The 108696-nt window shown below is 39.6% G+C and overlaps 10 protein-coding genes across 15 annotated transcripts; 5 read left to right on the forward strand and 5 right to left on the reverse strand.

Moving 5' to 3' along the window:
• Positions 1 to 1133: 1133 nt before the first annotated feature.
• On the forward strand, positions 1134 to 3167 carry LOC135644570 (uncharacterized). Its single transcript, XM_065162259.1, has 2 exons — positions 1134 to 1891; positions 3027 to 3167. The coding sequence occupies exon 1, from the start codon at positions 1464 to 1466 to the stop codon at positions 1857 to 1859; it is 396 nt and encodes a 131-aa protein (XP_065018331.1). The 5' UTR covers positions 1134 to 1463; the 3' UTR covers positions 1860 to 1891; positions 3027 to 3167.
• A 2116-nt stretch (positions 3168 to 5283) lies between these two features.
• On the reverse strand, positions 5284 to 8047 carry LOC103993341 (myb-related protein P-like). Of its 2 annotated transcripts, XM_065163378.1 has the most exons (4): positions 7906 to 8047; positions 7516 to 7770; positions 7298 to 7427; positions 5284 to 6324 (listed from the first exon to the last, which is right to left on the reverse strand). In XM_065163378.1, exons 2-4 carry the CDS (start codon positions 7646 to 7648, stop codon positions 5472 to 5474), a joined length of 1116 nt encoding a protein of 371 aa, XP_065019450.1. In that variant the 5' UTR covers positions 7649 to 7770; positions 7906 to 8047; the 3' UTR covers positions 5284 to 5471. The 2 variants fall into 2 exon arrangements, with proteins under 2 accessions (XP_065019450.1, XP_009411640.2); XM_009413365.3 differs by lacking the exon at positions 7906 to 8047 and having other exon boundaries at positions 7516 to 7823.
• A 9703-nt stretch (positions 8048 to 17750) lies between these two features.
• On the reverse strand, positions 17751 to 20686 carry LOC135645309 (uncharacterized). The gene is made up of 3 exons (XM_065163578.1): positions 20445 to 20686; positions 19653 to 20089; positions 17751 to 19152 (listed from the first exon to the last, which is right to left on the reverse strand). The coding sequence occupies exons 1-3, from the start codon at positions 20505 to 20507 to the stop codon at positions 17979 to 17981; spliced, it is 1674 nt and encodes a 557-aa protein (XP_065019650.1). The 5' UTR covers positions 20508 to 20686; the 3' UTR covers positions 17751 to 17978.
• Positions 20687 to 28451: 7765 nt separating this feature from the next.
• LOC103993338 (calmodulin-binding transcription activator CBT) lies at positions 28452 to 72374 on the forward strand. Its single transcript, XM_009413363.3, has 11 exons — positions 28452 to 28609; positions 32130 to 32255; positions 34535 to 34650; positions 43940 to 44028; positions 53317 to 53362; positions 55163 to 55352; positions 55708 to 56207; positions 62758 to 63476; positions 63696 to 64242; positions 64565 to 64876; positions 71890 to 72374. The coding sequence occupies exons 1-11, from the start codon at positions 28546 to 28548 to the stop codon at positions 71920 to 71922; spliced, it is 2742 nt and encodes a 913-aa protein (XP_009411638.2). The 5' UTR covers positions 28452 to 28545; the 3' UTR covers positions 71923 to 72374.
• Positions 72375 to 72549: 175 nt separating this feature from the next.
• LOC103993337 (GTP-binding protein SAR1A) lies at positions 72550 to 75700 on the reverse strand. The gene is made up of 3 exons (XM_009413362.3): positions 75306 to 75700; positions 75040 to 75171; positions 72550 to 73095 (listed from the first exon to the last, which is right to left on the reverse strand). The coding sequence occupies exons 1-3, from the start codon at positions 75432 to 75434 to the stop codon at positions 72775 to 72777; spliced, it is 582 nt and encodes a 193-aa protein (XP_009411637.1). The 5' UTR covers positions 75435 to 75700; the 3' UTR covers positions 72550 to 72774.
• A 636-nt stretch (positions 75701 to 76336) lies between these two features.
• On the forward strand, positions 76337 to 77334 carry LOC103993336 (large ribosomal subunit protein eL29z). Its single transcript, XM_018830151.2, has 3 exons — positions 76337 to 76422; positions 76654 to 76757; positions 77024 to 77334. The coding sequence occupies exons 2-3, from the start codon at positions 76656 to 76658 to the stop codon at positions 77108 to 77110; spliced, it is 189 nt and encodes a 62-aa protein (XP_018685696.2). The 5' UTR covers positions 76337 to 76422; positions 76654 to 76655; the 3' UTR covers positions 77111 to 77334.
• A 5769-nt stretch (positions 77335 to 83103) lies between these two features.
• Positions 83104 to 85909, forward strand: LOC135644123 (uncharacterized). 2 transcript variants are annotated; one of them, XM_065161577.1, is made up of 7 exons: positions 83104 to 83350; positions 83462 to 83533; positions 84337 to 84401; positions 84787 to 84934; positions 85024 to 85134; positions 85210 to 85317; positions 85497 to 85909. In XM_065161577.1, exons 1-7 carry the CDS (start codon positions 83174 to 83176, stop codon positions 85557 to 85559), a joined length of 744 nt encoding a protein of 247 aa, XP_065017649.1. In that variant the 5' UTR covers positions 83104 to 83173; the 3' UTR covers positions 85560 to 85909. The 2 variants fall into 2 exon arrangements, with proteins under 2 accessions (XP_065017649.1, XP_065017650.1); XM_065161578.1 differs by having other exon boundaries at positions 83106 to 83350; positions 85024 to 85104.
• A 2960-nt stretch (positions 85910 to 88869) lies between these two features.
• Positions 88870 to 89552, reverse strand: LOC103993333 (calvin cycle protein CP12-1, chloroplastic-like). The gene has a single exon (XM_009413359.3). The coding sequence runs from the start codon at positions 89469 to 89471 to the stop codon at positions 89085 to 89087; it is 387 nt and encodes a 128-aa protein (XP_009411634.1). The 5' UTR covers positions 89472 to 89552; the 3' UTR covers positions 88870 to 89084.
• Positions 89553 to 90428: 876 nt separating this feature from the next.
• Positions 90429 to 97016, forward strand: LOC135644039 (uncharacterized). Its single transcript, XM_065161416.1, has 2 exons — positions 90429 to 90660; positions 95946 to 97016. Exons 1-2 carry the CDS (start codon positions 90588 to 90590, stop codon positions 96554 to 96556), a joined length of 684 nt encoding a protein of 227 aa, XP_065017488.1. The 5' UTR covers positions 90429 to 90587; the 3' UTR covers positions 96557 to 97016.
• An 836-nt stretch (positions 97017 to 97852) lies between these two features.
• Positions 97853 to 103919, reverse strand: LOC135644038 (homeobox protein knotted-1-like 1). 4 transcript variants are annotated; one of them, XM_065161412.1, is made up of 7 exons: positions 103805 to 103919; positions 103460 to 103602; positions 103123 to 103345; positions 102925 to 103035; positions 102594 to 102756; positions 98563 to 98810; positions 97853 to 98466 (listed from the first exon to the last, which is right to left on the reverse strand). In XM_065161412.1, the coding sequence occupies exons 3-7, from the start codon at positions 103333 to 103335 to the stop codon at positions 98278 to 98280; spliced, it is 924 nt and encodes a 307-aa protein (XP_065017484.1). In that variant the 5' UTR covers positions 103336 to 103345; positions 103460 to 103602; positions 103805 to 103919; the 3' UTR covers positions 97853 to 98277. The 4 variants fall into 4 exon arrangements, with proteins under 4 accessions (XP_065017484.1, XP_065017485.1, XP_065017487.1 ...); XM_065161413.1 differs by having other exon boundaries at positions 103666 to 103805; XM_065161415.1 differs by lacking the exon at positions 103805 to 103919 and having other exon boundaries at positions 103123 to 103341; positions 103460 to 103788.
• Between the last annotated feature and the right edge of the window lie 4777 nt (positions 103920 to 108696).

Consider the following 108696-nt stretch of genomic DNA (forward strand, 5'->3'; position numbering starts at 1 on the left):
TGATGGACAAGAAGATAATTTTAATATTCCTTCTATTTCTAATAACTTTATCGATAAAAAAAATAATTTTAACTGATCCGGCACGTGATACACGTGGTATCACGTGTTATATTTTCCATCAACGTACTGATGACACTAGAAAATTTAAATATAAATAACTATAGGCACAAATATTGAGAAATTTATACTCGCCCACTTGTTTGTATCTTCTCTAATCAACATGTGGTCTCGTCCTCCAAAATATCCACAAGATAGATGAGTCTTACGATTCCTTTGTCACATTACTTCTCAACCATCTTGAAATGATTCAGATGGTGGAGATATCTGCCCATCAATTTGGATTTGCTTCCTCGTTATTGAAGTTGACAGGTTTTATGTTTATTCTTATGAAATAATAATGATTTAGTGAACATTGAAATAACAGAATTAGCATTCCATGCTTATGGCTAGTGTCACATTATAGAATTGATAGATCTCACGTCTGAATCCACTTAGTAATAGGGTACTTAGTGCAGCACCATATCATCAGGTGAATTCGCCTTAATGGATGGAGAAATTATGACAGATAAGGTAAATCTTATGTGCTAGAAAAAAAAACAATTGATAAAAATTGTCTTTCCACAAAAATTAGCATTGTTTATGTAATTTCTGAATTTGTATGAATCTTATTTCATCACAATCATATTATTATTAGTTTTCATCAATATTCCTTTTCAAACAAATCCTACAAAATATATCCACAAATTACTGAAAGAAATAATGTTATATATATATTTATACACAAAAAGACAAATAAATAAAAATACATAAAAGCTATTTAGCATTGAATAATGAATCATTTAATAAATGTAAAAAATTTTAAAAAATTAATAAGTGATTTTCTTGAAAAAAAAACTTTTTTTTTAATTTTTTTCCCTGTTGCCTCCATCCTTTATTCCCACCATAAGGTCTCGTTGTCACTGTATAACACCCGTTTGTGTTGCTTCATGGGGCAAAGATGGTGGATGAAAAATGACACATAAAGATCTTGCTCTTGATATTGCGAGAGTATATACGACAAATAGAATAAGCGAGAAAGATGTCGCGTAGAGACGATGAGCACGACAAATTCGAAAGGGTGCAACTTAGAGAGGATGGACCTTACCATGGAAGTGGGGGCGGCGACATTGGGTGGGGAAGAAAATACAAAAGAAAAAAACAAAGAAAACAAAGACATCTTTTGGAAAATAAAAAAGGGATTTTTTTTCGAAAATCTCCCAAATTTAAATGCATTACGACTAACAAAAAAATAAAAGAAACTAACTCCTTTCCCCACCGTTCAACGGAGGAGCTATAAATAGTCATCGCCACCTCTGTCTCTCAAGTATAGCATTTTTGAACCAAATCTCCAACCTCCCCTATCGCCTCCTCCCTCTCTCTAAAGCGCTTCATCGCTTCCCCTCTCGCCTCCTCTCCGACAGGAGATGGGCGACTTCGACCGGAGGTACCGGAACGAGCTCCGGTATTCCGACGCCGACTCCGACGGTGGCCGACGTCCCTACGACGGCGGCTACCGCAACGAGTTCCCGGCCTACGGCGCCGGCTCTGGCGCTGACGACCGCAGTCTGGAGAGAGTGAAGGGTAACGTACCCTCATCTCGGCGCCGGTCCCCCGATCCGCCTTTCGCCCCGCCCCGGCGCGGCGTCTCGTCGTCGTCGTCGAGGTCGAGCGCGTGGTGCTTCGGCGATCCGGAGATGAAGCGGCGACGGAGGGTGGCAAAGTACAAGGCGTACGCGGTGGAGGGCAAGGTGAAGTCGTCGATCCGCAAGGGGTTCCGGTGGATCAAGATCAAGTGCTCGGAGCTCATCCACGGGTGGTGAGAGAGGCGGCGGGGGAGGGAATGGCGCCTGTGGTAACTTCTATCTTTATATGTCTATATACAATGGAGCTGTTTTTGGTTGGCACTTTTATTTGGAATCAAACCATATAATTATGTGTTTATTACATATTATTCTTTGTGTTCCTTAAAACTCTCATCTAATCAAAGACTATTAACAGCAATCTATTAGCTTAATGGTATTATATCGAGTAATTGAAGATCTAATGTAAGCGAACTTTTAAACTTTTAACAATGTTGTCTAAAGTTTCAATTTTCTTGGAGTATTTTAAAATTGATAGCTGCATCTGATGATATCACCATTTGCTTCTTGCTTTCTGATGTTAAAATTGAAACATGTTTTCAAACAATCAAAATCATGTCTTTTTTTAAAGTTAGGGGGCTTCAATAGAGTTCCACAACCTTAATGATCTGGAGCATTAGATGTCATCAAATTTGGTTGATTAAATGATCTCATCAACTTAAAGAGCTCTATTGTAGTAATACTGTGATCTGAGGACCTTTGAGCTAAGACAAGATTGTGGGATTTCCTTGGATAAGTAGGGAAAAGATCTGATGGTAACTGTTAATGTGTCCTATGTTGTTTCTTGAAAGATATGTCTAAGCTAATCTACATTTAGATCACAAAGTGGAAGAAACCTACTGAAATGATGCATAGGTTGATTAGCTTTCTGATATCCTCATATTTGAAATCTCATGAGGCAAGTGCTCCAAATTTGATATTGAACAAATTGTGGACTCAACTAAATCTGAGGAACCCTGGAAACCTGCTTCCTTTTTTAGGGATGAGTTCCAGGATGTCTCCTTGTAAGCAGATCAATTTCTTCTTTATTTCTCATACAAATAATTTTTGGTTTGATGAGCAATTACTCTCTGTTGCCCTCATCTCTGAAAGTATGCAAGTTAGAAGTATTTGGTCACATTTCCAGATGGCTTACTTTTTACTAGTCATTGGCACATTTATTTTCAGTCTACTTATTTCTTATTGATGACATTGGAGATAATGGTCTTCAGTCAAAAGATGTATAGAAGTTAGCAAACTTTTCACTGATCTAAATAGCTACCCTCTTTTCAATATCCTTGGTTAAAATCTTTTTAGAAGATTTCCATCTGTAAGGGAGCGGCAAATAAGTATGGTGTTCTTTCTCAGGAAGGATATCAAAGGCCAAGAAACCAGTTCTATGCAGTTCCTTCACTAACATGAAGTCAAACAGGATAAATATGAAATCACTACATAGCAGCTGGTGATTGCAACATCAAGCACAAGTTTCTTGTCAATGTTTGTCTACTGATAACCAACTTTGGTTGCTTGTAGCCTCACAGTCAATCTTCACTGCATAATGAAGTTATTGAAAACACACTCAGCTGCATTCCCCATTGTTCCATAAATTTTGCAATTGAAACCCTAACAATTGTTGCACATATCCCTGAAATGACCTGTGTCTTGTGGCTTGTTTGATGTCTTTAATCTGGTCCTGGAAGTAGACTTTGCTTATGCTCCAGTTTTCTCTTATGAAAGAAATTAAGATAGATCTCCCATCAGAAAGTGATTCCTTCATCTGCTGGAGTGATAGGTTGTGTTGTTTGTGGAGGTAAAATTTACTTGTGATTCAATCTCTGAAGTAAAAAACATCAGATATGGATCCTCCATCTTAATCTGTAGGCAGGGTTAGAATGGAAGTGAATAAGGATACAATGCAAAAAGAAACATTATTACCAGGATAATACATTGTACATAATAAATGCATAAACTGACCAAATAATCACACAAAAGTATGTACACAAATTACTATGATCATTGGAGTAACCTTTCATTTGCCTATTAGTGACATCTAATCGCCTAAGACAAATTGATCAGACAATTTAAATATGAGACTAAGTCTCTGCCTCATCTCTTTATCTAATGCATGATTTCTCAGATGCAATATCGATTAGAAATCTTAAATCAATTTATCTGAATCAGTCTTTTTTCGATCTAAGATAAACAAAAATTAGGAGTCAGAATTCAACTGTAGAAAGCTCAATCAGAACAATCTCTGCTCCTCTTCTAAGTGTGACTCAGCTACTCAGGACGTCCAACTCCTAAATGCATTCGCAGGAATCCCCCAAAGCATGCGAAAATGATGTCCTTCTTCTGCCCATCATATTCACAGCAGCTGATCTCTTCCTCACTTCTCCTTAGTCTTGCACAGCAGCGAAAGCAGCAGCATCTGCAGCCCCTCTCACTGTATTTTTAGTACAGAGATAGAAAGAGAGATCCAGTGAGAGGTTGGTGAGGGCTGCAGATGATGCTGCTTTCGCTGCTGTGCAAGACTAAGGAGATGTGAGGAAGAGATCAGCTGCTGTAAGCTGAGCGTCTCCGGCACGTTTCTTTCGATTGTCGCCCTCGTTGTCTCGTTCTACAAGAAACCCTTCTCATTTTTGTCGCAGCGACAGGATCAAAAGGACAAGAAAACAGAGGAAGGAAAGACGACTCTTTCTCTCTCTATTCCTTTTTCTACTGTGATCGATGAACGCAGTTATATCTTTATAAACGGAGTACGTTGGCATTTATATTGCAACTTGAGTTACATGTTGCATGATTCATTACAATCGTGACTCGCTCAACGAGAGTATTCAGCTGTTGCATGTCCAGGCCATGGGAACCAAAGAAAGAGAAAGCTTTTTGCCCTGCTTCTCCTTGTCACTATTGAAGTGTCTTTAGCCAAAAGACCAGCAAATCTTTAATAGCTAAAAGGCAACCACACAGCCTAAATTATTGGGTTCTGTGCCGGCTGTGGTATGCAGGCTTTTCCGAGAGAAAGATTCTCTCCACTGGACAGCTCTATTTCTCCCTCCAGATTCATCATCGATTAATCGAGTCCTGTTAAACTTACATGCACCAGAAGTATCGAAAAGGAGACAACACTTAAGTCCTATCTATGCTTTAGTCGAAACACTAATCCTTTTTTTGTTTTCCTCTTCTGTCCACTTATAGTACTTCTTGATGTTTTATATACCATTAATCTGGCCAGCAGTTGTATACATTTGAATTCTGCTAATTTGACAGACATGCCAACATTATTGATGGGTTTTCTTGCTCAAAGAAAAAGTCGATCATTGTTAGATCACTTTGAAAGAGGGATAAGTTACTTCATCCAAAAGCTCTATGCATATAATGTGCTCTGTAAAGATCAGGGAGCAAAAAAACTGATCAACTCAATGCAGATTAAGCTGAACAGATTACAGAGAAGAGATTTTTCTTTGACCTTTTTTTTAATGTATTAGCAGCTTATTGAAAGCATACTATCTTGGAACTTCATGTGTCTGTTAGCAAGAAGAAACTGGTTGGTACCTGAGAATAAAATCTAGAAAACAGAACAAAAGGCAACTTTTGCACACAAGAGGATTGTTACGGTCTAGTCTCATGAAGATTTGCAAGGTTCTCAGCCTCTTTTCTTATTTGAAAAGGAGGAAGGAATCCCAGAAGGACAAGCCACAGAGATCCTGTCTAAATAGGTACAGGACAATAAGTATTATTTATGGCACACCTACATGCATGCCACAAGCCCTCAGGTTTCTTTTGCCTGTACATGGGTTCCTACCATGGCGCTTTCTACCACCCAAGAGCAGTGACATCACCAAGTGAAGTGCCTGAGAAGATGAGCCAGCTATCCAATGGCTCCTCTTGGTATCCACCGTCGTCGAATCCATGCAGGCCTAAGTCCTGGTGCTCACTGTGCCACCACATATCCCCTGCTTCATCCCATAGCTTGCCCTCCATGTCCTCCAAGTCCCAGTCCAAGAGGTTCTCCGCTTGGGATGAAGATGAGCCCACCTCCTCCTCACCTTTGGTCACCAACTCAGGTCCCCTCTCCACACCCAAGCCTGTGGCGCCACCTTCCTCCGGCCCACTTGTCACAGTGACCAGACCCCCTCTCTCCTCACTTGAGGTCATGACCCCGCTGTCCCCCTCATGGAACCAACCCCGCCCGGCCATGCTCTCCTCTCCTGGACCGAGCAGTACGTGCTCCATCTCAGCATCTGTGCCCCAGAGCCGACCGTCCATGGGGCTCGTGCAGCAGAGGAGCTCGCTCGCCATCTCCTCGTAGGCATCCACAAGCCCGTCGTTGGTAACACTGCTGGCTTGGTTCTGATCGGGATCCAAAACCACGCTGTGGTCACTCTGCACCAACGAAACCGGGGGACTCACAACCACGCCTTGCTGCTGCTGCTGCCCTCTTCCGACAGCACCACCGATGTTGTTCTTCCTCGCAGCCGACCGGCTCGTCCGGCCGCCCCGCCGCTTGCCCGCGCCAGGGAGCGTGCTGAGGTCCAGGACTGCGGCATCGCCGCCGTCCAGCCCCAGCCTCCGGAAGCTGTCGATCCTCCGGCTGAGGTGTGAGTTCCAATAGTTCTTGATCTCGTTGTCCGTTCGTCCGGGGAGATGACCAGCTATGACCGACCACCTGCAATGATACAAGCAAAGGTTTCATGGACGCACCAGCCATCGTTACGGGTCAGATTTAATGCAGTCACATTCAATGGGCGAGCTTTCCCTCGATGATAAACATCACGTCACAGCAGTAATTACTTGCATCAGGTTATATTTCGACGGTTAATTTTCGCTGTCATCGTACTTTGCTTCATGTTGACCTAATTAATTAGCTCAACCGGACGTCTTAATTTAAACCGTGGTTAAGCACAATGAAGTCGATGCCTGCTTCGACAAGAAAATAATGTTCTCTTTATCATTGAGAAGGCCAACCTATAAGTGAAGAGGCGTCGTCATATCTAATTAAGAGCATAATTTGTAAGCGTACCTATAGTTAGTTCTGTGGTCCCTACGCTGCCACCTGAACACATTTTACTTCGTCTTTGCTTGTCAGATCAGCAGAATCAAGAGGTACGAAAATGGGTAGACGGTGGTGAAGGGACCATGTCGTTCTTTCGTTTACCCAACAAAGCGAATGGGTGGTACCGGAGATACACCCACGCGTATCACGAGTACACCACGGCGGGCCGCACCCACCCACCTGGGGACACGAGGCGAGCAAAGTGCTATGCGCATGTGAGAGCACAGGCGAACGCACGAAAAAGGAGGAAGACAGAGGCAGACGAAGAAGAACACTCCGTGTGCACACCACGGATCGGTGCGCAATCTCAAATCTATTTCGAACTCATGGTAAAGAAAAATAATCATCATGTGAACCACGCGCTGTCTGAATCAATGTGCGGTACCATTTGCCAGTGTCCAAAATATGGAATCGGTCAATGCTACTTTGCAGAGACAAAGCGACTACACGGGGTCCGCGACGCTCGCTTTCCGATTCCTATGCGTCTGACGGCACCGAGAACATCATGAAGCACTTAATGCAAAATGACAAGATGATGATGAACGGAGCTGCAGTTGGGAGATCAAAAGGACTAGAAATGGTTTACCTGTTTCCGAGTGTGGCGTGCAGCTTGATGATGACCGCCTCCTCCTCTTTGGTGATGTTACCTCTCTTCAGGTCCGATCTGAGGTAGTTTATCCACCTGAGCCTGCAGCTCTTCCCACACCTCAACAGCCCTTCAGATCCCCATGGACAAGAAACAAGCAGCAGATCAGACACCATCTCATGTCGAAGGAGGAAGAAGTGCAGTAGAGCTCCGTTTACCTGCATTCTTGGGCAGTGACCTCCAAGACCCTTCTCCATTGGCAGCAATGTACTTGGCCAGGATCTCGTCCTCCTCCGCTGTCCATCTCCCCTTCTTCAGCCCTACCTTCTCACAGCATGGGGCTCTCCCCATCTTCGACTCTCCCGACAGTAGGAGACAAGCAGCAGCGAGGAGGGAGATCACAGTGTGGACTCCATATAGTAGAAAGGTGGGCACTGTTGCAGTGTGGGGGGATACGAGTTGGCCCCAGGCGCCTGAATGAGAGAGAGAAAGAGAAATGGTAAGGGAAAATAAAAGTGGGAGTGGGTTCGAGGCAGACACTGAGAGGGAGGGGGGAGAGAGAGAGCGTGATGGGGCAGGGGAAGGAAACGCGAGGTTGGGAAGATGACCACGTGTGCATCGTGTCTCCGAGGGTTGTCGTGGCGCGAGCCTTCGCGCCGTACGAGCCTCACGGACTTCCAGTCCACCACGTTGCTACTCTTTCTCCTTTGCCACCATATGTCTGTCACCTCTTTCACCCTCTCTCTTTCTGTCTCTCTCTCTCTCTCTCTCTCTCTCTCTCTGTGTGTGACAAGTATGGATAGATGAATATATACAACTCCTTCCCTGAGCGTCAGGACGCTGCTCCTGCAACACCGCACCGAATCTATTGTGGTCTTACTGATTGGCGCACGACGGTCACATGGTAAATAAATTATATCTTGCGATGCATGTCCAGTCAAAGTACCTCATGACAACCAACTGATGATCTATTAATACACATAAAGGCCGTCCATTTATGTGTTTGAAAACTCATCGAGTTTAATGTCCTCCTGTTCTACGTTTTACCTATCCTAACATTAGACCATGGCTATCAAAATTTTATGTGGATTGTACAAAGTATTCTCACCTGTTGTGATGGATATCTGAAGTACATATTTTGTTAAAGACCGGTTTAGCTTTAAATGGGGTCATGTAAATTATAAATATATGGTTGGTAATTAATCGAGAAAAGGACAAAAGGAGGGACATGGAAATCAATGGCATGCTCGACCCGTGTCAAACGATAATGATGGCATTACCGAATTAATGGTTTATATGTTTCTAGATGAGATCGCTATCGTGGTGATGATTTCATGTAAAATTGCGTGTGATAAGGTACATTATGAGTCCAGGCTACGTCATGAGGAGATACCACTTAGTACTGTAGTCAGGTAAGCAAGAGGGGCACCCCCACGTGTCAGGCCAAGGACCGTATCAAGGTGTGGCTCGACACGTCCCATCCCGAAAAGCTCGAGACGATGTCGCCTGGCGCTGTTTCGTGCGTCCCGGAACGACGATCGCACGAAGGTACCGCCTCACCTCCCAAGGATCGGTCGTTACGCCCGCATACGATCGACCCTCACACAGTAACACAGTAGCATAAAAGCATATGATCGGGACCCGGCCAAAGGAGGAAAAAAGAAAAACAAAAGAAACTCCAACCCGCCACTGACTTGATCATCGGAGGGACCAAAGTCGGGAAACACCCGACAACGATCTTTTTTGCAAGAAAACTGTCATCGCAGACTAGAAGGCGCTCGTCAAATCCCCGCTGCCGACACTGAAAGTAGTGTTCGATCGATCTCGAAACCCGGCTCAACCGACCAGAGACTCCCGACATTGCCCAATGGACCAGGCCGTGCTGACTCTATCAACCACGGTACATCGATCCATCAATAGTGTGTAGCAAATTCATAACGAAACCGGCAAATGAATTATATTTTGGTATAGGTGAAAAAAGCTTATGACTTATTTTCTTAAACTAAAATGACATCTTAATTGTGTAAATAAAAATGATAAACATCAATATATGTGTGTGTTTATTTCGATATTGCTTATGTTTTAGGTGTAGAAAATTTTAGGGATTTTTTTTCTCTGTCTAACCAGAGAAAATAAAAATGAAAAAGAAATTGAAATTATGGGAAAGATAGTAGAACAAATAAAGAGAGAGAGAGAGAGAGAGAGAGAGAGAGAGAGAGAGAGATTTGACCCCACAATAAGCTTTGGTGATGCCAGAAACAGCAATTGGAAATGCCACTTCACCAAATAAACACTGCAAATGGACCTTTGTGTCTGGCAAAATTGAGAATGTAGTCCATTGAAGTCATGACAAAAACTGGTCCATATCTGTTGGATACATTAAACCCTAGCCATGTACATGATGGCAGCATTTACTTGGACTATGTATTGTTTAGGCGGATTTGTATTGTTCCGAGGATGGAGAATTTATATATATATCCTATCTTTCTGCAGTAAAATCTAATAAAAAGAAAAAAACAAAAGGTTGGAAATCTTAGTCACTTCTCCCAACAAGTCATGTATGAGTGATACGACTCGGTGCACGACCCTGGGGGTGGCGTGGACTGATGCCTCGGGTTGCCCCGAAAGGCTCGACTCAAGTCACGATTTAAGGTAACACGTCACGACGATTCCGACGAATGGCGGACGGTAACTACACGAGTTACGACGATTCCGATCGACGACTGGTCATGCTCACGAGAAGGGTATACGCTTCTACGCGTTGGATGGCAATACGTGATTGCTTTTGTGATGGTGCGTTTGATTACAAAGTCATGGGGGTGAAAAGAGTCGGAGCAATGGAGACGTAGACGTCCGACCTGCACCCCCGGTCACCAGAATTTTCCGCTGTTCCCTGATTGGTAGGGCTTCTCTCTCTCGCTCGGTGCAGTCTCCACCGCCGTGATGGCTTCTCTTCTCCAGAACACCTCCCAGAAACTCGTCGTGCGTTGTCACCTTTCCATCACGCGCCCTTCTCGCGGGCCCGTGGCTGTCGCGGCGCCATTACTGCATCCGGCAGCGTTTTGGTTCGCGTCGTTGTCCGTCTCGAACGCCAGGACGGCATCGGGAAGTTACTACTACTGCTTGTGCATGGTTGAGAGCGTAGAGAAGCAGCACACGCACACACACACACACACGGAGTCATGTTAGCTGCCATCTCATGCCAAGATCTGCATCCGCTACAGAGATGCATGGTATACGTACACGTACGCTGTGGCATGATCTGAAGTATGAGTCGCATGGTTTGGTTTACGTGATGGATTTGCTATGTCTACTTGGCTCATTTTGGGTCCCTTATTTGCTCCGTCGTCGGCAAAAAGTCATGCGACTATCGCCATACTCTTCGAGTGGCATTCATTGCATCAACGCAGACACTCTCTCGTTCATTAGAATCGACTATTACGAGGAACAAATCAAACAAAACATCAGATTATTTCCTTTTCTAACTTTGTGACTCACTACTTGCCTCGAAGACACCTTTCATATGATCAAATAACGAGAGCAACTTGGATTATTCCACAGCAAAAATCCTTTTTCCTCTCATTCTTCTCTTTACTAAATAATGTCGACATGCATGTGTATCCAAAAACTACCACTATTAATGATCTCTCAAGAGTTCGAGTAGCATACGCATGTCGTGGGACCTTTGTGTGCATTTATGATCCCTTCACTTTTTGGGGATCAGTCCATCGCATGTAACTTTCTCACTTGCTGTCATTTCATTTTCTATCATTCGGTACCTGACGACTTCTTCTTCTTCTTCTTCTTCTTCTTCTTCTTAGTAGGGCCGTTGTTGTAGTCTTCATGAATATTTCGCCACCAAAAAAGTCTCATGATGATTCGGCTGAAAACAACCACAAAGATCGACCCATTGGCCGTCCCTAATTCAGTTTCCTTACATGTTTGTGACATTGTATTTCCCCTAAGATCAGATTTTTCTGGTTCACTGAAAAGCCACGAATCACGTTGATGATTCATGCCCATTGAAGTCGAACACGAGGACTCAATCCAACCATCATTTTACGATAAAACACAACCTGTACACCAAACATTTACAATTAAATACATATTTATACATGTCGTGGTGGATGTGAGTGATGTCTAAATCAACTTAATTTGATTTAAATTTACGTGCGCAAGGACCTTGAGCGGAGCTAAGAAAATCTTAAGAACTCGATCGGATGCTGAGTTGCACAAAGACTGAGGTTGAGTGGGGATACCAATGCGATCCCTCATATGCTCTAATCAGACTTGAAATAGAAAACGAGAATTTTAAATAGATAGTAGTTGATTTTGATTATAATATCCTTGTAGACTTTTTTAGCGAAATAAATATTCTATGGTATAGGACTGATATTTACACAATTTACTAAACCCTTTGTCTTTTCCTGACCATGTTATCAGGTGTCAAGTCATGATTAGATAAATATTTTTTTCTATTAATATATAATTGAATCAAAAGATTAAATAAAAAAAATATAAGATAAATCACATAATCCAATCAAACTTTTTTTTAGTTAAATCTATTGGTGTATGCTTACTAAGTAAAGCATATCTTTCATTGAGATAAGATTCACTTGTGTGTATCATGAAACGATGTGGATAGAGAACGACTCTTAAGTTTCTTTCGGAGAAAGAAGAGAATTCAGTTACGTATGTTGTCAAATATATAGTCACAACTTGATTGAGAATTGGTGCTGAAAAAGATGGACAACTATATCTCATTTGCATAATTAACACCGAACAAAGAGATCAATCAGCTTGATTAATTAGTGGTTGCAGACCTCCGTAGTAGATTATGAATCAAACAGTGTTGATTTGACAACTATTGAGCAAATGCAATAATTATATTATATACATATATGTATAGGTACTTTTAAAAGAAATTAGAATTCATATATGTTGGAGTTGTTTCATTACATCTTAAGCTTGTTAGATAATCTGATGATCATCTGAGTGACGCGGATGGTAGAGCTTGAGTTAAATCAATATTAATGAAGTAAGCTAAGATATTAATATATTAAGTATAAAAATCATGATTATACTATTGTTATATAAAAAATTTTAATGTTAGAAACTGAAATCAAATAACAATATATCAAATTTACAATGTATATTTTTTGATATTATTCATAAAGTATTCATTTGATTTGTAAGTGTACTATCATCGGATTTGAAAGTTATAATAGCAAAAAGAAGTAGACTTCTTTCTCACTTCTTCCTATCATTCATAGGACCATTATGAGTAATAAAATACAGATTAAGCTGAGATTAAAAAAGATTTATAATCTCTTAATAACTGATTATTTTATCTTTTGGATGTTGTAACCTTTTATAAGTCTATAATGGTAATTAAGAGAATCCGTATCAAGGTCATATCCTAAAAAAAATTATCGTAAGTAGACTTTATTTCTATTAGTCGATAATTATAATCAAAATCAAATCATATCTATAATATATCTTACCTAATTAGATAGGACCATATACTCTAGCATTTTCTTACTTGATCAAAAAATCAAATCATATTTATAATATATTTGTATATGTGATTATGATAATAGAAATAAATAACTTTGATTACGTAAATAAGAATAATAATTATAACATCTACTAAAATATGCATCATCATATTTTTTATGATTTTCTCATAAATCAAATCATAAAAATATTTTCCTTCAAATACTTCGGTATAAGATTTTAGTGAATAGATCAACGATCAATACAATGAAACTTAAGTTCTTAATTGATATTAATTATTTTTAAATTATTTATCTAACTATCAAATACTTTTTATCATAATACATAAAACTACTAAAGTACTTATTATTCTTAAAGAAAAACTATTGTAATATGTCACAAAGTATCCTTAGCGACTTGGCAATTAAGTTTGAGCACATCAAGTCTTTGAGATAAAATTTCACAGTCATAAAACTTGATTAGTGGTCTCAAAGTATATCATAAAATTAGCTTATATTATTAATAATATATTAATATATTATTTTACTTTTTTCTATAAATTATCATCGTAACTAATATAAATATAAAATAGACTTTCTACTATTGAGATAATTTACAAAGTCTAATTAAATTTTATATATGAGCACATATAATCATTTATTATTTTTAGATATCTTATCAATTTTCTTGTAGCAATTTAATATTTTATTCATGAGTAACTTTAATATATACTCGCTATTCTAACTATAAAATTAATATATAGGCTTCAAAATATAATAGACTTCCAATTGTGCATACATAAAGAATATATTTTTTTATTTTTTTAAGTCATTTAAAAAAACACTTGTTGTAACTAAAATTTTTTTACTTTCGTCATTTGCTGAACAAAACTATATATTAAATCTCTTTAAGCCTCGATCAATATATACTTTCTGAGATGATCCCAGTAATCCTTGATATCTATCCCTAAATATCTTAGTGTCAATAACATAAGATGCCTCATTCATATCAACTGTATTAAAATTCTTAGTGAAAATTTTCATAATTCAGTATTATAAACTAATATTTGGCAAGCAAAATATTATCGTCATATAAACTAATATAATAAGCTAACAATCAATAGTATTTTTTTAAATCTGAATAAAATAATGATATATAAAATTTTATACACAATTATCTAGAGACTTGTTTAAGGTCATAAATCGATTTCCTAAATTTGCATACCAAATTTTATATTTCTTTTATTTTTTCTATGAATCGTTCATGTTAATTTATATAAGTCTATATCATATAAAATTTTATCAATATGTCACATGAGAAAATTATAAAAAATTATAATTTATAATTTATTAATTTTTTTATGGAATCCTTAGACTAGTCAATCTCATTTAATTGGGTAAGCCTAGAAATGAGTTATTTAGATTGGGCTCATAAACCATATATTTGATTAGGCCCATCAAATTAAAATTAATTAAAATTAAAAATTAATCAAAATTTGGCTCTTCCCAAATCGATCAAAACTTGATTCATCATATCTAAATCTAATCGAGCAATTAAAATATAATCATGATCATGATCAAAATATTTAATTAAAATAAATTAAATTAGTCAATTTTATTTACATACAAGATGGAAAGGCATGCAGGTGTCATATGGATAAAGATGAGATGCAATGGTGCCATGAAAATTAACTTGTTAGTGGCAATTAGACTCTGCAGCTTCCAAATTAATAAATTTATCTTAGGAAATTCTTCTTCGATATTTCTGCCACCAAGCATTCGACAATAAAAGCTATTTATTTGTTGTATAATTATTTTAATTTTTATCAAATTAAAATTATTAAATTTTTTATCACTTTACACAGATATTACGAGGAGACTGACCCTCTATAGATAATCATTGTTATCAAAAGATCTAGTAAATTTTGATATTGAATAAATCTATTAGACAAATAATATTCTTTTAAGATATTTCATGCTACTTAGAATATTCCTTGCATCTATAAGAATTATATTTTTTAAAAAATATAAGTTGGTATAATCAATTTCATTTATTTGATTATTACTATAAGCTTGGAGTTGTCTAGCTCCATAATTTTGAACCAATCTATCAAAAATAATGAAGGGAAGTGCAAAATTTGATTTTGGCCATATATAAAACCACTTTTTAATTTAATTCTTTGAATTTCTAGTAATTCTTATCTGTTTAAATGTTTGTTGTTATCAAATCCTTCTAAGAAAACAGACAATAGTTGAAATAGGCATATTGGAGTAGAAATTTGATTTTTGAATGTGTTGCAACGTATAAATGGAATCATATGTTTTGACATGATTAAGAATGCCAATGGAGTCTACTGCATATATCATTTACAAATGATACAATGAAGTTTACTCTGTTTCCCACAACATTGCAAGGACATTATGACACCCTAATTTAGTTTCACACGGAAATCAAAAGGATGCACATTATATATATAATTAGATGGATATATCATTATGACACCCTAATTTAGTTCCACAGTGAAAATAAAAAAAAATAATATGTCATTTAAGTTAAATAGACACAAGCACCAAAATGCACAACCAAAAAAAAAAAAAAACTAGTATTAGGAGTCTCACATCATTATGATCACTTCTAATCAAATTAAGTTCATTTTTACTCTTTCTCTATGGTTAATTATATATTATCTCTTATAATTAACTATTTTTAATATCTCAATTCTTATATTTTTAAAAATTACATTGGGATTTATGAAAATAAAACATTGAGATCCCTATACAAAGTTAAAGAGATAATTTTATAAAATTAAAAATTTTAAAAATAGAAAGATTTTATTAAAATAATTGAGTTAAATATTTTATTCTTGTATATTTAAATATAACTTTTTTAAAAACATAGAGATGGAAACAATTAATTACACATACTTTGACATGGCACGTGCGACATACTCCTCAAGCCCCCCACTCGCTGCCATGAACATATACTTCACTCGTGCCCATGTGGGCTCTGACCTCTCCGCACGTGCCATCCAGCTCTCACAAGCCCTCATGATGGCCACTTGTATTCCTTTCTTTAATCCATCTTTTGATGCACAAAACCAGTCTTTTGCACCCATCACGTGTGAGTACGTCTCTCCCTCGCATCGAGTCGTGTCCCCTCTTCTTCCAACACCATGAGGAGCTCGACAAAGCCTCTCCATTGATTCCTTTGGCACCTTCCTTATTCCCCATTCTGTGGTATCCCTTAGCTTCATTCTCAGACTCGGGAGCTTTTGTAGAGCTTACTTTGAAGGTTCTGAGTGCTCCTTTTATTTCGCCAAAAGATAAAGTCTAAACTCCAAAACAATTCCGGATGCATTGGATTTGAGATAGATTCACCTCGTTTTCATCATCACACCCAGTAAGAGAGGTTTATATAAGAATGTTATGCTCTTAAACTAATCATCTTCTCTTATTTTGAGGTGTGTATGACTTCGTTGTTTATTCCACGAATCAGACGCCAAACCACTGGTACCTGTAAAACAGTAATCTAAGCTTGAACTTTTCACGCAGTTGTTATGGTGACTTCCTTGTGTAATGATCCTAAACATAGAACAAACCTTTTGCAGGTTCAAGAAATGGCGGATTCTGAGGGTGCCTAGGTGTTTGGTGTTGGTCCCAAAGGCTACAAGAGTGTGAGTGGCCTTCACATGTCCCATTCAACTGATGGAAGTCTCAGAGTATTTGGATTGGCGTGGGAAGCAGCAGCTCCATGCAGACGTAAGCTAAGATGCATTTCGTGGAGTTGCATTGGATTCTATCTCGGTAGAGAGCAATCTTGAGGTGTTTGTTTGAGTCATGCATTCAAGACTGTCACGGGTTTCATCGCATGCAGTTTTGTATCGTGAAACATTCAATAGGCTTATGATAGATAATAGTCAAATCTATATCGTCGTCTCTTTTCATTAGAAGCTACTCATGTCTCCTTAGATTACATCACAAGAATCATCAAACAGGCGACTCCAAAATATTCAAACTAGCTTAGTGATCACCTACGAGCCTAATTGTTTTAGGTTGGAGAAGGTGTGGAACACCAGGATTACAGGGTACGACATGACAGGGAAGCATGTGGAGGATGGCGATCGAGCACGTCATAATGACGGGATTAGGCCAATGCAGAAGGTGGCATCACCTCTGGTACATGTGACTCGGTTGTATCTCCTGCAACCTCTCATGTGCTTGGAACCCTAGCCGCCATGGACGCTTATAATCCCCCGCCATTAAATTAATCCGAGGATCGTTGCAGCTGTGTTGCAGTGAGTTGTCATGCAATAATGGCAGTGCTCTCCTGTGCATCAGAAGAAAACAATGAAAGCGTTCTCTGTAAGCTTCGTATCAGCTGCAGGAATCACGTTATCCTTCGTTCATGCTTGTGGGCGGAGTGAGAGAATGGATAAAACTTGTGATGTCACATTTATGTGACTCTTCATGGACGCCTGCTCAAAGGCACTTCGATGCGCCCACATAAAGTTGCAGAGAGAGAGGGAGAGAGAGATTACGTTGAAGTTTTCTGGGGACCAGAGCTTGCTGCTGAAGCAAAATGAGTACGTGTACGGATGCCGAGCTGCTTTGAGCAAAAGTTCTGTGCTGCTGGGAATAAGTTCTCGTTCTGTGATGCTACTTTGAGCGCGTCGGCATCAATGGAAGCCTTTAAATTGGTTTTGTTTGCCAGTGAGTTTGAGCAAAAATTGCTCTCGCTGGTTTTGTTGCTCACAATCTTAGCCAGCAGATGCTCTGCACTTCCATTTTCTGTCCTTCACTGTCTCCTTTGGCAGTAAAATCTTTTGGTATACTGTAAACAATACTGTGCTTACCCTTTTCTTTTCCCCTTTTATATCTGAAATTTCTTTTCATTGCCAAAAGCTGAGAAAGAGATTCTTTTGCTCTTCTGACACTATAAAAGCTACAGCATCAAAATCTAAAAGAAGTAGACATTGATTGAAGCTCAAGATTAAGCTGTACAAACATCTGATAGATCATACTAACCACAACTAGGATTCACAAGATCGAAGAGGAGTGCCAGAAATCTAACAACAGTATAAGATCCACAGAGTAGAACAAAATTTCCATATGACATCTTCCCCCAGCTGTACAGTGATACAAGTGGGCAACAATTCGAATCTCACTCCCGCCATCCTCCTCCTCCTTCAGCAGCTCAGTGCCCCGACGTTCACCGGAATTGCCCTGTGCGACAGCATGCTCCCCACCGCCGCCATGTCACGGCAAAACACACTCTGCAACACCGCAGCCGCCGCTGTTGCTGCCACTGCCGTGTCCTCACCATTCCTTTCTGCTTTTGGCTTCTCCGCCGTCCTCAGTGCTGAGACTTGGCTTGCTACTGCAGCTGCTGCATTGGCCAATGCCTCTTTCGCTCTCTGCTTCCCGGCTGCCTCCTCCTCCATCACCGTTGCCATTATAGCGTACCCCTTCTGCAACATCCTGTACAGGATCGAGGCAGACATTCTTGCCTGATCCCGGATTGTGTCTAAATCCCGGTGATCGTCTGCCAACTCCAACCGGTCCATGAATCCCACTGCCTTCTCTGGTTTATGCTTCAGCGTCAACAGCAAGTGCGCCCGCACCAACTCCGGCCGCGTGCACCCGCGTCGAACGCCGATTAGCGCATAGTAGTCAACGTTGTTCCCCTCGCCGGCTGCCACGCGGCCTCGGAGCTGCTGAATACGCGCATTGAGTGTACGGAGATTGGCGGGAATGTCGCGGTACCGAATGTCATGGTTTGGCCGCCTTGGCGGCTCGGAGAGCTTGCGGTCGCGGAGAATGGCGTCGTAGAGGAGCTTCAAATGCTCGAGGTCGTGGAGGCAGTCCGGGAGGGCGTTGACTGCCTCGAGGAGGTCGGCGCGGGCTCGGAGGGCGGGGATGAAGGAAGGGTCGACGGCGAGCGCGCGGTTGCAATCTGCGATGCCGTCCGCAAGACGGCCAATGGCGCGGTACGCGGTGGCACGACCGACGAGGCAGCCAGCGGCGAAGCTACCGGGGAGGCCGCGACGGCTGTCGAGGACCTTGGAGAAATGTCGAACTGCCTCGGCCGGCAGGCCGGTGTCCAGCGCGGCCAACGCGGCGGCGCGCCTCCGGAGGATAAGCTTGACATGAGCCAGGAGCTGGGAGGCCGACTCCGACTCAGAAAAAGGGAAGGCAGCCACGCCGCCGTCCTCGCCGGCCGCTGAGTCAAAGCTGTCGTCGGACCAGCAGACGGACTCGCGGCGAGAAGCTGCGGAGGCGAGGCGACGGCTGGTCTGGAGGAGGACCATGGCGTCCTCCATCATCCCGAGGTGGCAACAAGCTTGGCCGAGCACCAAATACCTGAGATCAGCAACCCAAGCGGTAAGCTCACCGAGACCCAACGGCAACTCCCAAGACAAGAAGAAGATTAACGGAAACCAGTGCGGTCCGGCTTAACTGGAGTGGCCGGTTCAGTATGAAGTAGAATGGACAGCAAGTGTTTGCGTGCTGCAGGGAAAATTACCTACTAATCCTTACAATTACAATGCTGCCTCCGTATGTTTTGTTTGCGTACTGGTGGAGAGAAAAGGTAGGCAAGTAAATCCATGCCCTCACCTAATGGCTGACCTACAAAGCTTCCACATATATGTAATACATGTAGGTTGTGGAAGATTTCAGGGAGAGCACTTATAATTGAGCACTTTTTTGCCTCTTCCAATGAATGATTTCTTTGTTGGATATTGAATTCATTGATGTAGCACAATTATAACCATAAGACCAATGTATGCTTGTTAGCATATCCAAAGAACTTTTTTCTTGATTTTGGTTGACCATTATTTGTGTAAGGCCTGTAAACGTACCTCCACTCGCCTTCCCCTTGGGATGTCTTGAAGAGGCCGGCCAAGAGCCGGCGCTTGAGGTCTGAGACGGAGAAGCACCGGAAGGAGCGGTCACCGTCGGACTGCTCGCGGCCAGGGGAGAGGAGGTTGGCGCGCTCCCGGCTGAGAGGGGCTGAGGAGACGATGGAGAAGTGGTCGCCGGCGCTGAGTGAGGAGGTGGAGCCATCGTCCCCGCCGCCTCCGCCGGCCTTGTGGCTTGGAATGTAGTCCTGGAGCATGTCCGCCACCTCGCGGAAGCGGTGGAGGAAGAGGAGGGAGCGGGCTTTGAGCTCGAGGGTGGCTTCGAGGCGCGGGGAGAGGGCAAGGGCGGCGTCGAGGAGGCCCACCGCCTTCGATACATTTGACTGCTCTTGCGTCGCTATGAGAACCCGTGCTTCTCGGAGGTTCTTGTCGACCACCTGACTCGCAAAAACGGAGACAAAGATTAGATTTTGATGCGTACCAGTGAAGGAAAACAAGAAGTCTATCTCTTCTACTTCGATCCATCTCTCTGTTTCATGCTTCTTAAGTAGTTCGAACGGAAAAATGTCTGCATTCCATCGAGAACATGACTACGATGTGCTCCTCTTCGGCCGAGACAAATGGCAGAGAAAGCTAAAGAGCAAATGCTTGCTCCTCAACGCATCAAACAACAAAGCCAAAAGCAAGAGAAAAACAGAGCCCCGGTTCACTGAAACACCACCACCCGACGTATATCAGCGGCAAGCCATTACAAGAGGAGAAGAGGCACCACGGCAGTGCCGCAACACCCACCTTCTTGTTGCTCAGCCACCAGTGCTTCCTCTCCGCGGCAAGAGAAGGTGAGCCCGCCGTCATTGTCACCAAAGCATCACCTTCACTACTCTCCCACTCGAAGCTCAACTCAGATCTCAGCTTCGATCCTTAAACCTGAGCATAGGCGAGGAAGAGAGGGGAAAATGCCAGCTTTGACTCCCTCTCTACCCCTTCCACTCCTTTCCCTTTCAGAGAAAGCTTCGATCCTTCAACTTCTTCGTTGGCACAGATGCCTCCCTCTCACTTCCGACCTTATACTACAGAGGAAGAAAAGAAAAAGAGAGGGAGAAAGAGTTTCTATTATCACCGACGGTAGTCGCACCACCACCACGAGTTAAAGTGTCGACAAAAGGTAGCCCAACCAAAAGTGGTGACCAGATCGTGACGGAGTCACCTCAGATAGAAAGTTACCCCCAGTTTTTACACCCGAAACTACTAAGCCAACGACTAATCCTGGCCGTTGATTCCGTGTGTTATCGACCGATGGGTTTGATTGGTCGGTACTCGTCAATCGGAACAATTCGAGTAACATTTTCTTTTCCCACGCGTCAAGGCTTTTACCTTTTCTACCCAAGGTGGGGCCAGCGATAGTTTAATGCCATTCGAAGGAGCGTATTTATGGAGTTGTGGCTTAAACCACAAGAATCCTACCGCTTCTTTTCCTTTCCTTTTTTTAACCTTTTTCTTTTTTTTTCCTTCCTCAAATATTCTTGCTTTATATTAACAATGTCATGGCGGGGCCCGCTGCCTTTTGGGTTGTGATTGGATGGAAGGAAGTCTTTATATGTAACGTCGAAGGTAGGGCAAGGCAGTCATGTGTCCTTGTTAGGTCGTGTCCTCCAACTCTTCCCCCACCTTCAGAAGTGGGCGTAAAAGGGGACGCCTCCTCAAATTCTCGTGTACTAGAGCAGCACCCACGTTGTCTACGTGGATTTCAGGAGGTCATTATCCACGTAGCATAGTCTAGGTGGCATTGTCGCATCAATTTAGGACTATTTGGGTTGATCATCTCAATTGAGACAAGTGTCTATGTCGGATAATTCAATGGAATGGGGGAGTCCACCAAGTAATCAAATTAAATGACATGAGAAAAAGAGAGAATATGATTGAACCAGAAAATATGATCTCGAATCAATTGACTCTTAAGTATGTATTAATGATTAGATCAAGATGGAGAAACAAAAATAAAAGATTGTCCATGAAAACAATGAATACTTGTTCAATGTATCAATTAAACAAATGATTAGGACATTCATAATTTTATATATTAAAATTCATCCACTTTCAAAATTGTATTATGATCAAATATTTTTTACTATTTTAAATTATTTATTAAAAAAAGAGGATTCTAAACAACCGAAATTAGGATACAACCATCATGCCCAAATTGATGAGTGGACCCACAACATGCTCTCCTCAGCAGTCCACGTGGACAACAGCCTCATGCCCAAATCATCTCAATGGATCCACGTCATCCTAGTCACATGGATTAATGGTCATATTTTAGATAACTAATTGTAGTAGGCATTTGTAGTGAATAAGTGTTACTTATTAAATGCAGGCTTTGAATCAAATTTAATTAGCATAAATTTTCAGTAAATTGCTGGTAGAATGTATCCATCTGAATCTGATTAACCAATCACAAATTAGCTTACTTGAAAAACCTTTAATCATCTCTTGTACTTCACAAGATTGTAGAAGCCAACACACAATTATTTGGTTGCATGCAGTTGGAACTCCCAACTTTGCTAGAATTTTTAATGTTGGAGCAATTCATATTTGTGGAGACATTAATGCACTCTTTATTGTTATAGCATTAACTGTCACATTGATAACACCAAATAGGAGCTTAACTGTCAATTCTCTACCATGATTTAAAATATGAGAGAGAGAGAGAGAGAGAGAGAGAGAGAGAGAGAGAGAGAGTGAGTTGAAGTTTTACTTAGAACTACTTGCTTTTCATAAAGGAGGAAAGAGAAAGGAGAAGAAAGAACAACAGAAGCTAAGCTAGAAAGAAGCACATGTAATTTGAATGATTGGGTTCTCAATTACATCAAAGTGGTTTGGCTGTCATTGAAAACAATTGCAGTTAAATGATCAGACTGTTTAACTCTTAATTTGCTCATCTTCTTGATGTTAATCTAACTTGTGAGATAGATGACCCCTTGACTCGAACAATTCCCCACTGCATGAAACCAGAGAGGACTTGTCAGAGTAATGAAGTGCTTTCACTGGACAAAGAATTGTGATCACAGTTGGTACATGGTATGCCACGTTGTATCACTAAGCAACTACTGGTATGGGTTGGATGGGAGAGAGAAAGGAAAGCAATGATTGGTATAAGAACGTATACTGTAGTTAATTACAGTGGAATTTCTCATACTGGTTGAGAACTTCTCCAAACTTTTGTTGCAGCAATGCGACTACTGTGGATGATTCCCATGATACATGTAAAAGAAGTAGAAATCACTATCACCTCATGTGCCTCTGGCCTTCACAATCTGCCACCTTATTCAACATCAGCAGCTTTCTCCATCTTCTTTTCAAGCGTTGCCAACTAGTTGAGGTCTTCACCACATGAATTGTGTGGTGGGCTGCTCCCTTTGTAGGATCCATGAGCATATTGCCTGCAACCTCAGTGCAAAGCCTTCATTACTTTGCTGATTCCTCAATAGTTCCAATCCAACATGGACATGTTCATGTTCATGTTCCATCGTTGCAACACTATTTGGCTTTATGATTGTAAAGCAGTTAGCAGTTTTCTTCAGTCTGGTTCTTCAATCTCCCGCGGCTATTAGCAAGGATTGGTTGAGCTGTCTTCGCTTGATGAAGAAGGGGTAGAGGCCTTCTGTAAGGTAGTGCTGCCATGGCAGACCACCTTGGTTGCTTCTCTTTCATGGGAATAGCTACGAGGAAGAAGATGCACCCCATCCGCGTGGACTTCATTTAATTACTTGAAAAGGTTTCATGTGCTTGTGAGTCTTACTGGTTTGCAATCGTAGCTGTTGCTGCAGCAATTCTAGATAAGCATACCTTTAACCTCGCCCAAAATCCTAGATAAGCTGCAGCAACATGATGCATATCAAGTTGGTAGAGACAAAAGCGTAACACTAGAAGTATGACCCAATAGCTAATGCTATGCGACAATGACAAGGGGAAAGCATCTATAAAGAACACACAAGTAAAGGGTTGCTGAGAGATGGCTTTACTAGCAGCAAGGACACTGCCATTATTGCTATCCTTCAGTAAAGTGTACCTTGCAAAGAGGAGAGGGGTTGCCATCAATGGGGGAGAGCCCAATGGAAAGGTAAAGGTGTTTTAACTAGGTGCCTTAACAACAGGAGGGCCCTTCTCTGCCATGACACCTGACCACATGACACATGAGAGACCTCTTTGGATAAGGCTTGTGGGCAGCTCAGCCTGTCTGATATACCTTCATGAAGAGGGAGGATGATGAGAGTGGATGTCAATCACCTTAATTCACATTAAAGTTGATGGGTAGGTCCATCCTTCACCTTTCCTTTCTTAGACAAAAGGACTGACTACCATTAATGCTTGTTGCCAGGCATGAGAAATCTGTGGTTACAATCTGACAGGCAACTCAAAAGGTTTAAGATTGATTTCAGTGACTCACTGCAGTAAGTTGTGCAGTTGGCCTTATTTTAAGACCCCAACCAAGTGGTAGTACTGAGTTCCACAGAGCGAAGGAGAAAATTTTGCGTCACCATCTCTGATCTGAAGCTTGGTGATTGACCTCGGCAGCTGAAAACTAGTTTTGGGAGATTGTGTTGCTTTACAGAGCAAAGATTTCTTGAATGTGAGCTCAGACAAACAGCCCATCACCATGTCTGCAAAAGATTGACCTTTATCTTTCAGGCCATGCAAACAGTTTCTGTTCACAAAGAAACTCTGCTTCAGTCCTCTATGATTTGTGTGATAGACTTGATATTTTGTGGATGACACTGAGTTCCACTGTAGCTTTTGGGTTCATTCTAAGCTACTGTGAGAGGAAAACGATTCCTAGTTGATCCTAAACGATTCCATACAGTGACAAATTGAAAGGAGGAGATGCATCAAGCGAGCTGAAATAACATGCTAAATGAAAGCAATTGACACTATAATAATAGTCTCCGAGAATTGGGCAATGATTCATCGTTTACAATCAACATATAGAGAGCTGAGCTTGAAGGACTGATACATGCAAAAGACATTTAGCTGTTAATCCCCTGTGGCCAAGTTGATCTATCATCGGATGGCGTTTATTTGTCAGATTGTTTCAGAAAACAAGTGATTTATTGGGCTCTTTTGCTTGCGATAACGCAGCACTCTGAATCACCAACTTGTGACAGCATGTCATGTATCTATTGTCCAATATTGATGAAACTTCAGCTTGAGCTTCAAAGATTCAGTTGTGGTCATCACTCATTATGTGATCAGAAGTTCCATCTTGTGGTTTAACTTCGGTTGGCCAGATGTTGATGACTCTGCAAAAACCCTGCAGTGATGAGAACTCCATGGCTAATTGATCTTACAAGTAGGCTAGATTGCATACTCTTTCCATGGTGTTCTCAGAAGCTTAAAGATACTACCTACAGACCTGAGAATGATTCTGACATTGTACATTCTGCAAGTGTGCTTCAAACCTTCATTCCAATGAAGAAGGTAAGGCCAAGATCTTAACATACTCTTTAGGCAAGTGTGCTTCAAACTTTTATGTAATCTGTTGCTACTTCTTAGTTCATATGTCTAAAGACATACTCTTAAGGCTCCCAAAATATAGGAGATAATTTTCCGTTTATTATAGCAACACAATGCATTAACTCAATTGAGACTTGGAACTGAAGCTGCTAAAGAACCTATCAACTGTACTTTTTTATTCACAGAGATTATTTGATTGAATTTTGTCAGTCCAATTATTGTGAATTGATGTGAATAATTAGTATCTGCAAGTCAATAGTGAGATTATTTGTTGATGTAACCTATTAGTTTATTGGGCAAATGGAAGGATGAGTGACTTGAGACAGAGGAGAGGGGAGAACTTGAGAGGGCAGATGTGAAGGATGAGGAGGCAAAGAGCTTGAGCTTTGCTAGTTGAAGTTGCCGGTGCTACTGATACCTCATGTCACTTCTGGTCACAGTATCTCATGCTTGCATGTTTGTCGTCGAGCTAATGGGCAACAAAAACACACACACACACACTCTCTCTCTCTCTCTTTCTTGAATGTTTGTCGAGCTGATGGCTTTCTCTTTCCATGCATCATCATCACATTTTTCTGTCTTTATGAGCTTTCACACGCAATATTCTTCTACAACAATTCTTACATTGACTACTTTTGTCCCTTCCAATCATCACATTTATTTGGCTGCGTTGATGATTTCAGCTTCTCTCTGAATAGTGAGAAGGATCATAAAAGAGAAGAATTATGAGAAGTACTCGTTTCATTCTTCAAATGAATAAAAGAAAATAAATAACATGATGTCATACCATAAATCAAAATCTTTCTATCAATTTACTGATGAAAAAATATATATATATATATATATTTTCTTTATTTACAAATATTACTTATCTATAACCTACTCTAATATAACTTAATTGATTTGATAATAAGCGAAAGATCATCCATACCTCATTGTCACATGATCAAGACTTCATCTTTGAGTAGGACTTTGATTGAATTTGAATTAGTTTTCACATCGAATAACCAAAATTTAAATTAATATTAAAAAAAATCTTAATTTTCTTATCTTATTCAATATTTTATTTCTTTAATTATAAAACAAAAAATTAGGGTAGTAAGATAAATATGCATAATTCATAATAATAATAATAATAAATTATAATATTTCGATTATCTTTGGTCATAATTAATGTCGGGAACCTATATGTAATTAATTATGTTCTTTTCAATAGAAGTAAGATCAATCTTTATTATTTAATTATTGAATTCCTATTTGATCGATTAATATGGAATATTATGTACGTTACTCACCCAATTTACCCAAACCATATGATGTTATATGAAACATTTCTATATCACTCACCTAACAATGATTGCTAATAAAGTTGCTATACATTGGAACATCTCAATCATTGAGTTTGTGAATGATAACTCATCTAAAGTTAATGATGAACAAATTAAGCATTTAATTTCGATGACAACTAGCTTAGGTTCATTATTACAAAGTCTCGATATAATAATATTTGCATATTAGAGCTATCATCCAAAATCTTCTCCCAATTTCAAGAGAGATATTAGAGATTCTTCCATCCATATTATCATCAATAGTAGTAGGAGAGATAGAGACCTCTAAAAAAAAAAAAACATAATATAAATAAAAACTTGATTTAATCAAGAATATGATATCTTACAATGTTTGATGATGATAAAACATCGGTCCTAAATAGTTCAAACACTATGACTTTATTGTTATTATTATGGTTATAAAATAAAGATTATTTTTATTAGTAATTAAGCATCATTAACAAAAAGATCAACAAAGTTAGCTACTCTATGAACCATAGAAATAGGGGTCCCATTAACATAAGAAATTAAAACAACACAGACATCATGCCATATATTAATTTCAAAGGACACTTCCATGACTTATCATCTTGCTTGCTATTTGGTGTCTCCATCAAGGATTAGATGTTTTGCATGCATCACGTTTTTGTATGTATCACATGATATTGAAAGGGACGAAGTTCTATGATCCATTAATAACTTGAAGGAAAAATAAAAACAATGTGCAATTTCAGCTCAAAAGAAATAAAAATCATACTTACAATGTATACGATGGACAACATTTCATGTGACTTATTATCCCATCCCATGTAGTTACTGAATCATTGATTATATATACTTCTATATATTTATATATATATATATAAAAGGTAGAGCATTTTTCTCCTAAAATAATATGGATAATTATGCTTCCTACTTCACTATCAACATGTGAGAAAGATGTACAAATTGCTTATAAATTATGAATAATTTTCATGAAATTTTTAGCCAAGACAAATTATCGTACACAAAAAAATCTTTCAAGATTTTGACCGACAATTTTTTTAATGAGAGGAGCATCGATAGTCTTCTTCAAACGACGTCACTAGTTTTACTAGTCTTCTTTTATTGACTATAAATTTAATGTCAATGTCAGATTCCATTTTGATTGTACTTAAAAATATTTACAATCTTTTAAAATAATTTTATAAATTATATGATATGATGTGTACATAGAAAAAAAAAAATTAGGTCGGCTAATTGACTAGCAAACATTGCTACATCGACGTGTTTTGAAAGCGAGATTCTAATAGAAATGATATTTTGGTGAAGTAATATATATATATATATCTATATTTTAAAAATAGAAAAGGAGTCAAATAAGAAATTAATAAACAAAAAAGTCTTGTGGCCTCGAATATCACAGTATGGTGGTATTATTACGAGCTTTAGAACATTCAAGAGAAGCTATAGTTGTCATATGGGGGTGATCGGCATCAATCGCCCTCCTCGTTGTGCCACCAATAACTCCTCACATTTAGGTGACTAACATATCCAATTTGACTAATTCCACTCACCATCATCATTTCCCTCCTTTTTCACATGGTTTGGTTTATACTTTAACTTGCTTAAACACTTAATTATCGTTTGGTTGAATCCTAATGCTATTGGAAACACTTATGTACCATATATATATATATATAAATATAATCCGTTAAGAAAGATTAGACGGCTAAGAACGCAATAATCCGCGAGAACCACTGACCTCGTGTTTCGGGTTGTTGTTTCGGTCGTGTACCGACATAGTGGCAGGTCCGGTGGCACGCACAGAACACAGTTGACGAATCGGACCAATCATATGAAAAGCTTGTTGTGGGTCCGTGTGCTTGAACGTATAACATCGGTGTAGTCAGTGGAATGCGGTCCGTCTCGCAAATTTGTACGCGTCGTATTCTTTCTTGTCCGTGGGACGAGTGTTTCTCGCCCTTATCACGGTCGCTCAGTCAGCGGTCTCCCCTCGAGTCATCTTTCCTCGCCTTCCTTCGACGTCTGTTGCTCGCTCTTTGGCGCACTCCATGGAGAGCGGCGATTCGGGGTTGCTCGCCGGAGCGGAGATCCACGGCTTTCGGACGTCCGCAGGTTCGTTGCCCTTGGCAAGCAATCTAGGCTCAGCGGTCGAATTAGTTCGGGTTCTAGCAACTGGTGATTTGGTGCTTTCCGTGGAGATTCCCGTCCCCTTTTTGTTCCATCGAAGACTGGCTCTGTTTATGCACTTCTCTTTGCTCGAATTAGGATAATCGTAAGAGAATTTTGCTGCCGCGGACTGGGATTTAACACCTGTTCATGTGATCGATGTTTGGTCGTGAAGGATTTATGATTTGGGGTACTTATGATTGTGGGCTTGGATGCGTGTTATGTTGTTTTCTTTTCAGCTCTGTTGAATCTCTTGCATGTACTTGATGAAATCGCTGCTCAAACTTTCTTTTAATCGCATCACGATCATGGCTTCGTTGGTGTTGGCCGTAATAAATTATCGTATGGATTCTAAGCAACTTTAGAGGTAGCCCATCAGATCCTCCAAATCGGATATTTTCCGTGCTTGCGAACGCCCCGAGGTCCATCTATAAATTTTTAAACTCTAATTAGAGCATATGGCACCTGTTGTTGCTGAATTCTCTTGTTTCATTCATTTCAATTCATGCTTCTGTCCATTTCTGTTGATGAGCCTTTCTTGGCTTTTTGGAAAGTACCATGTAATAAGGAAGCATTGTTGAGGGAACTAAGATGATATGCTAATTGTTTGATATATGAATTACACTGATCCACCTAGCAATTTGTTCTCTTTATTGAATGGTAGTTTCTTTAGACTTTTCCATAAACAGAAATTTTATATTGGAAATAGTTAACTGCAGCTAATAGTTCTGCATCAATAAAGTTCGTCAGGAGCTATTCTCAAATAGGTCTGTTCCAAATTGATAACAGTTCAGAGCCTTTTAGCTCTAAAGTTACATTTTGGAACATATGTAAAGCATGAAGCAAATTAGAATGATTTTCTTACTTCTATAATCATGATTATGTAATCCTTATGAACATCGCAATCAAAATCTGTGACTTCAAACCAAGGTATGCAATACCGTACCGTACCGGTGTTTCGAGGTTGGCTCGGTACGGTACAGTACCATGTACTGAGCGGTACATCAAGGCGTACCGAGCGATACATCAGGGCATATCGAGTAGTTTTAAATATTTTTTCCTCTTACTGTTGCACTATAGCACGTTCCGTCCGGTAGTAGGCGGTCCGCGTACTGGTATACCGTCGGACTGATACGTACCGCCCGTACCGGGCGGTACTATTCGAAATTGCATACCATGCTTCAAACATCCAAGATCAGTTACTGGTATAGTCATCATAAACCATGTCTCACAAGGTTGTCAAAAAGAAAACCATTAAAATACAGTTCATCATGAACCATGGCTCACAATGTTGTAAAAAAGAAAACCATTAAAATACTACCAAATACTGACATTACATATAGGTACTGTTATCATTTTGTATATGATTTCTTACTAACAGAACAAACAGTCTGTTTGATCTAAGGAATGTGGAGACAACCTGAACACCTGCACGTATGGGCTTTATGATGCTTAAAATGCTATAGGCAGTTTGATTCTATTCGGATGATCTTCCAAGTTCCAACCATTTAGTCACGATATGGTATAGTTTGTCATTTCTTGTGATTATGCAATGTGCCTATGAAGATACTATAATTAAGATGTGTGGGCGTGTATTACTTCATGCTTTGGCTACTAGATTAAGAACATGGGGGACCACCCAGATGGAATTATTCCTTGACTGTAGGTGCACTATACAATTTCTGCTTTAGATGGCAATATAGTGTGTTTCTTGCTTTTTTGATCTAATATTTATGTCCAAATGGTTTTGAGAATTTATTGGTTTGAATTTTCATTTAAAGCTAAAGAACAATATAAAGCTGGTATTGGAGTGATATGTTCTGTGATCTACCAAGTCACTTCTTGAAAAGTAATTGATCTTTTGTGGTAAAAGTCCCTTGTAAATCTGTCTTAAAGATGAGTTCTCTTCCTTTCACCTTTCGTTATTATTCTGTTCTTCATTAATAGTTTTTTATTTGGATTTTGTTGTTCTACTGGATCATGTGAGAAATAGGCAGTTAGTAGCAGTTCAATATTGAAAATCTGAGTTTGTTGGCTTGTTGGTCTCTGATTATGGGGATGAATTTTCCTTCAAACTCCAAACAAGATGCCAATCGGGTTGCTTTCAGACCGTTGCATCTTTAGAGTTTACTTTCTTATTGCTTTATCATATTGCATGTCTTTTATCCACTTATTAGTTTATAGAATTGTTCTCTGTGGCCTATAGAACTATACTTACCTGCTATTGAAAGAACTTTGTCCAACATAAAAGAAGTATTCACTTAGACTTAATTATTTACAAGGGTCAAAATATACTTTGTCAATGGCAGATACATTAACTTTACTAGTGTAAAAACTTCTTTCACCAACTACATTTCTTACTCAGATAACCTATGTAAGGTTTTATATACTAGTTATATGGGGGGTTTTGGTCTGTTGTTAAGAAAAATAGATATGGTCAAACGTCCTTGCGCTAATGATATAGGCCAATATTTTTTTGGCCATGGTATTTAAGAATTTGCACAGGCACAACACCACATGAGCAATATGGAATGATTCTGCTTGAAACTCACTGTGTCTGGCCAAAAGTCAATCCTTGGTCCTGTATACTACTAATGCACCTCCCAATCCCCACTTCTCAACTCTTTTTTCTTTCCTTTTCTTTTCTATTATTGATGTATGACTATCATCTAAAAGAGATTTGAATGCTCATATCTATTTAGAGGTTTTCCTTACCACAAATATTAATGGAGGAAAATGATCTATGTAGTTGACCTTAAACAATTGGTTCATCTTGGCAATATCTTATTAGATGTCAAACCTGTTTCCTTAGTGATCATTGCATCTTCCTGTGAATTTCTCTAATCATTACAACTGGTATTTGTTGCTGCTTTAGCTACATTTCCTTACCATCTTGGTTTTAGGGTTTCATTTATACTCAACTTCCCAAACTCTTCTTGAGGATAGCTGAAAATAAGAGCACTGCAGCTTTTCCATTTAACATCCTTATGACTTGAAGGCATGGAGCTATTGTTATTGGCTACAACACTACTAACAACAAATATCACTATCGGTTTAGTAATCCTCAAATATGAATGTTAATATCATGCAAGAAGCCTTTTGTCTTGCAGCCTTGGTGCTGACTTCCAGGTGATAAACTAATCAAAGAAAACTGCATATGGTACTCACTTCTAAGATTTTGACTGATTTGGAACCTATTGATCTTGTTTCTGAAGTTGTTATTGGATCTGAGCCTACAATTGTTTGTTTCTGAAGTTGTTATAGAATGTTAACTTGAGCCTACAATTGTTTGTTATTTTCATGTCCAATATTTGTACCTATCTCATTCTCATCTCAATGAGTTCTAGAAATCAACGTTTAGTTCTATAGTCCTTTCCATTGCTGTCGTTTTAGGTTGTGTTTCCATCTTGGACTTCTCTGACATATGCTGGTTACTATATATATATTCTTTTCACTTTCCTGACAGATCTGGATGTGGATAAGTTAATGGAAGATGCCTCATCAAGGTGGTTTCGGCCTAATGAAGTTTATGCAATATTGTCGAACTACACACTTTTTAAGATACAACCTCAACCAATTGATAATCCTGCAAGTATACTCCTTGTTCTTTGCCTTGCACGGAATGCTTTCTAAATCTAGAAATGTATTTTTGCACTCATTTTTACATCTTTGTGGAACTTTTGGTTAATTAATTTGAGGCACACCAACACCCTTACAACATTTAACTGTTCTGTTTTCTTTATACATATGTATTTCATATCATACTTATATTTGTATGATCTGTATCTGGATATCTTCACTATTTGCTAGTCTTGAGTTAACAATATTTGTGGGTCAGAAACTAAAATGAATAATACAAATGCAGATGTGTTCAATATTGAGATGATAAAAATGTTCAGAAAATAGTTTAGCCATGGCAATAAGCAAAGTACATGTGATGTGTATTAACAGGAGGAATTATCATTATCTGGATTTTTTTCCTCTTGACTACAACGGCAATCTTCTTGCAGATTCTTCGTTTTATTATTCATACTGTTTCAATGAGATTGGAAGGAATAAAGATACAATTATCTTTTTTCGTCTAAGCAGAGTCTTACCTTCCTTACAATGATTCTAGGTTTCTTAAAAAATGGTCTGGTGGGAAAACTACTACTAGTTTAACAAAAATGCATTCATTTATGTAAGCAGAGTCTTACCTTCCTTGCAATGATTCTAAGTTACTTCAAAAATGGTATGGTGGGAAAACTACTACTAGTTTAACAAAAATGCGTACATTTATTTGTAAAGGTTCTCAATGGTAGTTGAGGTTGAATGTGTACTAATATGTTTGAAATTTATCAACATGCTGAATTCATATGATATGACCATCCTATCAGAAATTTTCTTCCAATTGAGGTAGAGAAATTGATCTACCAATGATGAAAGAAAGAAAAAGAGAGAATTTATACTAAATTACAATGAATATTTTTTGCAATAATTGAAATAACTAATACCAAAACATGGCCTCTAGTCTTTATATATTATCTATATAGCTAACTGATATAACTTGTGGGAGGAGAGACTTGTTATCTCGAAATCAGACTTAAAGATAAGAACACAACTTAACATATTATTCTAAAATTGATCTAAAATGGTAACTAATGTGAAAATAACAAAAGATAAAAACATCCTCCTAGAAGGCCCTTGTCCAATGTGGAGCCTTCATGGGTGGTGATTTAGGGTCCGAGTCGTCTGACTACTCCATAACATCATGATATTACAAGATATATTGTATCTTGTTTATAGTAACGAAGCCATCCTTTTTATAATATATGGATTATTTCATATATATTAATAAGGAAAAGTTATAAACTGGCCCATTGTTTCTCTGGCTTCTGATGAAAACGTCTCCCTTGACACACAAAACTTTATTATCTCCTTTTGTGATAAGGTTTTGCCAAGTTTGCTCTTTGTTTTAGAATCTTTGGTAATAATCTCAAGTAAAATACCAGTCTGATATTGGTTTTGAGTCTTTTGACAATGTGTTAGACAAATATATCACCAAGATACCGGACAATGTACTAACCTGTATCGCTTATTATCACTTAAAAGATAAGAAAACAATAGAAATGAGCATTATGTTGAGTTGTACCAAGATGCATGATTCGCTGTCCAAGCTTGGTCAGACTAGTAAATAATGGTTGATATGTACCATTCTGACTAGTATTTTATACTATGATGTTAAGATTTCTAACTCCGGCCCATTGATGGAAATCTGTATCACTGCAGATGCATCTGAAGAGTGTAAATATCAAGAATTTGCATGTCTGTTGGAGAGTTAGTTGTGTACATATGATAAGGATTATGTGTATTATAGGTACTAAGATAAGATGCTGCTTAGTGACTTAGTGTTTTATGTGGTGAAAAGCTTAAAATAAAGTCAAAGGGGCGATGATCAATTACAATTTCTGGTTACTTCTGGATGGTTGACCTCCAGCAAGTTGATATGCTCTTTAAATATATGATGTGAGACTCTAAGTAGGTTTCTGTTTCTTATGAGTTTTAGTCAATTTGCATGGCAAAGGCATCTTTTAATGATTCAAGTTGATACACTTCCATAAGCATTAGTTTTAACCAATTGGATGGCCAAGGCATCATTTGGTGATTGTAGTTGATATTGCTTCCATAAGCCTCATGGAACATCTTCTAGAATGTTATAAGCATCCTTATGATTGTGTTTAGGAATATGCATACAGTGGATGTTATTATTTCTGTTACTGCAGTCTCTTTCTATGTTATCTTATGGAAATAAGCATATGAGATCTAATTACTTTTTGACAGCCACCAATCACTTAGGTGCTGACTTATTAATCTGTGTTTTCATCTTTCTAGGTGGCAGGGTATTGCTATTTGACCGTAAAATGTTGAGAAATTTTCGCAAAGATGGTTACAACTGGAAGAAGAAAAAGGATGGAAAGACGGTTCAAGAAGCTCATGAAAAATTAAAAGTTAGATTACATCCAATACAAAATTCTATAGTCACCTTTATGTACCTTATAGCTTTATTGGTTTTCAAGTTGTGACTAGTTCCTGGATGTCTCATAATTTGGTTTTGATGAAATCATTCTATATATCACTAAGTTCATGAATCCTGGCATAATGCCTATGCATGTTATCTATTCTACTTATAAATCTAAATCCAACCATTTTAGTCTCTTTGTATTCAATGATATTTCATGATAATTTTGTTTCACATGTAGTTGAGACATAATGTGGTGTAACATTTGTTTAGTTTTCCTATTTTTCTTAATTTTTAATGGGATATGAGCCCAGTTGAAGGGGAGTCAACTATTTATTCTAGTGTCTTATCAGTAAGATATTGACCAAATGTAATCTTGATGTAGCCTTTGGTAGTCAAGCATCAAACAAAAGAGTCGGCCTAGTTGCTACCTCATTGCAAGCTGCAAGGTCTTGCAAAGAGGAAAACGGGTTAGTCAAAGATGCCTGTCATTTCAAGCATGGAGCCTTGTTTGGCACAAAATAGGATAATGGAAATTTTCACTTAGCAGTGTAGAAGGGTTTTAGGATAATAGGTTGGGATCCGATGTATCATGACCTTAGTTGGAATTGCCTAAGGCGTGAGGCACCCTTGTGGCAAAGACGCGAACTTAGCTTACATTGCCTAAGTTGCGAGGCACCCTTGCGGCAAAGATGCGAACTTAGCTTGCGTTGCCTAAGTCGTGCTTCGCCCTTGCGATTTGCGTCCGTAAAGATCAGCCCACTTGCAACCTCTCGCAGGTCCCAAAGGAACTGTAAAAGAGAAAGTTGTTTAGTTCGAAGAACGAGCGACGGACAAATCCCGACGTCTCGCGAAAAGGGGAAGCTTTATAAGCAATTCAGCGAGCACCTTGCGTGCACAGGAGAAAAGAGGGAGAGGGGGAAAACAAGGACTTTAGAAGGTTGAACGAACAGTTGCAAGTCCACAAACAGCTGCTCACCGGGTGTCGGGCACGACAACAAGTTCCCGTCAAGGTAACGTGCGAACTTGCGAAAGAGTGTTCAACTCCCGACACTATACCGAAGCCCCATCCAGCCCTGTGCCACCCGGGTGGTTCCAAGGTGCTGAGATGGCTGACGTTTCGCGTGCAGCAGCGGGCTGCAGAAATCAGCCCGTGGCACGCGAAAACGGAGCTGTTTTGCTCGGTTCGGTGAGCGGTTGCACTGTAGCGTTGCAACTTGTTCGAACTTACATTTTTACAAGCAAAAGGACTTAAAACCAAGTCAAAACATGCTGCCAAGCAACTGTGCATGTAGACGAGAGCGACGAACGGTTCGTTGAACGGAGTTGTTGCGGGTGCGCGACGACCGTTCGTGACATTCTCCCCCACTCAAACTGTCGACGCCCTCGTCGACGCTTGTTGATAGTTGTTGATGATTGCTTCTTCATGTCGTAGGGCGTCTTCAGGCTCCCAACTGACTTCAGTTCGGGGAAGCTTTCGCCACTTCACCAAGTACTCTGTCTGCTCAGCTCCAGTGGGCAGCTTTATCTTGCGGTCCGCCAGGATGGTTTCAACTCGCTTCTCGTAGGAGGCTGTGGTGGGGGGTAGCCGAGTTGGAATACTTCGGGAAGCATCTCGCGGATCCGAGTGGTAGGCTTTCAAGTTGCTTGCGTGAAGAACATTGTGAATTTTGAACCACGCCGGCAACTGCAACTTGTAGGAGACGTTGCCCACCTTGCTGATAATTAGGAAGGGCCCTTCATACTTGCGCATCAATCCTTTATGTACTTTGTTCCTAAAGAATTGGAGTGATGCTGGTTGGAGCTTGACCAACACCAAATCGCCGATCTTGAATTCTTGCGGTCGCCTTCCCAAGTCTGCCCACTTCTTTATTCTTTTTGCCGTATTCTCCAAGTAAGCTCGTGCAATATCTGTATTTCGGTGCCACTCCCTTGCAAAATGATAGGCTGACGGACTACTCCAAGTATACCCAATTACCATGGTGTGAGGAGTTGACGGTTGTTGCCCTGTAATAATCTCGAAGGGGCTCTTGTTGGACGCAGAGCTCAGTTGCAAGTTGTAGGAGAATTGGGCAATATCCAACAACTTCACCCAATCTCGTTGGTTGACACTCACGTAGTGCCGAAGATATTGCTCTAGGAGCGAGTTTATCCTTTCAGTCTGGCCATCCGTCTGGGGGTGGAGGCTTGTGGAGAAGTATAACTTTGACCCCAATAATTTGAATAGCTCGGTCCAGAATCGTCCCAGGAACCGAGCGTCTCGATCACTGATGATATTGTGCGGGACACCCCAATACTTCCCACATCCTTCATCATCAGCTTGGCCGCCTCCTCTGCTGAACAGTGTAGTGGAGCAACAATGAAAGTTGCATACTTAGAAAATCGATCGACCACCATGAGTATCGATCCGAGTCTCCCTACTGCGGGCAAGCTTGATATGAAGTCCAAGGAAATGCTCTCCCACGGCCTTTTTGGTACGGGCAACGACTCTAAAAGTCCCACTAGCTTTCGTTGCTCCGCCTTGTCTTGTTGGCAAGTAAGGCACGTTCGAACATATTCCTCCACATCAGTCCCTATCTTCGGCCAGTAGAAGGCCCTCTCCACAAGAGCCAACGTTCTGTGAATGCTTGGGTGTCCAGTCCAAAAGGAATCGTGACACTCTCTTAAGAGTTCACGCCTCAAATTATCCACTCGAGGAATATAAACCCTATTCCATTTTGTGTAAACGAGTCCTTCCTGGACCCAAAATCGTCGTGCCTTGCCTTTTTTGATGAGCTGCATCGGGATAACTGCCTGGGGATCACTGTACAGTCCATCCCTGATCTTGGAAAGGAAGTTGGAGTGCAACTGACTTGCTTGGCCTCTGCCCTCCAATTGTACAGTATTCACTCGCTCCACTTTCCGACTTAATGCATCGGCCACGACATTTGTCTTCCCAGGCTTGTACTCCATTGCGATATCAAATTCAGCCAGGAAGTCCTGCCATCGTGCTTGCTTTGGGGAAAGTTTTTTCTGAGTTTGGAAATAACTCAAAGCAATGTTATCTGTCCTTAACACAAATCGCGATCCGAGGAGGTAGTGTCGCCAAACTCGTAGACAGTGGATCACCGCTGTCATCTCCTTCTCATTCACTGAATACCGCCGCTCGGTCTCGTTGAGCTTGCGGCTCTCGTAGGCCACCGGATGACCCTCCTGCATGAGTACTCCCCCAATAACGAAGTTTGAAGCATCTGTATGGACTTCAAAGGGCTCCCCATAGTCCGGCAATTTGAGCATCGGTTCTTCCAAAACGACAACCTTCAGATCTTGGAATGTAATTTCACATTTATCAGACCACCTCCAAGACTGCTCCTTCAACAACTCCGTTAGTGGAGTTGCATGCTTCGAATACCTCGCTATGAAGCGTCGATAGTAGTTGACGAAACCAAGGAAAGATCTCAACTCTAGCACCTTATTTGGAGTTTGCCATTCCGCAACCGCTTGCACCTTCGATTTATCCATCCGAATGGAGCCATTACCGATTTGATGCCCCAAGAATAAGATCTCTATTTGAGCAAAGTAGCATTTATCCCTTTTCACGAACAAAGTGTTCTCCCTGAGAACCTTGAAAATTGTTCGAAGGTGCTTGACATGCTCCTCGAGCGTTTGACTGTAGACGACGATATCGTCCAAGTAGACGACCACGAACTTATCCAAATACTCTTTGAATAGCTGGTTCATGAGAGTGCAGAACGTGGCCGGAACGTTGGTTAAGCCAAAAGGCATCACCAAGAACTCAAACGCTCTATACCTGGTCACACAGGTAGTCTTCGCTTCGTCGCCTTCAGCAATGCGCACCTGCCAATACCCCGATCGAAGGTCGAGTTTTGAGAAATACTTGGCTTTGCCCAACTGGTCGAACAAGTCCGCGATGAGCGGGATGGGATACTTGTTCTTCACCGTCACTTTGTTGGGGGCTCGGTAATCGACGCATAGTCGGGGGCTCCCATCTTGTTTCTTCTGGAAGAGAACGGGAGCTCCGAATGGTGCTTTAGAGCTGCGGATGAGACCACCGCTTAGCAGTTCACCTAACTGCTTTCTGAGTTCTGCCAACTCTGGCGGGGGCATGTTGTAGGGTGGTCTCGCTGGAGGCTTTATTCTTGGCTCCAGCTCGATGTTGTGGTCCACGCCTCTGCGTGGCGGAAGAGTCTTTGGCAACTCGGGTAGCATAACGTCAGTGAACTCTTCCAGGACGTTCGCCACCACGGCAGGTTCATGAATGGCCTTCTCGTCGAGTGACTCTAGCTTCATAACAGTCACGAATGCTAGTTCGCCTTTTCGTACCCCCTTCTTCAGTTGTAATGCCGATATCTGTTGGGGGTCTTTGGTTCCTCTCCGAGAGACGGGAACCACATAGGGGTCGTCACCCCCCATCATGTATAGGGTGTTTAGGAACGGAATTGGCACCAACTTTGCCGCGTTCATAAACTCCATTCCAAGGATCACTTGGAAGTCATCCAATGGCACCGCCATCATGTTTGTGCTCCCGCTCCATGTTCCAATCTCGATGGGGACTCCCTTTGCCAACTCAGAGATTCGCTTGGCCTTCGAGTTCACCGCCTTCATTCGACTTGGGCTCTTCTCCAAGATCAGCCGAAGTCGCTTTGCTTCTAGATCGACAATAAAGTTGTGGGTAGCACCCGTGTCCACCATTACACGAGTCGTTTGGCCATTTAGCTTGATGTCTACGTACATCAGCTCACAACTTCCTGCTTTTTATAGCTTTGTCTTCGTGTTCTCCCCCACTTGATCCCGCATGGCGTTCAACAAACGTATTGCTCCCATCCGGGGTCCTTGCGACTCCTCGCCGTCGCTGTTGGATTCAGAACTACTCGAACTAAGAGTAACAGCCTTGCCCTTATCCGATTTGGGGGGATGGATGGAAGCTGTTAAAGCATTGAGTGCCTGTTTTTGTAGGCACTCCGTCACCATGTGCGGCCCTCCGCACAAGAAGTATCCGCCTGGTTTCGGGGCCTTGCCTTTCGGGCTTGGCCCTTTGTGGGAACTCCTCTTCTTTTGTTCGCCCCCGAGCTCCTTCCCTCGAGAATATTTTGGAGGGCGATTGCTTGAAGATTATTTTTTTCTTCCCGTGTCTTCAAAGGAAACGAAGCCTGTGAGCCTTTCTGCGGCAGCAATTGCCCCGATCAAATTGGCGACATTCCTTCAATGTAGTTCTTGTTGCCCCCATGGCTTCAAACCATCGAGGAAGCTGAACAGCTTATCCTTCTCGGACATGTCCTGGATGTCCAGCATTAGTGCAGAAAATTGCTTCACGTAGTCTTGGATAGAAGCATTTTGGCGGAGTTGTCTCAATTTCCTTCTTGCGACGAACTCGGTGTTCTCCGGTAGGAACTGAGTTCTCAATTCTTGCTTCAAGTCCTCCCATGTGTCAACTCGACACCGACCTTGTTGGATCTCCTCCCAACGGGTTCGCCACTAAAGTTTTGCATCTCCGTTCAGATACATGGTCACTATAAAAACTTTGGTTTTTTCAGAATCAGGCCTCATAGCTCGGAAGTATTGTTCCATATCGAACAGGAAATTCTCGAGCTCTTTTACATCTCTGGCCCTTCCATAACCATGAGGCTCAGGTGCCCTCAAGTTTTGTGGCGGCGTAACGCTGGTGTTGCTTCCTCCCACATTTAGTGCCCTTGTGAGCATGGACACCCTCGAAGTGAGTTCCGCCACAACTTCCTGCAGGTGTTGCACAGAGTCTTTGGTGTCATCTGACAATCGGTCGACTAGGGCCTCAACCTTGTCGATCCTGGACTCTGCTTCTTCTTGCAAGCTCTTTACCCTAACAAGCCTTCGTTGGCCATGGTAGAGTTCCTCCAAGCTCGCTTCGAGAACATCCAAGCGGGTTTCCGCCGTTGTGAGTCTCCCTCCTTATGACTCTTTTTCCCGATTGGCTCTCCAGATTGCGCCTCCTCCGCTCGCGGAGAGTAGCCAACTTCTCGCTCATCATGTTCGCTGCCGCGCTCCTCCTGAGCAGCTCCAACAACATGCGAGCGAATGTGCACTTGCAGCCCACCTGCAGCTGCTTGGGGCAAGGGTCCGGCTTGCCCCGTCTTGCTTGATTCGTCACGATGCTTTGCCATGGCGAAGTTACGAAGTTCCTTCGTCGCTCGCTCGAAGTGCTTGCCCGCTCTGATACCACAATGTCACGGCCGTAGCTGGAATTGCCTAAGGCGTGAGACACTCTTGTGGCGAAGACGCGAACTTAGCTTGCGTTGCCTAAGTCGCGAGGCACCCTTGCGGCAAAGACGCGAACGTAGCTTGCGTTGCCTTAGTCGCGCTTTGCCCGTGCGATTTGCGTCCGCAAAGATCAACCCACTTGCAACCTCTCGTAGGTCCCGAAGGACCTGTAAAGAGAAAGTTGATTAGTTCGAAGAACGAGCGACGGATAAGTCCCGACGTCTCGCGAAAAGAGGAAGCTTTACAAGCAATTCAGCGAGCACCTTGCGTGCACAAGAGAAAAGAGGGAGAGGGGGAAAACAAGGACTTTAGAAGGTTGAACGAACAGCTGCAAGTCCACAAACAGCTGCTCACTGGGTGCCGGGCGCGACAACAAGTTCCCGTCAAGGTAACGTGCGAACTTGCGAAAGAGTGTTCAACGCTCGACACTATACCGAAGCCCCATCCAGCCCTGTGCCACCCGGGTGGTTCCAGGGTGCTAAGATGGCTGACGTTTTGTGTGCAGCAGCGGGCTGCAGAAATCAGCCTGTGGCATGCGAAAACGGAGCTGTTTTGGGGCTGTTTGGCTCGATTCGGTGAGCGGTCGCATTGTAGCGCGACAACTTGTTCGAACTTACATTTTTACAAGCAAAAGGACTTAAAACCAAGCCAAAACATGCTGCCAAGCAGCTGTACATGTAGACGAGAGCGACGAACGGTTCGTTGAATGGAGTTGTTGCGGGTGCGCGACGACCGTTCGTGACAGATGGGCATCAATCTAATTCGCTTGAAGGCAAGAGGATCCACTAATTCCCATCAACACCCTTTGTAGAATCCTCCTACATTGTTGATTGAAACTTGTGGGTGTAGCTTCTTTGTGCCTAAAAAAGTTCTTTGCTTGTCCTTTTTTTGTGTGGTTTTTTCGACTAACCTATCTTTGCTTCTTCAATTTGCTGGCTGCTTTTGGGGCTCAACTAGGAGGTCAAGATTCAGTCAGTTACTTTTATCTTCTTCGCGGGGTTACCTTTAGAATTTAAAACTCAGTTCTAGTTATTCCAGTCATAGATCACCTGTAGGATGTCTGATTATTTTAGATAGGTTATAACCATTGCATCACACTTGCAGAACCTCACGAGCCGCTGTCGGGGAGCAAATAAGTGAACGAGTGAGGTGATGAGAAGTCATCTAAAATCATGTGTTGCTTGACAACTTAAAATTTGATAATATAAGTTTACACACAAGCAAAAGAACAAATGCAACATGCAGGAAAACAAATAAAACACAAAAGAAAATTCAAAATACAAGTTCTGCTTACTATGGATGAAAGGAAAAGAGAGAATAATTTAAGTTTCAAGAAGAAACTGAATATTTATTATTGAATGAAGTAATTAATGACAATTTTTTTGAAATGATTGGTTCAATATTGACTAATTAATATCTTTGCTAATTAAGGACTTAGTTTCAGAACAATTATCAACTTCTTTTTTTTTCAAAATATTTTCAATGATAAAAATTAGCCTAATTCTGTAAAATTGATATAATATTAATTTAAATTCTAAAGCCAAGTTTATGTCAGCATATAACAGATCTTTTATGGAATGATGAATAACTGTGGGAAGAGCACTTAAATCTTACCTTCATTGTATATAGTTAGCTCTATGATTTCTGTTTTATACAAGGAAAATATGTGATGCCTACCAATTCAGTATATGAGAATGTGTTATCGAGAAATGATATGACTCTTCCTGAAAGTCAATTCTGGGTTGAGGTGGAACTGCCAATAGGGGACTGAAAAATCTAGATCACATTCAGGACTGTTATTGTTGAAGTTTCTAGCAACTGTTTGCACTGTGCCACTGCACCTTGATGGAGTAGCAAGGACTATATTCAATTGCTGGGTTGATGCAGAACTGTCATAGGTGACTACAAACTCTAGATTACATATAAGATATGATTGCTGAAATTTCTAACTGTACACACAATCATTTCTGTTATGGTAAGTAACTTTTTTAGCTGTGACCTTAGGGTCGACGCGGTTGGTTCAGGGGTCCGAACGGCTGGGATCAGGCGTGACTCCCCCCGGGATCTTGTGACGGCCGATTGCGAGGGATTTGGAATGCTTCGTGACGTCGGGTTGGGTCGGCTTCGGTCGAGTACCTGCACAAAGGTCGGGTCGGCGGTTCGGCCCGACCCCTCCGACGATCAAGTCAGTGATTGGGAGAGGAGTTTTTTGGGTGAAGTCGTGCTTCTGTGTGCTTACCCTGCTCGCTTGGAGCCCGAGGGTATTTATAGGTAAGTTCGATGTTACCTGATGCGCCATCCTGCCGGGGCAGGGCCGTACACCCGATTGCGTCTGTCGTCGTCGTGGGCGTTGCATGGAAGGCCGAGCCGCCGTAGGGTATGGCGAGCCTTGGTCGACGCCTTCCCCTGCCTCGTCCGGTCGTGCGGGGTCAGACGATGAGGTCGTCTGGGTACGGTGAGCGAGGGTGCACATTATGTTGGTGTTAATGCTCGCCCCCTGGGGCAGTGTGCCGTCCAGGGGTGGCTGACGTCGGGGTGTATTACGTCAAATCCGGTGTGTTACGTCCAATTTGTTTTTACCCCTATCAATTTCCATCCTGATGGAGTAGCAAGAAGTTACTAAATTCACAAAAATTAATTGGTGCAATTGCTAACTGATAATGACTCTAGTTTAATGGATACTCCTGTGAAATCCCTTTTCTTTTAACAAACGGTCACCATGTTGTCTCATCTTGTTCTTACTTGATTTTTCGTGGCATGAGCATATTTCGGGCTTGCTGATTCATTTTCTTGATTATATGATATCTTTTAGTGCCTTGAGAATCTCACTTTGAGATCTCCTCTGCCAGTTTCCTTCTTTAACCTGCTGTTTCTTGTATGTGACTAACTATGGAGTGTATAGCTTCTTGGATTTGTCATCTTGTCTACATCATTCCATCTTTCATTTTGCATTACTTGTTATTGTCATCGTGATTAATATATATTTTCTTTGCCATTAGATCGACTTAGTTATGTTTTGAGAAGTATATTTGTTTATGTCACAGATTGGTAATGAAGAAAGAATTCATGTTTACTATGCACGCAGTGAGGATGACCCTAACTTCTACCGTAGGTGCTACTGGCTACTTGATAGGTATTTTCAATACATGCTCGTCTTAGTAAAATTTGTTTTTAATGTAAGAAATAGAGCTTGGTCATGCAGCATGTATTTGCTCTTATATTTGTATGGTTCCTACAAGAATAAGGTGAATTATATATCTGTAGAGGGACTCGTTTTATTTGCTGTAGGTGTTGCATGACTATGTGCTTTCAAAATTTTCTTGCTACATGTAGCTTATACAAAATTTGACAACTCGTAGAGTAAGTCTTGAAGGAATTAATTAGTTCATGTTATGAGACATAGTCTGTTAGAACCCTAGCGGATTCTAAGCTTAGGGTTGATCTCTTTTGGGGATCGGCTCCTTGGAACTCTATAGGGGTTCCTTCCTCTAAGTTGCTGTTCAAAGGCTGTTAAAAAGATTCATCTATTGCTTATCAAAAGGGGATGAATACATGACTATTTATAAGGCTTCTAAACCCCAACTCCTAATAGGACTTCTACTCAAGACCCCTACTTCTAACCGACTCCTAATAAGACTCCTACTCTAAGAAACAACCTCCCTACTAACCCTAACCCTAGTCGGCCTCTTTACCTCTTTAATAGGGGTCGGCTAGGTAGTTTTTACATAAATGCCCCTTTCAATAAAATTCAATTAGGACTCTACTAGCTAGAGTCCTAACATAGTCCCAGATGTTATGTCACAACAAACCTGGATCTAACAAGGCACCTAAAGTGTGAATATTGTGCATAGGTGAATCTATAATCACATACTTTCCTAAAGGAAGAGCATTGGAATCAAATAAAGGACCTTTCTTTTTATCTCTTGAGTCTAATTCAAGTGAAAAATTATGAGGTTCAGTTTTATATATATATATATATATATATATATATATATATATATATTTATGTGTGTGTGTAGTTTAGAATAGTTCAAGTATTCTTTTATATGGGTTTTTATGGGACTTTAAATGATCTAATAATAGGAAGTTGGCGGTCTTCTTAGTCTTGCATTTGCTATGGGTGAGATTTAGAAAGAAGTTTAGGGTATAAGAAAGTATTCTCAGATTCATGTGGCCCAAAGCAGAGATGTATCTGTTAAGAAAAGAGTCGGCACTAAAAGGGGGGGTGAATTAGTGCAGCGGTAAAAATTATGCCGGTTTGAAAAACCTTTGTACGATAAAATCTGATTTCGACGAAAACCGTTTCGAAAAAATCTTTAAATTGAAAGCATACGGAAGTGTAGTTGATGTAAAGTAAGGAAGGCAGTTTGCAGTTAAGATAAATAGCAAAACAGAAATGCAAACCGATTTATAGTAGTTTGGTCGTCGTGACCTATATCCACTCCTCCAATTCCTCTTCCGTCGAGGCCACCTGGATCTACTATCGATCTTCCTTTAATAGGCAAAGATCGACCTCCTTCTTACACCCATCTTCTCCTTTTATCGGGTTTAGGAGATAACCCTTACAAGCACTCACTCCTCTCTCAAACTATTTTAACACTTCAACTAGAAGAGGAGGATTTTCACAAGAGATTACTACAACAACATTTTTCCCTCTTTAAATTCTCTATTCTTGTGTTAGTTAACCAGGGATGAGAGGGGTATTGGCTTCAAGTTGATTCAAACTTAGAGCCAAAAAGGTCTCATCCCAGGTTTCCTGGGTACTGGCGGTACCACCGCCGTTCCTGGGTGGTACTACCGCCGCAGGATCTGTAGCTGGGTGGTACCATCGCCGAACAGGGGCGGTACCACCGTTGGCAGCATTGCTGTCGGCGGTACCACCGCCCAGATTTCCCGGGGTGTTGTTCCCCAAGCGATGCCACCGTTGGCCAGGGTTTCAGCACCTTGGTTGGGCCTTGAATCCGGCCCAAACCAGCCTAACTTCGGGCCCAGTTGGCCTCTAACAGAGCTGATGGGACTCCCAATCTTAACTCCAATTATGTGCTAACTACGATTCCTAAGACATAATCTAAGCAAGATAAGTCCGGTTTCTTCCGGCGATCTCTTGGTAATGTTCCGGCGGACTCCCGGCAAGCTCCTGGACTTCATTACGATCTTCTTGGCGAGTTCCGACGAGCTTCTTTGGCAAGCTCCTGGACTTCTTGGTTGGTTCCGGCAGAACTTCCGACAAACTCTCAAACTCCCAACGAAATCGCGTTCTTGACTCCGGGACTTTATTTTGCTTTATGCCTTGCTATCGTAGTTAATCCTGCACACATAAAAACACTTCGATCTAGACAATTATTACTAAGCATGAATCATGTCGTCCGGCATGTCATTGGTCCATCGATGCTTCGTCTGATTCTTCGGCTCATCGTCCTCTCTTGCGGCCTATTGCTAAATTGGCCAGTTGACATCGCAACTCCGATATCCTTGGTGCAATATCCGCTCTTCTTGGCCCGATGTCCGAATCCATGGCCCGAAGCCTTCTGTCGATACGTCGATCGATCTTCCGGCCCGACGTCCAATCTTTTGACACGTTTTCCTCCAGCCTAACATGATTCTTCTTGCTTTAATTGTCTCTCCCCGATCGAAGCATCCTGCGTTACTCAAAATGCAAATTAAATCATAAACACTTATCAATTGATTTTATCATCAAAATACGAGATTCAACAATCTCCCTCCTTTTTTATGATGACAACCAATTGATGACCGAGTTAACCTTAACTCCCGGAGTTTAAACAAACTCCCGGAGTTTAAACAAACTCCCCCTATCAATATGACATATTTGAGTTGAATTTTTGGATTCAAAAATCTAAGCAACATGTCATGATAAAACCATGCATAACATCAACATACCTCTCCCCCTTTATCATCAACAAAAAGGAGAAGTTCAATTATCAAGTATTTTAGACATACTGTCAAACATTGCATTTATCATCATGCAATTTGTAAGCTTGAAAATTCAGCAAGTGCTGCATCAAGCAAGCTATCAAGTTTTAGATATGCAAGGTAGTAAGATAGCAAGTTTATACAAGCTAGCAAAAATTTCGAAAGCAAATGCAACTTTCTTGTTGAAGTGTGTAAGCTAGCGATTCTTGCTTTCTATTGCAATGTGCAAGTTGCAAGTTTTGCTTCTTGAGATTGGCAAGATAGTGATGTTCAAGATCGCAAGCTCTTTCTTCTCTTTGGAGAAGTGCCATTTTTGCTTCCTTTGCAAAGTGCAAGCTAGCAAAATTTTACAACATTTTAAAACATGCAAGCTAGCAATTTTGAGATATTCAAGAAAGCAACTCTTGCTATAAGTTTTGCTAGATGTACAAGTTAACATTTTTTGCTTCTTGAGATAGACAAGATAGCACTTCTTGGTGATGTTTAAGATAGCAAGTTCTACATCATGCAAGCTAGTGAATCTTACAACATTTTAGAACATGCATAATCACCAAATCATCATAAATTTTAATGATGTGCAAAATTATAAATTTTACAAGTTTGCATTTGTGCGTCTTGAAATTTGCAAGATAGCACTTCTTGCTTCTCGTTTGAGATGAGCAAGCTAGCAAGTTTGCTTCTTTTACAATGTGCAATTTTTTAAATTTTACATCTTGAGCTAGCAATTTTTCTCCCCTGTTATCATTGTCAAAAAGAAGGGAAGAATACAGTTTTGTATCTCTTTTTCCCTTTACAACAATTTTCAAATCATGACAAAGGATGAATAATCAAAAAATCAAGTTATGAATGTCAAAATAATTTTTTATCATGAATATTTTATCATTGCATGAATTATTATCATAAGTTGAAGTATTGCATGCATAATATTAAATCATCATTACATTAATGTTTCAATCATTATTTCAATATGTTTGTACATCATTATGGTTTCAATTTACAATATGCACAATTTTAAAACTTTACATATGATATCCTTACTTCATGCATGACATAAATAAATCAATCACCATGGGCATATCATACATGATATTCACGCATTCATGATACATCATTTTGACAACAAATCATAGCAAATTTATATCATTTTAGAGCATCAAAATGATATCATGAGTATTTCATGTATTCATATCATCACATGATGAATATCAAGAAGAATTAGATGATGAGATATACTTCAAGAATACAATGAATTATACAAAGCAAAAAAAAAAATCATATCATGAGATCATGTGAATACCAAAAGACATGATTCATTTTGACCAAAGAATTCTTAGGAAATCATAACATAGATAAAATTCATTCAATCTTGTAGGAGAACAAGATATTAATTCATGCATATAAAATCTCTCAATTCATTATGAATCATAAAAATTATAATTCCGAAAAATCATGATTTATTTAGGAAATTTTCCTCTTTAGTAAACAATAAGAAGAAATATGGGAGTTCAAAAAACAAGATCTTGATTCATAAATGATTTCAAGTTATAAATCACGAGAAATCAAGATCATGATTTCGATAAAATCCATTAAATTTAAATCATTTTCATAATCCATGAGATTCATTAAAGCATAATATACATGGATTCATTAATGAAAAATCAATAAGATGGAAAATGTATTCCTCTTCCCCCCCCCCTTTTGTTTTTATATATTTCATTTGAAGTTGTTTATTTTGTACCTTTATCTTTTTCGTATGAAAATCATACATCATGGTTTAAAATTGAAAAAGTAAATCTCATCATGGAAATCATCAAGATCAATAAACCATAAAGCATAATTTAAATGTAAAATCATCAATACTTACATTATTTCATATAAGCATGCCTTTGTCATTTATGCCAAATCAAGACATGTATCCTTTTTAAAATCGAAAAAGTCACTTTCATTATGGTAAAAATCGATAATCTATAAATCGCAAGAATCATCATGCATAAATTCGAAACATAAACTTATTGAGCATGATATCAAATCATTACTTCAAATGAAAACTTGATTTCATTAATCATTGAGCATCTTTAATTAAAATTGAGAAACAATATGATTAATCTTGTTAAGTGTACAAGCATTAGATTTATATTTAACATTTTATTGCTTTAACATAAAATATATAATTTTCATTATCATTTTCAAAATTACTAGTATGATCTTAATTTTTGCATTTTTATTACATTATTAAACATAATTTTCAAAAAAAAAATTAGATAATTTTTTAAAAAACTAAATTAAAAAACAACTTAGGAAGAACATCAAGTAATTTCAAAGTAAACTAAGGGAGTTTCGTTTGAGTTGTTTACCTCGTTGTAAAAAGTCGTTAAGGTGTAGTTTGCCACTTCACCTTTGTTGATTTTCTCCTTGTCTTTGGAGGAGCTTGATTCGTCCCAAAGTTCTTTCCTCTTTTTGCGTTCATAGCAAGTAGTTGCGTTTTTTTTGTTCTTTAATTTTTGTTTCATGAACTTTTTAAATTTCATAGTGATGAGTTCAAGTTCATCATCACTTGAGCTTATACACGAGTGATCTTCAATTGTTCTTAGTCCGAAATCCTTCATGTTCTTTGGAAGGTGGTTCTCGAGTTCTTTTTTTGCAACATTGTTCATTTCGTAGGTCATTAAAGACCCAATTAGTTCTTCGAGTGTAAGATTGTTTAGGTTTTTAGCTTTTTGTATGACAGTTACTTTTGAATCTCAATCTTTAGAAAGAGAACGCAAAATTTTGTTTACAAGTTCAAAATCCGAAAAACTTTTACCAAGTGATTTTAAACCATTGACGACATCCGTAAAACAGGTGTACATGTCTCCAATGGTTTTGTTTGGTTTCATATGAAACAATTCGAAATCATGCATTAAAAGATTAATCTTCGAAACTTTTACTTTACTAGTGCCTTCATGTGTGGTTTCAAGAATGTGCCAAATGTCGAAAGTCGTTTCACACATAGAAACACGATTAAACTTAGTTTTGTCTACGCAAAATAGAGCGTTCATAGCTCTAGCATTTAAAGAAAATGTCTTCTTATCCAAATCATTCCAATGGTTCATTGGAAGAGAAGACCTTCGAAAACTATTTTCAATAATGCTCCATAAGTTCAAATCCAAAGAAAGCAAGAAAACACTTATTCGAGTTTTCCAATATATGTAGTCCATCCCCTCGAAAAAGGGAGAACGAATGAGAGAGTGACCCTCTTGAAAGCCGAAAAGAGCCATTTCTCTTGGGTGTTAAACCAAATGAGAAATCACAAGGCTCTGATACCAACTGTTAGGAAAGGAGTCGGCAATAAGAGGGGGGTGAATTAGTGTAATTGTAAAAATTACGTCGGTTTGAAAAACCTTCGTACGATAAAATCTGATTTCGACGAAAACCGTTTCGGAAATATCTTTAAATTGAAAGCATACGGAAGTGTAGTTGATGTAAAGCAAGGAAGGCAGTTTGCAGTTAAGATAAATAGTAAAACAGAAATGCAAACCGATTTATAGTGGTTCGGTCGTCGTGACCTACATCCACCCCTCCGATTCCTCTTCCGTCGAGGCCACCGGCATCCACTATCGATCTTCCTTTAATAGGGGAAGATTAACCTCCTTCTTACACCCCTCTTCTCCTTTTACCTGGTTTAGGAGACAACCCTTACAAGCACTCACTCCTCTCTCAAACTATTCTAACACTTAGACTAGAAGAAGAGGATTCTCACAAGAGATTACAATAGCGTTTTTCCCTCTTTAAATTCTCTGTGCTTGTGTTAGTTAACCAGGGATGAGAGGGGTATTTATAGGCTTCAAGTTGATTCAAACTTGAAGCCTAAAAATGTCTCATCCTAGGTTTCCTGGGTACTGGTGGTACCACCGCCGTTCCTGGGCGGCACTACCGTCGCAGGATCTGCAGTTGGGCGGTGCCACCGCCGAACAGGGGTGGTACCACCGCTGGCAGCATTGTTGCCGGCGGTACCACCGCCTAGATTTCCTGGGGTTCTGTTCCCTAGGTGGTGCCATCGCCGGCCCTGGCGGTGCCATCGTCGGCTAGGGTTTCAGCACCCTAGTTGGGCCTTGAATCCGGCCTAAACCAGCCCAACTTCGGGCCCAGTTGGCCCCTAACAAAGCTGATGGGATTACCTCTCAATCCCAACTCCAATTATGTGCTAACTACGATTCCTAAGACATAATCTAAGCAAGATAAGTTCGGTTTCTTCCGACGATCTTTTGGTAATGTTCCGGTGGACTCCCGGCAAGCTCCTGGACTTCACGACGATCTTCTTGGCGAGTTCCGACGAGCTTCTTTGGTAAGCTCCTGGACTTCTCGGTTGGTTCCGGTAGAACTTCCGACGAACGTCCGAACTTCCAACGAACTCTCGAACTCCCAACGAAATCGCGTTCTTGACTTCGGGACTTTATTTTGCTTTATGCCTTGCTATCGTAGTTAATCCTGCACATATAAAAACACACTTCGATCTAGACAATTATTACTAAGCATGAATCATGTCGTCCGGTATGTCATTGGTCCATCGACGTTTCGTCCGATTCTTTGGCTTATCGTCCTCTCTTGCGGCCTATTGCTCAATCGGCCAGTTGACCTCGCAACTCCGATATCCTTGGCGCAATATCCGCTCTTTTTGGCCTGAAGCCTTCTGTTGATACGTCAACTGATCCTCTGGCCTGACGTCCAATCTTTTGACACGTTTTCCTCTGGCCCAACATGATTCTTCCTGCTTTAATTGTCTCTCCCTGATCGAAGCATCCTGCGTCACTCAAAACGCAGATTAAATCATAAACACTTATCAATTGATTTCATCATCAAAATACGAGATTCAACAATATCTTCTCATTTTTTTAGAACAGGAATGATCGAAAATTAGGACCATCTTGCATTCCTTGTAATCTTCTATCATTTCGCTCTCTTTTGTTTTTGTCTTCCTCATCTAATCTATTTTATCTTTTGATCTCATTTTTTTCCTTCTTGTTTATATACATCATAGCAAGGTATGCAATACCGTACCGTACCGGTATTTCGAGGTTGGCTCGTACAGTACCGGCATACCGAGCGGTACACCAGGGCGTACTGAATAGTTTTATATATTTTCTTCTTACTGTAGCACTGTAGTAGCTACAGTGTAATACTGTAGCACGTTCCGTCCGGTACCGAGCGGTCCGCGTACCAATATGTCGTTGGACCGGTACATACCGCCCGTACCGGGCGGTACCATTCGGTACTGCATACCATGCATCATAGTTGGGCTGCAGTTCTACTACCTAAGTATTGTTTTCATAATATTTCTTGAATCTTTTTCGTGATCAAATTTTAATTAAACTTGAACTTTGAAATCTACAAATTATTAGTCATTCTAGTATTAGACAGCATTGGTTATCCTGTTTTTAGAGGACCTCTAATAACAATTCTAGAGCCAGAGCATCTATCTTTTTGGTAGGATCTACTAGAAGAAACTATAAGCATTAGATGAAGGATTGAGTTTGCCAAGTGTCTGCTTGGTGAGAAAGGTTAGAGGGGTGAAATGAAAGAAAGTTGGAAAGGACACACAAATGCAAGAATAGGAAGAGGAGTAGGAATGTAGAGAATAAAATATGAATTTATCAGGATATTCATACCTTAGCTTAAATCATGTAGAGCTTATTAATAATTGGATAATGTCAAACACATGTATGTAATCAACTTACTGTTTTCTGATTTAGAAATTTTTTTAGTTCAATTCAAAATTAGATGACAGAACTTGAGATGATTAAACACCTGGCATTCATAAGTATGGAATTTTAGGGAAGTCGGTGACTTTCTTTTCTGAAGGGTGCAGCCATCTCTTTTCTTACTTTACATTTACTAATCTATGCTTTGAGCATCCGTAGGCCCACACCTCAGATTAAGAGCACTTTTCCATGCAGTTACCTTCCCATTTGTGTGTGTGTTGGTACATTATTTTCCACTGGTTGTTATTCGGTCAGTTGATTCATATGGTGATTCTGTGTCGGCTAGAAATTAGCTTGTCATTCATCATTATTCATCAGTAAGCATGCCAATGGAAGTGGCGGTTTGCACACCACTATATTAACAATGTCTGGACTCTGGGATGTTGGAGTTAGTTCCTTATAGATTTGACATTATGGAGTAAGCTAGTGTAGCATTCCAAAATATCAGGTTTTCATAATTTTGCATCATAGATTAATCTTAACCTAGAGTATTTTATAAAGCGTCTTTTTGTTTGAACTCATCTTTTATTTTCATATTTCCTGATACATATTTTTATCAATTGAACCTTCTGAAGTCTTCCGTAAAATTTATAATTGTGTCATGCAAGGGCTTTAGTTAACAGACTCCATTTCTAGTTATATGTAATAGGTTGCTCAAAATGATTTTAGATATATTTTTTGGCTTATAGTTGAAATCACAATGTCTTAGAACATTCACAACTGAAGTAATATTGGATATTTTTCTTATTCAGGGATTTGGAGCGTATAGTTCTCGTACATTATCGTCAAACATCAGAGGTTTCTTCCTTCAGACGAGCTCTGTTTGAGTTCTATGTTCATCATCTTGACTAGTGAATAGAAATCCAACATTTCAAGTGTCACTTCTTTTGCCAGGAAAATTGACTTATGCATCTGTTGGTTGATGCATATATGAGGCTTGTGTTGCCATATGCTGAGTGCTTATGATTGAGGGACCTATCTTGTGGCTTTGTTTGATGCCTTTGAAATTACCAATATATTAAAAAATAGGCAAAAAAAAGGACTGATATTAGTCTGCACCTCTTGAAATGCAGATTTTCTCTTTTTGAGAATGCATGAAATTCTGATCTGTTTAACCTTGTTGGAAATTTTATTCCAAATTACATAGGAATCAAAAGTCAAAAGGGTCCATTTCCTTTATGGTATTTAAACAAGACGAAGGTCATTGTCCTGAATATTGGCTCAAGAGCAACAACAGGGATAGAATAAGATGTACTTAGCCATATTTGTACTAACATTTAAGGCAGTATCTAGCCTGCAACTAGTCATGTACAAATAAGAAAATCTTTTATTGTCAATTGGTGAATGAATGGAAATACTTGCATATAGTACTTAGATTTTTTTAGAGTTTGCATATGTAAATTAAGTTCCAACTTGTTAGGTGAGTCATTACATCATTACATCATATATTTTAATTTTTGTGTGCCATAGAAGACAATTGCCACATGTAGACCTTACAATTGTTGGTATTGGGATTCCTTCAGTCTGTTGTTTCGTGGGAAGAACATTGTCCATGTGTACACATGGTTTTTGAGTTCTGTTGTGCAGTATCGTACCAATGTGGTGTTGGCTTGGCTGGTCTGTAGTTGGGCCAAGGGTATGCTGAAACACCCTTTACACATTATTGACATAAACCAATTAACTTTCTGACGTTGCCGTATTATTCGAGTTAGCCCATATCATGTTGCTCATTTCCTACATCGATATATGCCTGTTGAGAACGTTTCCTTGCTCATACGTAGATGATTTCCTACTTATCATCTGTGTCAACAACCTTACAAGTGCGATGCTTTCTATCAGCCATATTCTTGGATCTTGTCACCATTTTTTTAAATTATTTTAATGTGCTAATTTTGTAAGTTTTGATATGTCTAACAAGCCTCAATCAGGTTTTATCTTTAGTGTGGTTATTTCTTATAACCAGTTACCTCATGCAAACCTAAAGATATAGATAGTATGCTTTATGGAACATAGACTTAAATTTACATTATTTTCCATTTCTAAGTGCCCAGTAATTGATTTCTTTATAACCAGTTACCTCAGATGTAAACCTAGAGATATAGATAGTATGCTTTATGGAACATAGACTTCAGTTTACATTATTTTCCATTTCTAAGTGCCCAGTAATTGGTTTCCAGTGGCAACATTCAATTTCAAGCCATGATGAGTTCTAGATAAACTAAGCAGGCTTATCTCTTCTGTTTTTTATAGATTGTTTCCATTTTAATCTGTTTCAGATATTTTTTAAATGAACTTGGATTTCTTTCTAGCTTTTTTTTTATCCTAAATCATGCTTTCAGTTTTGATGAATTTCAACCATGCTGGCATGATATCAGCATGTGATCATGCTGTGTCAAGGATGCACCAACACATCATTTGGCATATTGTTCGCATGGTTGGCAGGCACTTTGCTTGATAATTCTGGAAGTACTGTGCACCTTACTGCACAGAATTTACTGTGCACTCATATTGCAGCATGGGGCATGACAGTGAAAGTTTGATTCTTGCATAAAATATTTCTTCATTGTTCTTAGCTTCTCCTTTGGTCCATGACATCAGGATAATTCATTTCAACATGTTCCTGCATCAGTAGAATGTAAAGAAGTTGTTTCGGCTACTGGTAGGGTGCAATATGGTTCTCCATCAACACCAGTGAATTCAGCTGGTGGTTCTGCCCAATCGGAGGTGTCAGGACACACATTTGTTTCAGAAGAAATTAACTCAATAGACTACAATGTCAGCGGCAATGGTGAGACAAAACCATTCATGTATCTGCCTGCTAAACTGACATGATAAACTTTGCATCCTTTAAATGCAATAACTTAAGAGTTTTGAATTCCTTGATATATTTTATATGCCATTTTTAAATTTTTTTTTTGGTAGGCATGGTCTTATTAATACATCAGGGTGGATGATGCTATTGGCCCTTCTGCATTATAGAATTCATATATATGCTTATGATTAGCTCATATCTTCAAAATTACTAATCAATATCTTCAAAATTATTACATGTGACTGCCTCATGGTGTATGCTTAGAATCTAATACAGCTTCATTGGTATTCTAATTGCTGCCAGGAGACTACATTGTTTTCTTATCTTGCAGGTTCTGGTACATCTGTGTTAGGTAATTGCATTGAACTTCAGAATCATGAGTTGAGTCTTCATGAGATCAACACACTAGAATGGGAAGAACTAGTTGGATCTACTGCAAATAACAATGCACCAATAGTTTCTCTAGGTCTATCTAATGTTACTTCTGGTAATGATCATGGTCGTGTTGACCAATTAAAAGATCAGGAGATCACATTGGTGCCATTCAAGACAGGAAATCCAAATCCTCCAGTGGCAGAATTTAATTTGGATGTTGCAGTTTGCAGTGAAAATGCAAACATTTATAATGCTGATGTCCTTCTTACTCAGAATAGTTTTGGAAGCTGGAACTGCATAAATGATGATTCTCTTGGTTTGATAGACGATACGCAACTTCAACCTAAAAGTTTGACTGGTGATGAGGCCAGTCCAATTGCGACCTCATTAGGAGATCATATTTTTAATGTAACTGACATCTCACCTTGCTGGTCTTATTGCACAGAGAATACAATGGTACGTTTTAATTATTTGGCTTTTTTTTTCTCCAAGCTCCACTTAATGTTGCATGGGCCCCACTGGGCTCGCATTTTTGGATGTCAAACTTGCTGGCTCACAATTACTTAATAGTAATTCTGTTTTTTTAATGTGTCTAAACCATAAAGAAATTTGTCTAAGAGAAAATTATCACTTCAATATTTTGTTATTTCAAGTACACTAACAGTTTTTAACAATTAAATCAATGAAAGTTAAGGTGGTGTAGCATGTACAAATAGTAGCTCTAAATGTGCAAAGGTTAATTAACTTAGAAGGACCTGTCATATAAGACTTGTTAAGAAATAAAAAGAATGAAAAAATGTGATGAACCATGGATTTAAAGCTCATTGCCCTCAATGGGGCAAAATAGATGTGTGAAATATGGTAGAATTATTTGGATAAATAAATTTAGAGCAAGGTATACAATATCGTACCATACCGGTGTTTCGAGGTTGGTTCAGTACGGTACGGTATCGGCATACCGAGCGGCACACCAGGACATACCGAACGGTATACCAGGGCTTACCGAGTGATTTCCTCTTACTGTAGCACTATAGCACTACTACAATGTATTACAGTGTAACACTGTAGCACTGTCAGTCCGGTAGCAGGCGATCCGCGTACCGGTATGCCGTCGGACCGGTACGTACCGCCCGTACCGGACTGTCACGGACAAACTTCTCAATAAGATGTTGGATGTAATGCTTATGTGTGTTCGTGTCTTTTGGCATGTTCATGCCTTGTACAGAATATAAAGGGGCGGCCGAAGGCTTATAAGTCCCATTTTAGTTGGGTGGTGGCCTCTTTAGGCTTGTAAATAAAGGTTGTGTCATGTGGACACGTGCGAGAGCTTTTCGGTCTGTAATGGACCATTTTACCCTTTGTTGTGCCACTGTTCAGAGCTTGTAAAGTCTGTTTGTAATTTGCATTGTCTATGAAGTGTTTTTCGGACATGTTTGCTTGTGGATCCCAATTGAGGCGTTCTCTTTTGCCTGTTCTCTCTTTTGTTGGTCCTAAGGGACAATGGGAGTCTTCGGGGAGGCTGACCCTTGCGGACGGACACGCAAGGGTGCCGCACGACTTAGGCAAAACCAGCTAAGTCCGTGTCATATGGTATCAGAGCGGGACAAGCACTCATAGAAACACTTGACATGCAAACGTGGGGGACCTAGCGGGGCTGCGTTGAGGGCAGTCAGCACACGCGCGACCGTTTGGGGGAAAACGGGCATGGAGATGTAGGGAAAAGAGTCGCTCAGAGGAGCGGGCATCTGACATTGGCATTCAGAGGAATGGCCAACCCTTCGCGCAAGAGGCACCACGAGAACAGGCAAGCTTGGAAGAATTTGGAGCGCACAAAGGTTGGGGTGGCTGAGTTTGAGCTACGGCTCAACGTTGACAACTATACTTGATGGTGCTCTAGGCAAGCGAGGCGCTTGGCAAGAATGAGACCATGCAAGGTGGAATGAGTTGTTCAGCGATCGAAAGAGTTGTGCAAAGCTCACAGAGGTGAGGGGAATTGCTAACTCAAAGAATTCGGTACTCATGCATGGGCTTGTATGCGGACGACGGAATGTTCGTGGCCATCCCAAGGCGACCGAAACTCGGCGCCATGGAGCATTGAAACTTTCTCTTCGGCATGCGAAGGATACATCCGGAGGAGGATGAAGTGTGCAACTAGTTCAGCATGTTGCTAGGCCTTGAGGGGTGCAGCGGTGGCTGTATTGACGGGGAGTCGCAATCTAGCAAGTGCGTTTGCAGGAGGCAGAACAAGTTCAGCAGATCGGAGTAGTCCAAGGGGATGGTGGTCTCCGAAACGAAGAGAGATGTTGCTCAAATGGGACAGTTATCCAGGAGGGGTAAGTCCCGACTCTCCAGAGGGAGAATCATGTGAGATGGACTTCACATGTTGAGGATGAGTACCTCACAAACAACAACTCCACGAAGCTCGATGGACTGAGCAAGCGGCGAGGAGTCGTCGCATGATCTCGCTCGAGAGAATGCATTGGTGGATGCATTGCGAGATCAAGTGGGGGAGCGACCTGGAGCAACACAAATGAAGGCACACTTGGAGTCGATATGAGATCGGACTCAAGGGAGGGCTGACCCGTGGAATGGTGGGCACGAGGGCCACCATCGACTCAATGCGAAAACGAGGAGCGGAGCAACTTGGGTGTAACTTGGCGAAGTACCCAAGCCGCATGAAGGGAGCCAGCAGAGAAGTTGGAACATGGAGCAGAGGCACAGTGCTTTCCTTAGACAGGGGTCAAGGACATGAACACTTGCAGAGGCAAGAGCAGGATCATGTTGTTCCATGGGTCCTTCATTCTGACGGAGCAGACTCATCTTGCATGGTGCCAAAGACGAAGGGAGCTTCGGGGCACATGCACCTTATCTCGGAGAAGCGTTTGAGGGAGGAACTAAGGCGACTCAATTTGCGGAGGCGAAGTTGGGTTCAGAAGGCCTTAGCACGGGGCAAGAGGACGCAGAGGCAGGTACTCTTGAAGAATATGCCACAGTGTTGCCATTTGAGTTGCTATGAAGGAAGCGGTGCGCAGCGGAGATTGTGCTGGTAGGGGCAGAGGCCCAGGATCCAGACAATGGTGCACCAATTGCAGCGAAGTCGGGGGACTTCGGGAGCTACTAGGCGACGGACTGTCCTAGAGCGGTGCTTCATCTAGGTGTGGCCCAAGAGTGGGTGGATGAAGGTCGATTGCCAAAGGAGCGAACAAAATCGAAGGTGGATGAGACCCTGCGATGTATTGGCAGAGGCCACACATGGAGGGTTCACAATTCGAGTCTATTCCACAAGGATCAGAATGCAATGGAGATGTTACCAGGAGGCGACATGGTGCAGCGGATCGTGGTGGAACAGTTCGTGGCAATGCGATACACACAACAGGTCCCGTGAGGGATGAGATCATATGGAGGTATGATCGGGGGCTACTGGGAGCTCCACTTTGGTGAACAACACGACGGCAAGAAGGGCTATGGATTCAAGGAGTGAAGGCCATGGTACCGCAGAGGCGGGTCTTCCGGGCGTGCACCGAATTTTGCATCGGATGAAAACCTTGGTCATCAGCATATGGGGGCTGGGTTCCACCAAGGGAAAAGTTCGTATGCAAGTACCAGTGAGTCCCATAGGAGGGACTTGATCATGCAGAGGTATGATCGAAGCAGCTGGAGAGTTGGACTGCTCCAGAGCTCATATTCGCTTAAGGGAGCCCGACAAGTCAGAGGACAAGGTCGAGTAAGCGAACGTTGCTACCAAGGAAGCTAAGGAGAACAGAATTGGTGCAAACCCTACAATGCGATGGCAGAGGCCATGCATGAGAGTTGCAGTCTGTCTTTCCATCGACCAAACAGACTGCTTGGAGAACACAGAGGTGTTGAAGCAGGGGGTCGAAAGGGGCGAGGAAGCGACGATGAGTCCAGAGGGACTTAGCTACCCAAAGTCAAGCAATCAGTTAGAATGGAGGTGGACTCAGAGGAGTGCCACAGAGACATCTCTACTGATCGTGAAGAAAAGGGATTCAGATGCGAGGCGACGGATAGTAGGGCCATGGGCATGGCAGCGCCATGGTATCGCAGAGGCGGGACTTCCGTGAAAGTCATTGATCCCTTGCTCTCACAGAGGGAGAGCGTTTGGTCGTGAAAGGGGCCGAGGAGGTGGAGCATGCAGAGGCAATCTCCAAGTACCGAGACAAGGCTGAAGGGCAGAGGCCAAGAAACTTCGTAAGACCGGTGTCAACAAGTTTCTCATCAAGATAGCCGTAAGTGAAGGACTTCGGGTCATGCAAGAGTGCACGACCAAGGAACGAAGCAGGCAGTACGCGGTGCTGTACCTTTGCTACTCAGTGGAGTAGGCGGCAGGGTTGATGGAGAAGACGGTACAATCCCAGAGGCGACCTCATCTATCAGAGAATTACTCCAAGTTGGGGTGAAAACTTCCCGCATTCCAGAAGTTCGATGGCATTGAGAAGGTGAATCACAGTAACTAACTCAATGCAAGGAGTGCAAACACTTCAAGTGCTTCAGAAGTGTGAGCAAAGAGCGGGTGAAGACCAGTAACCAGCTCGATGCATGAAGTACAACCTCGAGGAGGCGGGCGAAGTCAAGTAACCTTTGCCTTCTCAACTCTTAAGAGAATGGGCGAAACCGAGTACCCCAATTCTCTTATCTATCCAGCAGAGGAGCTCTGCACAAGTTCAAAGACCCTTCGAAGATAATGGAAGACAATAGTTGTCAAATCCTCACCAACGGTGATCAGTGCTACTGAGAGTAGATTGTCCGCTTCATTTCCCAACGAAATGTCAATCGAAAGCGGAAGTGATGCGAACCTACTTGGATGTGACAACTAACTGAAAGAAGAGTCAATGAGCAGATTTTGTGGAGGAAGGACCCAAAACTTCAGAAGTTTGCGAGGCGATGCTCGTTAAAGCTCCAACAAGCATCCACCCAGTTCAAGCAACATGTGGAGATTTTGAGAGACTGGCGCAGTAAGGATGGTCTTTTCCTTCATTTGGTGGATCCGCAGGAATCAACGAGGATCAACACAACTCAGCCAACCCCACACTAGAGTCAGAGTCATTGGCGAGTTGAAGCAGCATGGCGGATCAAAGGTTCGACTACTCAAAAACAGCAACGGAGAGCAGCTGGGAGCCAGGAGGCGCATTGCAGCTGGAGCAGAAGATTGGAGACTCAGCAAAGGCGAAGAGTTGCAGTGTTCACAAAGGCTTCGACGAGGACGTCGAAGGGATAAGTGGGGGAGAATGTCACGGACAAACTTCTCAACAAGATGTTGGATGTAATGCTTATGTGTGTCCGTGTCTTTTGGCATGTTCATGCCCTGTACAGAATATAAAGGGGCGGCCGAAGGCTTATAAGTCCCATTTTAGTTGGGTGGTGGCCTCTTTAGGCTTGTAAATAAATGTTGTGTCATGTGGACACGTGCGAGAGCTTTTCGGTCTGTAATGGACCATTTTACCCTTTGTTGTGCCACTGTTCAGAGCTTGTAAAGTCTGTTTGTAATTTGCATTGTCTATGAAGTGTTTTTCGGACATGTTTGCTTGTGGATCCCAATTGAGGCGTTCTCTTTTGCCTGTTCTCTCTTTTGTTGGTCCTAAGGGACAATGGGAGTCTTCGGGGAGGCTGACCCTTGCGGACGGACACGCAAGGGTGCCGCACGACTTAGGCAAAACCAGCTAAGTCCGAGTGATTTCCTCTTACTGTAGCACTATAGCACTACTACAGTGTATTACAGTGTAACACTGTAGCACTGTCAGTCCGGTAGCAGGCGATCCGCGTACCGGTATGCCGTCGGACCGGTACGTACCGCCCGTACCGGACGGTACCATTCGAAATTACATACCATGATTTATAGTACATAAACAGATACTAACCAATTGGTGGTTAATCTTTTTGGAGATATGCCATATATAATAAGGTTTGTAATTTCGGTCTATATCGGTGTACTAACCAATGGTTGGTACGGTACATACCGAGACGTATTGATAGTATACCCAAAAAAAATAAAAAATAATTCTAAAAATACCTTTAAAATAGAAAAAAAAAGTTAGATTAAGGTTTTAAAATTGAAAATAAATATAAATTTAGTATAATTTTAGTGAAAATAATCTAAATTAGGAAAGAATAGTAACACATCTTTTTTGGACTTTGAAGAGTAGCTTTGTGGTGTGTTCTGAACTGTCCTTCCGTTAATATTGAATTATCTATAAAAAAATAATTTGAATTGTTAGATGTAAGTGAGAATGAATTTGAGAGAGTTGCAGAAATTGAGAGAGTGATATGTGTTGAAAGAGGAGGAGGAGGAGGGGGGGGGGGGGGGGGGGTTTGGTGTTTTGAAAGGGTTTAAAAATCTTTTCCTATGGTTCAAACGGTCAATTTGACCGTTTAAAATAGAGCGATCTTCACCCTTGATTGGTAACGATCAAAATTCGATCGTTATTGTCCGGTACAGAACTCGTATCGCTTGATACGAGATCAAGTTATGATACTATCCGGGAGAGGGCGGCCTGCATACCGGTCACCTATCGGATCAGTACGTTCCACCCATACCGAATGGTACGGGTCGATATTGCAAACCTTGATATATATGTATATATGTATATATGTATATGTGTATATGTATACGTGTATATGTATATATGTTCATGTACATGTATATATACATATATATGTACATGCATACATACATACATACATACATGTATGTATCCACTAGCATGAAAGAGAAAAAAGTCAGGGTCATCTTTAAGTTCATCATACTTCTGGTGTAATATTCTTGTCATAAATACTATATCCAATTGAGATATAGTTTAGTTGTATGTACATGTACATATTTTTTACACAGTTTTTGGTAAAATATATACACTGTTTAATTACATTCCATGACCTTCAATCTCAACTAGGACACTATATCGATAAGATGTAAGATATGTACTCCGTTGTATATGATTTCTCCTGTACTCATATTCTGGCAGCTTATTGTTCTGAAAAAAAAATTTTGCAGGTCCTAATTGTTGGATATTTTGGTGAATCAAAGAAGCACCTAATATCATCAAACATCTACTATGTCTTAGGTGAGATATGTGCCAAAGCAGAGATGGTACATCCTGGTGTCTATCGGTGCATGGCATTTCCACAGCCACCTGGTCTTGTGGATCTTTTTTTGACTCTGGATGGCCACACACCAATTAGCCAAGTTTTGAGCTTTGATTATCGACTTTTACCTAATACTCAAATGGATGGTCCAGTCACTTCATCAGAAGACAATTATAACAAATTAAAGTGGGAAGATTACCAGGTGCAGAAGAGACTTGCCTATTTACTGTTTACTACATCGAACAATATGTCCATTTTATCTAGCAGGATACCACCGAAATCCCTGAATGAAGCAAAAAGATTTGCATCACTCACCTCTCCTTTAGTTGAAAAGGATTGGATAAATTTGTTAAAACTGGATAGCGCTGATGGGGTCTCATCTGCATCAACTAGAGATGACTTACTTGAGGTGGTTTTAAGAAATAAGTTTCAAGAGTGGCTTTTGCTAAAGGTTGCTGAAGGTTGTAAAACAACTGACCATGACAGTCAAGGTCAGGGAGTCATACATTTATGTACTATTCTAAATTATACATGGGCAATTCGTCTATATTTGTTGTCAGGCTTGTCCTTGGACTTCCGGGATATTCATGGTTGGACAGCATTGCATTGGGCTGCATCCTTGGGAAGGCACGTAGTCTGCACTTAATTTGAAGAATGCTTTATTGGCATATTTACATATATTTTCATATATTTGGATATTTTCTTATTTTTCTAACAGTATTTGCTTGATGGTATAATCACTAAAGGACATATAGTTTTATTTTTTTTTTCATGGTGGAAAGTTTTTTTCTTCCAGACTCTATTTTACTAAGATTGTTGAACATATGTTGAAATTGTTCCACTCAGGGAAAAAATGGTTGCAGCTCTTTTATCCGCTGGAGCAAATCCTAGCTTGGTTACAGATCCGACTACAGAAAGCCCTGGAGGATGGACCGCTGCTGATCTGGCATCAAAACAAGGTTATGAAGGCTTAGCAGCATATCTTGCAGAAAAAGGACTATCTGCACATTTTGAGGCTATGTCATTGTCAGGGAACATAACTACTCAAGGAAGATCTATATCAGTTACCATAGATAACTCTGAGAACCTTAGCGAGCCAGAACTATGCCTGAAAGAATCATTAGCAGCATACAGGAATGCTGCTGATGCAGCTGATCGTATACAATCCGCAATGAGGGAGCGTGCCCTAAAGTTTCAAACAAAAGCAGTTCAGTTGGTCAAACCTGAGATGGAAGCAACCCAGATAATTGCTGCTCTGAAGATCCAGCATGCCTTTCATAATTATAACAGACGAAAGCTGATGAAGGCTGCTGCACGCATACAAAGCCATTTCCGCACTTGGAAGACACGGAGGGATTATATTAACATGCGCAGAAAGGCTATTAAGATACAAGTAAGTTGAGATTTAAGAAAATCCTTTTTTATTGTGGCTTGTGCTGACTATGTTTTTAAGGACAAGCAAAATCAGCTTCTCTTTCTCGGAAGTAAGCGGGCTGAGTGTTGTACTCTAGCTTTTCAATAATTTCATGCTCTCCTCTTTCTAGTAGTTTCACTATTCATAAGGTTTTGTTCTAGAGGTGAAAATTATACATACTGATCTATATTTCCAAAAGCATCTGTTTTGTCGGCATTTTGGGTTATAATGTTATTGTCTTTCTCCATGTTAGTTTCTGTCTATATTAGTCTCAACCAATTTATCAACAATATCTGAACAGGCTACCTTCAGAGGGCACCAAGTGAGGAAACAATACCGCAAAATTGTTTGGTCAGTAGGAGTACTTGAGAAAGCAGTCCTTCGTTGGCGGTTGAAGAGAAAAGGTCTCCGTGGCATTCAAGTTGAAGCCACAAAAACAATGAAAGTGGATACGATGCCAGAAAGCACTGGAGAGGAGGATTTTTTTCGAATCAGTAGGAAACAAGCTGAAGAACGGGTGCAGAGATCAGTTGTACGAGTCCAAGCCATGTTTCGCTCATATCGAGCACAGCAAGAGTACCGAAGAATGAAGATGGCACACGAGCAGGCTGAGGTAAATTTTCTTTTAAGGCATGCTTAGGCTGCTTCTATTATACATGAAATATACCTAAAGGTAGGCCAGCCGCCCAGGCCGGAGAAGGGCACAGAACTTTTCTGCTATGCTATATATGCTAACTTTTCTGCATACCTATCTTGCCTAACTTAAGAGATGATAAAAAAATTTTATAGCCAACTCAGACTTATCAAATTCCAACCCTCTTACTTCTGTGGTCTCAACATGGCTGAGATACATTTCAATCAGAGGACTGTTCCTGGTCTTAGAGGGTTGGTGTATTGAGCATTATTGAAAATTTTGCTTGATTGTCTGTAGGTCAAGAGGGACTTAAATGCACAAAATTTGATAATCCAATGTTAGCACAATGGCCATATCTCAATAACCAAATATTTGGTGTATCTAGCAATGATAAAAGAATTCAACCCTGGTAAACTTGTCATCAGGTATTCTGATAGCAACTGACAAACCCTGATTTTTTTAGTATTATTGCCTCAATAAGGAATAAAAATATATTCTTAAATTTTATAAAATACTATATGCTATGAGCAAAGCCAATTGGAACGGGGAGAGAGGGTGGCAATTTTGTTTAAGATTTAAAAGCTAGTTCAGTTGTGCCAATATTTAGAAGCTAGTATTAATTGAGAGTAGTATTAATGCATCAGCAACTTTCTCTGTCGTAACTTTCTTTTAAAGGCAGAGAATTTGGAGATGGCATTCAACTTGTCTCTGTACAGTGCTTCCAACATTTAAAAGCCAGCCCTAGGGATATCTAAAATGGAGAGGGTGGAGTACTAGTAGTGCAACAAGTCTCTTTTACCATCCAATTGATCCTACTACTGCAGCAACATTTTTCTCTGTTGCTGTTCAGTTGATCATTGTACAAGATTGTCAAGATTTAAAAGCTAGACGTAGAGACATTTGAATTAAAGTGATTGGGGGTGTATTAGTAATAACAGCTTTCTCTTTTGTTTTCTGACTTATCACTGTATGACAACCAACATTTTGAAAAAAAAAAAAGGCTTAGATACAAGTAGAGAGAAAGAGAGGGGAAGAGAAAGAACGAGAAGTGCGAGAAAAGAGAGGAGAGTAAGAAGCTAGAGGGAAGATGTGAATATTTTTATTCACATCTTAGAATTCCTCCTATGCCTATACCAGGGGCATCACAAGTGACCTCAAAGGGTTTCCTAAGGTCAGGGTGCCTAAGAATTGGAGCAGTGATCATTCTCATTTTGATGTCAACAGAGGCTTTGATAGTGGCTAAGGTCCAAGAAAACTCATCTTTCTTTAGGCAAGCAGTGATAGGTGCCATGATAAAACTAAAGTCTCTAATAAATCTCCTATAGAAAGAGACTAATCTATGGAAACTTCGAATCTCAGAAATAGTTTTAGGCTAAGGTCATTCTAAAATGATGATAAAATGATGAAGCTTAGGAATAAGACGTGTTTGTTCATTATATTGAGATAGAGCTTAGCAACTCGAAGGATAGTAAGAACCTATCAAAGATGTTCTAAATTATTCTCTTTGGTCTTACTAAAAATCAAGATATCATCAAAGTAGATTACAACAAATTTACATATGTAGGGTTGTAAAACTTGGTTCATGAAGCACATGAAAGTTCTTGGGGCATTAGATGGACCAAAGGGCATGATTAGCCATTCGTATAGGCCAATTGAGTTTTGAATGTTGTTTTTCATTCATCACCCGGTCTAATATGAATTTGGTGATATTTGCTTCTTAGGTTAAGTTTTGAAAATCAACTGCATCCAGCGAGAAGGTCTAGTATATCCTCTAGTCGAAGAATCGAGAAGTTATATTTGATTGTCATTTTGTTGATCACTCGTTTATCGACACATATCCTTAAAGACCCATCTTTCTTAGGGGTTAATATGGTAGGGACAATGCAAGGATTGAGGTTGTGTCGCATAAAGCCTTTAACTAAAAGTTTTTCAACTTGATTGTTTAACTTGGCTCTCTCCCTAGGATTCTTTCTATAACGTGGGAGATTAGGGAGCTATGATCCTAGAATAAGGTCAATAGCATATTGGATTTCCTATAAGGGTGGTGGCTCACTCAATAATTCCTAGGGTATGATACCAGAAAATTCATCTAATAAGGATTTAATCTCAGGAGTTAGGTCAAGAATAGTGCAAGGGCTCAAAATTTCTCTAGCAATGATGGCCACACAAAATTTGTTGTCTAGGCTCTCTATTCAAAAGATTTAGGATCCAATAAGTGGAGTCCCTTGGTAGTTGGGGCTTGTGGAAGAGACTTGAGAGTTCCTGATATGTCCTTTTCTAACTATTTTACTGGTTGTAGGATGATGTTTTTGCCATTGTATTGAAAGACATACATGTTTTCTCTTCTGTGATTAGTAATATCAAGGCCATACAACCAAGACCAATCTAAAAGAATGTGGGCAACATCCATTGGTAGGATGTCATAGTAAATGTCATCCTGATAATCGCCTATTTTGATTAGTACTAGGTATCTCTAGGTCACGGTTTAAGTGTTTTGTCAACCTATGCTACTTTAAATAAGGTCGGATGTGACTCTATCTTAAGGTTTAGTCTCTTGATAGTAGATTTTGAGATTGCATTCATAGTGTTACCCCCATCTATAACCAATTTACAAGTTCTCTCCCCGCTTCAGATAAAAGGATGAAAGATACTTGTCCTCTTCCACTCATTGGAATCACTAGCAGTCAGGAGAATAGTGTGGATAACATTTGTTAGGATCGTTTCGGCACTAAGAGGGGGGGGGGGTGTGAATTAGTGCTTTCGTAAAAATTACGATGATTCGAAAACTATGTTCGATAAAGCCTGCATCAGAAAGATATTAACTTGAAAACACGTTCGTAATCATAGTGAGAGTAAGAAATAAGTTTGCAATGTAAATGAAAAGCATATAGTAAATGCAAACTAGATTTTATAGTGGTTCGGCCGTCGTGACCTACGTCCACTCCCGATTCCTCTTCACTCGAGGTTGTCGGCTTTCACTACTGATATTCTTTCAATGGGCGAAGATCAACTACCCTTACAACTCTTTCTCCTTTTCACAGGCTCAGGAGAGAACTTTTACACCTCTCTTTTAGACCTCACTCTTTCTTTAGAAAACTTCGAACTCTAGGAGGAAGAGACTTTAAATCCTAAAAGGGTTTCCAATTTTTTCTTAAGTATTCTTTCCCCCCTTTCTACTCAATTCCGTGCACTTCCAAGCAGAAATAACTGGGGTATTTATAGACCCCAAACGACGTAAAAAATAGAGCAAAAAAAAAAGTCTCATCTCGTGTTTCCCGGATCCTGGCGGTACTACCACTTGTGCTGGGTGGTACCATCACCTGCAGCACTGACACTAAACGGTACCACCGTCTAACAGAGCCTCAGAGACTAAGCTCTGGCGGTACTATCGCCTGACAGGGCAGTACCAGCACTTGGCAACATTAACTACCGACGGTACCACCGCCCAGACCACTTGGGAGGTCGAGTCCCAAGCGGTGCCACCGCTTGGGCCTGCTAAGGGTTGTTGTATGGGCCTCACTTAATCCAAAACAATCCTAACTCAGGCCCAATGAGCCCCTAATTGAGTTGCCATTGGTTACACCCCAAACCGACTCAATTAGACTCTAAACTAATTCGATCTAGACATTATCGATTACAAGCATGAATCCTATGTTGTCCGGCATATCATCGGTTCATCAGGCGCTTTGTTCGATCTTTCGACGCATTGTCCTCTCTTTCGACGTATTGCCCAATCGACATATGTTGACTCTCGCAACTTCCGTTCTCCTTGGCGCAATGTTCGATCCTTCGGCTCGATGCCCGAACTCACAACATGAAGTCCTTCTGTTGACACGTCGACCGATCCTCCGGTCGACGTCCAATCTTCTGACATGTTCACTCCGGCCCAACGTCTGATTCCTCCTACTTTAATCAATTTGTCTTTCCTTGATCGAGATTAGTCTTGCATCACTCAAAACACTGATTAGATCATAACTTCATCAATTGATTTCATCATCAAAATTCGGGATTCAACAACATTAATATGAGCATATTTAATTTCTAATTTATTTTCATCACCTAAGTAGGCTTTAGGTTTAACTACTTGGTCTACTTCCTCGATTTGATTATTTGGTTCTTGTTTTAAGATAAAGGTACGTTGAGGACAACAAGAGGCAATGTGACCCGTATTATGACAATAGTGATATTGGATTGAAGACGAACTAGTTTGAGAATCAGTGATTGAACCATTTGGACGATTCATGGTTGGGTTAGGATTGTTGCTAGTAGTGAGGATTTTTTATAGAGCCAATCTACATGAAAGACTAGGAAGAGTATCGATGAGTTGAATAGAGTTTGAGGTACTTCTCAAGCTCAAGTGCTCGACGAGAAGTTTCCTACTTGGTGTTAGGGAAACTATGGATGACTTCCCGTTGGATGTCAAACCTTAACCTATTAATAAATCTTCGAACAATAATGATTTGGTCCTCTTTTATTTCACACATAAGTAAATGTTCCTCTAATCAAGCAAAATACTCTGTCATACTAGAATTCAATTGTTTAAGAATTAACAATTATTCAACCAGATGGCTTTGAAAGTACGTTGGTAAATATTTTTTCTTAATATTTTCTTTCATCTCTTCCCATTGGGTGATCGGAGGGTCTTGACGGTGTTTAAGACTACGTTAGATATGTTGCTAATATTTCCTAGCGGATCCAACCAGTTTTATTTTTGCAAATCGTATATGCTCAATATCAATCATTCCATATCACTCGAAGTAATCCTCCATGCTATCTAACTTTTCAACAAATACATTTGGGTCAAACCTACTATCAAAGTTTGACACATCCACTTTGACTCTTCCAACCATGTTCCCCAGATTGTCACCAAACCAAACTCATTGGTCTATTACTCAGGTTAATGGATTTCTAGTAGTTTCTAGGAATTTATCATTAAGGTCAAAAGTTTGGCCATTAAGAATTGTTGAAGCATGATTGTGAACAGGTGGACTTAGGATTTGTTCGAATAGGGAGTTGGAGAGTAGGTAAAATTCATTCTTTTAAAGCAATGGATTATGGAGAATGAACATGTTGTCTTACCGACTTTTTAATCTTCTCATTCATGGGTCATTTTACAAGGTTTTGGAGAACTCTTAGGACTTGGGTCATCTGGTTCCATGATTTGCTAGTTTGGTCCTAAGGGTATCCACCTCACTCTTATTGGTTTTGGGATTCATCAGGATTATTTTGGTTTTCACCTCGCTTAATCATGATTCTAATACTATCGACAAATTACCTTTTCGTAATGAGGTTGTTTACTATTGTAATGCACAAAGTAGAAATGCAATGATCCGAGTGGTTCTCTCCCTTTTTTGTGGACAACTTTCAATGTTTTAAATTTTAATGATACTGTAGTTGTAGTCAAAGGGGAGAGAGAAGGTGATAAATAGAAAGAAAAAAAAAGGAGAAAACGAGGGAGAAGCGATAAAAACCATGATCTAATAAAATATATGATTTTTTTTTCTTTTCGACAAAAATATTAGAGAAGTTTTCAAAAATTACTAGACATCGAGAGCTAGGTGGTCCACCAATTGCATAGGATAGTCGCCCCACAATCAAACTTCACATGCAAGAGATTGACGTTGGAGGTGTAAGGATCCGTGAGTGATGTCACTATTGATTGAAGGTGCTAGTTGGGACCCAATGAGGTACAGAGTAGGTTTATTGATGAGTTCTGATACCAAACTATTGTAGAATAAAGTAGGGAAGTAGAGAGGAAGAGAGAGGAAGAGAAAGATAAGTGTGAGATAAGAGTGGAGAGTAAGAGACTAGAGAGAAGATGCATATCTTTTCATTCAAATATGAAGTAATTCATTCATTGATAAGCTCCACTATTTATAGGGGTTTAGGAGCCTTAGTTAATTAATGAAGGTAATGATTCGTAAGAGTAATCTTTTAAGGAATTAGTATATCTTTAGAAATTCAAAATGTGACTTCTGGGATACCTAAATAGTAAATGAGTGTATTTAATATAAAAGGAGTCCCTAGAAAGGTCAATAGACTTTTCTATTTTCAACACAACTCTTAGAATTAACTAATTGATGATTTTTTATCCCTTTTTTCGTCTAGAATATTTTTTTCTGAAATCCTTTGTAAAGTTAGATGGTTTTTCATCTCTCACACAGAAGAGAGAGAGAGAGAGCTACTTCTACATTAACAATTTACGTTTTTGTTGTTCAACTGATCAATGTATGAACTTCTAAGATTTAGGCATAAAAACATGAAATGGGGAGAGAGAGAGAGAGAGAGAGGGTGGAGCATTACAACTGCCTAGCAGCTTTCTCTTTTGCTCTCCAAACGTTGCCAAGATTTGGAAAATAGGCCTAGAGAGTAGAGACATCTAAAAAAGAGGGTGGAATACTACTACTGCAACAACTATCCAACTGATCATTGTAGAACACCGTCCAGATTTAAAAGCTAGGCCTAGAGACAACTAAGATAGAGGGGGTAGAGTACTACTGCAGCAAGAACTTCCTCTCTTGCTAGTGCATTGTTACGATGCAGAGATGTTGAGTCTCCTAGGTTTAATTGTTCACTTTACTGCACTACCAAGCTAGGACTATTTGGTCAAGGGAGAGAGACTAAGATGCACATAGTGGACCAGTACTAGTATATATACTGGGCTTACTGTAAGTATGCCAGCTGGAATGTCCAGTTAAAACGCAGATTAGGTGAAATTGCTCTGCCCGTGTACTAGTTGTTGGGACCGACAAATAATAGTTCGTACAACCAGTGTGGTCAAGTTAAAATCATTGTTATCGAGTGTTCTTGAAATTTTTGATTGTCTAAAGGTGGAAAGGGTGCAAGTTAAATGCATGAAGCTTGACAATCCATTGTCAGCACATCTGTATGTCAGTACACAGGCCAAAATTTGGTTCAAAGTACAAAAACATAGCATGTTTTGCTCTAATGCCCGACCTAATGATAATCTTACGATTTCTCTGATCATGCAGTTGGAGTACTGTGACGTCGATCAACTCTGGTAGGAAGTGACGCAGCAGCTTCTTAGGGGAAGTTTTCTTGGCATGTTTCCTCTGTACAAATTCGTCTGGCTCTTCATGTTTAACTAGGTGTTCAGATATGTTGTTTGCACCAGTTAACTTGAAGCTAGGGTTGTTTCTTCTAATTAACCCATGTGTAGCATCAACACTGGCATGATATTTCTGCAGTGATGCCAGGCAATTGTGGGAGTTCCATCATGAGTGATCATGCTGCAACAGAAGCAGTTTCCTTTCTTTTTTAGTAGTTGGAAATGCCCTACCTAATTGTGTATGTAATGCGTTTTTAACTTTTAAATTAGAGGGCAGCAACATGTTTGAGTTTAAATTAGATGTAAAATTTTACTCTCTTATGATGTTGAAGTTCGAAATGGGTGTATATGAGCCTACATTATATATAATTATACTGTTATGAGAGCGGGTTTTAATGCTCCTTTTAACTCCGAATCTCCCCCCAATTCTGTTACTTCATACCAAACATTAATCTTCCTTCCATTTATTGATCTGAAGTGACTCGACACAATTGAACTCGGTCCTTCCGTAATATTATCGGGAACAGTAATCGTCATGCTAACTAAAAGACATATCTACAAAGCAATCCATGGAAGCAACATCTGAACGTGAAAACATTCCAATTCTACCATGTTATCATCAACGATTAACTATATCATCGAACATGCTTGTTCCTTCAACACCACAATGAAACCAATAAAAGCTGGCATAATAGACGGTTTTAACAAGAACCTGCCAAAGGACGATGGCCAAAAACACCATGGGCTCTTTTGTTTTGGAGTCCGCAACGTGTCTGCTGCTAACCTCAAATAGTTGGGACGAGCACGACTACTTGATGTACTGCGACATCCATCTAAAGCCCTCTCCATAGCCCATCTTGCGGACAATGCTGCACATGAAGACCTCCAAGGGGCGGACGTTGGTGTCAGCCAGATTCACCTTCCCTTTACCGGTAGTGAAGTTGCTCAAGCCCAAGTGGTAGCGTAGCTCATCTTCAGATGCTGCATATGGTATGTCGATCTTATTACCCAATACAAGGAATGGCACGTTTGCGAGCGAATCATCCGAGAGGAGTGCATCGAGCTCCTTCTTTGACTCAGCAAACCTTTCCTTGTCAGCTGCATCTACCAAGTAAACCACAGCATCTACCTGCCAAAGGATTAAACTTCCAACGATGAAATATAAAATATCATATCAATGAGCTGCGATTCCAATTTTCAATTGTATTCGTCAAAAACAATATTCAAGAGTACATTTGCAATTAACCAAACAAACAAATCGAGGTTTGTCCAGTAACAAACTTATAACTTTATCATAGCAGGAATACACATGACACATGACGGATTTACATTAAATGGCAGAGGAATCTCTGCTGAATCAAGTTAGAGTCAATTGTTTTGAGTTTCGTAATTCAATTTGCATGTGATACCAGGGACAGAGGTGTATTAAACACTATTACCGTAGGCCTAATATGATGCGATGCATTCATTTTTACGGAACATTTACAAGCTTGAATTAGAAGATGACCTAAAACAGTTTAGCATGCTATGCATTTCTTCTACCACCATATTATCCATAGAAGTACAGAAATATAAGATTGAAACATTGAAGAAAAAGAAAAAAAAAAGGCCTTGAATGGAAGATCTCCTTTGGGAAATGAAACACATATAACATCAGCAAGATGCAAATATAAGGTGTCAAATGAGTGCATAAGACTATGATATGTTTATACAAGGGCAACAGTTGAGAAATAATACATAACATTTATTTCAAGGGACAAACATTCTGACCATAATAATATAATCAATGTTCAAGGTCCCACTCTTGCTGTCAATTTACATTGTGCAAAATAATGCTCGTCGTCCCATTTTTGTCCTTAACAAGCTAAGCAGCTAAGCAAGTCACAGGAGAACATGAACCATACACATCGATTATACAAAGCTTCAAACAGGACAATAGAAAATAAGCATATCCAAGCAATCGTGCAAAATATTATCTGGAAGACTAACTAGTTGCAATACTGACATGCAAATGCACATGTAAAACCTCATAAACCAAAAACAAATTAGTTATAATATCATCATTTCAGATATGATACATAATCCATAGTTTATAATCAATGACACTAAGAACCTTAGTCCTTGTGAATATCAAAATAAACTAGTTGATTTTCAACAGAACTAGTACTTGGTCGCATTTTGCAAATATTAAAAGCACAAAAATTAATGAGGGACCTATAGTGTCAGCCTAATTGATGAACATAAAACAAAAAAAGGAACAAAGGTAAAGAAAATGATCCAAAGATCTTAATAATGCCAAAAAAATTTCAGAATTATAGAACAAAGATTTAACATAGTAGAAGATTAAACAACTGCGGCATTATCAATTAATCGGTAGAACAATAACCATGTTGCTTGAATAAGTGTTATTTCTTGACTCATAATTGCTTCTGCCATCTAAAGATTAAAAAAAAATGAACATGATGTTTCCATATTCATGTGTTTCAACCGCCAAGATGAAGTATCAGGAATATATGCATATGAGAGATACACTGTGTAACTTGCTCTCCACAGATGATGATGATGAGTGTTCAAACTTTTCTTTCACGAATTGATGTTAAATTGGACTTCTACAAATGGAACTGGAATATTATACTTTCATAAATTAAAACACAATACACATAACTCTCGACAGTACATGTGATCTGAACAATAACTTGTCACAAGATACCCTTTGATTTCAACAATTTCCTTAAGAAAAGCAACTTTGTAAAGTAAGCATAAAAAAGTTTTCTCATGATGTTCATCTATTTAACAGAGCTTACAACAGATCACTTCCTAGTTCCTACTATGCTTTTACATTAATAAGATCGAAAGCACTCATTAAGATTGAAATATCCTTAATGGAAACAAAGATTCACAAAGGGTTATTCTAATTACTAATAAACACGACAACATATCTTTGGCCAACGGAGATAAAGACGATGGAATAAAAAGAGATTTCCTGATCCTAAATCTTGAAAAATCCAAACCATTTCATATCTGGAGAAGCAATTAAACCGAATCACCGACATAACCGGGTTGGGAAAAAGACCTTCGCATAGTAATCCTTCCAGACACGCCGAGCGATCTGATGCCCACCCAGATCAAAGGCCTTGAACTTGATCTTCCCGATGCTCAGCTCTTCCGACGTCGGATATTGCGTTGGCTGGTGCTGGACCAACCTCTAGCCATACAACGAACACCATAAAAATACCCCCAAAAAATCAGAAAAAAGAATTCGCAGGCTCCCAACGTGTTCAAAAATCAGAAGTTCCGACAAAAATGGGGCTCAAACGAGACTAGGAATCTCGAGACTACCTCATCCTTGAGCATGTGAAGCAGCGTCGTCTTCCCGGCATTATCAAGTCCAAGAAACAAGATCTTGGCCTCCTTCTGCCACAGTCCCAGCGAGGCGAGGATTCCGTAAAACCAATCTATAATAAACATGGTCGCAGGGAAATAATCCGCGCCGGGATTCCACCAAAGAGCCGAAATCCCCTAAAATTCCATCAAAATCTTGCCGGAAGCGTTCTTATCGGCGACCGAAATTCCTTAATTGCGATCTCGTCGCAGGGAATCGAGAAGATACAAGGGAGAGAACGAAACCCTAGGAGCGATCGGGAAGAATGAGAGGACAAAGACAGCAGCCACGTGTTCGTCGTGGAACCCCTTCTTGGAGGAGTATTTATATGAGAAGAGCTGGTCTCGGGTAACCGGAATTGCCAGTTGCTGGATTTCTCCGGGTCTCTGTGCACGAAGATGACCGGTTGTTTTCCTCCGCGACTCGAATGACGACTCACGACACGCATCAAGGACGAAGAAAGTGGCACGTGTGTCACGCCCGTGGTACATCGTTGCCTAGAACGACGGTGTCTCTCTGACCATTAGATTCACAATCGACGATCCAGATCTTGTATTAGTGTCGGTGTTGAATCGTTTGACACAGAACGGATTCGGGTCGAATAATCTCGGATCCGATTAGATTAAATATTATATTTAATATACATTATATCTAATATACTCTTTATTCATTTCTTTCTTTCTTTTGTTACAATATTATAAAAATAAGTTTCAATAATTGAGAAATGATATTTTAAAGTATGGTATTTTGATACGATCGAGAAAATAATTTTCATTTGACTCTTCACATGGTGATTTGAAATGAAGATTATTACCCATGCTAATATTAGTTCAACCTTGCAAGAAAAAAGGAAATAATAATGGATAAATGGGCCTTCAGGTTCAGTGCACGATTGGACTTAACCCAATATAAAGCCCAAAAGGCCCAATTATTGCACACAGTGAAAGGATATAACCGTCATTCTATAAATAGGTATAACAAAAGAGGAGACCTATAAAAGGGTGGCGTCGGCGCCGAGTTCCAAACCCTAGCCGGCACTGCTTGAAGAGACGCTGCACCTTCTCCGCTGCTTTGGTAATAGTCTTCTCCTAGTCTATCTGTTGCACCTTCAATTGATATTTGTCTTGGACATTTGGCTTTCAAAATCGCGTTTTGCTTTGGTAATAGTCTTCTCCTAATCTATCTGTTGCACCTTCAATTGATATTTGTCTTGGACATTTGGCTTTCGAAATCGCGTTTTGGTATTGGATTCTACACTTTTTTGGCTAATTTATCGAACCTTCTTCATTTTTTTGTGGGTTTCAGAAATGGCGAAGTCGAAGAACCACACGGCTCACAATCAGTCTTACAAAGCCCACAAGAACGGGATCAAGAAGCCTCGGAAGCATCGTCACACCTCCACCAAAGGGGTATTGATCTTTCTCGATCTCCTCCCCTCCGGTAACTTAGGTTTGCCTGGATCGTTTGGCTGGTTTTTCCCTGTCGCGGCAGATTATTTGATTGTTGATTGATAGTATGCTTCGTATGGTTCATATAGTCCTCCAAAATTATGTCTTGGTCTTTTTTAACTAAGTTCTTATGTAATCTGATTGTGCTTCGGTAAAGATTCATTCTTATGTTTGCATCTTTTCAGTGTTTGGTTTCTCATCCATAGACATGATTTTTCATTTTGCAGATGGATCCAAAGTTTCTGAGGAATCAGAGGTATGCAAGGAAGCATAACAAGAAGGACGGTGCCTCGGGTTCTGAGATGGAGGAGTAGATTATGGAACGAGGAGCCAGTTGGATTTTCGTGGGGAATGTTTTTGTTTTCTTTTGCACTGTTTGAATGTTTCAGAATGCTATCAATTAGAATATGTATGAACAAAAATGGGCACTGTTAGATTCGTTTAGCTATTACGTTGAACAACTTATGCAAACTTGTTTCCTGTGACTCAGACAATTATTCGGTTTTATCTGTCATGTTGCAATTTAGATTATTTTCCATGTCTTGTGATGTCATTTTGTGATATCATGTATGAAGGTTGGACATGTTTTGTGTTTCCTAAATAGTGATATTGATTATTCACTTTCTTATCTAGAAAACAAAAATCAGATAATCTCGTCCTCAAATGGTGTAATAGCCTTCTCAATCTTGAATTATTTTTTTGGCATCTCAAGGCATAACGGATTCAGTGTTCTGAATTCTTAGATAAAGTTTGATTCACTATTTAAATGTTTGATTGGATATGGAATTCGAGATGTTATGCTTTTATTTCTCAGTATGATGGTTCTTGTGATTGTAACTTGTACCAAGGTCCTTCAAATCATCATGCTGATTTAGGAAATGAGTCTGAGGGCTCTCAACTTGTTGATTTTGTTATGTTCTCTGATTGTTCATTTGTTGGTTTTTGACAAGCTATTTGTTGCAGCTAATACTTGTTTCCAGTCTGATGCATCCATTGTAAGATTTTAATAGGATGATAGATTGTGCATGCATGCTTTCCCGCATGCAGGTTTGTCATGAATGCAAATTTTTAATTCCTATCCCATCTATGTTAAGAATAGTGCTGGCAATATCTGGTTAAGTGGCATATATTCAAAGTTTTCCTATTAATTGAATGCTTATGATTGGCACATCAGTGTGTTTATGGCTACTTTTTATAATAAATGTTTATCTGGCAATATCTAGTTAGGATAAATGTTTGACTGGCAATATCTAGTGAAGAGTTTTCACTCTGTTCATGCCCCTCATTAGCATTGAATCCTACTGCTACTTTCAGAATAACAGAGCATAAAGTAGGGAGGCCTTCCACAAGAGTCTCGTCTGGTAGTTCAGTAGTACAATGGGCACAAGGGCTTCTTGAATAGCTCTACTGATGCTTGAGAGATTTGGTTGTGTACCTTGCATAGCTTTGGGGGTGTCTATACTGGAAATTTTGAGCTGGAGACTTATTTGAGTGGAACATGTGCTTTGGTTTCACAGAGTCACCCAGAATTCATTTGGGGTGGTGTGATGGGACCTGCTTTTAGGTCCCTCATATGGCCAACTTATGGGGTGTTCTGCAAATTGTTTCCTCTGGAGGCATCACATTAACTATTATGTTCATGTAGCATTCCATCTCTGTGGATGACACAAATGCTATACTCAATGGGGAGTTAACATCATTATTCCTTGAACTTTGATGAATTTTTCAACATGTGAATTGATTATCTAAACTTCAATTTATGTTTCAATCAAGTTTTATGATGCTTTTTTGTTCTTAATTTTTTGTAGAAAATTGATTTGGTCACAGATTAAGATTTGTGTACTGATTATCTAGCATAAATCCCAGTAGGAAAGCCATACAATATGCATATAGTGATCAGCTCAAGGAAGGTTAAATTCAACACCCCTAATTCTTTGGAACTGTATTTATTCATCATGTTTGATCAGTTCTTCATAAAGTATATAAATGATAGGAAACACATTCATACAAGTTTCTGATGTCAAATGATCCAAGTTGATGTTTACCTGCTACACAAATTTGTGTGACCCAAATTTCAATCACCAATCGTATAATTTCATTGCCAACCTTCAAGCTTTAACAGTTCACTTGCTAGTCATTGCAAAATTCATTGGATATGAAAGCCTGATGACATCCAGATTTAACACTCTTCCAAGAGAGAAGATAATATTTTTGCCTTCGGGTGTATCATCGCAAATATGTAGCCTTTTATTTTTCGTAATTGAACTATTACTTCATTTATCACTTTTCTTTGGTCATAGATGTTGTAACTCATTGGCTTCTAATGACCTCCATATAATTCAGTGTTATTTCTTATGATATTTTCCCTTTCAAAAAAAAAAAAGACACTGAGATACTGCTATTTTGTTGTCCGAAAACTCAACTTAATTGATAAGATCGAGCGACCAAACAAATATAAATTTATTTAGACCTATAAAAAAATGACTCAATTGTATTTTCACGTGTGAGATGTGACAATTTTGTCATGTCATTCTCTCTTATCATGTAATCCTGATAGGCCCAATGAAGAGGATAAGCATTGAAAGACACAACTGAACAACCCACAGCTCAAGCACAAGATAAGAACAGGAGTCATGTTGAGAGGGAGTCATCTGAGGCTTAAGGCCAACCATTTTGTTTGCTTTCCCAGCTGTTTGATCCCTCAGACACCCACCTTCTCTCAGTAGTCGCTTTCAGAGACCTGCATCTCAAGTTTTGCCAGCTGAAGGAATGAACACACTCTTTGCAGGTCCACAATCCACATGCTTCCTGCCTTCTCACCATAGCATGAGAACATCTTGTGATCTTTCTTGTGACTGGAGACCAAATCAATTTGTCCTTTTCTTCATTTCTTTGCCATGAACAGATACTGGCTGAAGGCTCTGCACGTAATGAACTTACTTTGCTAGAAAGTAAGCTAGGAGTTACTCCAGATGAACATTCTTTTCAGGTCCCGAGTCCACATGATCTATTACCTCTTCACCATAGCACGAGAGCATCTTCTGATCTCTCTTGTGACTTTGGAACGAACCAAAAAGCATCCAAATCACAGCGTAAACCATAATCTCATCAGCTACATGGCTCCGGGAATCTCACCCTGAAATGTCACTCCTTAGAGTGGAAGCAAGTCAGGTGTCGGAAAGCAGATGTTTACAAGGTTGTTTCTTCTTCTTCACTAAAGAAGACAAACCATGGAAAATATGCTTTTGAAGGGAATTGGAACAAATGAGGATATTTATCTAAGCTTTGTTTACTTGAAGGTAAAGACTGCTCCACCAAATCCAAACAACTCATGCAGATCCAACACAGATAATAATCGCATTAACATGGAACAATGCCTCTAAACTGGGGTCCTTTTAAATTTAACATCACCTGTTACATTGTCAATCACTGTCAATTCATCTGAAAGCTTTGTTTATTGTTAATGCTTTCCCTCATGTAAGAGCAGCTCAACAAATGGAAGTTGAATTAAAGGTGTTAATCTTCCTTCTAATATTATAATAAATTGCGGATCTTTGCCGATTCATCTAAAAGCTTCAGTTCATAGATGAGACAATATTTGGTGATTTATATTCTTAATATGATTATTGCTAAACCCTTTTTGCAGTGAACCAGATCTGAAAGCTATACTTGCTGCAAAAGAGTGATTATATATAGAGCAAATTAACCCCTTTTTTTCAGTTCAAACTGTCATCAAATATGATATTGAATCTTGGTAGGGAGTTTGGAGAATGGTAAAGGAATGAGGAGATACAGAATAAAAATCACAGTATCCTTTTCTGAGCATTTCAATCCCTTGGCAGCTTAACATGCACATAAGGACATCTATCCATCTCAAGGATTTGAGCTTTGGAGCATAATGGTTGTTCAGTCAGTGTGTGTCTCTTAACTTCACAATGCCCAGTCCTAATCATCTTAACCTCAAAGGATGCTAACTAATCCAAACCTTCAAAAGTCATGTAGACAGTGAGTGGGGTTAAACAATGATAGCATTATCTTAGTTAATTGCACATGTTTTGTCGCGATTATGCCTTTTGATGTATACAACAATTCGATAATGGTGCTTTGCTGGTTTCCACCTAAACTCTCTGCCCAAGACTTGTGGTTTCTTGGTCATGGAAGTCACAGAGACAAACACCAATGAGTTAGCAAATAATCCTGGCTTGGGAGCTGTGCCAGAAGGAAGAGATGGACCACTTGAGGATATCTTCTAACATGTACTCAAATTTGTTTCTTCTGTTCCCAAAGGACTGATTGGTACTTTATTCATGTTAAAGTTTCTTGTTTGATGAATAAAGTTCTTGGGTAAACCTATAAACTGGACAATAATTTGGAAGGTAGTACATTAATGTTGGAGCTGTTCAACAGCAAAAATTCACCATGAAGAAAAGAGAGCTCAAAAGGTAAGACTCCTACAAGTTAACATCAAGAGGTTGTCCATGATGGATTGAAGTTTCAAGCAAGAGCAGAATATTTTCTAGTTTTCCCTTTTAAAAGTAGTGAATGCATGTCAGAAGCAATTTCAAATCTTCCAACCATACTCATTGAACATCAATAATGATGGATTGGATAATTGATCTTGTCTGATATCAACAGTGAAGAAAAAGTCATGCATATAGTGGAATTGTCAATGAGAAGCTTCAAGCTTGCTTTGTGTATGCTGAACAGCTCACTCATCTCAGTATGTCTATTGAAAACTATCAAATTATAGCAAACTCTTTGAGAACATGATAGTTGTTGAAAGTTGGATTAGAGAGACATATTAGGTGTTAACTCGTAATCTACAGTTTAATTGTTTATTTATCATGATCATTATCATTATATGAGTTTTTTTTATGTTGATTAAATATTCTATTCAATAATTATTATGGTTATTTTTTAGTGATCAATACTATAGAATATTTGATGAATATTATTTGTAACTACTAAGGTGGCCTAGTAGACTATGGTGTATGAATTATAATAAATATTTTTATTATTTTTATAATATTTTTAAATTATATTTTATATTATTATATTAGTTTAATAATCGCTAAAGTGGTTTTGACAAATAACTTTAAATATTATATTAAATAATTAATCATAAATGATATTAAAAATAATATTCATAATTATATATGATAAGTAGGATGATACTGTTTTAGATATCTTTATATTTTATGTACTATAGTAATACTATTTTGTAAGAATAATATTAATTATTCATAAATAACTTTAAATGAACACTAAATATATTAATATTTTTTTCTAAAAGTAAAATATGTATTATATCAATAATTTATCATATTTTAAAAACTTAAAGTATTAATATTACTTTTTATTTTATAGTGATACTTTATTATATATATTTATCACGCTTTTAATATCCCTATAATTTCTGTTTCAAATTATTTAAAATCGTTAGAGCATATATAACTCTCATTTAGCGTGTCAAATCAAGTGAGAGAATATTAGATCATATGTCCCTATTTAATTGAATAAGATATATTATAAATTTATTTAGATTTAGATTATAATTATAATTATAATTATTAGTCATTAAGAAAAAAAATTCTATGATCCGATATAACCTTTATGATAAAGACACTATTAATTATTTATTTTTGACTTATTATGCTCGTTTATAAATAGACAGAATCTTCTACGAACTCAATATGATAATACAAATATATTTTAGTCTTGTGAAAGATGAAAAGAGAGGCGAAAGAAAATTTAATCTTCAAAATTTTTTTCGTGTAATATCAAAATGCATGCACATCTCATCTTCAATTCATGATTATTGATATTAAGATTTTTCACATAATAATAATAAAAATAATAATATGATTATAATTTTTATATTTACATAGAGTAATTATAAAAGCTTTTTGGTTGAAGTGGTATCAGACTAATCTCTTATGCAATCTCAGTATTTAGATACAATTAGGAAGAAGATAATGGGTCTCCCTCCCGGTGTTTGTTCTGCAGATTTCAAAACAGCCTGCATGTCCATTGCTGTCAAACTTCAAGAACAAGTTCTTATTAATCTAACAGAGCCTGCAGCCACAAGGCTTATTGCGCATTTGCTGTCACAGTCAATGTTTTGCAGGTCCAACATCCTTTCCAACTCGTAGACCAAATCCTGCACAGTGCAGAAGGAAAACACTGTCACCCTTGGTTGGTCCGACACTAGCAACACCTTCAGGGACACTTCCGCCATTTCCTTGCAGTGAAATGGCATCCTGTGCCCACCAATTTTGTTTGTCCCTTGCTTATATAGTTTGAACTGGTGTGTCGTGTGAGAGAAAGAGCGAGGGAGGGAGAGAGAGAGAGAGAGAGAGAGAGAGAGAGAAAGAGAGATGGAATTTGGCGTCAGACAAGAAACTAGATTGCTTGTGGACGAGGGATTAGCTGCCGCGTCTTGTGCTTATTTGCCTCCGTTTGCTTCCACATGTCTATGCAAAATATGCCATGAAGAGGAGGAAGAGAGCTCCACCAGCATGGAAACCCCTTGTGCTTGCTCTGGGACTCTGAAGGTAATTACTTTTAAATGGTTTTTCTCTTCTTGTTAGATTTCCTTGGTGGATTTGGTATGAAGGAAAGGTTTTTATTTTATTGTGATATTGATTTGATGTTCCCCCTTCCAGTTTGCTCACAGAGAGTGCATCCAGAGGTGGTGTGATCAGAAAGGAAGCAATGTTTGTGAAATTTGCCTTCAGGTTAGAGAGAGAAACATGAGTAGTACATGGTTGATACTTTTAAACTGAACTAAACAAGAAAGAATACAGAAACTGGATTATATCTTCTTCAAGGATGAGAAGATATCTAGGTTTCCTTTGCATTTCTTCCCTGACAAATCTCTTCTCAAAAGTCTCTGTACTAAATTTCTATATCTTATTACTTCTTTTTTTTTGCTAATAAGAAGAACCTTGAATTACTAAGAAGAGAGTCTCTACATCTTATACTTATCCAAGCCTAGTTTGCTGATCTTTTTATCCATTTTGTTCTATTTTACAAGTTACTCATTGAAGAAGATCATTGTCAGACTCCATCCATTTGTTTCGGTTCTCCAAATTTCAACAGAAAAGGGCACTTTTATTTATTTCCTATTCAGATTTTTGTGCATGGCTAAATGCAATTTTATGATGACCCTGAAACATGGTTATTATCTTCTTCTGACTTCAAAATTACTTCATTCTGTTGAGATCTTTTGCTGACTTCAGAACTACTACATTTTCTATTCTAAAAGTTTGTTAAAGATAATATCATACTCTCCACTGCCTGTCTCTTTTGTGGTTGCTGAAGTTTGAAGATTTATGGACTAAGACAGTCTCCATCTTATTCAACTCCATTTTGTTGTCCCACTACTAATAGGAAATTTTACTCCATTTTGTTGTCCTCTTAAATCATTCATCCTGTTTTATATTTGAGATCAAGTTTCACATAGTTGATGCACATAACAATCAAATTCTCATATATTTTCCTCTTAATCAAAACTTTTTCTGTTTTAACTCTCTCACAGGTATTTGAACCAGGCTATACTGTTCCTGAAAAGAAGGCCTTGGTGGATGTAGCTGTGACCATCAGGTGACCTTAGCTCCTTCTCTTCAATCAATTTATGCTAGGAAATTAAAGGCCCACTCTGGCTGCAACATGCTCTTTGATTCTGAATTTTTTTCCCAGATACGGAATGATCATATGGCTGCCAGCTAACACCCAATTTCTACTAATTGTGGGCCCTAAAAACAGAAGCTAATTTTGTACCTGTGGTGCTTGCAGCATCTGTTGATCCCTCAATATCCAAGTCATGGATACTGTGGAACCTAACATGTTACTCCATTTTGATCTCATGGGCCTAACTGTTAGCTGTCAATCTGATCATTTCTTATTCTCAATACACAGCAATTATATCTAGAATGATATGGTACAAGATTTAAACTCTGGTGCTGACAAGATTTAACGATGATGCCAGGGAAAGCTTGGAAGCCTCCAGGATTAATTATGATCCAGAAAACCCTGGATCCATCACTGTAACTGATGATGCAGCAGGCCCAGGTTACACTGTGTGTTCCCCTGGATCGCATGGATGTACCTCTTGCTGTCGATCTGTGGTTATCACGGTCAGCAATTTGAATTAGATGTAAACAAGATGATTTATGTATTTGATCTTAGCCTTCTAGTTAATGATGTCTGAAACATATACATGCAGTTCACTATCATGTTGCTGATCAGGCATTTGATTGCTGTCATAATACTTGGGGCTAATCACCACACATTTGGCATCCTCACAGTGAGTGTTGATCTTAGTCTGTGGTCACTGGTACTATTGCTAAGCTACATATTTAGGTTTATTTCGGCACGGTTTACATGTAAATGTTCTGAGAATTTTGTGCAGGTGTTTCTGCTAAGAGCCAGTGGAATTTTACTGCCATTCTATGTAGTAATGTGGTCGATATCAGCAGTTCAACAGGCACAGAAGCAGTATCAGCTGGAGCAACTCCATGTAAGCCATTATAGACATCTCATAGTTAGTATATCATTTTTTTTCAATAAAAACTAGATATTTTGATCTTGCTATAATTTATGATATAGAAAAGAAAACGTAAACAAGAGTTATTATATCATTTTAGATATATCGAATGATCTATGTTTCTGAATTATGTTCTCTTTTTTGTTGAACAGAGGGGAGTTAATTTATTGGTCAATGGAATGGAAGAAAATGAAGTTGAACACAACGCAATCTAAATGCATCCATGATTGTCTATGTCCTTTCCATCTGAACACAATAGCTCTTGCTTTGTTCCTAAAGAAGAAGATGAGCTTGAACACAACACAATCTACTTGCATTATCAATGTCCTTTCCATCTGAAACCAGCAGTTTATATTACTATAGAAGGACCAACACATTGGCTATGATTCTGATACTTTTTCTTGCTTTGTTCCACATGATCTGCACGCAGAGCGACGGCTAGATCAGTGGAATAACTTCTTCATTTGGGTATATGTGTTTCATGAGCACCCCAATGTCTTCAATGTAGAACCATAAAATGTACTTTTGTACATATAAGAAAATGTTATTTAGCTGTGATTTTTCAGCTATGGCACACTTCTTGGTGATGCTTTGGTACAAATTTTACTGCTTTAATAAGGACATTTCTCAAGCAAAGAGCATCGAAAAATTGATTTCAATTAAGAACAGATATCAGAGCTTCCACTGGTGTAATCTTCTGCAGATCTAGACATACATACAGATTTCTCAATAGTGAGATTGAGAACAGATGTTTTGCTGTCTTTCATTCTGTCCAAAATTACTAATTAGGAATTGGATTTTGAATAGGATTTGAGATGAGGATAAAGGGAAGAAAATCCATTCAAGTTAAAGGGCTTATGACAAAGAACAAAAAGCAAAAAAATATTTCTATAGAGATTTTGATGATTTTTATTACAATTTATATAGTTTAAATCATTTTCTAAAAGACTTAATGATTTTTAGCGTATAAGTGACGGGAGTATTAAAAATATCATCATATAGCTTTAACTTTGTGGAAATTGTCATCTAATTAAAGTCTTGATTATAATTTAGCGGAAACACAGTTTAGGGTTTTGCGGTAACAGAGCTGGTGGGTCCGATTTGTGCGCGAATGGGCGTGCTCAAACGGGTGAATCCTGGCTGGACTCGGGCAGCAGAGCTGCACGATATGGGGCAGACGAGTCGTGCGACCCGGTCCGACCCAAACCTTTCCCCTGACGCTGCTCGCTCACCCACCGTTGGCTCGAAAACACGGGCCCAACCGCACTCACTCCCGGCTTCTCTCTATTGGCCTCACACGGTGGCACGACGACGCCGCGGGCCTCCGTCGCCTGCACGCCTCCGCCCATCTCCACTCTCCCGCTCGGCCCATTAAGGCTCCTTCCTGCTCCCGGTACCGGCCCACGTCCCCAGAGCCTCGTTCCGCCGGTCGGTGGAGCATCGACGCCACGCCGGAGGCAATAGCCTCCGCCCAGTCAAGGGCAAGGCAGGAGCAGGGGATGGCCAAGGAGGCCAAGCTGTGGATCGGGCCGGTTCGAGGATCGCCTATGCGAGCTCGTCTCCTTGGGTAAGGCGCTCTACAAGACTGGTCTCATCGTCTACGGACTAATCTTTTTGCTGCAACACTTGACCATAAATTTCGGGAAGCAGATCATGTCAGAACATGATATGTTCACAGAGATCGTTACGAGAATATTCTCGGAGAATATCTCCTGCCTCTTCATGACCATTGAATCTAAGCAAGATTCCCAGTCAAATCCGGCAAGTGTTCGATGGTGGTGTTCTAGGAGATTTCAAGAGATGCTTTCCCAGCTATCGATAGTCGGCAGCTTGAACACGCTTTCTCGAGGCGACAGCTCGACTCCTCCAACCATGGCGCTCCAGCACACAAGACCACCGCATCTGGTTGTCCCACGTGAAGTCATCGCCCACGTCGAGAACCAAATGAACTCGTTCCACGACACCCGTGCCTTCCTCTACAAATAGCCCATTTCAAAGCTGTGATGACCTTCTTTCATTCGTTCGGTCGATCGATTCCAGCTAAGTGTTCTTCTTCATCTCTCTCTGCTTTCCTGTTCTCAAGAGTTAGGGCCTATCTTTGGTTTCTGTACCGTTAATCTGTGGCTGGACCCTTGTTAGGATACAAATCCAGCGTCAAAATCTGATCTTTCGAGGTTGGTTTTGGCTTTTAGGTTGATGATCTTCATCCTCAATCCCCAAAATCTGGTCTTTGGGATCCACCTTTCCGTTTAGAGAGATTACTCTTCTCAAAATCTGTTCCTTGGTCTTCACGTTTGATCTTAAAGAGCGTCGATGATCTTAATTCTGTGGTCTCTAAGTCTGTCGAAAACCGGTTTCTAGCCTTCATGGATCTAGCTACTCTCAGCATCTGCTTCCTCCACTCCTTCTCGGTGGTCCTCCTTTACTGGTCCTATGTGATCTCATGAACTAAAAACCTCACTTCTTGATTGCTTCGTTCAATCCAATTTTGATTAGTTTAGAATCAGAGAACCACCCAGCCAAAGTGGATGTCTTCCTTGCCGAACGACGAGAGGAAGAGGAAGAGGATGCTCTCGAACAGGGAGTCCGCGAGGAGGTCTAGGATGAGGAGGCAGCAGCGTTTGGATGATCTGATGAACCTCGCGGCGCAGCTCAAGCACCAAAACAGTCAGATCAACGCGCAGATCAATCTGGCGACGCAGCAGTACATCACAGTGGAATCAGAGAACGCCATCTTAAGAGCTCAGCTACATGAATTGGCTGAGAGGCTGCACTCTGTGAACTCGGTGCTCCGCATGGTTGAGGAGGTCAGTGGGATGGCCATGGACATACCAGAGATACCAATCCCTCTTCTGAAGCCATGGCAGCTTCCTTCCACATCACAGCCGATCATGGCCAATGCCGACATGTTCCAGTTCTGAGCCATCATTGTTGTGCAAAGAAAGGTCTATCCGATGCTTATGTTTTCGTTTTCCCGAGTCGTATTTAAATTAGTGTGGTTGTTTGTGTTTGAGTCAGTATGTGCTACATGGCTGTGTGCTTATTGTAACATTACCTTGCAGTAAATGTTCAATAGTTTATTGGATTAGATAGCCAAATCAAGGCAGGCATCAAGCGCTAATAATCATGTTGATCATTCTTTTGCACCTGAAATGCAGTACCAATTACTGTCAACTTCGATTTCTTATGCATAAATCTGTGATTGGCAATTGTAAATGCTTTCTATCTGTAGATGTACTTAAAATATGGCAATTTTTATTTCACCTTCCCCCTCTTGTAGTGAAGCTGTTGCAAGCTAGGACTGGTTACTGAAATGTATCATTCATGAACAGCTCAAGATTGCCTTTGATGTTTTGTTTCTTGTAGAAGAGAAGTTGAGCTGTGAGACTCATCCTTATGTATGAACTTAGAAGGTTGAGTTATAGATGACAGCATAAAGCGATAAACTTTTAAAGCTTGATCAATTAACAAGCAAATCTAAGCTTGTATCGATTATCTAGGAAGCCTGAACATCGTTAGATCTGGTGAAGACAGAAAACACAATATATTGTGTGTGGAAAATACCCTATCGATTCCCACAAAGATGATTGATCGATGTTTCTCCAATAGATAAGAACACCAATTTATCTTAATCATTAAACAAACATGCAAGTAAGTGTATAGAGATAATACACTATTTCTGCATGCACTCTGCAGTCGAACAGTGCATGCAATCGCTTCTGCATGCTTGTCTCGGGCCTTCAGTTGTCGTAGGTGCGGCACTCGTCGGTCTCGGGGTTGTCCTTGCAGTAGTTCTCGAGGGGGTCGGAGTTGGCCTTGAGCTTGTCCCGGGCGTGGCTGGCCGCCGCGCTGAGCTCCTCCACCTCGTCCCACGCGGCCGCGCACTCCCCGCTCACCGCGTCGCCCGAGCACGCATCCTCCGCCTTCTTGATGCTCTCCGATACCTTGTCGGAGATGTCGGGCGGAGTCGACGGGGCGCTCGCGGCGAGCACCGCGCGGCGCCGGCCACCGAGAAGCGGGAGGAGCCTCGCATGAGGCCGCTGCGGCCTGGGGAGTTGTGCCTTCGTGGAGACCGCCCCTGTGGTGGAAAGTCTCACGCTGGAAGCAGCTGTTGCCGCCATGAGCATGCACCACCTCTTGCAGTTGGTCCCGATGATAGTACTGTAGCAAAACCAAGATGTGCTGCAGTGCCAGAAGGGAAGAATTAGACTGGTCTTATAGGCATTGGAGAACACTTATCTCTTATCTTCTTCAAGCCAATTGGAGGGCTCTAATATCCACAGGCTTGTAGATATTTACTACAATTTGGAGTGGTGTAGCATGGACAAGTATTGGGTGGTATACTGGTGGCAGATCAACATTTCTGATATTTTCTCATTGTTAGGACTTCAAAAGAGACAACTGCTCCTCATGGTTTAGCAGCTCTCTTCCATTTAGTGTTACTTCACAACAGGAAGAAAAGAAAAAGAGAAGAACTGGCGGTGGTGCTGACCTTGTTTGTCACTCTCATCAATCCAATCAGCTATCTAAATATCCTTGATATTTGAAGCTGTTCTGTCATTCAAAAGAACCAGTGTGATTAAAGGAAAATTGAGAGAGACAGATAAAAATTATTGGGAAAGAAAAGCTAGCAAATCAAAATAAATAATTATATCTTGAAATAATTTTTCCTGGAAGAAAGTTACCTGACGTATGATTGGCGGTACTTGTGGGGCTCGAGTGGGGCCAGCCTGAAGGCCCACGTTGTCCACCTATTAACAGTTAGGTAAACGTCGTCGGGAACGCATTCTGCCGTAGCAAAAGTCGGTGAATACCGATTCGAGAAACTCACGTCACGGTCCCACTCGGTCTACGGTTCACCTCCAATCACAAACAGGGTTGGTGTTAGGGTAAACAACTTGCTCGTGTGCATTGGACGCGCCTCGCGCTTCCAGGGGAGCACAACCTTCCTTGGACCATCGGGGTTTGGGTCCCACACCATGAATTGGGCTCCACGCCTTGGTGACCAAAGGGAGGACACCTTTCTGTGTTTGGTGTCTAGGCGTAGGTGCATGCAATGCAACCACTTATTTTACGGCTCACTGGGATCCAAATCTTCTTGAATTGGAGGGGAAGACCGGCGGTTCGTTCTCTTTCCCTCTCCTCCCGGAGGAAGAACGGAGGTTCGTTTTCTTTACCTCTCTTCCCGTGAGCTAAACAGACTCGGAGAGAGTCGGGGCAGGGTTTTCTCTCGCCTGGGGAAGATGATGGATCTCCAGAAGCGGCGTGTGCAGCTCCTGCTCTTCATCTTCGGTCTAATAGTTCTTAGCATGACAGGTTCGCATTGGTTCGATCTTTTCACTTCACGTCTCCCCTAGTTTTCCTTCTTTTCGGATTGTTTCTTAATTTTGGATTCTGTTTCTCTTGTTTCTTTTTGATCGGAGTTATGGTTTGGGTTTGGGAAATCGTGGTCATTGGCGCTGATTATGCCATTGTGGATGAATAAAAATAAGATTTTGTAGACTTAGTATTTGATAATGGTTTACTTTTAGGGTTTGGGAATACCGTCGGGCCGCAATTCTGGGATAACCGAGGTGCACCATAACGGAACCAAAAGATTTCATGAATGTAATGTCAATATAGCAATTTCCTATTGTAAATGCAATGATGTCATCGAGTAGAGTTTCCAATAAAAGCAGATCAAATCAATGATCAATTGGATGAGAAGGTGCAGCATATGTTCTCGTTTCTAGAATGAATATAGCAGTACAATTCAAGATGTGTTTATTGCTCATATGAGATCACAGGCAACTACTCGAGATTATTGGCCACCAGAAGCTGTTTTGCTGAATGTGATATTTTGTTTTATATGAATAGTATTGGTGCAGATCAGGGGCTGGCTTCTTTGTATTTGTACTTGCCACAACTCTATTTTCTTGAGTCCATACCTACCCTCATACTGTCTAATTACAGGGATACTTCTCCACAGCTTGCAGTGCACCATCATAGAAAAGGGGGTGGGGAAGGGACTGGGAGAAAGAGAAAGTGGGAGGGAGGGACTAGGGTATATTCAGTGAGGTTAATCAGGGGAGGAGAGAGAGAGAGAGAGAGAACCCATGGGTGACACTACAGGCTTGTTTGACAACCATATTGATGTCCTCTGTCTGTTGCATTTGAGGAAAATTGTGGTTTTATCGGCAAACTGTGAGGCGGTTAAGAACGGTGTTGATCATCAATGCCTTTGGAGTTACTATACTAGTTGGTGGTGACAGGGAGGTCATTAAAGGGTAAAAAAAAATCTCCCACTTGAAGGGGGGAAAGCAAGAAGGAGGACAAGAAATAGAGAGGAAATTGTGGCATAGGAGGCACCTGGGGGGCATGTTCAGCCTTTCAAAAAGATATATTATGCCATCAGTAAAGTTACATGACTTGAGTTTCCATGGGTCTCAATTTGGATTGATGGGGATGTGTTAAGAGCAGCCTACTTCGATCAAGAACTCACTCTGAGTTTCAGTTTCGGCATTACTGCTACTATTAATTGACCAAAACCACCAATATTGATCCCATCACATTTTGTCCTCAGATTTCTAATGAATTATGTCAGCAATTTTTGTCATATTGAATTAAAATGATTGAGACTGTTAATCTCAGAATAATGGAATTGCCAACATTATACAATTACTGAAAATGATAAATATTAAATTTTTTTGATAGGGTCCTGATCTAAACAGAAATTAATCCTAAAACTGTTTGCAAGGAAACAATTATCTTTTACCTTTGCTCCTCTGTTATTAAACTAGTCCTATAGTGGCATGGAGAGGCTCATCTTACAGCTTCAGTTAACTGATTGTATCCTCTAAAACTGCCTTCATGCAGCTTTTCAAGTCAACCACTATGATGCATAGTTGACCATTTCTCAGACCCTAATACAGAAAATTCTGCTTCCTGTCCAATCTTCGGTATCGTTTTTGTGGTCTAGGAGAGCCATAAGATAGCACAGTGGTTTTTCTTTTCTTTTTTTTCGTTTTTTCCTCTGTCTCTATCCTTTCTCAGCTTCTTCTCACAATTTAGTTAGATAGCATATTTGATTTGTTGATCTAGGCTGGTGTTAACAATCAAAGACTCCTAACATTAAGCATTTAAGTCTGTTCAGACACTTGGAAGAAAAACAATCATATACTTTGCTTTCAACTTTAGTACTTCCTTACAATTTTGTGCTCAAAAGTCCCCTAAAGTACTTTTTGTGATTACATTGTAGCGCTTGAAGTTATAGACACAGGAAGTGTTTTAGGCTTCATTCTGGTTTGACCTGTCAAATTTAAAGCGAAACCATAAAGTATAAACAGAAGGTTCGGGGTTGACCTTCACATAAAATCTTTATTGGCTAAGATGTCAAGTCTAGTTATACAAAGATTAATATGTTGGCAACGCATGGAACTGAGTAGATCTTCGTTTTCTGGGAATTCATGTTTATAAGTTGTAGCACTAAATGATTTGGCAAGTCCTCAATTCTCATGTCAACACTGCTTGAGCAATTAGATGAGGTGGCCTGCATCTGGATAATTCACATTGCTGTGGAAAAACTGAGCCATTGCCACTTTCATAGCTTGTGTGGATTTTTCAAGCACTTTGCCCAACAGATCTCTGTTATTTGCTTATGTTTGGTTTTTATTGAAAGGAGATATGCTATTCTGAAATTCTATAACACTTAAAGAAAATCTTCAAAGAGTGAAATACTTTTGATTAAAGAAAGTAAGAAACTGCAATATTTGTTTCTTGAAGAGGTTAAGAGTGTGCACAAGGAAGGTGCCTAAAATTTTGTTTTCTTTTGTTTTATTGTTTTCCTTCTTAGTTCTTTGGAGAAAGTGATGCTTTCTTATTCTCCATTCATCTAATTTTCAGCTAACTCTTATTTCCCTTTGTTTTTAATTTCTTTAATGATTTAGCTTTTAAAAGATAGAGAAATCTAGTGATTTACAATTCACTAGATTTAGATTTTAAATTCACTAGATTTCCCTTTGTTTTTAATTTCTTTAATGATTTAGCTTTTAAAAGATAGAGAAATCTAGTGATTTACAATTCAACTCACAAACTGATCTAACCTGAGATCTTCTACATTCCATGGTGCAATTTTGATCATGACAACATAGCCCATGCTCGTGCCTACATGTGGTGTACTCAACTTTGTAGTGCATTTATTTTCAGGTATAAAGAATAATGGTCATATAGAAAAGCTATAAACCTATTGAAAAGGGTCTTTCTTGAAAAGTAATGCTGGATCCTTTAATTCTGTTTGGATTTTGCCAATTGGTAATAAGCTTTTTTTTTTTTTAACACCACCAATGTTAGTTAGTACAACTAAAAAAGCTATTAGTATAGCAAAATATAAAGCTTATGATAATTTTTGTAATAAATTAGGTACTAAAGATGATGAAAGAGATATATATCAAATTGCTAAAATTAAGAAAAGAAAGTGTAAGGATTTAGATAAAATTAGATGTATTAAAGATGAAAATCGAATAATACTTGTTAATGATAACGAGATTAAAGAAAGATGAAAAAACTTATTTTTTTATAAATTATTTAATAAATATTTCACACGGGACTTAAATTTAACGATAAATAATAGTGGTAGATTTAAAAAAAACATAGATTTATTCATAAAATTAGAGTTAATGAAGGAAAATCGTATTAAAGAATATGAAAATAGCTAAGAGTGTGGGGCCCGATGATATTTTTTTTGAGGTCTGGAAAAGTTTAAGGGACAAGAGAGTAGCATGGTTAATTAGCTTATTTAATAAAATCATGAGATTTGGAAGGAAGCCTGATGAATGTTAAAAGAGTTTTTTAGTGTCAATTTATAAAAATAAGGATGATATATAAAATCATTCAAATTATAGAGGAATTAAAATTAAGAGTCATGCTATGAAACCTTGGAAAAGTGTTATTGAAAGTAGGATAAGGCTTGAAACAAATATCTCTAAAAAACAAGTATCAGGAGAAAAAGAAAGATTCGTATAGGTTTTTATTGACTTAGAGAAACCCTATGATAGGGTTTTAAGAGATTTATTATAGTGGGCTTTAGAAAAGAAATATGTATCCACTAATTATATTGATGTTATTAAAGATATGTATAATAATGTAGCTATTAGTTATAGAACTATAGAAAGTATATCTAATGAGTTTCTTATTAGCATAGAATTACACCAAGGATCTGCATTAAGTCCCTATCATTTCACATTGATAATGGATGAACTTTCTGGTCACTTATATAATAGACCTCCATAATGTATGTAATTTGCTATGACATTGTATTAATTGATGAGAGCCTAAGTGAAATTAATTATAAACTTGAGTTATGGAGGCAAACCTTATAAACTAAATGTTATAGATTAAGTAGAAATAAAATTAAATATATAAAATATAATATTGGTGATTTAAAAATAGACAAGAGAAAATAGTTAAATTGGACGAACACTAAGTCTCTTTAAGTAAAAGTTTTAGGTATCTTGGATTAATTATTCAATAAGATAGAGAGATTAATGGAGATATTATTCATAGAATAAAAATAAGATGGTTAAAATGACAAGGGGTATCAAGAGTCTTGTATGATCATCGGATACCTTTGAGATTATGAAAAATAAATTTATAAGATAGCTGTAAGGATGATATATAAAATCATTCAAATTATAGAGAAATTAAAATTAAGAGTGAAACCTTGGAAAAGTGTTATTGAAAGTAGGATTATGCTTGAAACAAATATCTCTAAAAATCAATTTGATTTTATGCTTGAAAAATCAATCATAAAGTTATTTATTTATTAAGACAATTAATGAAAAAGTATCGGGAGAAAAAGAATGATCCGTATAGGTTTTTATTGACTTAGAGAAACCCTATGATAGGGTTTCTAGAGATTTATTATGGTGAGTTTTAGAAAAGAAATGTGTATCTATTGATGTTATTAAATATATGTATAATAATGTAGTTATTAGTTATAGAACTATAAAAAGTGTATCTAATGAGTTTCTTATTAGCATAGAATTACATTAAGGATCCGCATTAAGTCCCTACCATTTCACATTGATAATGGATGAACTTTCTGGTCACTTATATGATAGACCTCCATGATGTATGTTATTTGTTATGACATTGTATTAGTTGATGAGGGCCTAAGTGAAATTAATTATAAACTTGAACTATGGAGGTAAACCTTAGAAACTAAATGTTATAGATTAAGTAGAACTAAAACTAAATATATAAAATGTAATATTGGTGATTCTAGAAATAGACAAGAGAAAATAGTTAAATTGGATGAACAATAAGTCCCTTTAAGTAAAAGTTTTAGGTATCTTGGATCAATTATTCAATTAGATTATTCTGTATAAGTTATTGCTCCAATTGGCCACCTTGACATGACAGTAAAACTATTTACTAAAATGCTATATTTCTTATCCTTGTAGATCTACATCCATTATTGAGACCATCATCTCTTTTTTATATATGCTACTAACTTAGAAAACTATAATATTTTTTCATAAAATGCACCATTTATCTTATGCTTCATTGTGATTACATATTTTATAAGTTTGTCCCCTTTTTCAATTATTCTACTGCCATTGCAGCTGAAAAATTCAGGGAATTAGTCGGAGAAGAAGCTGCATCCAAAAGTGGGAAGTTCACGTTCATGAACTGTTTTGACATGAGATCTGGAAGTCTTGCCTGTGTGAGCAAAGAGGGGGTTAAGCTGTATGTATACAACATCAGGAATGCACATGTGGAAAGAGTAAGGCAGCGAGCTACCGAGATTGCTCTGAGTGAGGCATTGACAGGGGGTGTGAGTACCAGCGTGGCTGTAAAGCAGGCACAGAAAGCTGGAGCAAAAGCTGCAAAGGTAGCTTCCAGGCAGGCCAAGCGCATTTTAGGTCCAATCATATCATCAGGGTGGGATTTCTTTGAAGCCTTATACTTTGAGGGAACCATGACAGAGGGTTTCCTCAGAGGAGCTGGCACGTCATTTGGGACCTATGCAGGAGGATACTTTGGAGAGCAGAGAATGGGAAGATTTGGTTATCTTATGGGAAGCCAACTTGGTAGCTGGGTCGGAGGAAGAATGGGCCTGATGGTATATGATATTATAAATGGAATGGATTACTTGTTACACGTTGTTCGACCGGAAGAAGAAACTAGTTCTTCTACTGATACTTGGGACTCTGGATCAGAAGATGCATATTAACTCGGCAGAAAATTTCTAGTGTGAGAATCCTAGTGAGCAAACTGGTGTTCCAAAACTCCCACTGAAGCTTCCGAGGGCTGGACACACTTTTGAATCAATTACTTCTGCTGGATTCTGATACAGAGTCATGTGTATAATTATTGTTCCCTCGTATTCCGTGTATAATTGGTTTTGGAGTGTCCCTTCCTTGCGGTGGAACAGACGATCAATTGCAGCATGAGTTGAGTGACAGGTAAAAAATGCATGGCATTATTGGTTGAGGGGTTGATGGAGTCTGGTGTTTTCCTATTGCTATTCGAATTAAATTTATCGAAGCTGGTGACAGTTTTGACAAGAAATTTTTTGATGGATGAAGTTTATTTTCGTTTCATCTCTTTGTATAAACATCTGTTTGTGGACTGTCCTTCCCATGCATCAAATACCTGTTGATAAGTAAGTGAAAGTGTTTGTTTTGATTCAACCAAGGATTCTAATGATTAGAATAACCTATTATTTATGCTACTCTTATCTCCCTTTCCATCATGATTTTGGTCCTAACAATTCTTCTTCATCTTATGTTCTTGCGAGGAGAAAATCAATTAAAAATTTACATGATTTGATACTTTTACCTTTGCCCATGAAAAAATTCATGTGATATTAATTAACATTTTTCCTGAAAAGTTGTCAAAAAAGATGTAAAATTGAAAAATTAATTAACAATTAAAATTCATGTGAAATTAATTCATTTGATTTTTAGTTTTCGATTATATATTTTATGCTTCCTTTTATTCTCTAATACATAAATACCTTTTAAAATCGTCTCATTCCTCGATTATCGTCTATTTTCCCTCCCAGCTATCTATCCCGTCGTAACCTTATCGTCTGTTTTCCCTCTTTATCATCTCCTTTCCTTCCATGATATCTTAAATCGCATCATAACCGTGATGAAAAACACCACTTAAAATTCATGTGAAATTAATTAATATTTTTCTTGAAAAATTTTGTCCAAAAAGATGTAAAATTGAAAATTTAATTAACAATTAAAATTCGTGTGAAATTAATTCATTTGATTTTCAGTTTTCAATTATATATTTTATGCTTCCTTTTATTCTTTAATACATAAATAGCTCTTAAAATTGTCTCATTCCTTATCGTCTCATCATCTCTTTTCCCTCCACAATATCTTGCCAGATATCTATCCTGCCATAGCCTTATCGTCTCTTGCATTATAACCGTGATGAAAAAATACCACAAATTGTACAAAAAAACACACCAATTGTTAAAAACTAAACATTAAAGATATCTTTTTAGGAATAGTTAAAAAAGAGAAACATTTCCATGAAAACACCTTATGTTCTAAGTTACATTCAACTGAGGCCAACATCCTTTTGTAAATCCACAGAGAGAACTCTCCTTCCATGGCATTGAAAACTTTAATGGCTGAAGAAGATTGCAAGTCGTTGACCAAGTTGTCACATGACCATTGCCAAACCTTAATGGGTCCACAGTCCACCTAATAATTATAAACATTATATACAAGAATACAAGAAAAACTTGCCTGCAAGCTTCTCATGTCCTTTGTATTCAGGCCTCATCAACATTCAACACAATTTGAGGCTAACAAACTAACGCAACCACACCAAGGCTAATATAGCCTCATCAATCCAACCATTATACACATCATGATAAAGTGCATAGCAAGCTTGCAGTAATGGAGAAAGGAAGGGAAACATTGGAGTGGCTTAAGGACCAATTGTACCACTGTCAAAGTACAACATCGTCCTGCTTGATCCACCACTCACTTCCTCCATTAGCGCGAAGCGCATGTCCTCCGATGGCTTCCAGTGCCTCTTTCTCTGGTTTATGAACCAATTGTTGATTTGCTTCTGGTTGAGACCAGTCTTCTCGGCTAGCTTTGCCTTCTCCTCTTCCTACACAAACCATTTCCATATGGTTAAGACTCGCAACTGGCCGAAATGGAATTAGCTGAAGATGGACTTGTGAAATGAACAAGTCATAGAGATTACTGTTGGATATGGCCATCTGCAATGGCTGTTCCACCAGTCTAATAATGTCAACCTCGCATCCTTTGGTAGCTTCCCCTTCTTCCTCTTTTTCAAGAATTCCTTCCGCAGATTGCTCAGGTAGCCACTGTATTTTGTCAGCAGCATCTGCTTCAATTCATGGTCGGCCATGCGTGAACCACATTCCTGGCCTTCCAAAGTCTCCAAATCCCCGCAACTAAGTTCTTCATCAGAGGATCCAATCACTTCCTCTGGGAAAATTTACAGAAGAGATCATGCCATAAACAAGACCATAATGAAGCACAACTCATAATACCAAACTACACGATAATACATCTTGGTAGTGGTCAGAAGTATAAATAAAAGGATACGTGATAAACAAGTAATATTACAATGTTGTGTAAATCAAGATCAGCAAATATGCAAGTTAGTCACTTGAAACTGTTCGATCCACACCGCAAACCTCTAATGTCTCAGATACAAAAGAAAAATATATCAAACAGCCTTCCTAACACTGATAACTCATTTCAGTATTTTTGGATCTCACCAGCTGTTCAAAGCCTCCAAGAAAATAACAAAACACAAAAGATTTCAATTCTTAACAATTGTTGCCTTCTTATACATAACATTTAAGCGTAAAAATCAACCTATAAAGGTGACAAATAGCTTGGATTTCTAGCTTGAAACTAAAGTAATTTAAGCTTCTCCATTTGGAAAACAGAGCAGAAGACCCACAAATTTAGTAAATAAACATAGAGATCACTGGTATATTCTCCTTTCCTAAGCACGGTGTCCTCATAATTTGGATTTCATCCCTGGAATTCTGTGTCTACTTCTGGAGGATCACATAAACAAAAATCAAATAAAAAATATTTGTAAAGTGGCAGCAGGACTGCATCTTCTACGTGATTTGCTCTGCTTATGCCAACATTCAAAACCTAATAAAAAATAATTCACCCTACAGCTCTTAAGCCAAGACTGTCCTACACTGAATCTCTAGTTTCTACTATTCTAATCCATTCTTTACAATGTCACTTGATCTGGAAAAACAAGGATATTATCTGGCATATGGTAGTTATTATGCATAAGATGCACACGTGAATCACCACAATTTTTTATTTTTACAATCTTCTGAATACTGTCATCCACAGACGTTATAAGTATTCTTTCTCTGCTGGGAAATGCTTAAGATGGTAGAAGAATAATTTCCAACTCCTTAACCAATATTCCACACTCCGTAATTACTTATGTTTCATAAAATAAGTTTTCAAACATTACACAAGCAATAAGCACCCTTACCGAGTTAAGAGCCATTTATCAATAGTTCAACAAACAAATTTACTGATATCTACTGAGAGCGTACTCAGACATGTCCTCTCGTATTGTAATATGCTTACATCAGCAGATTGGTTCTTGCCAAGACCAATTAGGCAAAGTAACACTTATAGCAGATCAACCTTTCCTTGATTGTAACTATTTTATGTTAGATAAGAAATCTTCAGGACACTTCATCCATCTATTTTTAAAGGTTACTGAGACAATTAAAGAATAACTATTGGTGTGTAATCATGAAATAATAATATGCATGTTTGAATTGCTACGAAGGTGGATAATTACACAATCAATTAAACATAAAAAATGTGTGGACACCAAAATTCAAGTGACAAGTTCACAAGATTGCGAAAAATATACCCATAGAAAATATAGCATTTCCTTTTGCCAAGTTGATGGATCACCAGCCAATCACTTAAGAACATGCAATTTTCAACCATAAAACAGTGAAAAGTACACATGATAAGAACAAAGAAATTCGTTATGCTACATGTTGAACTAAAGATAAATATATGACTGCTATTGTGTATATCATTGCTAAATATGTCTTAGCTCATTTAGTAGGTATGTTATAAGCATTAAGTTAACTACCGCTAACAAAATTGTAAGATAAGAATGTAAGTACCACATGGAAAAGATGCCACGATACTAGAGATGAGAATGAGTATGCAACATGGAAAAGGTTCCAATGCTACTAGTATAAAGATAATAGCATTTATAATCATTTTTTGCTATATTCTATACAAACAACAAGATAAATTAATTCTTATAATGTACACCAGATATAAAGGATGGTGAAGTTTCCAGACACGTACGTAATAATCATGACCTAGTTGCTCACTTGGATGTCAGTGTCCAAGTAATTCATACTTAGAGGATCAGGACTCCTCAGATCTGACATTCACTATGACATCTTCAAAGGGTCATTCAGTTCACAGTGAACATAGATTTAGCAAATTAATATGCTTGAATTTTAAGAATGCATGTCGCGATTTCACTTCATCTGCTTAGATGAGCATGGAATAACCTCATGGTGGCTTAACTATCAAAAAAGGATTTCTTTTGTTATTAAAGAGACGGAGAAACGACTTGCAGAACTGAATACAATGTAAGAAGAAAAGATCATCTTCTATTTCAGCTTCATTGTGTGTGAAGAGAGAGAGAGAGAGAGAGAGAGAGAGAGAGGTGTAGTTATTCGCAATTTTCCTCGTGGTGGTTCAATTATCAAATAGGGTTCCTTTTACTATTAAAGAGACAGAGAAATGATTTGCAGTATTAAATCATAGATATCATCACAAATTCGTTAATACAGTGTAAGAAAAAAAAGTGATCATCTTCTTTTTTGGTTTCATGTAAGTGAAGAGAGAGAGAGAGAGAGGTTTCAATATACATAATTTTCTCTACAAAACCAAGCAAATAAAACATGCTCTTTCCTGATAAAACTGAATTAAGTGTCCCAAAAGTAGTAGTATTCTAAATGGCTGATTCTGTGTGAGCATCACTAGCACAAGACAGGTGTGTGAATCATACACTTACCCATCGATCAGATATAAATCGAGAAACAACATGAAGTGCAGTAAGACAGTCCACAAAATCTTCTCAATAAAAACACTAAAAATGTCAACAAACAGATTGGCAGTTTTATCCACAGAAGCCACAGTTCAGCTAGTCTACTAAAGAAGCATTACAATAAGTTATCATCATAATAATCTGAAGAATGTTGAGATAAAATGCTATCGACAGTTCAACATCCAAACGAAGGTGCGCCTAGATGACCAGGATCTTCCAGTAACCCTCATCAACAACGTCATTAATGTGATCAACATTCTCGAGTCATTTTCGGGGGAAAAAGTTCGATCCATCTAACCATTCAGAGTCATCTTCTAGTACCATCATTCTCCATCCCTTTATCAAACATCAAAAGAGCCATTTAATCTGAATACCACAACTGAATTAAGACCACATGACTATGAAGCTAAGCTTGGATCAAGAAAACCCAATTCTTATCGCAGTTTAGGCAAACACAAAATCTACACATATTCCCCAAACAAAATCTGGCTAGAACCCTAGCTTCTCCGTTAGAAATATAAACAGTGGACAACTCCAAGGTCACCTATTTCCAGATTAGCGAGCATTAAGGTTAAAGAATCTTCAATTATAGCATAAAATAGAGAGGAAACAATCCTGAAGAAATGAAAGAGGCCCTTGAAGTCTTCTTCGAACACTGCTGCACTGATGTTAATTGCAGCAGCTTTCCAAGCAAAATCTTCCTAGAACGCTGTTACACATTCTTCAACAGCATCTCCTAAACCTTCAGACGCTTAGAGAGAGAGAGAGAGAGAGATAAGGACAGAACCTACAAAAACCTAAGGTCAACTATCCTAAGATGAACCCTAATCTTTGGCTTAAGTTGGAGGAAAGGAATCGTAAGCCGTACCATAGTATTTTAATAAGAGAGACAGATTCTTCTTTTCCAAATAGGAGATTGATCAGACAACTCCTTCACGACCCTTCAAGATAGAGAAGCCAAGAGCAGGAAGACCTACAACGTTGGACCAATCCCTACGCCACCACCTATTCTGACACATCTGCACCCCATTTGCATGGACACGATTTGACTGCTCACTACCCCAACCCTAACACCCCACCATATCCCTCTTCTTCACCTTTTACACATAGGTTAGGCAATGATCAACAGTTACCAGAAGGCGAGTTCCCGGTGGCAGCGGAGGCTGTGGGAGCGGTGGACGGCCCTTTGCATAGATCGGTGAGCTGCATCTCGATGTGGTTGAGAAACGACGCAGCCTCGTCAAAGGGTTTCAAGAGCTCCTCCTTGTAGCGGACCAAGACATGGCAGTATGATTCCTGCAATCAAGGCTTAGATCACAACAACATTCCTCGATCGTACGAGACCTCAAAAATTAATTAGCATGGAACAAGGCAATAAGATCCACTGCTAATCAATGAAACGAAGCAGCAGCAATGAGAGAAAGGAAGAGGTCGTAGCAGCTTCTCCGAGTCCTCTGCCGTTACCATGAACTCGTCGAGCTCCGGATCCGCCCCAATCTCCCCACCTCCCACGCTCGAGTAACTCTCCTTCCCGATCTCTTCCAAAAGCGTCGCCACCTCCGGCGGCGCCCCCACCTTCATGTACAAGACAGCCACATCACACGCTGAACAGCTCTTAGATTCCTTGTTATCTTTACATTACTGTTCTATATACGTATATACCTTTCGGCACTCGATGTAGGCGGATAGAAGAGTCGGATATCGAGGATGGTTAGCTATCTGAGCTTTAATCAGATCCGTCAGATCCGACACGCCGCCGCTGCTTCCGGTCACCTCCGAGGCGTCGCTGCTCCCTTGGCAGCTGGACGCCGACCCTACGGCCGGCGTGTCTCCTCCCCGCAGGATCCCGGGATGTATGCTATACAAATCTTCCATCTCCTCCTTGCTTCACAGACATGTTGCGTTAAGCTTAGCAGGTAAACAAAAGAACAAGAAGGAATGAGTTCGAACAAAAGAGAACCAGACATGCATAAGACCGGGAGAGAAAGCGTTTGCTTACTAAACGGAAAGATAACGATAGAAATAGCAGACGGAGATGGAGGAATCGGGAAGCCCGGAGGTGCTAAATATGGCAGATTGATGCTAAAAATTGGAGCAACTCCTCTTTTAGAGACAGCGAACCGCAGCTTCCATTTGCCTCCACTGAGAGCAGGAAGAACAAAGTAAGAAGCACAGCAGCACGGAAGAAGTAATCCCATCTCCTACCTTTTCTGTTCTCTTTGGCTTGAAAGAAAAGAATAATCAGTTGTTTTAACTAAAATAAATGGTAAATAAATGAACGAGAGAAGTATAGTTGGATTGTGAGGAAGAGAGAGAGGAAGAGGAGCAGAGGGAGGTGGCGCACGTGGAAGAAGGGTCCTTTATGGCAACCACAGCAGAAGGAACAGTGAGCAAAAGGGAAGAGACCGAGAGGATGGGGAAGGAGAAGGGGCCGCCGTATTTATAGCAGTCCCATCATCATCAAGGGGGACGTCATGATCAGCCACGCGTCGGGCCATGAGACGGCGTCGGCCTGATCGGACGGCCCGGGTGGCTCTCATGGGGAACAGCGTCGGCCCACATGCGAAGCCGGCCACTGTACCTTACTTTTCGTTGCTGTTCTCTTCTGCTTCTCTCGGCGCTTTTCTTCCCCCACCCCCCCCTCCTCTCCCCTCTACCGCCATTACCACGCTCCCCTTGCTCGAGCAGTTCCTGCGACAGATCACCGAAAGCTCTTAATAGGTTCCTTCGACACCATGATGCATGGATGAACGGGTGACACCGTCATCGACACCTTCTCAGGAACAGGACTTCTTTGTCTCGAGCAATGCTTCCATCACTCGACTGCCTTTCTGTAGAAACCCTCCTCCCTCGCGCGCGTGTGCATGAAACAGAGACACAGAGAAGTAAGTGGTGGACGAAGCGAGAAGCCAAAGCGTTGGCTTCCATGATAACTTGTGCACCGGGAGTAGCAGAACCCGAGCGAGGACGCGGGTTTTTAGGGGGGAAGACAGGGGTTTTACCTTCCTGGACTTATTATAATCTCAAGCTCACCTGGAAGTAGAGTTCGCTTGTTCCCACAGCAGTACTTTCTGTGCTCTAATCGAGGTAAAGGCTTAAAGCAGACCAGAGGAGGAGAAGAACGCCAGTCCCCTTCACTGCTCAACGTCCGGCCGTCTGAAACCTGCTGTTTACCTAATTATTGGAGTAATGCAACGCATGTTCTACCATGAAACTTGAGATAACTAAGATCACAGCTTGGAACATAATTCAGGCCCTGTATCAGAAACATGCACAAGCTGTTCCTGAAGGCTTCAAATCGGGCCAAAAATTGTAGAAAACTCTTCATTTCATCTTCTTGAACGATTAAAAGATATTAATTATATATTTAGTGAAAAATACGATTAATATTTTAAATATCAAAAAGAGATGAACTAAGACAGATAGTTATATTGCAAATAGTGACTTTGGCTCACGACGAAGAAGATTAAATATTTTTTTTATAGAATTTATATCCATTTTGAGGTCGATTTATGTTATTCAAACTTATCGTTATTCAATTTTTCATAATATATATTATGTTATATTATATTATAGCTTAAATATTTCATAATAAGTCACGGAGACAAAAACTTAGTTAATTTTTTGATTTAACACATAAAATTCAAAATTTGAAAGAATAATTATAAGAAATAGTTAAGATGGATGGATGATTTTTTGATATATTGGAGTTAAAGAGCAGATTTTGTTTATATTGCCTTCGTACATGATTTGACAATATTAATTGATTGAACAAACTAGATTTTTAGTGATGTCTGAAATTAAATGATGATGTGACATTCGATGCCACTGCGACTTGCCCGACATGCAAACTGAGACAACTCGTCTTCCTATTGCGTACCCTACGAAGGTGGAAGGAAACAAATGATAAAGAGGCCAGCAAGAATTTGAGGTCAGCACTCAAATGCTTAAGCTTAGCATTTAGATGAGTTGTTGTACGGAAAAAATGACAATGGAATTCGTGTCGAAGTTTGATTGCGATCGAACTTAGTTGAAACTTTCTGATTGGTTTTCTATTCATTATTTATCTCCAATTTAATCAAAAGATATTTGTATTCGCATGCACATCAGTGACACATAGAAGATCTTCTAAGGTATTGTTAACCTGGATCAATATCTTCAAATCTTTTAAGGTATTTAAGGTTAGTGACATATTAGGGGTTAAGAATATTAGATTATATTATCCTATTTAATTAGATAAGATATATTATATATACGATTGGATTTTAATTATAGTTATTGGTTAATAGAAAATAAATTTATGTTAAAGTATGATTCCTTAGGAGATAATCGATGGGAGAAAATTTCCTAATAATTTATTCTAGACCATCTACTCTCACTTATAAATAGATAGAACCTCTAGGGCCTAAAGACTATAGTCTCCCTCTCAACCCTTTTTTCTAATCATCACTTAGATAGGAAGAGAACAGAATGATCTAATTCTCCTTACAAATTGATATAGATCTGACGATAATGCACCTATAAATCAGATAAAATTTATTCTTCTAAATAATAATAAAATATATAAATCTTAATATTATTAGGTCTAATTTATTTGATTTCAATCTTAACATAAAAGATTTTTCGAGATTTTATGCTAACAAAAAAAAGTAAGTGATCGTCTTTCCAAGAGGTTTCAATCCATTATGAATTAAATATGACCGAATGCTCTCGATAGTTTGGTTTCTAAAAAAAATTCTAAATAAAATATCCAAACTTGTTGATGACATCATGTGGGATGATAATATCGAGCTAAAAGATTTCATATAATTAGGACAAAGAGGAGGAAGGGTTTGGGCATCAAGATTTATCCCCGATTAAGAGATTTATTTGTGTCAAAATACTTCTTCCTCTTCTCAGTTAGCATGTGAGTCAAAAAAAAAAAAGTGTTGGTGGCAAAATATGACTTACTCCACCCAAATGTGTGAGACCTTCTTGTTCCATTAAAACTTCCCATAACCTGTTAAAGGGATATCAGGATAGGTTTTATGATTACCATTGATAATGGCATGACCCCTGGAATAGTAACATCCCCTTGAATTGTTGACCCACTTCTGTGAACATGGAGGGTGGTATTTCATGTTTCCAAAGTACGTGATTTGATCTCTGATGACGACAGTTGGAATATGAAACATATTTGTTTTGATCTTTGGTCGAACGCCGATGGCATGTGTGATAGGTATATATATATTTGCATGCATGCATGCATCACCCTGTGATGATAAATGATATTTGACTGAGAACCCAAAAGGGGCACTGACTGTTGAAGTTGTATATAATGCTTTGACTGTCTAACAGTGTGATGAAGAGAAGAATTGGTCTAGCTAGAAGTTGGAAGTTTAATTGGAACAAACTATCCATTTATTTTACTCTCAACTCTACTCTTATTTTTATTTGTCATGTGTTCAAAGATCGATTCCCTTTAAGCTTATAAATTTTAATTTTTGATTCAATAATAATTCAATGTTTTTTTTATTATATGGATTCTCAGTAATACATGACTTTTGGAAGACCAACAACACCTGAACAAAATAACTATCAGGCTATGGGTGTTTTGGGTGAGCCACAGTTAGGTCGTTGTGGCTAAGTATGACAACAGTTAGGTCAAACCAACTTTTCTACAAGGTTTGGTTCCACGTGAGTGACTACTGTAAGCATAGGGACAGATCTGAGGGACATCGGATGTAAGCAACTGTAGGAGATGTACTGTTCTTATAGGATCAGTATGATTTTACTTTGGTAATTGACGGCTCTTTTGTCATGCAGGAGGCTCGAGCTGACATGATGGGCTTCATCATCAAATTTAAAGATAACTTGATCTTGGGCTGTGGCGGTCGTCCCTGCAGCTGCAGCAGCAGCAGCAGCAGCAACCATGGCAGAGTGTCTGACTGTCCAAACTAGTATGAACAAGCCGGAATCGCTTTCGGTTCATACTTCACACCACGTACAAGGATGGAACTGCTGGAATCCCTGGAAAGCTGCCATCATTTCTCCTTTTTCCCTTCGTCGTCTCTCTCCCCAAGCCTGTGGGCAAGGACGGACGCCACCTGAGAGCGAGTCTGCAAAGAACAGAGAGGAGCGCTCATCGCCACTCGCCCGCAGCTGACAGCGGTCAACGCTTCAATGCACTTATTTGGGTACCAGAAAAACCTACGACCCTTTTCCTGAGCTCAGGTGGCGGTGAAGGTGGTGGTGGTGGCCACCGCTCGACTCTCCCTCGGCGACGCACGATGGCGACCCCTCTTTTCTCCTCCCCCTTCTTTTTGTTCTCATCCCACTGCACTCCTTCTCCCTCTACCATCGGTAGAGTACTGTGTCGACTTGCTGAAGATTATGATCACAGGTGTGTCAATTAGTAAGAGTTAAAAAGCATCTCATATCCGGCACGAACAAGATTTGTGTTTCTGCAGGTCATCATCAGGAATATTTAGTTGCTGTTCACGGAGTGAAGCATGTTTCGACACATCATTTGTGAAAGTGATGCTCTTGGACCTATCACTCAAGCTTGCATGTAGACCTGGTTCTCCTCAGGGAAGACGTGTAGACTTGTTCACCTCTACACAGCATCCGAAATAGATTTGTCTTAGATAACGCATGATAGGTGGCCCATGGCTGTCTTCAAATCTCGAGTGCCATATGTCAATAGTTGCAGACGTTACTCTACTGCAGAAAGTTTTGTTTCAGATACATAGCACCGTTCTTCCCAGGCTAATTTAGGTGTTACAGCACTTTATATCAGGATATTAATGGAACACGAAGAGCAAACAATTTCAACCCCTACAACAGTGATAGCAAATTTTGACTCACCAAGCATCTCCTAGATTAGCTTCTTGGATTGTTTAAGATGGTTAATGCATGCACCTTCATCGAAGTCCACAATAGCTGCTGGTAGCTCTGGGAACTTGTAGAGCCTGTGAAGAGCAATCCCATCAGTCACAGTATAAAGCAATTGTAGACATCGTTTTCATGTCTCCATCACGCCGTATACAATCTGGGTTTACTTTAATGGATCTGAAAGTTTCAAGACTTAACGTGAAAGCAGTAGAATACACGTTACGCGGTACAACCTGGCGGGGATGTCGGAGGGAACGGCTTCCCGCTCTCCTCACCTGCGGCCGAAGCGGCGGGTTTGGCAGGCCGCATGCGACGATGCTGGACGGAGGCAATGGTCAATAAAGGTAATATCATAATTAAAAA

Source organism: Musa acuminata, chromosome BXJ3-8 (genome assembly GCF_036884655.1).
Source record: "Musa acuminata AAA Group cultivar baxijiao chromosome BXJ3-8, Cavendish_Baxijiao_AAA, whole genome shotgun sequence".
Classification (NCBI taxonomy): Eukaryota; Viridiplantae; Streptophyta; class Magnoliopsida; order Zingiberales; family Musaceae; genus Musa; species Musa acuminata.

What these genes read in the sequence shown, in the direction of transcription:
- LOC103993336 (XM_018830151.2), top strand. Translation starts at nt 76,656, where the DNA reads ATGGCGAAGTCGAAGAACCACACGGCTCACAATCAGTCTTACAAAGCC. An exon ending in GTCACACCTCCACCAAAGGG is followed by an intron (nt 76,758 to 77,023) that starts GTATTGATCTTT and finishes TTCATTTTGCAG; the next exon opens with ATGGATCCAAAGTTTCTGAG.
- LOC135645309 (XM_065163578.1), bottom strand. Translation starts at nt 20,507, where the DNA reads ATGACGGCGGGCTCACCTTCTCTTGCCGCGGAGAGGAAGCACTGGTGG. An exon ending in GGTGGCTGAGCAACAAGAAG is followed by an intron (nt 20,090 to 20,444) that starts GTGGGTGTTGCG and finishes TTTGCGAGTCAG; the next exon opens with GTGGTCGACAAGAACCTCCG. An exon ending in CAAGGGGAAGGCGAGTGGAG is followed by an intron (nt 19,153 to 19,652) that starts GTACGTTTACAG and finishes TGCTGATCTCAG; the next exon opens with GTATTTGGTGCTCGGCCAAG.
- LOC103993338 (XM_009413363.3), top strand. Translation starts at nt 28,546, where the DNA reads ATGGAGAGCGGCGATTCGGGGTTGCTCGCCGGAGCGGAGATCCACGGC. An exon ending in TGCTACTGGCTACTTGATAG is followed by an intron (nt 44,029 to 53,316) that starts GTATTTTCAATA and finishes TTTCTTATTCAG; the next exon opens with GGATTTGGAGCGTATAGTTC. An exon ending in ATTATCGTCAAACATCAGAG is followed by an intron (nt 53,363 to 55,162) that starts GTTTCTTCCTTC and finishes CCATGACATCAG; the next exon opens with GATAATTCATTTCAACATGT.
- LOC135644038 (XM_065161412.1), bottom strand. Translation starts at nt 103,335, where the DNA reads ATGGAAGATTTGTATAGCATACATCCCGGGATCCTGCGGGGAGGAGAC. An exon ending in CGGAGCTCGACGAGTTCATG is followed by an intron (nt 102,757 to 102,924) that starts GTAACGGCAGAG and finishes CCTTGATTGCAG; the next exon opens with GAATCATACTGCCATGTCTT. An exon ending in CACCGGGAACTCGCCTTCTG is followed by an intron (nt 98,811 to 102,593) that starts GTAACTGTTGAT and finishes AAATTTTCCCAG; the next exon opens with AGGAAGTGATTGGATCCTCT.
- LOC103993341 (XM_065163378.1), bottom strand. Translation starts at nt 7,648, where the DNA reads ATGGGGAGAGCCCCATGCTGTGAGAAGGTAGGGCTGAAGAAGGGGAGA. An exon ending in GTCACTGCCCAAGAATGCAG is followed by an intron (nt 7,428 to 7,515) that starts GTAAACGGAGCT and finishes GGGGATCTGAAG; the next exon opens with GGCTGTTGAGGTGTGGGAAG. An exon ending in CACGCCACACTCGGAAACAG is followed by an intron (nt 6,325 to 7,297) that starts GTAAACCATTTC and finishes GTATCATTGCAG; the next exon opens with GTGGTCGGTCATAGCTGGTC.
- LOC135644570 (XM_065162259.1), top strand. Translation starts at nt 1,464, where the DNA reads ATGGGCGACTTCGACCGGAGGTACCGGAACGAGCTCCGGTATTCCGAC.
- LOC135644123 (XM_065161577.1), top strand. Translation starts at nt 83,174, where the DNA reads ATGGAATTTGGCGTCAGACAAGAAACTAGATTGCTTGTGGACGAGGGA. An exon ending in ATCTTAGTCTGTGGTCACTG is followed by an intron (nt 85,135 to 85,209) that starts GTACTATTGCTA and finishes AATTTTGTGCAG; the next exon opens with GTGTTTCTGCTAAGAGCCAG. An exon ending in ATCAGCTGGAGCAACTCCAT is followed by an intron (nt 85,318 to 85,496) that starts GTAAGCCATTAT and finishes TTTGTTGAACAG; the next exon opens with AGGGGAGTTAATTTATTGGT.
- LOC135644039 (XM_065161416.1), top strand. Translation starts at nt 90,588, where the DNA reads ATGATGGATCTCCAGAAGCGGCGTGTGCAGCTCCTGCTCTTCATCTTC. An exon ending in AATAGTTCTTAGCATGACAG is followed by an intron (nt 90,661 to 95,945) that starts GTTCGCATTGGT and finishes CTGCCATTGCAG; the next exon opens with CTGAAAAATTCAGGGAATTA.
- LOC103993337 (XM_009413362.3), bottom strand. Translation starts at nt 75,434, where the DNA reads ATGTTTATTATAGATTGGTTTTACGGAATCCTCGCCTCGCTGGGACTG. An exon ending in TTCACATGCTCAAGGATGAG is followed by an intron (nt 75,172 to 75,305) that starts GTAGTCTCGAGA and finishes TTGTATGGCTAG; the next exon opens with AGGTTGGTCCAGCACCAGCC. An exon ending in GGAAGGATTACTATGCGAAG is followed by an intron (nt 73,096 to 75,039) that starts GTCTTTTTCCCA and finishes ATCCTTTGGCAG; the next exon opens with GTAGATGCTGTGGTTTACTT.
- LOC103993333 (XM_009413359.3), bottom strand. Translation starts at nt 89,471, where the DNA reads ATGCTCATGGCGGCAACAGCTGCTTCCAGCGTGAGACTTTCCACCACA.